At 45.0% G+C, this 124,385-nt stretch overlaps 1 protein-coding gene and 1 long non-coding RNA gene across 3 annotated transcripts; one reads left to right on the plus strand and one right to left on the minus strand.

The window, feature by feature from the left end:
* Nucleotides 1-10,607: 10,607 nt before the first annotated feature.
* Nucleotides 10,608-114,454, plus strand: SH2D4B (SH2 domain containing 4B). 2 transcript variants are annotated; one of them, XM_058435788.1, is made up of 8 exons: nucleotides 11,038-11,221; nucleotides 40,493-40,655; nucleotides 41,766-41,913; nucleotides 57,769-57,916; nucleotides 73,039-73,255; nucleotides 78,899-79,026; nucleotides 103,954-104,174; nucleotides 113,977-114,454. In XM_058435788.1, exons 1-8 carry the CDS (start codon nucleotides 11,038-11,040, stop codon nucleotides 114,067-114,069), a joined length of 1,302 nt encoding a protein of 433 aa, XP_058291771.1. In that variant the 3' UTR covers nucleotides 114,070-114,454. The 2 variants fall into 2 exon arrangements, with proteins under 2 accessions (XP_031997370.1, XP_058291771.1); XM_032141479.2 differs by lacking the exon at nucleotides 103,954-104,174 and having other exon boundaries at nucleotides 10,608-11,221; nucleotides 78,902-79,026.
* LOC131382950 (uncharacterized) lies at nucleotides 85,319-99,757 on the minus strand. The gene is made up of 4 exons (XR_009212578.1): nucleotides 99,518-99,757; nucleotides 92,038-92,167; nucleotides 86,551-86,897; nucleotides 85,319-85,512 (listed from the first exon to the last, which is right to left on the minus strand). It is a non-coding gene; the product is annotated as an uncharacterized LOC131382950 (long non-coding RNA).
* Nucleotides 114,455-124,385: the final 9,931 nt, after the last annotated feature.

A 124,385-nucleotide genomic window follows, 5' to 3' on the forward strand; every position in this document is an offset into this window, starting at 1 on the left:
GAAACTGGCTGGGTTTTTTTTTTTGTTTGTTTTGTTTTGTTTTTGAGGAGAAAGGTCAATTGAATCTTATTCGTATATATTATATGCACATCCATGGACAAGAATTATTTTGCATTAACTCTACAACTTAGTTGTAAAAATAGCTCAAAGGCAGTGAAAGACTAGAATCAGATAACTGGAAGGGTGTGCCCTAAGTAATGCATAGTTCTGTCTTCCTTCCTTCCTTCCTTCCTTCCTTCCTTCCTTCCTTCTTTCCTTCCTTTCTTTTTTCTTTTTTTCTTTCTTTCTCTTTCTTCCTTCTTTCTTTTCTTTTCTTTCTTTCTTTCTTTCTTTCTTTCTTTCTTTCTTTCTTTCTTTCTTTCTTTCTTTCTCTCTCTCTCTCTCTCTCTTTTCTTTTCTTTTTTTTGAGACAGAGTTTCCCTCTTGTCACATAGGCTGGAGCGTAGTGGTGCAATCTTGGCTCATTGCAACCTCTGCCTTCCGGGTTCAAGTGATTCTCCTGACTCAGCCTCCTGAGTAGCTGGGATTACAGGCGCATGCCACCACACCTGGCTAATTTTTGTATTTTTAGTAGATACAGGGTTTCACTGTATTGGCCAGGTTGGTCTCGTACTCCTGACCTCAGGTGATCCACCCTCCTTGGCCTCCCAAAGTGTTGGGATTACAGGCGTCAGCCACCATGCCTGTCCCCAATGCATAGTTTTTTACTGAAGACAACCAGAATCTCTATTGCTTATTCCAAATTTCCTTCCACCACTTGTCCATCCAGCAGAGCCACTTTTAAAATAGGACGCAGGCAGAAATTTAAAGGAGTCAATATCTCATGGTGAAAAGTGAATCCTGAGGGTTAGAGCATCCGCCAGGTGCCCTAGGTAAGGGCCAGCCACTCGGGGAGGCAGCCCGGGGCACTCACTGTCCTCTCAGTAGTAAATGAATCACTCAGGCCATGTCTGCTACCCAGAGAGCCTGAGTGTTCTCAAATGCTTGTTCTGCCTCTCCATCCACTCCTGCAGACACCTCAGTGGCTGCATCCAAAACGGCTGAACTTTGCTTCTCTTTCTCCAACCCCCAATTCCACCCACATCCAAAACTGCTCTGCCCCCTATTCCCATCTCAGCTGAGGGTACTACCATCCACCCTGTGGCCAAATCCAGGAATGTGGGTATCACCTGGGCTCTGAGGATGACATCAGCTCTTCTAAGTCAACAGAATGTCGGGTCTATTCTAAAAGTCTCATCTGACAAGGAGATCTTTAAGGCTTTACTCCCTGGGATAACTATCATGATGGATTTCAGTGTCATTCTGTCTTTTTCTTCGGAATGTAATGATTCCTGGGACTCGCCTTGTTTGCAACATGTGCATTCAAATATCTTTTCAACATAACTGTGTTCTTAATTGTGTTTACTTCCCTTCTCTGTGAATCTCAGTGATTCCTGGAAGCTGTGGTTTGTGGGGGATGGGGTGGGAGGACTTTGGTAGTATAAAAGAGAACCTGCAATGAATGTTCTAAGAAACTGGAGTGTTGGGGTCCTCCAGCCCTTGGCTGGTAAACTCTCCACTCCTTCCTCTTTGCAACACAATTCTCATAACTGGCAAAGGTGTGCATTTAAAATTTGTGACTGTATTCTGAATTTTTTTTTCCCTGTACAATTCCCCCTTCCCCCCTGCAAGCCTGTGTCAGGAGAGGTGTCAGCTGCCTTGGAGGTGGTGAGACATGTGGGTGTTCACTGTGGCCCTCAGGGGTGAGGCTGGCACTGGGGCATCTGGGGCCAGAAGTCCTCCTTTAGTCCCAAGTCTCTGCCACTCAGGTGCATCAGTGAGAGGTCCTCATAGAAAATCTACTGGGGGCACAAAGCTGCCAGGCTGATGGGGGTGGGGAGCAAACAAACACCCTTTTCCCCTTTTACATCAGAGGAAACAGACTCAGACTAAGGAACTTGCCTGCTGCCAGACAGCTGGGAGGTGGTAGAGCCAGGCTTACAGCCCAGGGTTTCCACTCCAGGAACTCTTCTCCCTCCCTCTGATGACACTAACTCGCAGGCCATGATCAGTGAGCAACGATGCAGGCAGGCACTAACGAGGCACAGCAGGAAGGCAGCTCAGTGCCCATGACGGCCAGGAGCTGGGTACCATTTCCTCAGCAAAATGGGATAGTAACTCCCACACTGCAGCTACATGCTTGGGCAGTGGTTCACAAGGCCAACAACCACAGCATCACCCCAGACCAGCTGCTAGCAGCTGCAGCATTACCCCCAGCACTTTATTAAAATGCAAATTCAGGCCAGGTGCGGTGGCTCGTGCCTGTAATCCCAGTACTTTGGGAAGCCAGGGCGGGTGGGTCACCTGAGGTCAGGAGTTCAAGACCAGCCTGGCCAACGTAGTGAAACCCTGTCTCCACTAAAAATACAAAAAATGATCCGGGCATGGTGGTGGGCGCCTGTAATCCCAGCTACCCAGGAGACTGAGGCAGGACAATCGCTTGAACCGGGAGGCAGAGGTTGCAGTGAGCCAAGATTGCGCCATTACACTCCAACCTAGGCAACAAGAGCAAAACTCTGTTTCAATAAATAAATAAATAAAAATGCAAATTGTATGCCCCTTCCTTCAGGCCTATGGGATCAGAAACTGGGGTGGGGCCCAACAAAATGTTTTAACCAGCTCTTGGGTGGTTGCAGAAGGATAGAGCCAGAATAGACTGACCACTATAACAAACATCACCTATACTTGGGAGGCTTTGAAAAATGTTTATTTAGCCGGGCACGGTGGCTCACGCCTGTAATCCCAACACTTTGAGAGGCTGAGGCAGGCGGATCACGAGGTCAGGAGATTGAGACCAGCCTGGCGAACACAGTGAAACCCCGTCTCTACTAAACATACAAAAAATTAGCCCGGTGTGGTGGTGGGCGCCTGTAGTCCCAGCTACTCGGGAGGCTGAGGCAGTAGAATTTCTTGAACCCAGGAGGCGGAGCTTGCAGTGAGCCGAGATCACGCCACTGCACTCTAGCCTGGGTGACAGAGTGAGACTCCATCTCAAAAAAAAAAAAAGTTTGTTGCTCATGCCACAGTCTCTGGTAGTTGCTGGGAACTAGGGTGGGGAATTCTCTGCTCCACACAGTCTTTCATGGACCCAGGCTCCTTTCCTGTTGTGGGTCCAGCCTCCTGTAGCTGTTGGAGGCATCTCTAGTCAGCTGGTGGTTGGGGAAGAGGTGAAGATCAGGGAGGGAAGATGGAGAGTACCCTGCTTGTGCTCACATTCTGCTGGCCAGAACTCACAAGCCACCTGAAATGACGCGAAGGTCTAGTTGTGTGTGTAGGAGAAAGAAGAGAGGCCAGATATTTGAAGACAGCAGTGGTCTGTGCCCCAGGTCCCATGGTTTAGGGAAGTGAACCTTGGCACTAGATTTCCTGGCTTTCTAAATCTCCCTTTATAGGGAACTTAAGACCCAGTCTGTGGTGGGTGGATTTGCCTGGTTCACAGCCTCTGGTCAACCTTCTTTCTGCTCCACAGGGTGACCTGGAGATTGTGGGCTCCTTGTCACACTGGGTGGGGATGTGGGCTCCATGGGGCCAGAGGTGTGTGTGCTCTGTGTTCAGATTAAGGGACAGACGGCACATGAATTCCTTCAGTGCCCTCCAGATTTGGTCACTGGGGAGGGGTAGGCTGAGCAGTAGCTCTCGGGTCTGTAGCAGTGTGACCCTGGAAGGACTGTCAAGCTGAAAACAACAGCCTGGGGTGTGGGGAGGGGAGGAGGGATGGGGGTGGGAGGGCAGGGGCTACTCAGGGTTCCACGAGACCTGGGTTTAAGTCCTGGACCCATCATTAGCAGCTATGTGAACTTGTGCCTCACTCTCCTCAAATATGAACTTGAGATAATGAAATTACCTTCCTCATAATACTGTTCTAAGAATTGAATGAGGAAAGGTTTACAATTCGGCCCTGGTTGTTCCACTGGGGAGGGAACAGAGATTGGCGGCACAGGGCTCCCCTGGCCTGGGGGAGTCTGGCTCACTCAAGTTCTCAGCCACTTGCAGGGCAAGGACCCTGCTTCTCCTTGCTCCAGGTCTGAATGGTCTCAAGCCCAGTGGGCAGGGCCTGTGGTGTGGATGGACTCATCTGCAGCGAGTGAGGCAGCAGGTAGAGCTGGCAGGCTGTGTGGTCTTTAGTGGGTACCAGGGGACCTGGGAGGGCCTTGTGGGAGGCTGTCCACAGTGTGAGCCAGTTTGCCATCTGGGGTCCTGGAGTTCCCTCCTGCCCTTTGAGTTAAAAAGAGTCAGACTTGGGCTGAGACTTAATTGCACTAGTGCTAAGTGACCTTGTGTCAGGGGAAATCGGATGGGGCAAAGTGTTTTCTAATTAGCAGGACTCACTGACCTTTCCTTCACTGTCAGCAGCTTCTCACAGGGAGGCAGAGCAAGGGGGGCTGGAGCCCCGCATCTCTCTAATGGAGCCTATGTCCAACAAGGAGGTGGATGGCTGGATTCAGGGCCCTGGGAGGACTTCATGTGGGAAGCAGACCTCAGGAAGGGCCCTTAGTGATGGTGTGGCCCAGGGTTCTCACCTCCTTAGTCTCCTGTCCTGTCCATCTCCGCAGCATCCTAGGCAAAAGAAGCGGAGAAACACTCAAGCCACTGGGGTGGTTAGGACAACTGGTGGCAATTGTTTAAAACCTTAACTAAAACAAGGTTAAGCAAAAGGAGTGTACAGGCTCTCATAGATGGGAAGGATGTGGGAGGGTCATAGACTGAGAGGAACCAGGGCTGTGGCTGCTGGAAGGAGCCTCACCACCGCCAGTGTGCTTCCGCCCTGTCATTGGCATCTCTGCTTCTCTCTGCACACCAGCAGCTCTCTCTTAGGGCACGCAGACCTTTCCTCTGCAGGGAAACACGAGTGCCAGCAGCCCCGAGTTAGTGACTATCATAGAAACTCAGTGTATTTCTCTCTTGTTTATCATTCCGAGACCTGAGTCACAGGCCTGTCCAGCACTCAAGACTTTTTCTTTTCTCTATTTTTTGAGACGGATTCTTGCTCTGTCCCCCAGGCTGGAGTGCAGTGGCCTGATCTCGGGTGCAAGTGATTCTCCTGCCTCAACCTCCTAAGTAGCTGGGACTACAGATGTGGTGACATCCAGCTAATTTTTGTATTTTTAGTAGAGACAGAGTTTCACTATGTTGCCAGGCTGGTCTTGAACTCCTGACCTCCCGCCCGCCTCAGCCTCCCAAAGTGCTGGAATTACAGGCATGAGCCACCACGCCTGGCCAAGATTTTTTCTTTTAAACCTGGAGTACAGAGATGCTCACTAGGCAGACAGAATCAGCCAGCACAGCCTACTCCCTCAGCCAGTATTACTTTGACTCACTAAGTTAGTGAGGAACCAGGCCCCAGTTTAAGAAGCAGAACTCACACTGTCATCTGCTGTGCGCCTGGCTGGCTCATGCATACGTTGTCTGTCTAATGCGGACCAAAGCCCTGTGGCACACCCTGCTGGTTACCCCCAGTGGTTACCCCGGCACAGAGGAGGAAAGGGAGTCGAGGGAGGGAGAAGGACTTCCCTGGGAGGTCTCTGGGCTGGCAAGTTGGGTGACCCAGGTCCAGTTGACTGCAAGCCTGGGCTCTGCTGTTGTAATCATAAATGTGTGTGTGTGTGTGTACAGTTGTTTACAATGTCAGTGTGGGTGTCCTTGTTTGTTAGAGATACATGCCACTGATCCCATCATGAGGAAAATCCGAAGCCCTCCCCATGATTTTTGCCAGTTTCCGGGGACTCATGCTCCTGGCAGCCCATGTGTCCCCAACTCCTGTGTCCTTTAGGGACCTCTGTTGAGCCCTGTCTCTATTCTGGCAGAATTAGAGAAAATTCGTTAAAAAACAATAAAGTTTAAATTCATTTAAAAAAATAATAAAAATCTCACAGCACGAGTTTTGATGAGATTTGGGGCAAGGTGGGCCACAACCTTGGGTTGTATGGCCATCTCCCCCTCTTCTTCCCCTGTTGTCTCTGCAGCTCAGAAACCCCAATTTCCTGGCCTGTGTTATGGTGGAGGCCTGAGCTCACCCCCCAAAGCTTCATCTCCAAACCTAGCAAGGATCCTGCCCAGATCAGGAGCTCTTCCTTTTAATAGAACTTATTTACTCTCCTTAGAAAGCAGTGGGGGTGGACCGATTCTTTTTCCTCATGCAGATATGTAAAACTGGGACATTGCTACACATAATGTTTTAAACCTGTCTTCCCTCTTACCAACGAACACATCACTAGCACCATCTATGCCAATACATTTCTCAACATCAATTTCAGTGGCTGTATTACATTTTATCCTACGGATGTGCTCTCGTTTATAATCTAAACCCCTTTTATTGAACACATCAGTTATTCTGAAATTTTCAGTGTTATGATGGATGTTGCAGTAATTATTCTTATATATGCACAGAACCCCCAGAGGACATGACTGCTGAAGGGTATGCTGGCAGGATCACAGGTGAGGCTCTAGCAAATTGTCCCAGCTTCATTGACTGAGCTTTCATCCTCTTTGCACTACTTTGAGCTGCCATTTTGATCATATAATAATGATTTAGTAGAGCTCTTTTTTGGTTCAACCTACCTGTTCTCGTATCAGAACTGAAATGTTTAATTTTATAAATTTAAGTAGTGGCACAATATAGAGTTCACTATTCCTCAGTATTTTCAAGGCTGTTTCTTATCTGTTCATTCTTTTGGTTAACTTGGGAATCATTTTATCAAGTCTGTCTCTGCTTCCCAATTTCCTTTCAAAATGATATTCAATGTATACATTAACTTGAGTTACATTTTGAGTATTATGTATTACTCATAATACATATTGAGTTACATTTTGCTGCATAATACATTATCCCCAAGTTTAACACCTTAAAGCAGCACATATATATCTCATACCCTTCTGAGGGTCAGGAATCTAGGAGCAGCTTAGCTGGGTGACTGTGGCTCCAGGTCTCTCACGAGGCTGCAGTGAAACTGTTGGCCAGGGCTAGAGGATCCCTTCCAACCTCACTGCATGACTGTTGGTGGGAGGCTTCAGTTCTCCACCTGGTTCTCACAATATAATTTCCCCCAGAGTGAGTTATCAGAGAGAGTGTGCAACCAGTAATCTATCTGTTAGAACATGTCACTTCTGGCATATTCGATTGGTCACTCAGACCAACCCTAATACATGTGAGAGTGACTATGCAAGGGTGTGAGTTCCAGGAGGAGAGCATCATTGGAACCATCTTGGAGACTGGCTAATACACAGATTAATGGCACATCTGACAATATGGCATCTTTCTGAGTGTCAGTGTGGTGTGTTCCTATATAAACTTAATGCTATTAAACTTAATTAAATTCTAGGTATGCTCTCAGCGAAGATTTTTACTTTTTTCATTACAGGTTCCCTCACTGTTAAATTCATTCCAAGTATTTCATACATGCTGTTCCTATTATGAAAAGATCTTTTCTTTTTTTTCACATGGCATTTTCTAAGTAGTTGTTGCACTCATATAGGAGATGCTATTGATTTTGACACCCATAATTTTTCAGTGGAGACAAGGCAGAAACTACTCCAGACTCTCACCTTCTGTTGCTGATCCTTACGTGGTGGCTGTGCCAGGCTCAGCCACGCTGAGATGACAGGGCTGTCTGGCCCTCATTGGTCATATGGACTTCAGATTTAAAAGGATTTTATGTAGAAGCAGAGTGCCTGATAGGACTCTCCGGGACCCCCATTTCTGCCCTGCTTGGCTCCCACTGGCAAGGCTGGCTCAGTTCCTATCACCTTCTCCTGGACTTTGGCCAGAGTCCACTGGCTGTTTCCCCTACCTCCTGCTCTCCCAGTGCCGTCTCCACACCAGTGCCAGAGCTGCTTTTAAGAGATGCCTCAAAGCCCGCTTCCAGCTTAGGAACCCCAGGGAACATGGATGGTTTCTCCCTTGCCACTTCCTAGCCTTCCTGGCATAGGCAGGTCTGGTTTGCCTGCAGGTCCCTCTCTGGGGTGGGTCCCTGCTCCGTAGATGCTGAGCCTCCAGAAGTCCATTCTTTTATATCACATTTGAAAACCTTTGAAATGCATTATAGTTCAGTCATATGAATTATGTAAGTGTATCCTACTCATTGTATAAAACAACACAGAATTTTCTAAAGTGTCATTTTTCTCCCCATTCCAAGAAAAAGCTAAGAAGCAATGCTAAACAATTAGGCGTGTGATCTTCCGTATTTTTCCCTTTGTCTCCACAAAAGTAATTGGACATACAGAATTTTAAAAATGGATTACCCTGTGCACAGTATTCTGCATGGCGTTTTTTCATTTTATCAACGGTGGCCACTTCCCTCGCCAAAACAGACAGTCAACTTCATTGTGACAGGAGTAGAGCTCCATGCTGGGCAACCCACCCCATGGAGGGACACTCAGGTGGTTTCCAGTCACTTGCACAACATTGTTGCGTGCGTGGGCCTCCCGGGCCCGGAAGAAACTGCGTTCGCGTGCAACATTAACACCCCACATGGGCTGGTGAAAAATGAAAGCAAAATAAGACCAGTTGAAAGGCGGCGGAAAACCTGTGTGACTACTCCGTGGCTCCCCTGCCTGGTTTCCAGCTGCGGACTCTGCTCTTCGGCGCGACCCTTGCTCCTGGGGTCCTCTGGGGTCCTCGCGCACCCAGGCGCCACGCACACCCAGGTTGCGAAGCCGAGTGCCTCCCCGTGCGGCCGCCAGGGAACGCCCCAGGCCGGGCCGAGCCCTCCCGCCCCCACCCCGCCAGGCCCTGGAGAATTGACAGGCGCGCGGGCCCCCGAAGCAGGTCTTCCCGGAAACCGGACCCCGCCGGCTCCCTGGCTGCCATCCGCGGCTGGGTGACGCTCACATCCCCGCGATTCGGTGTCTCTTGGCCTCCTGCCCCACTGACCTGGGAGTGCCAGGGATCACTCTGCCCCCAGCGAGATCCCCTCTATCGCACAAAATGGGCACTAGCGGGGGTCATTCTAGTCCGGCCGCGCCACCCTCCCCAGGGTCCTACAGCGTGGCACCATCACCGTTCTCGCCCGCCTCCAGCCGGCCCGTTCCTGCTGCTCCCTACAGCGTTGTCCCTGCCCCGTGCCCTCTTGTGGTCGTAGTTATCTGGCGGCCCGGGAAAGACAAAAAGAAACTGCTCGCAGGAGCCCAGACCCTGGGGGCCTTCCTCCCCTTGTCTCCTCTTTGGACTCGGGGGCCCCCCACCAGCCACGGCGAGGGGGAGAAAGAGAATAGATGGGCAAATGCTAGGGAAGACCCCTGGTCTCAGAAACTGAGGGGAGCCAGGACTCCCGGTGGGGGAGTCAGTGCAAGCCATGAGGTGGGAGAGGAGGGCGGATGGGAGTCCAGGGCCACAGCTCTGCAAGGGACAGGCGAGTCCTGTGGCGGCTCTAGGAAGGTCTGGGTCACACGGGGACCAGCCAGCTGGACCTGGGTGGGGAGGGGTGGGGCGCCTGACTCCACTCCTGTGACCTGGACATTGCCTAGCTGAGCAGGAGCTTTGAGCCTGTGGGCTTACAGCTCATCTGAACCTGCTTAGTCCATCTTCCTGTTGTGTTAACCTTGCAGAGGGGGAAGAGTGCCAACTCTCCACCCCCCCTTCCATCACTCTTGGGTACCTGATCCACCTTCCACCCTCATGGGCAAGGAAGGGGACAGGAAGGTCACCAATCCAGCCAAGCCACAGTGCCAAATCCTGTTGGTTCATTTGTTTTCCCCTGGTTGGGTTATGTTTTCAAACCATCAACAGATTCATAGTTGCTAGTGGATGTCAAATTTCAAAATGGGGGAGTCCCAATACGGTGACTTGTCCGTTAGGAAGCCATAGGCAAGCCACTTACTTTCTCTGAGCTTCAATGTCCTTGTCCCAATAAGAAGGCATCTGTGATTAGCTCTGAGCACATATTTAGGGTGAGCTTTCACCCTAAAGATCTCAGCAACAGCAGCTTCTACTCACCTTCACACACCAAAGAGAGGGTGGTTTCCCTCCCAGCAGAAGGCAACATCCCGCCATTCCAGTGTGCTTCTGATCAGGGCACAGAGAAGATCCAGTTTCGTCTTCTTTCTTTTTGGTCAACTCCAGGCATCTGCAACAAACAAGATTAACAACAACCATTAAAATTGGCCCCTGGAGGGTTTATCTGTCAGCCACGTATGGCTGTAGGATCTCATTATATATAGGCCAAAGAGAAAGGATGTCTGCTTCCTTTCTGTCCTGGAATTCCATGATAAAATCCCCTCCAGTTGTCTCTACTGATTCCATTTTGTTTTCTTTCTTGGCTATAACACAGATAGGAGGAAAAATCTTTCCTTCCCCAAGGCAGAGTTTTAAACGCATCACCTCAGAATGCCAAATGTTCTGGAAAGGAAGAAAGTTGGCAGCGAAGGAACCCGCAGAGAGAGGGGCTGAGAGGGCTGAGGGGCCCAGCAGCTCCTGGCAGGCTCCTCTGGTCTCTGTTTGAAATTGGCTGAAAAGACATGGAATTTAGTAGGCAAGTCTGCCTCCTCCTCCTCCTCCTATCTGCAGAGGAGAGATCGGTTCCCAGCTGGCCGGGGCAGTGTCATCGATACAGCTGGTGTCATTGTTACCTTCCACTAACAGATCACTCGACACCTACCGGCCCGGGCAGGGCTGGGACTGGGCATTTCCTGGCTGAGCTGGAGGCTTGGGCCCTTCCCATTGTCTCAGAACCCCAGGTGAAGCCAAGACATAAGCTCTGCTGGGATGCCATGCTTGGTGACCCAGGAGAAGGACTAGATTGCTCCTGGTGGTTGCTCCCCCTTGCAGAGTCACAGCTGCCCCTTTGGGTCCTGTTGCCTGGCCTCTTTTGCTGTCCTGGGTAGAGGAGATGAGTTTGTCGCTGGCTGCAAGCTGAGGCCAACTGACAATGCTGCACAGAGAAGGAGCACCGAGAGTGGCCCTGGATTGAGGAGCCTGTAGTGCAGAGCAGCCCCTCGGGCATTCTGCCTGGCCCTGCTTCCCTGGCTGGCTGCGCTTCTGGTGCTTGCATCCCAGGTGGCATCATGCTGCAGCAGATCCTGCATGACATGTACATCGACCCCGAGATCCTTGCTGAGCTCAGCGATGTGCAGAAGCACATCCTCTTCTACAAGATGCGGGAGGAGCAGCTGAGGCGCTGGAAGGAGCGGGAGACTTGGGAGGCCCTGGCCCAGGATGAGGGTCTCAGACCTCCAAAGACCAAGCGAGGTATGTGGCTGGGAGTCATGGAGGGGTGGGCCACCAGTCCCCCAGGAGGTAGAAAAATTAGCAGGGCCAGGCTGTGCCCTTCTTCAAGATGGGCACTGGGGTGATGAGGGCTGGGGGCTTGAAACCCTTGTCTTGTGGGCATCAGGTCCCATGAGCCTGTGCTTTTTTTTGGCCAGGACCTTAGGGCTTCGAGGCTGCTGCAGAGGCTGTCCAGGGGCCCTTATTGGGGTGGGGGAGTTGGACTTGCTTTGTCTTGTTGTGGAAGACCCGAGTTCTGGGAAGACACCATTGAGACTTCAGATTGTGCGCCAACGTGGTTGGCAATGGTAGGGTGAACGAGGGCATATTTGTGACCCTTGCCATTGGTTCTGGGCCAGGGTGTGGTGTAGATACGCAGTTCCTCTCTCCTTGGCATGCATGGTACACCAGTTCTTGGCTAGGGCCCCTTCTGTGGACTGTGCCTTTTCCTCCAGATCCTCTGGCAGGAGGATGCTGTGGGTTGTCCCTGGAGCCCCACTGGGCATCCGGAGAGAGGGCATCAGGGAACGTCCCACACAATGAATGACCATCCCCAAATGGTTGTAGCAACTGCAGATGAGAAGCAAGGGCCTAGCCTACATTTCAGGTGTTTTGTATGCAAAGTCACGTGCCAGTCAGTCCTATGGACTGGTACACCTGTGGGTGAAGGAAATCATTCGGGGACCCCTGGGCCAGAAACTGGCAGGCTGCTGAGGCTTGGCTTGGCACAGGACTCAATCCTGCCAGGGATGGTAGTTTCTGTGGATGCTGCCTGCACTTTACAGTTTGCAAGGCTTATGTGCCTTCACCCTTCGAAGTTTTCAGTCCAGGACAAAGTCCTGTTTCAGGGCTGAGCACACAGCTCCCTTGGTGATCTGGCTCTTCTCCATGCCAGGCTCACTGCTGGCCAGTCCCCACCAGGTGCCACAGACCACACTCGCATCATCTGGACATGCTTGCTGTTGTCTCTGGTCTTCACATGAGTGTCTCTCACTGTTGGGAATGTCCTTCTGCCTTCATCCACCTGACGGACTCCATCAGGAGTGGCCCCCTGCCCTGGAATGTTCAGGGATGCTCTTGCATAGGGCAGTGCTTGCTCCTCTCTGGCTGCCTGGCATGTAGGACCCACCCCTGCCCTGGCACTTGCCACCCTGTCATTGTCATTCCTCATCTGCTTGCCTGGCTCTCCGGTGGGCTCAAAGGCACTGGCCCATGAGGGCTTACTCCACTCTATCTTCCTCCCCTGGGCCCAGCACAGAGCTGGCACACAGTGTTAAATCCTTGTTTTGAACAAGACACAGCAGGACCCTGCCAGGGAGGTTGGGGCAGAGCTGTGTGACTTGGCTGCAGGTGGCTGGTGCCAAAGCTGGGGCCTTCCAGGCTGGGCTGCACTGGCAGCTGCATCACTAACTGGTGAAATGACAAGCCACCTTGCCAGCCCCACCCGGCCTGAGCCCTGGGGACTGGTGATGTCTGCATGATGACTCTTCTGGGAGGGAGACAGATGCCTAAAAATTTAACTGCAAAAATATTTGTACAGAGATTTGTCACACATTGACAACTACATTTTCATGTATAAATTATACATTAAACTCACTTGAGTTTCTGGTGCAGAAGGTCCTTTTTCTGGTAATTAATTTTCTGATTTATAAAGAATGGAAAAGCAGGAAAACACGCCGAGGAATGTGTGTATCCCAGGTCAGGATCCCGCTTGGATCCTGGCTCTTTGCTTCGGTCCTGCCTTTTAGAACTGTCTGGGCATGCCACTGGGAGCCTGGGGGCTGGCCCTGCCCAGGAGTCCAAAGAGCTTTCCGCTGGGGCGTCCAGGATATACAGGATCTGCTTCATGTCCTGGGGTCATGATGAAGGGTGGCAACAACCTGTGAGCTTTATGTTGACTGGTTGCCTACCCAGCCCTTGCTGCGGGGTGTCAGGGCAAGCTCCCTGATTTCATTTCAGATAAGGAAGGTGAGGCTCAGAGAAGTGATGCGCTACATCCAAGGTCACCCAGCTGCTACATCTCATGACTTGGACCTGGGGTCTGGTAACTGATTTTTTTTCCATTCATTCACTTCCAAACTTGGGACTCCAATTAAACAAGTGAGCTGTGCACACATTCACTTGTTCACTCATTCACCAATTCATTCACTTATCCAGCATTATACGTGCTGATTTCGGTGAATGGGACAGTGCTTGTCCTGGAGATGGTGGGTAGATGGATCATAGGGAACATAGCCGCCTCGAGTGCCAACGGTGAGGCTTGGTGCAAAGCAGCCATGCCGTGTCCCAGGGCGGGAAGTGTGCAGGGACGGGCTCCACGGAGGAATCTTCTCTTCCTTCCCTTGATGTTGCCAGAGGACTCAGGAGGCTCTCCAGATGCTGGTGAGACCCCAGCCCCAGTTGATGTCCAGGCTGTTGAAACTGTCTTGAGAAAGAACTCGGGAATGAGTCAGAATGATAGGAAAGGCAAGAAACTGTTAGTGAGAACCGAAAGTACACACTTGAGAGAGAAGCGCGGGTGTGCTCATGAGAACGTGTCACACCCAGCAGAGTCTGGGTTTCTAATGTTATGGGTGTTTCTTTAATTAGGGGATGGAACAATTATTAGGTGTTCTGGAAGAGGAGGAGATTTCAGGGAACCCCCTGGGTTACTGTCTTCTTTCTCCCTTCTTTGGGTTTGCCCAGAAGAGCCATGGATAAGTCACCCTGAGTGGGATTTCAGCTGTTTTTACTCTCTTCCTTTGGGTTTTCTGTTATCTTGTTGTTTCTTTGTCTTGTTCTTGTTTTAGCTGTTGTTTGGGTTTTTCCATGCTCCTGTGACCACCCAGTGCTATTCTTGTCTCATTGACAGGCATCCTCTTTCCTGGTCCCCTCCCCACACATTTGTTCTGAAGGAAGCACCTGCTATAGCCCTGCTGAGCTGTTTGCTGGCCCCTTGGGATCCCTGAGCGTGACTTGGCTCAGTCCTGGTCAGCCTAGAGTGACACCGGGCCTCCTCCAGGCCATCGTCCCCAGTGCTCTAAAGCCTCCCCTCTCCCCTCTTTTCTGGGAACATTCCTCGCTCCTGGCAAGCCTGGCTTTGCCATCCCTTAGGCCCAAGCAACACTCCCCGTGGCCCTACAGAGAGGCAGGCAGGACAAGGTGTGCCTTGTGCCTGAGAACCTCACAGCCCCGAAGTTGTGCCTGGTGAGGGCGCGAGTAAACACTGGTGACGCGAATCATTCTCATTTACAGAACCCAGGAGGTTTTCTTGATTCTGAGATCCACATTTGGAACCCACAGAAGTAAGCTGGGGTGAAAGCTTAGAGGTGGACTGTGAAAGGCAGGAAGAAGAGGAGATGAGGGCACGGCTGGACACATCACTCCTCTGAGCACATGGCATTTCTTTTCTGTTTTCACTTTACGCTTTGGCAAGAACCCTCTGATGTTCTATGCTGTTGTGGATGGTGTTGACCCCTCAGCTTGGTAGGTTTTTTTTTATCTAACATCATGTTTATTGTTCTATCACATTTCTGACAAAGTTCGTTGTCCAATATATTGAGTATATTGAGACTCAGAGAAAGCATGTTATCACATTATGTCCCAGCAAGACTTAAGTCAAACCCCTCTAGCATGGCCACGACCTGTGAAAGCTCATTCTCTCCTCATTCTCCTTGGCCACCACAGGAACGCACACCCCGTCTTAGGAGTTATGAACTTCACAACCCTGTGGACTCCTCTCTGCTTACTCAGTCATCCCAGTTTCTCGGGGCCAGAGCTGGGTGTGACCTGGGGACACAGGACTCAGGACACACTACTGACCCAGGAAGCTTCCCTGTTTGGACCTGTCAGTTCTATCTTTTTTTTTTTTTTTTTTTTTTTTCAGATGGAATCTCACTCTATTGCTCAGGCTGGAGTGCAGTGGCGTGATCTCGGCTCACTGCTACTTGTGCCTCCTGGGTTGAAGCAATTCTCCTGTCTCAGCCTCCCAAGTAGCTGGGATTACAGGCACCCACCACCACAACCAGCTAATTTTTGTATTTAATAGAGACATGATTTCATCATGTTGGCCAGGCTGGTCTTGAACTCTTAACCTCAGGTGATCTGCCCGCCTTGGCCTCCCAAAATGCTGGGATTACAGGCACAAGCCACTGTGCCTGGCCCTGTCAGTTTTATCTTGATTGACAGTTTCTGCTACTGTTAAATTGGTTCCTCTGTGACCACCTCTCATCCTTCTGGATGCTTTTGCCTGGGAGCCAGACGTCTTTCCCTCCCGCTCTTCCCACTCTCCTGTTTGTGAATCAAGCCTGCACACTCAGGAAGCTGCTTCTTTCCTTTAGGTTTCCTACCAGGCAGCCAGCCTTCCTATGCCTGCTCACTGTCCTGCCCTCATTCCAGCCAGCAGAGTGCTCTGAGCCCAGTGGGGTTCCAGCCTCCACTGCCTCCATTCTCCACAGCTGGGCTCAGGATGTGCTCCCAGATGCAGCCCTGACCTGAGGCCTAAGAGACTCACCGTCTTTAGCATCCTCTTTATTTCTCAGCATCAAATCACTCCCACTGCCCTCATGGGAGCTGTATGACACTATCCTTTCACTAGGCATCTGGCTTTCCTGTTTCCTGGGCCCATCCAGTAACCATAGCAACCTTGCCTGCTGGGCTTGGGCCCTCTTGGTCTCCGTGTGTCCTCTTTCCAGGCATGGAAGTCCCGACCTTGCATGCCAGCCCTGCCTGGACCCCTGCACAGAGCCCTGCACCTGCCTGCAGACATTCCCATGGTGGCCCTGATCTCAGCGCAGTCCCTGCCCGCCCTGCCTCAAGCTCATCCTTACAATTCCTTCCCACAGCAGCTGCAGATCTTTGGACATATGAGTTAGCTCACGTATCCCCCTGCCTCTATGGCTTTCATGGCACTCATGAAAGGCACAGGCCTTTGCTGGCACCTGCCCACCTCTTCAAGCTAATTTCCACCATGTGCGTCCGTCTGCGTGGAATGCCCTTTCCCCAGATCCTCATGAGGCTCTTCTGGGTCATCATTCATCTCTCGGTTGAATGCAGAGTTCTTCACTGGCCACCCACTCGCAATGAGCCCCATCCCAATCTCTCTCTCTCAACACCTGCCTACTTTTCTTCCTAGCACTTAGCATGTCTGCAAGTGTATTTTAAAAAATTATGGTAAAATACACATAACATGAAATTTACCATTTCAGCCATTTAAAGTGTGTAATTCAGTGACATTTAGTACATTCAAAATGTTGTCCAACTATCACCACTGTCTAGTTCCAGAACATTTTTCTCACTTCAAAAACAAACCGTGTAGCCATGAGTGGTCACTTCCTATCCCCTCCTCTGCTCAGGACCTGGCCACCACTGATCTGCTTTCTGTCTCCGTGAATTTGCCTCTTCCTCCTCTTCCTTCTTCTTCTCTCTCTTCCTCTTCTTCCTTTCCTCCTCCTTCTCCTTCTTTTGCTTCTTCTCCTCCTCTCCTCTTTCTCTTACTTTCTCTCCTCTTTCTTCTTCTCCTTTCTCTCCTCCTGTCCCTTTTCTTCTCCTTTTTCTCCTCCCTCTCTTCTCCCTTTTCTTCTTCCTCTCCTCTTTTCTTTTCTCCTCCTCTTCTCCCCTTTCTTCTTCTTCCTCTCCTCTTGCTCCATGTATCTGTTTGCTTGTTTACGGTCTGTTTCCTCCATTAGCCTGAAAGTGCCATGAGTCCATGGATGTTGCTTGCATTGTTACAGTTTCTATCCCAGCATCAAGAACAAGATCTGGGGCAGAGTTGGGGTGTGCATGGGTGAGTAGCGGCTAAGGTTGCTTACATGTGTGCTGTGACAGAGGGGTTTGACTGGGGACACAGATGCTAAAGGATTGCTTTTTTGAGTGAAAGGCTGTGTGCTGCACAATGTGACCCCTCCACCCCACTACACATCAAAAATCCTCACTAAAAGTATAGAAATCAGAATATATGTGTGTTTTGGGATTTGTTGTAGAGGCTAATATGCAATAATGTATGTATAAGTAATGACAAATCTGTCACCTTTTCACTTTTACTTATAACTCATTCCATTTTTTTTTATTTTTTCTCTCTTTTTTCTTTCTTTCTTTTTTTTTTTTTTTTTGTTTTGAGACAAGGTCTTGCTCTGTCATCCAGGCTGCAGTACAGTGGTGCAATCTCAGCTCACTGCAACCTCTGCCTCCCAGGTTCAAGTGATCCTCGCACCTCAGCCTCCCGAGTAGCTGGGACTACAGGCATGTGCCACCATGCACAGCTAATTTTTGTGTTTTTTGTAGAGATAGGGTCTCAGCATGTTGCCTAGACTGCTCTCAAACTTCTGGGCTCAAGCAATCCACCAGCCTTGGCCTCCTAAAGTGCTGGGATTATAGGTGTGAGCTACTGCACTGGACACTCATTCAATTTACATTTCTTGGCCGGGCGCGGTGGCTCACGCTTGTAATCCCAGCACTTTGGGAGGCCGAGGCGGGCGGATCACGAAGTCAGGAGATCGAGACCACGGTGAAACCCCGTCTCTACTAAAAATACAAAAAAAATTAGCCGGGCGTAGTGGCGGGCGCCTGTAGTCCCAGCTACTCGGAGAGGCTGAGACAGGAGAATGGCGTGAACCCGGGAGGCGGAGCTTGCAGTGAGCCGAGAGCGCGCCACTGCACTCCAGCCTGGGCGACAGAGCAAGACTCCGTCTCAAAAAAAAAAAAAAAAAATTTACATTTCTTGTTTTAGGATTTGAACTTGGGTTTTAGCCTGACCAATGCTACTTTTTTTCTTTGCATTTACTTGGTGTATATTTGCCTGTATCTCCCACCACAGCCTTTTGATGCCATTTTGTTTTAGGAGACTCTCTTGGAAAATGTATATTAAATAGCATACGGTATTTTTTTTTTTTTTTTTTTTTTTGATTTGGAGTCTCGCTCTTTCACCCAGGCCGGACTGCAGTGGCTCTATCTCGGCTCACTGCAAGCTCTACCTCGTGGGTTCATGCCATTCTCCTGCCTCAGCCTCCCAAGTAGCTGGACCTACAGGCGCCCGCCACCGCGCCCGGCTAATTTTTTTTGTATTTTTAGTAGAGACGGGGTTTCACTGTGTTAGCCAGGATGGTCTCGATCTCCTGACCTTGTGATCCGTTCACCTTGGCCTCCCAAAGTGCTGGGATTACAGGCGTGAGCCACTGCGCCCGACCAGCATACGGTATTTTAAAACTTGCTTTCATAAATGTATTCAAGCCCATTATCTTTATCAGGAATGAAACATGATCTACTGACAATGAGAAACATAAGCCTATTTTTATATTCTTCCCCATGATTTTGTTGGTGTAATCAAGGATGGTAACATCAGATTTTAGTTGATTTTGTTTACATTATGTATTTCATCTCTCAAGATTTATTGTTTATGCTCATAGTAGAGATTTTATAATGAAATCCGAATAACAATAGTTACTTGGATGTTAACTCCACTTTGTCTGGTTTCATTGCTCCCTACATGTTTTCCCTCTGAGGGGCAGTGATAAATGCTTTATTTCCCCTTTGCCCCACTGTACAAGTGATTTGTCCAGTCAAGCAGCGCACCCCTCACTGTTGGGATACTTAGCACATTACACTGAAATCACTAAACACCATGGGAAATTCTTGCTTAAAGCTGCCTTGCGCCCCATCCCTATTCTTGTCGTCATAATATGTTCTTGGGACACCACTGATTTCGGCATGCTGGTTTTCCTCAACCTCCTTCTTCAGTGTTTTTTGTTAGTTCCAACAACTTTTTGGTTGATTCCCTTGGACTATCTAGGGAGCCATGCTGCACAGGAACACTGGGAAGTCAGAGCTAGCCACATCACTGCCTAGCCAACCTCAGTTTTTCTGGAGTCTCAGCAATGGGGGGTGACTTAGGGAGTGAGAGCTTTCCTGTGTGTCTCAGATCATCAACCCTTGTGCAGTTTACACATTTACTTTTACTTTTTAGGATATATTGGAGGAAATTTAGTTTTTCCAATGAAGGGTCACTCTTGATCCTTGGGATGCTGATAAGCTTTTCAGATGAATGATGTAAAGATGAGGCATCATGGTGGGTGCAGGAAGGGCACACAGAGAATTGCTGTGATCTGCTTGTAACTGTCCGCACAGCCTGTGGCCTGGGATTCCCTGATTGTGATTGTGTGGCTAAACGTAGGGCTCCCTCCTGAGCCAGGCAGTGGAACAAAGGCTAGGGATCTCTGAGAGCTGTGATGGGACTTGATGTGCGTGCGTGTGTGTGTGTGTGTGTGTGTGTGTGTGTGTGAGAGTTTGGCTTGTGTTCTGCTGGTGTTTGGGGCCTGGAGAGAGAGCTGGGGCCAGACCTTTCTGTTCCATCTGCCTGGATTGTGAGATCCGGTATGGCCCTGCCATGCAGTGGGTGCTCCACCCAGGTTTGTGGCCTTGACATTGATGGAGCCTCACTTTCTGGCTCCCACCCTCCTGTTCTGCCTCCATACAGCGGCCAGAAAGGTGAGATAGCTGCGCAGATGAGTGAGCTCCTCAGGGGTGTAGTCTCAGCATCCCCCACTGGAGCTCAGACCCTTCATCTGTAATGGGCACGGTCTTTACTGAAACCACCTCCCTCCAGGGGAGGTTGTGGGGATTAAGTGAGCCATGTGCAAAGCGCCTGAAGTCCACCCGGTGTGCACAGCACCTGCCGAGGGCTTCTGGTTCCTTTGCAGCCTGCCACCTTGCTCTTGTTTCCTTCCTGCCTTCCTCGGGCCCAGCAGTGAGGTTCTTAGTGAGGCAGGTCCACCTGCAAAGGCCACCAGGGCCCACTGCTCCCCATCTTTAGCACCAGTGCTTTCCGAAGCTGCAAAACCTCGACTTACCAGGTGGGCAGTGAGAGGAGCCAGAGCAGAGGCTGCTGTGAGCAGGCATGGGGTCACCCATAGTCACCAGTGGTGATGGCGCTTGGTACCTGGCAGGCATGGGCATCCCCAGGGGTGAGGGTGGTTTTCGTGGTTGTGGAGAAAGATTAATATGTGGGGCTCTTAATTGTCAGCTTTGAGTAATCTGTGTCCACAAGGAAAGAACTTGCAGCCTTAGTCAGCTAAGGGCTTTTGGTGGGGAGCGGGGGCGGGGGGGAAGAGGTCCCTGGAAGCTAAGGAGGATGGGATGGGTCGGGTGGCAGAGCAAGAAGTAAAGGCAGCTGCATTCTATAATATGAAGGAGAACTCCTCCAGATGGAGGGCCTGTCAGGCCTGTGCTGGGCCTTTTAAGGGCCTCAGCTTATCTGACCCCTCAGTGACCTGGAAGACGCACCCCTATGCATTTCATAAAATCTAAGAGTGCTTGATTGAAAGACACACCATTGGCTGGGCACAGCGGCTCACACCTGTAATCCCAGTGCTTTGGGAGCTGAGGCGGGCGGATCACGAGGTCAGGAGATTGAGACCATCCTGGCTAACATGGTGAAACCCCGTCTCTACTAAAAGTACAAAAAATTAGCTGGGCATGGTGGCAGGCGCCTATAGTCCCAGCTACTCAGGAGGCTGAGGCAGGAGAATGGCGTGAACCTGGGAGGTGGAGCTTGCAGTAAGCCCAGATCATGCCACTGCACTCTAGCCTGGGCGACAGAGCGAGACTCCGTCTCAAAAAAAAAAAAAAGACACATCATTATTTTATGTCCTACTAAGAAAGCTGTAAATTAAACTATGATACACCCATGGTTGTAAGTACATCCTGATTTAAGAAATGTAAAAATAGGTGTCTTTGAATCAATGAAATAAGGTATTATCTCCATTTTAGTTGAGCAAGTGGAATCTCAGAGAGGTTTAGCAACCTGGTCTAAAAAACAAGTAGGAGTTGGAATTAGAATCTGATCCTAGGCCTGTTCTTCCTGCCACAACATAGGAAGCTTCCTCCACACTGCTTCTGCCATGACGAAAAAGGTATATTGCAGGTGGTCAAAGATCAACACAAAAAAAGGAGAAACAAAATTATCAAAGTAATAAAAGAAAATATGAGAATCTATTGGGGGAGAGTGAAGCCTTTCTTAGAATAAAGCGCAACAAGGAAAAGAAAAAGAAAAAGAAACATGACTTGATTTTTATTTTATTTTATTTTTTTTTTGAGACGGAGTCTCACTCTGTCACCCAGGCTGGAGTGCAGTGGCGTGATTTCGGCTCACTGCAAGCTCCGCCTCCTGGGCTCATGCCATTCTCCTGCCTCAGCCTCCTGAGTAGCTGGGACTACAGGCGCCCACCACCAAGCCTGGCTAATATTTTTTGTATTTGTGGTAGAGAGGGGGTTTCACCGTGTTAGCCAGGATGGTCTCAATCTCCCGACCTTGTGATCCACTCACTTTGGCCTCCCAAAGTGCCAGGATTACAGGTGTGAGCTACCGCGCCTGGCCAATATGACTTGATTTTAAAAAATCTTAATAAAAGATGGCAAACTTAAAAAAAGAATGAAACTGGATTTAAATAGGAAAATATTTGCAACATACATAACAGGCAAAGGATTAGTATCCAGAAAACAAAATGAAGTGCTCCAAATCAACTAGCAAAAGACAACCAATATAAAAATGAAGAAAAAAATGAACAAGCAATTGCAGGAGGGAAATTTCAAATCACAATGAAGATGGGAAAATACATTTGACTTCACTAATAAACCACCTCCACTCAAATTAAAGCAATCAGATTAGCAAGAGTTAGAAGAGTCTAAGAGTAGCCATGTTAATGAGGACCCGGGGAAAGAGATTCTCTCCCACGCTACAAGTGGTGAGACACACAGTGGGACCGAGTGCCTGTCCCTTTCCCATGCTTCTGCAGGTTCCTGAAGAGCTTGGGCAGATGGGGATGAGGTGGCGGTGTCTTAGTCCAGGATGCTATAAGAAATTATCACACACTGAGTAGTTTAAACAACAAACATTTCTCACAGCCCTGGACTCTGGATGTGTGAGGTCAGGGAGCCAGCATGGTCAGGGGTCTGATGAGAGCCCTCTTCCTGGATGCCGATGGCTGACTTCTCCTGTATCCTTACATGGTGGAAAGAAAGTGTGCTAGCTCTCTGGCCTTTTCTTATAAAGGCACTAATCCCATTCATGAAAGTTCCATTTTGTTGACCTAATTACCTCTTGCCCTAATTACCTTCCAAAGGCCATACCTCCTAATACCATTACACTGGGACTAGGGTTTCCATGTATGAATTGCAGGGGTACACAAACATTCAGAATTTCAGACCATTGTTAGAGAACAGAGGCTCATGACCAGGGTCACACAGCTGGTCAGTGATCAGTGGACCAGCAGGGAGCCTGAGTTTTGGTGCAGTTTCCCTTTCCTTCCCTTCTCCCAGCTGCTGCCAAAAGCCCAGGGACTGTTTGAACAGCGCTGACTTTTGCTCCACTTTGCATGGAGGGAGGTGCCTCTCCTGCGCTGTTTCAGGGCTCCAACTGGGGGATGCTGACCTGAGCTGCCCTGGCCTCCTCTCTGTCCCCTGGGATTCCTTTCTGTCCCCTCATTTCAGGATGCTAATGCTGTCCCCTCCCTGCTTCCCCATGTCTGCACCTCCCTGCTTCCACTTCCAGACTGGAGGACAGCAGGGGCAGCTCCTGAGAAAGGCCACCAGCTGCTTATCTCGGCACTCCCTGTAACCCAACCCCAGCTCTCACTCCAGCTCAGAGGAGCTGGGTGGAAGTAGCAGGTTGTAGGCGTCTACCTGTCCCTCTGCTATCTGTGGCTAGCATTACTGCTTTCCAGGTTTTTCTCACCTAAGAATCGGCAAAGCTTCCTATGGTTTTCCCATTTGGAAACAGATTTTGCCTTAGATGTTGGGGTCTAAATTCTTTGGGTTCATTTTCATGCGTATTTACCCCATGTCGTGTTAGAATTACATAATACTAGGCTTTAGGCTTTTTTCTTTCTTTTCTTTCCTTTCTTTCCTTCCCTCCCTCTCTCTCTCTCCCTCTCTCTCCCTCCCTTCCTTCCTTCCTTCCTTCCTTCCTTCCTTCCTTCCTTCCTTCCTTTCTTTCTCTCTCTCTCTCCTTCCTTCCTTCCTTCCTTCCTTCCTTCCTTCCTTCCTTCCTTCCTTCCTTCCTTCTTTTCTTTCTCTCTCTCTCTCTCCTTCCTTCCTTCCTTCCTTCCTTCCTTCCTTCCTTCCTTCCTTCCTTTCTTTCTCTCTCTCTCTCCTTCCTTCCTTCCTTCCTTCCTTCCTTCCTTCCTTCCTTCCTTCCTTCCTTCCTTCCTTCCTTCCTTCCTTCCTTCCTTCCTTCCTTCCTTCCTTTTGCTCTTGCTGCCCAGGCTGGAGTACAATGGCACAATCTTGGCTCACTGCAACCTCCACCTCCCGGATTCAAGTGTATCTCTTGCTTCAGCCTCCCAAGTAGCTGGGATTACAGATGCCCACCACCACGCCTGGCTAATTTTTTGTATTTTTAGTAGAGACGGGGTTACACCATGTTGGCCAGGCTGGTCTTGAACTCCTGACCCCAGGTGATCCGCCCACCATGGCCTCCCAAAGTATTGGCCCGGCTGGCATCATTTATTTCTATCCTAGTATTTCGCTGGTGTGCTTTTTTTCTGGGCACCATGATGGGGTTCTCACCCTCAAAACTGTGAGATGCTAAAGATTTAGGATGTCCTGTCCCTTGTCCCCAGGACATGTGCAGCTCCCTCATTTTACAGATTAAGTGATTTGGATCCCAGAGATTTTAAGGAACAGGACTGACAGCAGGGTCTGGGCTCCTCGCTGGCACAGATTCCGCTATGTCTCTGTATTGAACGAATTGCAGACAGGGAGTAGGGGTTGGAGGTGGGGCGTTGTGGATTTCGCAATGATAGTTACACCAAATCCTACTACACGTGGGGCATCATGGCCCCGGTGGGAGCTGTTCTTGGGTTTGTTCTTGTTCTAGCAAGAGTGGGTCCAGCCTTCATAGGAGGTGTGTCCTTGAGCTGGGGTAGAGAGGGCACCATTTCACAGTTACAAGGTTGGCAGGAGTGATGGTGGTGGCTTAGTGTAACCAGCCCCATGTCTGTGTTGCTCATACACAGCAAAGACAGTGCTGAATATAACATCAAACAGCCTGGCACTATTGGCAGCAGCCCCTGTGCCCACAGAGTGCTGGACTTTTGCCTTTTTTATGCCAGAGGCATGTATGATGGTAAGAGTGTCTAGGTTCCAATTTTGGCTACCCGCTTTCTAACTGTGGCTGTTTCCCACTTATTAATTTGATTTGGGTAAGATACTCATGACTCTCTGAGCCTCAGTTTCCTCTTGCCTAAACTGGAGATGATGATGATAAGTTCTGCATCCCAGATTTGTAAGGAAGACGAAATGATGGTCCCAGTGAAGCAGAGTATGTCGTAAGTACTTGATAAACATTAGCAGAGCACATTCCTCCTGTGCTTAGTGGAGTTCTAGAAGAACTTTTCCAGAAGACTGAAGTTCCAGAAGATTAAAGTTTACAGCTTAGAACAAAAGGCATCTGTGTTAAGAGAACACATTGCTGTTGGAGCAGCCGCTTCCTCGCAGGATTCTCTGAGAGGGGCCGTATCCTCAGCATGGGTCCTGACTTTAGGAGCTGGTGCTGTAGGCACAGAGGGGGACATCTGCACTGTATCTTGTGGTCCATAGTGTCTCCTGGTTTCTTACTGTTTTGAAGTTCTGATTCAATTTCTTTATAACCAGCTAGCATTAGCAAATGTGTCAGTTCAGGTTCTCCAGAGAAACAGAACCAGTACGTGTGTGTGTGTGTGTGCTTACATAATTATTTTAGTTTGTTTTAAAGAACTGGTTCATGTGATTGTGGGAGCTGTCAAGTCTGAAATCTGTAGGACAGCCCAGCAAGCTGGAAACTCAAGCAGGATTTCTATGTTACAGTCTTGAGGCAGAATTTCATCTTCTTGGGGAAATCTCCATTTTTTTTTGCTCTTAAGGCTTTTAACTGATTGGGTGAGGCTCACCCCCATGTGGAAGGTAATCTGCTTTATCTAAAGTCAACTGATTGTAAATGCTAATCACATCCATAAAACGGCCGGGCACGGTGGCTTATGCCTGTAATCTCAGCACTTTGGGAGGCCGAGGCAGGTGGATCACAAGGTCAGGAGATCAAGACTATCCTGGTTAACACGGTGAAACCCCGTCTCTACTAAAAATAGAAAAAATTAGCTGGGCGTAGTGGTGGGCACCTGTAGTCCCAGCTACTCGGGAGGCTGAGGCAGGAGAATGGCGTGAACCCAGGAGGCGGAGGTTGCAGTGAGTCGAGATTGTACCACTGCACTCCAGCCTGTGCGACAAGGTGAGTCTCAAAAAAAAAAAAAAAAAAATCCATAAAATAACTTTACAGTAAAACCTAAGCAACTAGGCACTATAGCCTACTTAAGTTGACATAAAATTCACCATCACAGCATGTAATTAATTCCACTCACATGTAGCAAGCACCTACTGTGTGCAGTGTGCTTCCGCTATGAGAGATGCCAGGGTTTTGCTCATCAGATTCCTGCAATCTAGCTGGGTGGCCAGGCTTTTCAATAAGGACATCCTTTAGGAGGATTCTTCCAAATACTCTCCAAGAAAACAAGAACAGCAAGTACGGTCTAGAACCAGGAAGCTGTCTGCAGCCAGAGTTGTTTCTCTCCCCGCCTACTGTTCACATTTCTCTCTGTGCACTTGCTTCTGCAGACCAGGTTCCAACGCTGTCCATCTGCAAACACAGTCCCCTAATGCTGTCCCGGGTCTGAATCCATGTGGCCTTCCATCTCCAAGACCCATTATTGTCTTTAAGCTGAGAGGCTTCATGCCTCTCAGTTTGAATTCCATTCAGTGGGAGTCTGATTGGCCTAGCTCTGGTGCATATCTGTGAGTAAAGAAGCTGGGGTCATGGAGAAGGAGGGATTGCTGTTGCTTTTCAGTTGAATGTAGTGAGTAAATTGCTAATATCTCTGCTGAGAGTGAACCATTTTTTCCTAGTTGGCCTGAAGTTTTCCTAGTTTTAAAACTGAAAGTCCTGCATCTGAGGAAGGCCCTCAGTTCCAAGCAAACTGGTACTATTGGTCACCCTACCTCTGCTACGTTAAACACACCCACGTGAAAGCTTCAGAAGAAAATGTGGGTTTAAGAACAGGCGTGTTCGTGCCATATTAGTGCAGAGGAGGAAGGTAAGAGAAGGAAAATCTCCCTAGGTTATTTCTGGATGCAGTGACCTTGCAGCTGGGTTGTGAAGGAAAACCAGGTAAGACAATGTGGTGAACATTTATGGCTTGGGCTTTCCAGCATCGTTAAGTAGAAAGTGCCTTTCTATTTGCAGGGAAATCTGAGTATGTGTATATATATATATGACCTTTCTCACTCCTTGACAGCTACAATGTGGACATACATATGGTGCAAATTAAGAGTCAAGTTCTTTTTTTTTTTTTGCACATGAATGTCTAATTTTTCTAGTACTATTTGTTGAAAAAAATCCTTTCTCCATTGCATTACCTTGGCACTGTTGAAAAGCAATTGACTATGTACGTGTGGGACTATTTCTGGACTCTCCATACTATTTCATTGATTGTGAATGTCTACTCTTACACAAATACCACATTGGCTGTTGCTTTATGCTAAATCTTCAAACAGTACCTTTATAGTAATCTTAAAACAAATTGCATGAGTCATTCATCTTTGTTCTTTTCAACATTGTTTTGACTATTCTAGGTCCTTTGCTTTTACACATAAGTTTTAGAATTAGCTTGTCAATTTCTATAAAAAGCTTTCTGGAAATCTGTAGATCAACTTGGGATGAGTTGGCACATTAACACTATTGAGTTTTTCAATCCATGAAAAAGATGTATTGCTCCATTTATTTAGGTCGTCAATTTCTTTCAGCAATGTTTCGTAGATTAGATCACACATTTTTTTTTTTTTTTTTTTGATACGGAGTCTCGCTCTATCGCCCAGGCTGGAGTGCAGTGGCGCAATCTCGGCTCACTGCAAGCTCCGCCTCCCGGGTTCATGCCATTCTCCTGCCTCAGCCTCTCCGAGTAGCTGGGACTACAGGCGCCCGCCACCATGCCCGGCTAATTTTTTGTATTTTTAGTAGAGACGGGGTTTCACTGTGGTCTCGATCTCCTGACCTCGTGATCCGCCCGCCTCGGCCTCCCAAAGTGCTGGGATTACAAGCGTGAGCCACCGTGCCCGGCCAAATCACACATTTTAAAAATATATCTTAGTATTTCATGTTTTCTGATGCTATTGTAAATGGCACCTTAAAATTTAACTTTTAATTATTTGTTGCTAAAATACAGAAATACAATGGATTTTTGTGTATTAACCTTATAGCTTGTGACCTTGCTAAAAATCACTGATTAATTTGAATATCTTTTTTTTGGTAGATTCTTTGAGATTTTATAGGTAAATGATTATGTCATATGCAAATGAAGACAAATTAAGTTTTCTCTTCAATATTCACAAACTTTATTTCATTTTCTTGCCTTATTGTACTGATTAGGGTCTTCAGTCTAATGTTAAATAGATATGGAGAGAGCTGACAACCTTGCCTGTCCCCAGTCTTAGAGGGAAGTATTCAATCTTTGGTCATTAAGTATGATGTTAACTGTAGGTTTTCATAGATGCATTTATCAGAGTGAGGAACTACCCTCTATTTCTAGTTTGCTGAGAATGTTTACTAGGAATGGATATTGAATTTGTCAAATGTTTTTCTGTAACTATTGAGATGATCATAATTTGTTCTTTTTTAGTCTGCTGATAGGATTATTTTGATTGATTTTTGAATGTTGAACCAACCTTAAATTCCTGATAAAATCATATATGGTCATGATAATTTATCCTTTTTGTATTTCTGAATTTAATATATCCTTTATGTATTTCTGAATTTAATTTGCTAATACTTTAAGATTTTAAAAAATCTGTGTGATAGATATTGTTCTGTACTTTTCTTGAAATGTGTTTAGTTTAGTATCAGAGTAATGTCAACCTGAAGAAATGTGTTAGAATATATTCTCTCCTCTTCCATTTTCTGGAAGTGTTTGTATGCATTTGGTATTATTTCTTCCTTAAATGTTTGATGGAATTTACCAGTAATGTCTTTCATTGTGGGCAGATTTTAACATATAAATTCAAGTTCTATAGTGGACATAGAGTTTATTCAGGGTGTATGTTTCTTCTTTAGTGAACTGTTGTATATTTTGCATCTTTCAAATAGTTTGCTTATTTTATCTAAGTTTTCAACTTATTGACATAAAGTTGCTCATAAAATTCCCTTGTCTGTAGGATCTTTAGTGATGACCTCTCTTTCATGTCTGAAAGTTGTGTCTTCTCTCTTACTATCTTGATTAGTTGGCTGAGAAATTTATCAATTTCGCTAATGGCTTCAAAAACTAATTTTCGTTTGTTTTATTGCGGTTTCTTTTTGTTTCTCTGTTTTCCATTTTATCAGTTTCTACCATTATCTTTATTATTTCTTTCTTACTTTTACTTTTGGATTTAATTTGTTCTTATTTTCAAGTTTCTTAGTGTGGGAGCTTAGACCATTGATTTGAAACATTTCTTTCTGAATATAAGCATTTGATGCTATAAATGTCTTTCAGTGCCCTGCATTAACTACATCACATGAATTTTTACATGTTATTTAAAATATTTCTTCAATTAAAATATTTTATAATTCACCTTGTGATTTTTTTTTAATCCATGGGCTACTTAGAATTGTGTTGTTTAGTTTCTGAATATTTGAAAGAAATTTTTTCAAGTATCTTTTTGTCATTGATTTCTAGATTGATTCCGTTGTGGTCAGAGAACATAACACACATGATTTCAAACATTTTATGCTTGATTTTTTTTCAATAGCTGAGAATCCTATCTATCTTGGTGAATGTTCTGTATGTACTTGAAAGGGAAAGTATTCAGCTGTCATGTGAAGTGTTCCATAAATGTCAGTTAAGTTGGTTGATAACGCTGTTTAGATCTTCTATGGCTTAATTTTTCCTACTTATCCTATTAATCACCAGGGGAAACTTTTTAAAAAGCAGCTTTATTGAGATGTTATTAATATGCCATATAATAATCATGCATTTATTTATTTATTTATTGAGACAGAGTCTCACTTTGTCACCCAGGCTGGAGTGCAGTGGTTCAGTCTTGGGTCACTGCAACCTCCATCTTCTGGGCTCACCTCAGCCTCTCAGTTGCTGGGACTACAGGTACGTATCACCACATACCCAGCTAATTTTTTTTTTTTTTTTTTGGTAGAGACAGGGATTTGCCATGTGCTCAAGGCTGGTCTTATGTGGTCAAGGCTGGTCTTGAACTCCTGGGCTTGAGCAATCTGTCCAACTTGGCTTTCCAGAGTGCTAGGATTACAGGTGTGAGCCGCTGCACCCAGCCTTAAGTCGTGCGCTGAAAGCATACAATTTAATAGTTTTTAGTATGTTCATAGATGTGTGCAACCATTTGTTGCTTGTATTTTTGCTGTCATATTTAAGAAACCCCTGTTTCTGAGGTCATGAAGGTCTAACCTGAGCATGAAGATTTATGCTTATATCTATGTATTTTCAAAGTTATTAAGATAGAGTAGCACATAATATTCTTTTATAATCACTTCTTGTTTTATATTGTCTTTTCATTTCTAATGGTATATATTTTGGTTTTATTTAATTTTTACTTAGGTATGCCAGGCAGTTTCTTATTTTATTACATTTTCCAAAGAACAAATGTTTAGTTGTGTTTATACTATATATGCTTTGTATTTTACTAATCTTAGCTTTTGTCTTCATTTGTTCCTTCTTCCTCCTCTCTTTTATCTTATTTTATTGTTCTTTTTCTAATATCTTAGATTGAAAATTAGTTTATTCACATTATATCTTTTTTACAATGCTTTTAAAATTTCTCATTATAAAACATTTGAATGAACAGGCACAATAGAAAATAATATTATAAATACCCATGGGCCCATAGTATATTTATCAAATGTTAACGTTAGTGTCTTATTTGTTTTTATTTAAACAATTCAGATTCAGTTGAGACTTAATTTGGTGGCTTTCTACAATCTTGCTCCCCATGTCTTATGCAACCCTTATTGGAAATTCAATGTTTATCATGCTTATATCTGTTTCTTACTGTAATATAGACTTTGTCCATAAGTAGTATGTTGCTTAATCATTATGTAAATGGCATTATATGATTATACTATGATAACCTGAATTTAATTTTGTGGTCCTGCATTTTTTTTTTTTTTTTTTTTGAGACAGGGTCTCACTCTGTCACCCAGCCTATAGTGTAGCGGTATGATCATGGCTCACTGCAGCCTTGACCTCCTGGCTCAAAGGATCCTCCTGCCTAAGCCTCCCGAGTAGCTGGAACTACAGGCATGCACCACCACGTCTGGCTAATTTTTTTACATTTTGCAGGAATGGGGTCTCACTGTGTTCCTAGGCTGGTCTCAAACTCCTGGGCTCAAGTGATCCTCCTACCTTTGTCCCCCCAAAGTGGTTCTGCATTTTTAAAAGAGCTGTAACTATGTTGTTGAAATCTATTTTCTTGCTATATAGTACTGTATTTTAAAAATATACTTTTTTTTTTTTTTTTTTTGAGACGGAGTCTGGCTCTGTCCACCAGGCTGGAGTGCAATGGCGTGATCTCAGCTCACTGCAAGCTCTGCCTCCCAGGTTCACGCTATTCTCCTGCCTCAGTCTCCCGAGTAGCTGGGACTACAGGCGCCCACCACCTCGCCTGGCTAATTTTTTGTATTTTTAGTAGAGATGGGGTTTCACCATATTAGCCAGGATGGTCTCGATCTCCTGACCTCATGATCCACCCACCTTGGCCTCCCAAAGTGCTGGGATTACAGGTGTGAGCCACCGCGCCTGGCTGCACCTTTTTTTTATTTTTATTTTTTAAAATAAGGCTATTCATCATTTTTCAATTCATGTATAGGAATTATTTGTATATTCTTAGATTTTTTTTTTTTTTTTTTTGAGACAGAGTCTTGTTTCATCACCCAGGCTTGGGTACAATGGCATGATTATAGCTCACTGCAGCCTTGAACTCCTGGGGCTCAAGCCATCCTCCAGCCTCAGCCTTCCAAGTAGCTGGGACTATAGGTGCACACCGCCACACCTGGCTAATTTTTTTTGCTTTTTGTAGAGACAGGCGGTCTTGCTTTGTGACCCAGGCTGGTCTTGAACTCCTGGCTTTGAGTGATTCTCCTGCCTTAGACTCTCAAAATGCTGGAATTATAGGCCTGAACCACCGTTCCTGGCCAAGTTTTTTTTTTTTTTTTTTTAGGATTTTGTAAGAAAATTAAGCTCTGATACGCTGGCGGTGATTCTCAAAGTGTTGTTCATGAATTCCTGGGGTCTGTGAGGCTTTTCCTGGAGGTCTTCAAGGTCAACACTTTTTTCACAATAACACTAAGAGGTTATTTACTTTCTTTTTTCTTTACATTTGTACTAATAATGCAAAATCAATAATGAGTGAATCTTTGGCGGTAGTCATTGTATTTTTCACCATGACATGCTCACAATAAAATCAGTGATGGTTTTCATTCCTTGGTGAAACAGTAAACTTCATATTGTGTGACAAAATGGGAAGTATGCATGAAGCGTTTCTGTTGCAAACTGATGTATGATGAGTGTCTTGAGAAAAGCATGTGTGATTGTTCAAGTTACTTGCTGAACTAGCCTCTTTATTTGTGGAACACCATTTTTACTTGAAGGAACACTGACAGACAAGCTATATATGTTTTTTTCAGACTTGGGTATTTGAAAATAAAGTGAATCTGTCACTTCAAGGAAAACAACTGATAGAATTCATGCCAATGATAAAAATTCAGCTTTAAAGCAAAAATTAAAATTTTTGGAAAACTTGTGTCTACCACAATGGGCTTATTAGTTTCCAAATACATAATGACTTTTCTTGTAAGATTCATGGTGATATTTACAAATGTGTAATATTCTCCAAAGAACCAATATTCTCCAAAGAACCAATATTCTCCAAAGAACCAATGAGTAATGTTGCAAAATTATGCATGGGTAAAAGATTCATTCAAAATGAAAAATAAACCAATGGATTTTCAACTTATTTTGCTTTTTAAATATTAAACTTTCTATTTTGAATTAACTTTAGACTTACAGAAGAGTTGCAAAGTAGTTCAGAGAATTCCCATATACCCAGCTTCCTTTTATGGTAACATGTTATATCACTAAGGTGCCCTGATCAAAATTAAGAAATTAACATGGCTAATAAATATTAATATAACAAAATACAATGAATTCATTGATATGGTTTCAGATACCACATTGCAACTAACATTTAAGAAACTACGACTTGTTTGAGTTTTGATGTACTATCAGAGATTATCTGAAAAAAATGATTAATTCCCTTTTCTGTTTTCCAACTACGTAACTGGATGAAGTCCAATTTTTCAAAATATACTTCATCCAAAATTACATTTTGCAACAGACTGAATGCAGGAGCAGATATGAGTAATCCACCTGCTCTGTATTAAGCTGGGCATTGAATAGATTTGCAAAAATGTAAAGCAAGGCCACTCTTCCAATTACACACACGCACACACACACACACACACACACACACATAAATTCCAAAATCTCCTAATCCCCCTCCCTGCCCACAGCCCCCATCCCCTAGTAACAACTTAAAAAAATTCCACATGTAAGTGAGAAAATGTGGTATTTGTCTTTCTGTGCCTGGCTCATTTCACTTAACATAATATCCTCCAGGTTCATCCATGTTGTCGCAAATGACAGAATTACCTTCTAAGGCTGAATAATACTCCACTGTGTACAAGTAAGTCCTCACTTAACATCACTGATAGATTCTTGGAAACTGTGACTTTAAGTGAAATGACGAATAACAAAATCAATTTTTTCTTATGAACGTTTTAACAAAATGGCATTGAACGAAATGACATTATTTAAAAGACTGGCTGTATGTTGTTTTGCTTACAGTTGCAATTTCCAACAACCTATCAATGACATTATGTGAGGACTTAATGAATATGTACCGCATTTTCTCTATCCATTTATCTGTTTATAATCACTTAGGTTGATTCCATATCTTGGCTATTGTGCATAATGCTGCAGTGAACATGGGAGTTCAGATAACTCTTCAGCATACGGATTTCATTTCCTCTGGATATTTATCTAGTAGTGGGATCACTGGATCATAGGATACTTCTATTTGTAATTTTTTTCAGGAACCTTCATACTATTTTCCACAATAGCTGTACTAATTTATGCTCCCACCAACAGTGTAAAAGGCTCCCTTTTCTCAACATCCTCTTCCACATTTGTTATCTTTCATCTTTTTGATAATAGCCATTCTTACAGGTGTGAGGTGATATCTCAGTGTGGTTTTAATTTGCATTTCTCTGATGACCTGTGATGCTGAACATTTTTTCATATACCTGTTGGCTATTTGTATGCCTTCCTTTGAGAAATATCTATTCTAGTCTTTTGCCCATTTTTAAAATTGCGTTGTTTTCTTCTGTTGAGTTGTTTGAGTCCTTATATATTTTGAGTATTAACCCTTTATCAGATGTATGGTTTGCAAATATTTTCTTCCATTCTGTAGATTGTCTCTTTACTCTGTTAATTGTTTCCTTGGCTGTGCAGAAGCTTTGTAGTTTGACATTATCCCATTTGTCTATTTTTGCTGTTGTTGCATGTGCTTTTGGGTTTATATCCAAAAAATAATTGCCCAGATCAATGCCATGGTGTTTTTACTCTGTTTTCCAATTAAATGTTTGTTTTATAATACATCATTATTTTTCATTAAATATTCATGCAGCGTATGTTAATATATGATGATTTACCATTTTTTGAAATAAATAAATATTTAAAATTTTCTCAGTTTTAACTGGGGGAAATATTGATAGATGTAACCCACAACAACGGAAGCTCTTTGTGATACTCAGTATTTTTAAAGAATGTAAAGGGGCTCTAAGAGCTAATTATTTGATAACTTGTCCTAAAGGATGCATTATTATGTGCTGAGTTAACTCTCCCACAAGGCATATAGGTTGGTACTATCTATATATCATCCTTAGGAAAATTGAGAAAAGTCATCATTCAAATTATGTTTCATAGGGCTTATTTCTCTTACAGAACCCCAGTTGAGAAAAACTGTACTGGATTTCCATACATTGGTACATATAAAATATGTTGAACTGCAATTAGTAGCTAAGCCCTCTATAGATTTAGCTGTTACTATTATTTTATTAATAGTTGTGATCATTTGATGGTTACAGGTATTTAAATGTTTTCTCTCATTTGGTGTTTTGATTTTTAATTGTCTTTAGATGTGTTTCTTGTGTGTAGAAATTTTAAACTTTAATCTGTATTCAAATTTATCAACACTGCATCTTGCAGCTTATTCTTTTTATGTCTTGTAGAACAAATTCTTCTCTTTCCCAAAGTTATAATGATATGCTTTTATATCTTCCTCTGAATGTTTTCAAGTTTCCAAGTCTTCCTTTTCACACGCTTAGGAAACCACTCATGTCAAGATCACCAGTGACCTCCATGTTGCTGGATCCAGCGTCCAATTCTCAGCCCTCACCTCATCTACCCATTAGCCGCACTTGCAAGGTTCCTTTCTCCTTGCTTCTTGAAATTCTTTCTCCACTTGGCTTGGGATACTGCACTCACAGGTTATTCTCCTGCCTCACAGGCCTCTCTCTCCAGGTCTCCTTTGGGTCCTCCTCTTCTTGAAGTATTGGAGTTTCTCTCCTGACAATGTCCTTGGGCGTCTTCCGTTTTCTACCAATTCTCACTCTCTAGCTGATCCCATCCATTTCCTTGGCTTTAAATATCATCTGTACACTGATTACTCAAAAAGTTTATTTCTTAGTCCCATCCTTTCCCCTGAATCCTATTTTATTCAACTGCCTGTTGAGTGTCTAATAAGCATGTCAAACTTAATTTGGCCAAAGCAGAATCTTGATATCTCTAGCCTCTTTCTTCCACGTTCTCCATTTCAGTAACATAACCATTAATGTTGTGGCTTAAGCCAAAGCATTCATTCTATTGTTAAAAGGAAAACTTCAGCTGAATTAAATTATAGTAATTTAATTGAGGAATGAATGATTTGCCAATCGGGCAGTACTCAGAAGCACAGCAGATATAGCGAGACTCCAGGGATGCCTCGTGGTCAGAACAAATTTATAGACAAAAAAGGGACATTGCAAGTGAGGTACAGAAACAGGTGGATTGGTCACAGGTTGGCATTTGCCTTATTTGAGCACAGTTTGAACACTCAGCAGTCTATGAGTGGCTGAAGTATGGCCGCTGGGATTGGCCAAGACTCCCCTGTTGTTACAGGCTCATACTCCTAAGTTAGGGTTTCAGTCTTGTATACCTATTAAGTTAGGTTACGGTTCATCCACAAGGACTCAGATAGAGAACAACAGAGTCCTTCTCAGGCCATATTTAGTTTGCTTTCACACTATCTAACTTTATTTTTGTACCCATTAACCATCCCCTGAACCCCCCACCCCCAGCCCCACTACCCTTCCCAGCCTCTGGTAACCATCATTCTACCCTCTATCTCCATGAAGAACTTTATTTCTTTTCCTTTTTTTTTTTTCTTTTAAAGAGACATGTTCTTGCCCTCTTACCCAGGGTGGAGTGAGTGCAGTGGTGTAATCATAGCTCCTTGCAGTCTCCAGCTCCTGGGCTCAAGGGATCTTCCTGCCTCAGCCTCCCTACTAGCTGGGACTAGAGGCATGCACCACCACACCCAACTGAAGAACTTTATTTCTTAAAGTTCCTTATTTTTCTCAGATGACAAGAAATCGGGAGATGTGCTGCAATGGTTAATATTAGTTTAGCTGCTTGATAAGATCACCAAGGATCCCTTCCCTTCTTTTGCCTCCCCATCCTCAGCATGTGGCTTTTATCCTCATGGTTGCAAAAGTTTTCCAGTGGCTCCAGGAATCACTGCTTCATTCCTGGCAGGAAGAAGAAGGTCAGGTAAAAGAGTGAAGAGTGGCCGGGCCTGGTGGCTCACGCCTGTAATCCCAGCACTTTGGGAGGCGGAGGCGGGCGGATCACGAGGTCAGGAGATCAAGACCATCCTGGCTAACATGGTCTCTACTAAAAATACAAAAAAATTAGCCAGGCGTGGTGTTGGGCGCCTATAATCCCAGCTACTCGGGAGGCTGAGGCAGGAGGATGGCGTGAACCCGGGAGGCAGAGCTTGCAGTGAGCCGAGATCGCGCCACTGCACTCCAGCCTGGGTGACAGAGCGAGACTCCATCTCCAAAAAAAAAAAAGCGTGAAGAGGGAAGGGGTTTCTCCTAAGAAGACTTATCCAATTTGTTTGGAGAAGAAGAGCCCTTCACTGGAACGTCTGCCTACATCTTCTTTGTCAGAAATGGGGACATCTTGTCACTCATAGATGAATCACATGCCAATGAGAATAATATTACCTGATGGGATTAGATCAATTTTTTTTTTTTTTGAGAACGAGTCTCACTCTATCTCCCAGGCTGGAGTGCAGTGGCGTGATCTTGGCTCACTGCAACCTCTGCCTCCTAGGTTGAAGCGACTCTCCCACCTCAGCCTCCCGAGTAGCTGGGATTACAGGCATGCACCACCATGCCCAGCTAATTTTTGTAGTTTTAGTACAGATGGGGTTTCATCATATTGGCCAAGCTGGTCTCGAACTCCTGACCTCAGGTGATCTGCCCACCTTAGCCTTCCAAAGTGCTGGGATTACACGCGTGAGCCACTGCGCCCTGCCAGATCAATTGTTATTTGTCGTTTGAGGCTGGGGTCAAAACTCACCTTTCCTAAAAGAGGGGGGAATCTCTGCTGCTCCCTGAACAACTTGGAGTTCTGTGGTGAGGCAAGCGTGGAGGGTGGGTAGTTAATTGGCAGTGTCTGCTGTAATAATAGCTACCCATTTTTTGTTGCTTTATCTTTTCCCCTTGCTTAGCAGGATTGGTAATCCTCTTATCATTATTTTTACCCAATATTAATTTGAAAGTTTTATAATTCTAAGCAGTGGTTGCCTCTCTCTTTCTATCAGTCACAATTAAATCGGTGTTTCTTTACTATATATTGCTTGTAACATACTTAAAAATAGCAACGTACTCCTATATATATCTGGAGAATTACTGCTGCCTTGCGCATGTAGAAAAACCTGAAATTTCAGTAGATTAATATGATGAAGGTTTATTACTTAACTATTTCACGGTTTGATGTGGGTTGGGTATTTCTTCTGTGTGGCTTGCTTTCAAACATTGGATCATGGATCAGGCTTCTTTTTTTTCCGTGAAATTCCACCATGTATTTCCAGCTGGGTGGACAAGAGTGAAAATGTGGAAAAGGCACACCAGCTGCTAACCACCTTAGCCTGAAAATGGCACAAATCCCTTCCCTGACATTCCGTGGACTAGAATTCGATCACATGGCCCCACAGAACTGAAGGGACGTTGAGGAATGTAGTCAGTCATCTGTGGGCTGAGGAACAGACATAGGGTGGTGGACATTGCATTGTCACTGTCCTAAATTGTCATTCTGGCCATCCACACATTTCATTCTTCTCCTTCATCTAAAATACACTCACCACCTCTTACAGGGGGCACCTTCAGGTTCCAGCCAGTCACTGCATCCAGCTGAAAGTCCACTGTCTCTGGGGTTCTGCACTGGTCTCTATCAGGTCTGAATGTGCTGCGAAGACATATCATTTAAACACTTGTCACCCCTAAGGCACTATATACAGTGCTGGAGCAGGGTCAGATACCCACTAAGGAAATGCCACCTGGAAAAGTGGAGAACGTGAGAGCCACAGTCTCCAGTCTATAGCATTTCTGAAGTCCTACAGGTCAGGACCATGAAGTTTCCCTGCCTTGCAGTGAAGAGAATTCCTTGAGTGAACACTGACTTCAGCCTGGACGAGGCTTTTTGTCTATGATTCCCCTTGGCCTCCTCTGAAGTGAGTGTTGAGGATCACACCCTCTAGACCAGTGAAGCCTTTGAAACCTGCCTGCTGGTCATCAAACTTGGATGCCCAAGGGCCATTTAAGTCATGAACAACCAAAGATTTTTTAATCCAGACTCAAAAACTTAGGTGGCTTCTGTTTGCTTCCATGTCCCAGTAACGACATCTAAAATTCTTTTCTAGACATATTTCTCAACTCGACATTCTTCCTTTGCCCCTTCACCTCTGTGCCTCTCTGTTTCATCTGAAGGACATCTTCCTTGAAGCTTTTTCTAAAAATAAGTGTGAGAGATCACACTTTTTTTTTTTTTTTGAGACAGAGTCTTGCTCTGTCGCCCAGGATGGAGTGCAGTGGCACAATGAGAGATCACATTCTTAATGTGGCTATGTTAGTCTGGTTTCTCCGAGGAGTAGAGACAGGATGGGATTCATCATGCAAGGGTTTTATTAAGGGAAATGTCTGGGAGAGAAAAAGGGCAGGGAGCTGGAGGAGGCTGAGGGAGTCATTGCAAGCTTGACCTTGAGTGAAGGAGAGGGCAAGGGACAGTGGGCGGAGGTGTTGCAGGCAGCTGTGCAGTCCAGGGAAAGCAATCTTTCGGCAAGGAGGTGGGTGTCTCCTGGAAATGAGCCTAGCATCCTCAATAAAAGGCTAACAGCAGCCTCTGGGAAGCAGGGCCTTGGGCAAACGCAAGGGCACAGGAGCTGCGGGGCTCGGTCAGTGATGCTCCCTGTGGTTGAAGGTGGACGGAGCACATCCTCATGGTCACCGTAAGAACTTCACAGAGCCTGACCTGCAGGTGCTGTGTGCCCTTCGTCACTTTATTCACCTTAGAAGTTTTCCTGTGCTCTGTCATGCAAAAGCTTTAAAAATCCCATCTCTTGCAATGTCGGTCCTGGTATATGATGAGATGCTTTTTCAATCCTACAACATCTCAAATTTCTGTATTTATTCAATTCCCTTTCATTTCAGCTTGCAAAGCACTCAGTTCTTTCTTGAATTCATTTCTTTTAACACCTTGCCAAACACAGTCACTAGCAACCAACACTTATTCCTAATGTTCTATTTTTCAACCTCCTCCCTTAGAATGAAAAAGTTCAGAAAGCATGGGGTCTGCCTTTGAAGTTACAGTGTCTAGCTTTTTAACGGAATGTTTTGCTGCTGCATAACATGGATCTCTAGCCTGTTAAACATCGCTCACCACCCAACTGCTAAGGCAGTGACACAGTTTATATTTTTGTTTCAGCAGCACCCTGCTCTGGGATACATTTTCATTTTAATCCTGTAATCAGTGGAATCTGCTGCAATAGGCAAACTGAGAAATCTCAGTGGCTGAATTTAACACAGGTTTATTTCTTGCTAGTGTTACGATCTGTTGTGGGCCAGGGAGACTCAGGGCCCCAGGCTGCTTCATCTCACACCACGGCCTGATTCATTGTTTCTAGCCAGTGGACATGAGGGAGAGAGTGCAGAGCAGGCCCACCACCTCCTAACTGCCTTGGCCGGGGAGTGACACAAGTTTCTTCCTTCAGAGAGTGCTGCAGTGTCCCTTGATGTTCTTGTAGCAAAGTCCAAAGCTTGTACTGCTCACAACACAACAGCCAATAAGTTGAGAGACAAGGTGTTGAGGCAAGGAAAGCAACTTTATTTCGGAGACGCAGCAAACCGAGAAGATGGCAACTAGTGTCCTAAAGAACCTCCTAAGCTAATATGAATTTTGGGTTTCTTTTATGTTAAGGGAAGGGGGAAGGGGGGGGGTTGAGATCGAAGGGTGAGCAATGACTGTGGACACCTGGGTGGCAGCGAGGGTCAACTTCTTTGTCCTTGGTCAGGTCACAATGCTCTTATAAATTTTTAACATGACATTGTTACTTGTGTGTACACCCTCTTTGTCTCCTGGGGGGTTCGTTTTGGGGAGGGGCTATTGTCATCCTTGCTTTACAGTTAAACTATACACTCAATTCCTCCCATTGTTAGCACGGCCTATGTGCGGAGGTAAGCAAAAGCAGTTAACCTAAAAGATATCACTGCAGGGGCCAGGAGGTTAGGAGTAAGTTGGAGCTAGTCATGCTTGGCCTCCTTTTCACTACACATTCTCTCTGCTGGAGATGGAAGGAGAGCTCAGTCTTGGACGCCCACCCCTGCAGGCTGGTGTGGCTGTTGCGTTTCTCCCTAGAGGAATAAAGAGTGGGAGATGGTTGTGGGCCTGCCCCCAGGCCAGTGTCCCTCTGGCATTCTTTTTGTAGATGACAATGTTCTGTAGAGTGATGTGATGGTTGTGTACCGCTGGGCAGCTTAGGTCATTCCTTACCGATTGGAAATCAAACTTGTTTCTTCTTCCTTCTTCTATTATGAAGCAGCGAGTGACAAGCACATCCAATGGCTCCTAGGGGCAGATGGCGAGGTCTGGGTCTGGATCATGGGAGAAGGCCCTGGTGACAAGCCCTACGAAGAGATCTCTGAGGAGCTGATTGCAGAGAGGGCGCGGCTACAGGCACAGAGGGAAGCTGAGGAGCTCTGGTGAGGGGTGCTATGGGGTGTTGGGTGGGGCCTGGGCATGGAAGCTATGCTTAGCCCCATGCATGGCTAATTTTTGTAATTTTAGTAGAGACAGAGTTCCATCATGTTGGCCAGGCTGGTCTCAAACTCCTGACCTCAGGTGATCCACCCACCTGGGCCTCCCAAAGTGTTGGGATTACAGGCGTGAGCCACCATGCCCAGCCTTAATGATGGTATTTTAATTGAAAAATTCTAAAATCATGTAAACAATACTGAAAACTATACAAAATAAAGAACAACTCACACCCACCACCTAACGTAACCATAGTGAATGTTTAGTTAATACATGCTTTGTAAATTGTTTTATTCAGACCTTGACAAATTGACTTACAGATCCAAAATGCTGCTTAAGATTACTATATGGTACAAGTATTTATTATATGATAGGAGAAACCCAACTTATTGGTCTTATTGATGGACATTTGGGTTGTTTACCATTTTTTATATTATAAAAATAATCTGACAGGCATCTTTTACATGCATCTTTGTTTTATTTACTTATGAATTTATTTATGATTTTTCTTTGTTTTTTTGAGACAGGGTCTCACTCTGTTTCCCAGGCTGGAGTGCAGTGTCATGATCAAGGTTCACTGCAGCCTTTATCTCCTGGGCTCAAGTGATCCTCCCGCCTCAGCCTCCTGAGTATCTGGGACACAGGTGCATGCCACTAGACATGGCTAATTTTTCAAATTTGTAGTAGAGACGGTGTCACACTATGTTGCCCAGGCTGGTCTTGAACTTCTGGCCTCAAGCGATCCTCCTGCCACTGCCTCCCAAAATGCTGGGATTACAAGCATGCACCACCATGCTTAACCTCAATGTATCCTTGTACGCTTGAGTGAGCGTAGAAAATCTAGGAAATGGGGTTTCTAGCATAGTTTTCCTGGCTTCCAGAACAATTGTGCCGATTTACACTCTCATGCGTGAGAATGCCTATTTCTCCCTGTCTTTGCCAACACTGAATTTTGATAGACCAAGGAAAAATTGCTCATTGTTTTTATTTCAAGTTCTATTGTTAGGTGGTCCTTCAGTTTTTCACACAAGCTTATACCTGTGGTGCTCTCTTGGTAGGAGACAAAAGGAGGCAGAGATCACCAAGAAGTTCCGGGATGCTCTGGCCAATGAGAAAGCCCGGATCTTGGCGGAGAAGTGGAAAGTGGAGATGGAAGACCGCAAGGCTGCCAAAGTCCTGGAGGAACGCATCCACGAGGAATTCAAGGTGGGCCAGCGCATGGGGCCCCTGCGTGCGGCCACCTGATTAGCACCTGAGACCACTGGGGCTGGCCTCTTGTTTGGATCAATCATTGGCCATTGGTTGGTATTGGGTGCTTTATGAGAACAGAAATCTGTCATGTCTGAGCAGGAAGGAACTTGACATACCATTTGGGGCAATCCACTTCTGTTTCTTTTTTTTTTTTTGAGACGGAGTCTCGCTCGTCGCCCAGGCTGGAGTGCAGTGGCGTCATCTCGGCTCACTGCAAGCTCCGCCTCCCGGGTTCACGCCATTCTCCTGCGTCAGCCTCCGGAGTAGCTGGGACTACAGGTGCCCGCCACCATGCCCGGCTAATTTTTTGTATTTTTAGTAGAGACGGGGTTTCACCATGTTAGCCAGGATGGTCTTAATCTCCTGACCTCGTGATCCGCCCGCCTCGGCCTCCCAAAGTGCTGGGATTACAGGCGTGAGCCACCGTGCCTGGCCGGGCCAATCCACTTCTTATTTTACAGATGAGGAAACTGAGGGTCAGACAGAAGAGACTTGGCCAAGTTCACATGTAGTAGTGGTTAGGGATAGAGTCAGAATCAGAACTGAGGCCTTTTGCATCCCAAACCACTGGTCCAGAAATGAGGCCTAGAACATTCCTTGTTCATGATATTCAGGTAATAATAACGCTCTTCTGGAAATATTTATGAGGATTCAAGGAGATGATGTAGTCACATTTTGTGGTCTAGGATAAAGAGTTATTAGTCTATTGACAGGTGCTGGTTAGAATAAATAGTAGGTTTTTCTGGTAACATTGAGCTTTTTAATGGAGGTCCAGAGTCATCCTAGGGACATGACCTTATGCTGCTAGAAGCCATGGCCAGAGTTTGATAGAGTTGTTAACGTGTGTGCAGAGAGTCTTGCAGTTGTCAATATATTCATGGCATTTTCCCATTTAAAAAATTTTAAAACTTTGTTTTGCCCCATACTAATTAGATAGGACATTGGACTTTTCTTTTCTCTTTTCTTTTCTCCCTTCCCTCCCCTCCCCTCCCCTCCCCTCCCTTTCATTTTTTGAGACGGAATCTCACTTTGTTGCCCAGGCTGGAGTTCAATGGCGCGAGATCTCGGTTCACTGCAACCTCTGCCTCCCGGGTTGAAGCGATTCTTCTGCCTCAGCCTTCCGAGTAACTGGGAGTACAGACGTGCATCACCATGCCCGGCTAATTTTTGTGTTTTTAGTACAGACGGGGTTTCACCAGGTTAGCCAGACTGGTCTCGAACTCCTGACTTTGTGATCTGCCCGCCTCAGCCTCCCAAAGTGCTGGGATTACAGGTGTGAGCCACTGCACCTGACCAATGTTGGCCTTTTCATGTATGTTGCAAATATATATATATATATATTTTTTTTTTTTTTTTTTTTTTAGACGGAGTCTCGCTCTGTCTCCCAGGCTGGAGTGCAGTGGTGCGATCTCAGCTCACTGCAAGCTCCACCTCCTGGGTTCACGCCATTCTCCTGCCTCAGCCTCCTGAGTAGCTGGGACTACAGGCGCCCGCCACCATGCCTGGCTAATTTTTTTTTGTATTTTTTTAGTAGAGACGGGGTTGTATGTTAGCCAGGATGGTCTCGATCTCCTGACCTTGTGATCCGCCCACCTCGGCCTCCCAAAGTGCTGGGATTACAGGCATGAGCCACCGTGCCCGGCCTATGTTGCAAATATTTTTATCAGTGTTGTTTTTTTCTTAAATTTGGTTTCAGTATTTTCAGATGTACATAGGATTAAACTTTTAATTGGCTAAATCTGTCAGTCTGTTTTTCTTCATTATTTGCTTCATGCTTAGAAGGATCTGTGACATCACAAGCTTATAAAAATATACATTGTTTATGTGTCTTTCCTGATTTTACTTCTCTCCAACTAGTTTTCCTTCACTTTGGAGGGTGGTGTAATAGAGGGTTCTTACTTTATTTCCTTCCAAATGGGAGCCAGTAGTCCCCATATTATTTATTATGTAATCTGTCTTTTCCCTTCTCATTTGACTTGCTGCCTTGATTGGATTCTTACTTGTTACTTGTGGGCCTTTTTGTGGATTTTTCTTCTCTGATTTATTATTCCTGAGCCAGACTTAATTGTTTAATTATTGTAGCTTTAAAATAAATTTTAACATCTGTTAAGGTAAGAACCCTACCATTACTCTTCATTTCCAAAATGTCCTTGGCTAATCTCACCCATTTTTTTTTCTGCCAGGGAAACTTGAATTATTTTGTCATTATCTCCCATCCTCTTAACAACAAAGACCTCAGTGATTTTCATTAGAATTGCATCAATTTATAGCTGTCTTTGTGAAAAACGGACATTTTTACAATATTGAATCATTGAATCTTCTTGTTCAGAAATGTGATATGTTATTCAAAGGTTCTTTTTGTTTTTGTTAATTTTTTTAAATACCTTTAAAAGTGCTGACCACCTAATCCCAAACTTTCTCAATAACTTTTATCTATATACCTATATGCTTCTAGTTTTTGGAACTTGGTAAAATTTGTTTTCTTCAGATGCTCCACATTTGTTTTTTCTTTTTATTTGAGATAGGGTCTCACTCTGTTGCCCAGGCTGGAGTACAGTGGCACAATCTCAGCTCACTGTAACCCCCATCTCCTGGGCTTAAGTGATCCTCCCTCCTCAGCCTCCCAAGTAGCTGGAACTGCAGGCATGTGCCACCACACCCAACTGATTTTTGTATTTTTTGTAGAGACAGGATTTCACCATGTTGCCCAGCTGGTCTTGAACTCCTGAGCTCAAGCCAACCACCTACCTTGGCCTCCCAAAGTGCTGGGATTACAGGCATGAGCCACTATACCTAGCCATACATTTCTTTTTTAGTTAAACTTTAGGTTTAATATTCGTTGTTGCTATTGTGAATAAGATTGTACCCATCATTTTTAAACCTATTGCACTTGCTAGTTATATATTTGGATCCACAGCCTGTGGTTGAGACACTCAGTGAACCTGAGAGTCTGGCCAGATGGCCCTAGTGATCCTCCATGAGTGTTATTAATCTCCTTATTTAATTTTCCCATGACTTGTAAATTTTTTAGCAGATTTTCCTGAGTTTTTATTATTAATTAATTAATTTGTTTGAGATGGAGTTTCGCTCTTGTCGTCCAGGCTGGAGTGCAATGGCGCAATCTTGGCTCACTGAAACCTCCACCTCCCAGGTTCAAGTGATTCTCCTGCCTCAGCCTCTCAAGTAGCTGGGATTGCAGGCACCCGCCACCACACCCAGCTAATTTTTGCATCTTTAGTAGAGATGGGGTTTCACCGTGTTGGTCAGTTTGGTCTCAAATTCCTGACCTCAAGTGATCCACCCACCTTGGCCTCCCAAAGTGCTGGGATTACAGGCATAAGCCAGCATGCCTGGCCTCTTGTGAGTTTTTAAATGGAGTATAATGTGGAAAACAGTATTTGGAAACAGTATTTACCCTCCACACATTTTATTTTTTTAAAATTTCAAACATGAAGAAAAGTTGAAAGAAAAAATAAAATGAATACTCATACATTCTCCATTTAAATTCACCAATTATTAACATTTTACCACATTTGCCTTCTCTCTCTGGCAAATGTGGTAAAATGTTAATAATTGGTGAATTTAAATGGAGGATATTTATATGCTCACTCAAACTCATATACACTTTGTTGTTGCTATTGTTTTACTAAACAATTTTAAAGGAAGTCATGGATGACGATATTCTAACCCAGGGGTTGGTAAACTATTTTCTGTAAAGGGCCAGATAGTAAATATTTTTAGGCTTTGGGAGCCAACTGTCTCTGTCACACAACTACTCAACTCTGCCGTTGTAGCACAATAGCAGCTACTGACAATTTAGAAACAAAAGGATGTGGGCTGGGCACGATGGCTCACACCTGTAATCCCAGCACTTTGGGTGGCTGAGGCGGGTGGATCACTTGAGGTCAGGAGTTCGAGACCAGCCTGGCCAACATGGTGAAACTACTAACAATGCAAAATACTAAAAAATACAAAAATTAGCCAGGCCTGTAATCCCAGCTACTCAGGAGGCTGAGGCAGGAGAATCGCTTGAACCCAGGAGGCAGAGGTTGCAGCGAGTGGAGATTGAGCCACTTCACTCCAGCCTGGGAGCCTTAGTTTGGGGATTCCTGATCAAAACCTAAGAAGTTCAGCATGCATCTCCCATGAAGAAGGGCATTTCCCTCCACAGCCACAAAAATCATTATCACACCTATTGAAATGAACAGTAACTCCATAATAGTATTTCAAATCCAACCCACAGTGGAGAGATACTTAGTTTATGTTGCTGGGTTTTGCATATGATTATTTAAGTCTGCTTGGGAAGAAAACCAATTCTTTTTATCTCTCTCCTAACCGTGAAAGCACCCGCTCTAATTTCTGGCCTTCCTCTTTCCCACATGGGGGCTGAGCTCCAGATACTGGAAGAGTGGCTCTGGGGAGCTGGAGTCCTGGGGCTCAGCTCACAAGGAGATCATGAAGGGATTAAGGTATGAGTGGAAGTTTTTTGGTCAATGGTCTCCTTGAGAACCTCAGTGATAGAGTGGGTGAGAAATTGTGGGATGTTCTATGCTGGGGCTCATGAAGGATCACTAGGGCCATTTGGCCAGACTCTCAGGTTCACTGAGGGTCTCAACCACAGGCTGTGGATGTTATTGCCAAGGAAGGTTATGATTATTATGTGTTTGTTTTGGTTCAAATATTAATTTGATAAATGTGAATGTTTAAACTTTATTAGAAATAGTAATCCTGATTTGGTAGGTCTTCATTTTGAAGAGCCTCAGAAATGCCTTGGAGAGGCTCATTAGGGCAGTATCTGTTAGCAACATTAGAACAAGTACTGTGCAGTTGAATGGTCCAGGTTCATGAGCTGAGATATCTTCTGTTCGCTCTGCCTGTAAGTGCACTGCCCTTTTGCTGTGTGGAACTCTTCATCACAGGAAATAGTTAAGCCTAGGCTAAAACATGATCTGAAAGGTTTCTGTGGTAGGTTAAATGGGATTTGCAGCAAATTGTTTGCCCCTCCTCCCTTTGAGAGGTAGGATCTATTCTCCCTCCCCTTTTGGCTTCGCCAGCCTTATGACTAGCTGTGATGTGTAGAATGCAGTAGTAATGACTGATACAACTTTCTAATTTTTTAATCCGAGATGGAGTCTCACTCTGTTGCCCAAGCTGGAGTGCAGTGACATGAGATCTTGGCTCACTGAAACTTCTGCCTCCTGGGTTCAAGTGATTCTCCTGCTTCAGCCTCCCAGGTAGCTGGGATTACAGGTGCACGCCACCACACACAGCTATTTTTTGTATTTTTAGTAGAGACAGGTTTCACCATGTTAGCCAAGTTGGTCTCGAACTCCTGACCTCAAGTGATCTGCCTGCCTCAGCCTCCTAAAGAGTTGGGATTACAGGCATGAGCCACTGCGCCTGGACTGATATAACTTTTGAGGAAAGACTATAAGAGAGCTGAAGTTTCTACTTTTCCCTCTCTTGCGATGCTCATTTTTGGAAGCTGTCCTATAAGAATCCCTACTACCCTACACTACACACTGTAAGGAAACCCAAGTTAGCCATGCAGAGAGGAAGAGGCTACATGGAGGGGCACTGATGCACCAGACACATGAGCGAAGCCTTGGTTCTGCCAGCCCATCCCAGTGAATGACCCCAACCAAGTGATTGACCTCAATTGATACCGCATGGTGCAGAAGAGCCACCCAGCCAAGCCCTTCCTGAATTATTAACCTGCAGAATCATACACAAATAAAATGGTAGTTGTTTTAGACCACTGAATTTTCTTTTTTTTTTTTTGAGATGGAGTCTCGCTCTGTTGCCCAGGATGGAATGCGGTGGCACAATCTCGGCTCACTGCAAGCTCCACCTCCCAGGTTCATGCCATTCTCCTGCCTCAGCCTCCCGAGTAGCTGGGACTAAAGGTGCCCGCCACCACACCCGGCTAATTTTTTGTATTTTTAGTAGAGACGGGGTTTCACCATGTTAGCCAGGATGGTCTTGATCTCCTGACCTTGCGATCCACCCGCCTCAGCCTCCCAAAGTGCTGGGATTACAGGTGTGAGCCACAGAGCCTGGCCCTTTTTTTTGTATTTTTAGTAGAGATGGGGTTTCACCGTGTTAGCCAGGATGGTCTCGATCTCCTGACCTCGTGATCTGCCTGCCTCGGCCTCCCAAAGTGCTGAGATTACAGGTGTGAGCCACCACGCCCGGCCTTAGACCACTGAATTTTCTGGTAATTTGTTACTCAGCAGTAGACAACCAAAAACAGCTTCACCAAGGGATTTATGCATTGGGTTAGAGATTGGCTTAAATACATTTTTCTTTCTTTTTTTTTTTTTTTTTTGGAGACAGGGTCAGACTGTGTCACCCAGGCCAGAGTGCAGTGGCACAATCTCAGCTCACTGCAACCTCCGTCTCTCGGACTCTAGCCATCATCCCACTTCAGCCTCCCAAGTAGCTGGGACTACAGGGATGCACCACCGTGCCTGGCTAATTTTTGTATTTTTTGTAGCGATGGGGTTTTGCCATGTTGCCCAGGCTCATCTGGAATTTCTGAGCTCAAGCAATCCACCCATCTCAACTTTCCAAAGTGAGATAATTTTTATTTTGTCTGTCAACGGTAGGGTTCTAACATTCTGAGTCTTGCTTGTAGGAATGTACCAACAACCTTCATTTAATACTTTCTTTTTTCCTGAGAACCTAAGGGGAGGCTGTTTGTTGTGGGGGAGGAGGGGAGAAATAAACTACCAGCTCTCAAAAGCTTACAGGGTGCCAGGGGAGAGAGAGACAACTCCATGAGCAACCCTTATTCCCAACCACACCCTGGGGAGTATAATGGAGGGCAGGGGAGTAACTTTAGAGGTCTAGGCATGAGCAAGCACAAGAAATGGAAAGGAGAGCTGTAGAATGATGAATGGTCTGCTGGAAGGAGGGATAAAAAGTTCATGATGGATGGAGCCAGACATAAGCCTGGAAAGGAGGTAGGGTGCGGAGCTCTTAAATGCTACATTAAGGGAGTGGACTTTCCTCTGTGGGCAAAGCAGGATCTTGATACAAAGAAGGATGTGGTCAGATCAACTTTTAGGAGCACAACTGATGGCAATGATGTGATTCAAGTGATGAGTTTTCAGGCAAGGAGACTAGTTAGGAGATTTTTGCAATTGTCAAGGCCAATGAGCGAGGGTCTGGACAGAGCCTATGACAACGAGGAAGGAGAGAAGGGGATGGATATAGCAAAATGGTGGTGGTGAAATCAATAGGGCTTGGCATCAATTAGATGTTGGGATGAGGGAAAGCAAAGAGCAAAGGCATCCAAGTCCCAGGCTGGGAGATGGAGAGATGGCAGCACCCTCCCACCATGGGGAGCTGGGGAGGGTGTGCAGGTTTGCAGGAAAGAGAAAGTGCTTAGATTGACTGCATTGAGGGATTTTTCACCCCACAGAGAAGGGAGATAGGTGGAGGCTGGAGGAGAGGTGAGAGCTTGGGTGAAAAGCCTGGTGATGGAGAGAGATGGGCTGGGCTTACTTTCGGCAGCTCATGTTGGGGATGTAGGCAGGTTCTGCTAATTCTCCAGGTCATGGAAAAGGTAATAATGACAACTGCATTCTGAAAATGGAAAAAAAAAATCCCAGAATCTTTATATTGGGTTACAGAGGGAACTCTGAAGATAGAGGCAGCTGGAAACCGGTATTTAAAAACCATTCTGCTGTGGCTGGTGCCATTTGAATGTAATTTACATGCATATAAAAGTGTTCCTTTAGAAAAAAGGAGATCCTGAGGCCAGATAAAATTTGCATTTATTTCCCCCGTGCTTTCTTAACTCCTAAAATTGCTTCTGGACATTTCTCCTTCTGTTCAAGACCACAGAACACGGCTCAATAAACATCCTGTGCTCTTCTTCCACCCGGGGTCCTATGACCCTCCTTCTCTGCTTGCAATTTCCCTCCCTCCTCCCTCTCTCTTCCCGGTTTTACTCTTAACGAACAGACATGGTTGATTCTGTTCAGTTGTTTATTAATTTTTTTCCATTTTCTATTCAAGGCCACTCCCTTTTTTTTCTCCTTTAAGTTTGGAGTTCATTTTGGCCACTTAATGAACTCCTATACAACTTGAGAAACGATTACTGCTTTATTTCCAATAAGATTAGAAGTGGTGGGAAAATTTTCTACTTCTCAATTTTCTCTTGAAAATTTTAGACTTTACCAGAACTTCTCTAGGCAGGGCTGACGCCAACAGAACAACATGATGTGGTGTACCCTGTCCCTCCCGGGGATCATCACAAACCCTGTCTTCTCTTTACCTGTTTGAGAACTCATTCGCTTCTCTGGTCAGCATTTATGGAGCACCTGATATCTGCTATGTCCTGTGCTGTGAGCTGGCAATGGAGGAATGAACAGCATAGGTTTGGTTCTGCCTTTTTGGAGCGCATCAGCTCACTGTGGTGTTATTGGGGCCAGACTAACAACAAAAATGAGGATGCCTTCGTCACCTGAAAAAGGATGAGGTTCATAAATTTGGAAAGGGGAGCTTTATATCTCATAAAGGGTTGCAGCCTGCAGGTGGCTATTTTGACAGGCTGGGAAGCCCAGCTTCTGGTCAGAAGCTGGTAGCAGGCACTTTGAGGCAGGGACGAATGAGACAGGAGTTTATGCTGACCAGGTTAGCTGAGTCTACATATTACAATTAGACCCTATACATCAAAAGGCAAAGCAGAGGGCGTGAAGGCCCTTAGGGTACATTCTCTGTAGACTGGCCAGAACTGCTCTGTGGTCGTTGGTCTCTTATCAGGAAGGAAGGCTGGTCAGTTGTGTCAAAACCATGAAAAGGGAGGGGCAGCATCAGGCTGTTGGTTGATATCAGTCTTTCAAAAGGGCTGGTTTCTGTTTAATCCTTAGGGAAGAAAGCCTAATGGTGGTTACCGAGGCAAGTCTGATCTCCTCTCCCATCATGGCTGGGAACTCAGTTTTTAAAGTTTCTCACGGGTCCCCTTGGCCAAGAAAAAGTCTGTTCAGTTGCTTAGGAGGCCTAGGATTTTAAAAAATTTTTCATCTTCCAGAAAAGGCATTTGTCTTGATGACATTTTCCACAGGACTGTGGCAGACCCTGGCCTCTGTGGGTTCCTGTGGTGTGCTGTTACTGATGGGTTATGAGGAGAAGGGAGATTGAATAAGCTGGACAGCTCAGAGGGCTTTGGGCAGCCAGAGCAAGGCGATTAATTCCTAGGCAGAAGGGGAGTGTTTGCGTATCTGGCCTTTTGGCTGCTAAACCTCAGAAAAATGGGCTTTTCTTTCAGTGGTATCAGATGGGTCAGAGAATTCTGATAGCTGCAACAGCAATGAGAATTTTTAGGCAATTTCAGCTTTCAGCGTTATTTTAGCAAGACCACATGTAATGCAACAGTAGTTGCAAAATGTTTTCCTTTGTCGTCCCCATCCTTGTGAAGAGCTTGCCTTTATCACAGTAAATGGCCAGTCATTTTCCTCTGAGATGGGCAGTTGCTGTAGGCCTCTGGTTCCCTGGGTGGTGTCCTACTCTCCAGGTGAAGAAGAACTGATTGAACGTGGCCCTATAATTTAACTTGCTGCTTCCTGTTAGTCACAGCCAGTTGAAGTAGGAACATTGCATTGTAATCTGAGGTGGTTAAGGCCCACTTATCCGCCATAGGCCAGTCAGACACTTATCCACTGTGTGCCAGTCATTTCCTGGGCTCCAATCTCCTTGTTACGGGCTGCATTATGTCCCCGCTAAAATCCCTATGTTGAAGTCCTAATCCCCAGGACCTCAGAATGTAACTATATTTGGAGATAAGGTCTTTACACAGGTAATTAAGTTAAAATGAGATCGAGTGGGTTAGACCCTACTCCAATATGACTGCTGTCCTTATGAAAAGGGAGATTTGGACACAGACGCGCACACACTCAGAGGGAAGGCTGTGAGTGACACAGCAAGAAGGCAGCCAGCCAAGGAGAGGGCCTCAGCATGAAGCCAACCCTGCCACACCTTGACTTTGGATTGCAGCCTCCATGATTGAGGAAACAGAGTTCTGTCATTTAAGCCTCCTCAATCTGTGGTACTTCGTTATGGCGGCCTGAGCAAATTGATACACTCCTTATCTGCACAAGGAAGTGGCAGCACGCAGTTGACGTCCCTCTGGCTCTGACAGGCCTTGACTGTATTCTCCCTGAGACCTGCTCCTGCCTGGAAGACCCCAGTGGGTCAAGGGTGGGTCCTTTGGTATACTTCAATAGATCAACAAGCAGATAAAAGGAGATAACTGTGCATTTTTACTCCTTTGTTTTAAAAATGACAAGATTTTTGTTCCTTCTGACCTGACATAGACTGGAGACGTTTCTCCAATTCAATGATTAATTTTTTAATGCTAAAAGTAGACAAAATTCTGACTTCCTTATGACCCACTCTCTAAGAGTTGGGAATTAAGGGCTAAAGAAGGTAAGTGACTTCTTCTAATTGTTCATCAAATACTTTTTCATCTGTTTTTTTCCAGGCTACCACCTCCCTCCCTCTGGCCAGAAGAAGAGGGAAAGTTGAAAGGGAAACGTTGGGGTGTTGGGGTATCAGGCAGACTGAAGGGAGCAGAAGGGAAATGGGGAGATTAAGGAAAGGTCTGAACTCTGAATGGTGGGACCTGCAGCCAGGGTTGCCCTAGGGTGTACAAAGTTGGCAAATATTTCTTTGTGCAGTCTTTGTTTATATTAAAAATCCGAGTTACATAAAATCAGCCTTTTAGCACTATGCTGGTGACCCAATCTCATGTGATCCTAAGCTAAAAATACTGTGCTGGCAAAAGGGGTTCATCTGGTTGCTAGGCTACCCTTCTGGAACCAGGACCCCCGCACTGGGGTCCAGGATGACTTCATAAATAGGAATCCTGGAGTTCCTTGGGACATCTGCTCAATCCCTTGATGAGGGATATGGTCAGAGAGCACCCTGAAGGGAAGGAACAGGGAGTTGGGCTCATGTAGAACCTATTCTGGGGCTGGGGCACTTTACCTGGACAAAACCACCTGCCCTTACCATTCCTGGGGGGACTAACTATTTCTGGCCAGTCCTGAGGGGAGACTTGAGGAGGAAATTTACAAGAAGGTGCTTTAGGCCGGGCGCGGTGGCTCACGCTTGTAATCCCAGCACTTTGGGAGGCCGAGGCGGGCGGATCACGAGGTCAGGAGATCGAGACCACGGTGAAACCCCGTCTCTACTAAAAATACAAAAAATTAGCCGGGCGTGGTGGCGGGTGCCTGTAGTCCCAGCTACTCGGAGAGGCTGAGGCAGGAGAATGGCGTGAACCCGGGAGGCGGAGCTGGCAGTGAGCCGAGATTGCGCCACTGCACTCCAGCCTGGGCGACAGAGCAAGACTCCGTCTCAAAATAAATAAATAAATAAATAAAAATAAAAAGAAGGTGCTTTAAAGCATGGGTTTCTGTGAAGCATGGGGCTCAGGCCAGGGGCCTGCTTGCTGCAGGCAGTCCTGCCTGCAGCCTGCTCCCCTCCAATTCCTGGAATGCTGGGGATGATACCACCCAGGAAGGACAGAGGAGAAGACACTGAATAATCTCAGAGAAAGGGCCTCTAGAACTTACATCTGAGGGTCCTGCAGCATGGCTGGTTCCTCCTACGATTGCCCTAGAGCAAAGTCCTCCTCACAATGAAGCCTGGAGCATGCTCTCTGAGTTTCCTATTCAGATATTTACTTCTCTCTTGAATATGAATAGTCAGGGAACATCAGACAGCCTAGGAAAACCTTTCACATGTACGACAGGCACCAAATAAAACAAACTTAAAAAAAACACACTCGCACACAGAGGAAACAGACCTAAATCAGAGTACGTGGGAAGAAAAAGCCCTAAAATCCTCAGAGAAATGAGTTATTGCATTCATAAAACAAGTGCAAGATGCAATGAAGAGAAAAGAACAACCAAAGAGTAAGAATGAGAGCTTGGAAATTACACATGTGATAGCTGAAATAAAAAATTCAGTAGAAGGTTTGGAAGATAAAGTCGATGAAATCAACCAGGAAGTAGAAGAAAAAAAATAACAGATGGAGCCGGGCGCGGTGGCTCATGCCTGTAATCCCAGCACTTTAGGAGGCTGAGGCGAGTGGATCACCTGAGGTTGGGAGTTTGAGGCCAGCCTGGCCAACATGGTGAAAGCCCGTCTCCACTAAAAATTCAAAAATTAGCCAGGTGTGGTGGCATGCGCGCCTGTAATTCCAGCTACTCGGGAGGCTAAGGCATGAGAATTGCTTGAACCTGGGAGGTAGAGGTTACAGTGAGCCAAAATCGTGCCACTGCACTCCAGCTTGGGCGACAGTGAGACTCTGTCTCAAAAAAAGAAAAAAAAAAAAGACAGATGGAAAGCAAGAGAGGAAAATGATAAGGCAGTTAGAAGATCAACTCAAGAAGACCATTATTTGACAAATAGGAGCTCTATAAGGAAAAACAAGAAATTAGAAGAGAAGAAATTATCAAAGAAATGCTAAGCAAAGATGTATTAGACTGGAAAGATAAGAGACTACAGACTGAAAGTACCCCCAAGTGCCCAACACAATCAATGCAAGAAAATCCACACCAAGGCACATCATATTAAAAAGTTCAGAACATTGGTGTTAAAGAGACCCCAGGGGCTTCCAGAGAGAAAAATAAATGCCTTGTGCAGAAGAATGAGAATCAGAGTGGTAGTTCTGGATGATAGAAGACAAAGAAGTCTTTAAAATTCTGCAGGAAAATGATTTTTAATCAAATTCTGTGCTCAGCTAAGTTGGCAGTTGCGTGTAAATGTGGCATATAGACATTTTCAGACAAGACTCAGAAAGTGTCTCTATGCATTCTTAGCTGAGAAGTGTTGAATATTGCTGCAAAATGGCGGAGTGGTCAAGAAAGAACAGGGGCTCCAACTCAGGGAAGGTTGAGAGGTGTGTCATTGGTGGGTGGATGGAGAGGAGGCTTAGGTGGTAACCAGTGCAGATGGGAGAAGAAAAGATGGCACCCGGGGTGGTGTGTCCTTTGGAAAAAGATAACTTTTGTATTGTCTTTTATAAGAAAAAACACTTGGTTAAACACAGAGAATGATTTACTACATCTGGGAAAACTTTGGGAAAATTCAATATTCAGCTTCGAGATGTATTAACCCAGGAAAAACCAGAAAAAATGACTGGAAAGTAAAGGCTTCCATACCTATCATATTTTACTGAATTTAAGTTACCTTTAATAGCAAAACATATCCTTATTTAAGAGAAAAAAAGTGTTGCTTATTAAAAAGCAAGCTGTAAGTTGTAAAACACATCCAAATTTCAGAGATGTTACAAGGTTAAAAAAATGTACTTTTTGGAATTGATGAAAATAGCACCCTATTTGGCTTTGCAGCAAACTATTTTGATGCTGATTATTGATTTAACCACAAATTATGAGGCAAATTTATTGTGAGGCTGAGGGGAGAAAAAGTATGGAGTATGGATGTTCACCTGTGGGAAATATAAGTGCTAAATATGCATGTGCCAAAAAAGAAAGGCAAGATTTAACATCTAGATTGATAACTTGATAAATCAAGGATTAGCAGCATTAATCAGACATATGGACATAGCCAAACAAAGGAACAACTAACATAGTTGAAAATGGTGGCCTCCAGGCATTGGTTTAAGGTTGGTTGGATTGGGTTCTGGTGGTTATTTAGACACTGCTGATTTTCATTATGGTCCATAATGCATGTTTAACACATACATGTTACTTTGATGTAAACAAAGGTGGAAGAAAATACACACAGATACAACGTTTTTAGAGCTCAGGAGTGGCACAGAAATGGGAAATTTAGGGCCCCCAAATCTACTCACTCTTTAAGAGACTTTATCCAGACACTGGCTTTCACGAAGAGACCAGACACCTCTCCATGTGTCTTCCCTCCCTCTTCCTCCAAAATGAAAGTATACCTAAGGATGGCACAGACTCCCCTTTTTCTTTCTTTGTTTTTTTTTTTTTTGAGATGGAGCGTCGCCCAGGCTAGAGTGCAATGGTGTGATCTCAGCTCACTGCAACCTCCACCTCCTGGGTTCAAGCGATTCTCCTACCTCAGCCTCCTGAGTAGCTCAGATTACAGGTGCATGCCACCATGCCCGACTAATTTTTTTATTTCTTAGTAGAGACAGGGTTTCACCATGTTGGCCAGCTGGTCCCAAACTCCTGACCTCAGGTGATCCGCCCACCTTGGCCTCCCAAAGTGCTGGGATTACAGGCGTGAGCCACCGCGCCCACCCAGGATGGCACAGAGTCCTCTTACCTCTGCAGTGAGATGTGGAGTTTACACATTGTTCCACATACTTTTTTCTTTCTTTCTTTGTTTTTTTTTTTTTGAGACGGAATCTCGCTCTGTCGCCCAGGCTGGAGTGCAGTGGCGCGATCTCGGCTCACTGCAAACTCTGCCTCCTGGGTTCAAGCCATTCTCGTGCCTCCTGAGTAACTCTTGTTTTTTTTTTTTTTCTTTCTTTCTTTCTTTGAGATGGAGTTTTGCTCTTGTTGCCCAGGCTGGAGTGCAATAGCGCAATCTCAGCTCACTGCAACCCCCTCCTCCCGGTTCAAGCGATTCTCTTGCCTCAGCCTCCATAGTAGCTGGGATTACAAGCCACCACGCTGGGCTAATTTTGTATTTTTAGTAGAGACGGGGTTTCTCCATGTTGGTCAAGCTGGTCTCGAACTTCTGACCTCAGGTGATCCGCCTGCCTCTGCCTCCCAAAGTGCTGGGATTACAGGCATGAGCCACCGGGCCCAGCCTTTCTTTTCTTTTTTAACTTTTATTTTAGATTCCAGGGGTGCATGTGCAGGTTTGTTACAAGGGTATATTGTGTGATGCTGAAGTATGGGTTACGATTGAACCCGTGACCCAGGTAGTGAGCATAGTACCCAACAGGCACTCTTTCAGTCATTCCTCCTCTCCCTTTCTCTCACTTGCAGTAATCCCCAGTGTCTGTCATTCCCGTCTTTATGTCCATGAGTACCCAGTGTTTAGCTTCCACTTATAAGTGAGAACATGCAGTGTTTGGTTTTCTGTTTCTGTGTTAGTTCACTTACTATAATGGCCTCCAGATGCACCTATGTTACTGCAGAGGATGTAACTTCATTCTGTTTTATGGCTGTGTAGTATTCTGTGTTATTCCACCTGTTTCAACCCATTTTCTCCTCACCACCACCTTGTCAGTTAAGTTAGGTAGCACGATCACCACCACTTTATTACTAAAACACCAGGGTTCCATCCAGGTCCTGCTGCTTGCGGCACAGAAAGTCAATCACCTAGATAATGAGTATTGCCGAGGAAGAAGACTTTAATCAGGTGCTGCAGCCCAGGAGATGGGAGCTCAGCCTCAAATCCATCTCCATCTCCTTGACTGACTAAAACTAGGGGTTTATGTAGCAGGTAAGAAATGTAACAATGTGTAAGAAAACAATCTAGGGAGGAGTTAGGAAGCAATCTTCTCATTGAGGGGTCAGGCATCTCATAGTCTGGTTGTGGTTATCTGGTGAGTTTCAGTGATTTGATACTTTTTGAGAGGCCTGAGGGATCCTTTCCTGAGGAAGCAATTCGAATAAAACAAATACAAGTTTTAAGCTTTAAGACCAGAAGGGATAATTTATGTGTTTATCCAAAAACAACTGTCTATGGGACTACTGGGTAATTTCAATTTCATACATGTAGGGACTGAGGCTGGAGAGGCCACTGCTGCACTCTCAGCCCAAACCACTGCAGAATCCCAGAGGTTATTTCTTTCTCGTTTTTCTGAAGTGTTGTGGTCTTCTCGTGTTGTTCTGTCCCATGACATTTTAGAGGAAAGAGGAAGAGGAGAGGAAGCGAGGAGAAGAGCAGATTCGCCTCCAGGAAGAGCAGAGGGTGAAGGAGCTCTACTGGACCCTGAAGCATGCTCAGCTGCATTGCCAAGCCAGTGAGAAGGAGGAGCAAGAGTGGGAAGAACAGTGTGAGTAGAGCTTGTGCCTCAGGCAGGGAGACCAGTCCTGCCTCCCCACCCACCTCCTCCCACTGCTGATTTGCTCAGTCGTCATTTCCATTCACTCTCTCACCCCATCAGCCTTTACTCGGGCCCGGCCATGTGCTCAGTCCTACTAAGAATTTAGAGGGTAAATTAGGCTTCATCCTTGAAGAGCTTACCTGCAATGCCTGTTGGGGATATTTCTTTTTCTTTCTTTTTTTTTTTTTTTTTGTTCTTTTTTGAGACGGAGTCTTGCTCTGTCACCCAGGCTGGAGTGCAACCGTGCGATCTCGGCTCACTGCAATTTCCGTCTCCCAGGTTCAAGTGATTCTCCTGCCTCAGCCTCCCAAGTAGCTGGGATTACAGGCACCTGCCACCACGCCCAGCTAATTTTCGTATTTTTAGTAGAGATGGGGTTTCACCAGGTTGGCCAGGCTGGTCTCAAACTCCTGACCTCAGGTAACCCACCCGCCTTGGCCTCCCAAGGTGCTGGGATTACAGGCTTGAGCCACCACTCCCGGCCGGGGATATTTCTTGTATTAAAAAAATAAAAGCCTAGCCTGGGCAATATAGTGAGACCATGTCTCTACAAAAAAATAATAAGTATTAGCTGGGATTGGTGGTGGCATGTGCCTGTAGTCCCAGCTACTCAGGAGGCTGAGGTGGGAGGCTCGCTTGAGCCCAGGAAGTTGAGGCTGCAGTGAGCCATGATTGTGCCACAGCACTGCAGCCTGGGTAACAGAGTGAGACCTTGTCTCACATTCTACCTTTACTGAGTTGCCAATAATTTCCTGGCTCTGTGCTAAGCCCTAGGGATCCAGGGATGAGGAATCACGGTCCTCATCCTGTAGAAACTCATCAACAAGAGCCGCAGACAGATACATAGACTAAGGGCTTGGAGGGAGGATGTAGCACATACAACATGGTTGTCCTGGTGGGTCTCCAGAAGAGGTGTCATGAAGTGAGGCTTGCTGGTGACACAGGAATAAGCAAGTCAAAAAGGCTGGGAAGGGCACTGTAGGTGGAGGCTCCAGCATGGGCAAAGGCTTGGTGACAAAGGAACACGGCATGCCTGGGAAGTGTGGGGTGGTGAGAGTTTGGGGAGTGTCAGGTTGGGGAAAAGCTAGGTGGGGAAGGGAAGGTGGAACTAAGTTTGGAGGGCGGTGCTTCCCTATATGCCTGGGATTTATTTGGGTATGGTAAGACATGCAGGCCCAGAAATGACACTTGTAAAGAAAGACGTTTTTACTCACAGGTCCCTAGAGACAGGAGGCACGGCAGACCTTGCAGGGCCACATGGGGAAGCCCCAGGGTGGGTCAGGAGGCAGAGGGAGTGGGGGAAAACATGTGATTTCCTGGGGAAAGGTAAGGAGAGGCAGGCTAGGCAGGCTTAGGATTGGCCAGTGTAAATAACTAAAGTGAGCTCTTGGGTGTAGGGCCTGTCTCTAATTTTGCATCATCTGGCTGTGGGGGTGATGAAGGCAGGGAGACAGTGGCTCAGAGTGTGAAAGTCCAACAAGGGAGGTAGTTGTGGGATGGGCTTCCGATTGAATGGTTTGCATATGAAGGTGCACTTGCAGGCAAGCCCTTTACTGTCCCTAGGAATTGGCTGTTCCTGGGAGGGGCAATCTCTCCAGAATCAGAAAGGCCTCAGATGTCAAAAAATCAAAAAATACAGAAAATGAAAAGGCATGATTAATACACGTGGACAATGGGAAACTTCCAAAGGCGAGTGACACGATCTGGCAGGGTTTTGGGAAGAGAGCAAGGAGGAGGCTGTTGTGATGGTACACTTGAGTGATGATTGCAACTGGGGCCATACGGGGAGAGCAGAGATGTGAGGTGTCTTCTACTGGCCAGCCTTCTGGTCCTCAACATGTCTTAATCTTATGCCAGATTCATTAAATAGAATTAAAAATGGAGATACCACTTATATACCATAAAATTCAGCCTTTTAAAGTGTACAGTTTAGTGGTTTTTAGTATACTCAAAAAGTTGTGCAATCATCGCCACTATCTAATTCCAGACTATTTCTGTCACTTCAAAAAGAAACTGTACCGATTAGTAGTTACTCCTTCCCCAACCATATCCCTGGAAGTTACTCATCAATTTCTGTCTCTAAATTTGCCTATGATGGACATGATACAACATGAATGGACCTTGAAAACATTGTGCTAAGTGAAGTCAGACACCAAAAGCCACATAATGTTTTGGTGTCTGACTTCACTTAGCACAATGTTTTCAAGGTCCATTCACGTTGTAACAGATATCATTCCTTCCTTCCGTTTCATGATTGAATAATATACTAATGTACGCATATACCACATTGTTGTTTGTCCACTTAACAGTTGATGAACATTTGAGTTGTTTTCACTTTTTGGCTATTTTGAATAATGTTGCTATGAACATTTGTGTACAAGTTTTTGTGTGAACATACATTTTCAGTTCTTTTGAGTATTACCTATATGCCTAGGAGTGGAGTTTCTGGGTCATATGGTATCTTAGTTTTCTATTTCTATAACTGAATATCTGAGACTGAGTGACTTACAAAGGAAATAAATCTATTTCTTATAATTCTGGAGGCTTGGAAGTCTGAGGTTGAGGGGCTGCATCTGGTAAGGGCCTTCTTGCTAGTGGCGACTCTTCAGAGTCCTGAGGCAGTGGAGGGCATCACATGGCGATAGATGGAAGGTACACTAAGAGCCAAACTGGCTTTTTTTTTTTTTTTTTTTTTTGAGTTGGAGTCTTGCTCTGTCACCCAGGCTGGAGTGCAGTGGCATGATCTCAGCTCACTGCAACCTCTGCCTCCCGGGCTCAAGCGATTCTCCTGCCTCAGCCTCCCTAGTAGCTGGGATTACAGGTGCGTGCCACCACACCCAGCTAATTTATGTAATTTTAGTAGAGACAGGGTTTCATCATGTTGGTCAGGCTGGTCTGGAACTCCTGACCTCAGGTGATCCACCTGCCTTGGCCTTCCAAAGTGCTGGGATTACAGGTGTGAGCCACCATGCCCGGCCCAAACTGGCTTTTATACAGGCTTGCTCTCTTGATAGCTAACCAACTCCCATGGTAACCCATTAACCCATTAATACATTAATCTGTGAAAGGATTAATCCATTCTTGAAGGCAGGGTCCTCATGATCCAATCATCTCTTAAAGGTCTCACCTCTTAACTGCCACACTGTTTTCCAAAGTGACTGAACCATTTTATATCCTTACCAGCAATGTATGAGGGATCTAATTCTTTGACATCCTTGCCAACCCTTTTAATTTTTTGTGTTTTTTATTATAAAAGCCTTTCTAGTGTGTGTGAAGTGACATCTCATCATGGTTTTGATTTGCATTTCCCTAATGACTAATGATGTTGAACATTTTAAAAATGTGCTTTATGGCTGTTTATGTATCATCTTTGGAGAAATGTCTGTTCCAATTCTTTACCCATTTTTGAATTTTTGTTGTTGTTGAGTTGCAAGAGTTCATTATATATTTTGGATATTAATTTCTTATCAGAGATATGGTTTGCAAATATTTTCTCCCGTTCTTTGGGTTGTTTTTTCACTTTCTTGATAGTCCTTTGAAGCACAAAAATTTTAATTTTGATGAAGTTCAATTTATCCATTTTTTTGGCTGTTTATGATTTGGGTCTTATCTAAGAAACCATTGCCTAATCCAAGGAAGGTCACACTGGCTTACACCTATCTTTGTTCTAAGAGATTTATAGGTTTAGCCCTTACATTTAGGTCTTTGATCCATTTTGATTTAATTTTTGTGTGAGGTAGGGTTCTTACTTAATTCTTTTTCATATGGCCATCCAAGTTGTCCAAGCACCATTTGTTGAAAAGCCTATTCTTTGTCCATTGGATGGTATTGGAACTCTTGTTGAAAATCAATTCACCAAAAATATGTCTGTTTCTGTACTCTTTGTCTCTCTCTCTTTTTTTTTTTTTTTTTTTTTTTGTGACGGAGTCTCACTCTGTCACCCAGGCTGGAGTACAGTGGTGTGATCTCAGCTCACTGCAAGCTCTGCCCCACGGGCTCAAATGTCTGTGCTCCCACTTCAGCCTCCTGAGTAGCTGGACCACAGGCATGCGTCACCACGCCTGGTTTTTTTTTTCGTATTTTTATTAGAGACACGGTCTTGCCATGTTGCCCAGTCTGGTCTCGAACTCCTGAGCTCAAGCAATCTGCCTGCTTTGGCCTCCCTAAGCGCTGGGATTACAGGTGTCAGCCACCATGCCTGGCCTGTTTCTGTACCCTCAAACCTGTTCCATTGATTTATATGTCTGTTTCTTATGCCAGTACGACATAGTCTTGATTACCGTAGCTTTGTTGTACATTTTGAAATTGGGCAGTATGTTGTTCTTCTTTTTCAGGATTGTTTTGGCTATTCTGAGTCCTTTGTATTTCCATTTCCATTTTAGAATCAGCTTGTTAATTGTTGCAATAAAGGTAACTGGAATTTTGATAGTGATTACATGAAATCTGTAGATCAATTTGGAGAATATTGTCATCTTAACAATATTTAGTCTTCCAATTCATGATCACAGAATGTCTTTCCATTTATCTAAGTCTTTAAAAATCTCTTTCAATAATATTTTATAGTTTTCAGTGTAGAAGCCTTGCCCTTGTTTTGCTAAGTTTATTTCTAATGGCGTATTCTTTCTAATGCTATTGTAAATAGAATAGTTTTCTTAGTTTCATTTTTGGATTGTTTATTGCTAGTGCATAGAAATGCAATTGACTTTTGTATATTGATCTTGCATCTGTAACCTTACTAACCTTGTTTATTAGCTGGAATGTATCTTTTTGTGTATTCCTTATGATTTTCTACATTTTCTACATGCAAGATAATTTCATGTGCAGATAGAGATAGTTTTACTTCTTACTTTACAGTTTGGATTCCTTTTATTTTGTTTTCTTACCTAATTGCTCTGGCTAGAACTTCCAATACTATGTTGAATGGAAGTAGCAAAAGGCATCCCTCTCTTGTTTTCTCATCTTAGAGGTAAATTTTTAGTCTTTCACTATTTTGTTTTGTTTTGTTTTTTGAGACAAGGTCTCACTTTGTCACTCAGGCTGGAGTGCAGTGGCATTATCTCAGCTCACTGCAGCCTCAACTGCCTAGGCTCAAGTGACCCTCCTACCTCAGTCTCCTGAGTAGCTGGGACTACAGATGCACACCACCACATCTGGCTAATTTATATATATATTTTTTTAGCGACAGGTTTTTGCCATGTTGCCCAGGCTGATCTTAAAACTCCTGAGCTTAAGAAGTCTGTCCACCTCGACCTCTCAAAGTTCTGGGATTATAGATGTTAGCCACCATTTAATATGATGTTAGCTGTGGGTTTTCATACATAACCTTGGGTTCAGGAAGTTCCATGCTTTCTTAGATTGTTGGGTGTTTTTATGATGAAAGGATGTTGGATTTTATCAAATGCTTGTTCTGCATCTGTTGAGATTATCATATGTTTTTTGTTCTTTATTCTATTAACATGGTGCATTCCATGGCTGAGTTTCATATACTGAGCTAGTCTCACATTTCTGGGATAAATCCCACTTCTTTATAGCATATAATCCTGTCTATATGTTGCTAAATTCCATTTGCTGCTATTTTGTTGAGGATTTTGCATCTGTATTCATAAGAGATATTGGTCTGCAGTTTTATTTTCTTTGATGTTTTTGTCTGGTTGTGGTATCAGGGTAATACTAGCCTCAAAGCACAAGTTGGAAAGTGTTCATTCCTCTTCTATTTCTCATGATGAATTTGTAAAGAGGATTTAATATTTCTTGAAATATTTAGTATAACTCACTAGTGAAGACATCTAGTCCTCGGGTTTCTTTATGGGAATTTTTTTTTTTTTGAGACGGAGTCTCGCTCTGTCGCCCAGGCTGGAGTGCAGTGGCGCAATCTCGGCTCACTGCAAGCTCCGCCTCCCGGGTTCTAGCCATTCTCCTGCCTCAGCCTCTCCAAGTAGCTGGGACTACAGGCGCCCGCCACCACGCCCGGCTCATTTTTTTGTATTTTTAGTAGAGACGGGGTTTCACCGTGGTCTCGATCTCCTGACCTCGTGACCCACCCGCCTCGGCCTCCCAAAGTGCTGGGATTACAAGCGTGAGCCACCGTGCCCGGCCAATTTTTTTTGATTACGAATTTAGTCTCTTCATTTGTTATGAACCTTTTTCTCTTGAATAAATGCTGCCTGAATTCCTGTAAGCCTTTGGTTAATTTCTAACAATGTGAGAAAGTTGGTTCTGAGGATTTTCCAGTGTTTTTATTGTTTTATGGAAGAGAGGATTTTCAGAGGTCCTTAATTCACCTTTTCCACTGATACCTTTTTAAGCTGACATATAATTAATTTGGTGCCAGTCCTAAAACACGCAGAACTTCTGGGACAAATTTGGGGCCATATCTGGGCAGTTGGGAAGGTGGATGGGTGGAAAGTATTTAATTTTGTGTTGAGTCTTTTTTTATTCCAAGTGACCTAGCATGTAATCAAATGCTGGAAAAGGAATAAACCAAACAGAATTTTAAAAAAAATTTAAAAAATTTAAAATTTAATTTTTATTTTGTACAATTTTTGCACCATGAGGCAGTTGCAATTTTTAAGACACCAGTGTTCCTTCTGCTTCTCAGCATTGATGTCTCAATCAGATTTTCCTGGGTCTCTTGGGCCCTGGCAGACCGAGGGCTGTGTGCCCAGGCCCAGAGCAGAGATTATCCTGTATGCAGATGCCTCAGAGTAGCAATGCCAGCACAGTGCAGTGCAAGCCTCATCTCTCAACCAGGTCTTCTGTTTCTCTCTCCTAGGGACTTACTGTTGTATTTACAAAAGAGCTTGAAAACCGGGCTGTCTTTGCTCTCCAAGCTCCCTTATGGCTGCTGTTTTCACATATGTTTATGCTGAAGCCCACTGGGTAAAGAAGGTGTGAGCAGCTGGCCTGGGTGAGGAGAATGAGGGGGCCCATGGCCCCTGGCCCTGTGAATCTTCCCCGCATCCTGTGGCTTCAGGGACCCCTCTGTGAAACCCTTTGGGCTGTGTGTAATATATTTTCAACACTATTGCCCTGGCCTAGTGGCTGCCTTTAGCTTGAGATTTTTTTTTTTCTATTAAGGAAAGTTCCCTTCCTACCTGAGTGACTGCTGCACTCAGAGGCTCTTTGAATCAATGAAAGCCTAAGAGATTGTGCTATTCAGATAGAGTCGAATCTCAGGCCCACTCCAGCAGTGTAAGCAGGGGACAGACTTCTCTGTCCTCTCCTCCTGGAGCACCAGAGTGGCGAGTCCACCCAGTTCTTCAATTCCTCCTTAATAGCGTGTTCAGGGAGTAGTCCTATCATTGGTTTGTGGGAGATGGAAAATGATTGGTTCCCTCTATTTGGAACGAGAATGGAATCACATTATGGAATGCATGTGTATGCAGTTGAAATTACAGTGGGGTTTTGCTTTTAAGCCTCCATTCCTTGTTACTTGGGTATTGGTATGTCCTTGGGCTGGGGAGGGAAATGTGGAAGGGGTCTGTTTGTATTCAGGACCATGCCTCCTTTTTTCTGTTGACCACTTCCAGCCTTGGAACCTGGGTTTCACTGTTACCAGTTACTTCTTCCTTTTAGAGTTAAAATTATACAAATGCAACATTGTGGTCAAAGCTCATTTTTTATCTTGGGCAGCCTCCTAGGCGATACCTCAGGGGCATATGCTCAGGAGAGAATGTTCCCCTTGCCCATTGATAACGTCTGGGCAGCTGCTGTTGAACTATTTCATGCCCATTCACACATGGGTTGGAGTTGTTTTAAGAATTGCCAAATACTGCTAAAAACTGTGCCCTCACTAAATTCATCTGAATGCCCCAAACCCTGAGAGTTCACAAAGCCTTAGGACATTCATTGCTCATGAGCCGAGAACAGCCTCCTAGCAGAGCATTGGCATTTCTATTGTACTGATAAGGAATCTCAGGCTCAGACTCAGTAGGGAGGTCCGGGCATCAGGCGCAAATGAAGGCTTTTCTTTTTCCTTATCTTGGCCTAGTGTTCTGGCCTGCAGGTTAGGTATCTCCAAAAGCAGCCTGTAGGAGGGATGTTTTTGGTCATTGGCCTCACAGGCCTCCAGGGGCCCATGCACAGGTAGTTCCTCATGGGTTCCGTCCTGTGGAGTTACTGCTGGGCATTCCAAGGACTGCCGAGGGGTGGCTGAGGTTGCGGGAACACTAAGCAGACATTACACTCTATAACAAGTTTGTTTGAAATAACAGAATAAAGGCAGATGGAGGCTCTATCTTTACTGAAGTTCAGTGCTGGTGGTAGCTCAACATTGATCTTACTCGCACAACGTTTCCCTGCAATGCTTCCTCCTGCCGCTTGGGGGAGATGCTTGTCATCTGCACCCAGTAAGACTGAGGAGCAACGGTATAGGCCTGGCCTTCGGTATCCTTGGGTTCTGCATCTGCAGATTCACTCAACCTCTGACAGAAAATATTTGGAAAAAAAAACAATAAAAATAACAACGTAACAATAAAAATAAAAATACAGTATAGCAACTATTTACATAGCATTCATATTGTATTAAGTATGATAAGTAGTGTAGAGCTGATTTTAAAGCATATGGGGGGGTGTGCATAGGCTATACACAATCACTACACCATTTTATAAAAGGGGCTTTGAGCATTCGCAGATTTTGGTATTCATGAGAGATGGGGAGTGGAGGAGGGGTTTCCTTGAACCAATCTCCTGAGAATGCCAAGGGACAATTGTACATCAATTGAGCTTCTACTGTATGCCAACCATTGTATTAGACATATTTCCTCCCCTCAAAAATCTCAGCCTGAAAGAAGAGGCTTACATGCCCGAGTTACAGTTCAATAGGTAGGTGTGCCAACATACGTTTGTATAAAATACATGGGGAGGCCGGGCACAATGACTCATGCCTGTAATGCTAGGACTTTGGGAGGCTGAGGCGGGCGGATCACCTGAAGTCAGGAGTTCGAGACCAGCCTGGCCAACATAGTGAAACTCCATCTCTACTAAAAATACAAAAATAAGCCAGGCGTGGCGGTGTGCATCTGTAATCCCAGCTACTCGGGAGTCTGAGGCAGGAGAATCTCTTGAACCCGGGAGGTGGATGTTGCAGTGAGCTGAGATCGCGCCATTGTGCTCCACCCTGGGCAACAGTGCGAGACTCTATCTTAAAAATAAATAAAATAAAATAAAATAAAATACACGGGGAGAGAGTGAATCCCTTTCAGAAGGGAGAGCATTTGGAAAGGCCCTGCAGAGGAAATGGCATTTGGTTCAGGGAAAATGGGTGGGTGAAGAAGGTGGGACAGGGTGTCATAGCAGAGGGAACTGTGTTGAGCAAAGCAAGATCATTGTGTGCATACGTCAAGGCACATGTTGCAGTGTGGTGGCAGTCTGGGGTTCCGGTGATGAAAAATGAGGCTTGAAAGATAAGATGAGAAACAGTTAAAAAAAAAAACATTCACTTAAATTCAGGATGAAAGAGGAGGTAGGTGGAAAGAGGAGGCAGAGCAAAGATCTGACAAAAAATCGTGAACCATTACAAAGTTGTCACCTGAGGCTACTGCAGTGTGTGGGAAGGAGCACTGGACTGGGAGTCTTGTCCTAGCTCTGCCCACCTACTAGTGTGACCTTGAGCAAGCTCTTGCTCAGTTGCTCAGTTTCCTCATTTGGAAAATGGGGTTAATCATGTTGAGCTGAGGCCTGTTGGGAGGGTGAAATGAGAGAGAGGAAGTAACAGTGCTTTTTAAGTTGTAAAGGTCTGTGTTCATGAAGTGCTTTTCTTTTTTAGCTACACAATGGGATGGAAAGTTAAGAGCAGGGCTGGTTTCTCATTAGGGATGGAGAATGGAAATCGTCTGGCCCAGGAGCTGCTTGATTGCTCATTAATGTACTGCGTGGCAACTGAAAATGGGGAAGCCTCTGAAAAACAGAAAAGATGTGATCATTCAGGCCCTGTGGTTTTAGTTCCTTATCTTAGCCTTTCTTAAAGAATGATGAGTTAAACTCCAGAGCCTGTCATTCACATCCAACAAAACCATTCTGCACTCAATTAATTTAATATGAAAGATATAGTGGGCCATTAATCTATGGGGGAACTGCAGTTTTTGATAAAACACCCAAATTAAATTCTCTTAAGTTAGAAAAAAGGGAAATTATCCCATTTAGTATCACTTGAATACCATTAGTTATTCAGTTCAACAGAGAATTCAGTCAGTTATTCAGCAGAGCTCTGGCTTCTGAGACTCTCTGAATACATCAGGCACAGAAATTCATTTCATAGTTTTTCAACTGTGAACTTGTAGGAGTGTGGAGTTAGATAACATCTAGTTGCCTAGAGATTTAAAGATGAGCTAGCCTGACTTGAGAAATGATATTATTTGTAAAAACTGGACGTTTATCATTGCTGCTGTTACTAGGTTAGAAATGTAAGCAGGACTTCGGAGTCGTCAGAGGGACTTGTGTTCACCTGTGGCTCCTTGACCTGTGTCATTCTGGTTGTGGCCTTTAACCAACAATCTGCACACTGGTTGTCTCACTTCTTGCCAGGTTGTTGACACAGCAGAGTGGGAAACGTGGGCTCAGGCCCAGGTCGGGGTCCAGTGATGTGGGTTCCACTCCCTTTCCTCTTAAAAAGGAGTGTGCACCAGAGTCGGGGTCAGTGATCCTAAAATACTGTAGTATTTTATACTGAGACAGGTGGAGCCGGAAGGGGCTTGTGGGGGTAGAGTCTGGGCTGGGAGTGGAGTGGGCACAGCAGAATTTTGGGCTGGGAGGACAGCTGAAGGAGAAGACAGAAGAAGGGCTTTCTCTATCCCTTGATGGGATGGGACACCGTGCAGTTTCTCCTTGGACATAACTGGCTTGAAGCTCTCCTTAAACTCTAGGTGCCACATATTTTTGGTATTATAACTCAGAATAATGCTAGCCTGAGCTCCCATGTGGCCGATTAGTGTCCTGCTTAGGGTCCTCTCTCCTCTTGAATTATATCAGGAATCCCTGGGGGCTTTATGGTTCCCCAAAGCTGAGTCATTACAACATTCACATGGGCGGGCAGTGCTCTGGTCTTAAGGAACTCCTGCAGTGGCTCCTGGAGGCCACAGGGGGTCACTGTTGGCAGCCATCAGGCGTTGCCCGCAGGGTTCAGGACCACAAGGATGGTTGGCTGCCGACCTCAGAAGCCTTGGATAAGGGTTGAGAGAGCCCTTTCCCTTGGCCCAAGTTTAGCTGTTGTCGAACTTCGCTTACCTCATCTTGAGTGCCAAACCCATTCTTCCACCAAGGGACCATGGCTCCAGCAGGCCGAGTCACAAAAGGCCTGTGTGATACCCTTCAGCATCTCAGCTGCCTGTTTTCCCTCCCCAGGGGTCAGAGGCTTTTCCTACTCACGCTTGTTTTTTCCATTCTCTGACAGGAGCCCCTGACTACACACATCCCCTCCGCTCCTACATCACTTCCCCACCTCCACTCAGGGACGGACCCTTTCTAAAGGCGCCATTTCAGCCTCTTTATCTCACAGCAAACACGACAATAACAGATAATATTTAATAAACCTAGCCCATGCCAGGGCTTTCCAAGCCCGCCCTGTACTGTCCCATTTACATCTCAAAGCAACCCAGTCAGGCCTCCACTTCATAGACAAGGAAAGAAGGTGTAGATAAGGTAATTCAGGTTGCCCAAGATCACACGGAGCAGAATTTAAACACATCCACTTTCACATACAATTCAAATCTTTACTGATGCCTTTCCCCATATTATAGGATTATTCATTAATTTTCAGAGACATTGTTCTATTCACCCAAGGGATTACTACAAATTAATGTTGCTTTGAAGCATGGAGTTTCTTTGCAGGATGTAGCCAGATCATCTGAATTCTATAGGACACTGAGCTTTTTCTGTCTGGACAGGGGAGTAGGGTGGGCCTGAGATGACCCGGTTGGTCTGAGTTGGTCTGTTGAACACAGCTGCACAGAGGCAGGTTTGTAGCTTGGTGGGAGCACGGTGGAGCTACAGTGCAGAGTGATTGTGTGTGTGTGTGTGTGTGTGTGTGTGTGTGTGTGTGTGTGTGCTGGGGAAGGAGCCCACTGAACTGAGAAAGTAAGGAAAGTAGGCAGGGCCCTTCTCAGGGGCTTACCTGGCAGGCCAAGGTGTTTGTATTTTATTCTGTGTGCAGTGGGAGCCACTGAAGACTTTTGAGGAAGAGAATGGTAAGATCAGAGCTGGGCTTTAGGAGAATGGGTTTAGTCTTTGTGTGACAAATGGCTCAAGGCCCCACCTGTCTGAATTCCAAAAACCCGGCTCCCTAGTCTGCATACAATTTCCTTCTGCAACCTGCCTGCCTGTCTGTCACTGAATGTCACTGTCTCTCAGGGGCTGTAATCTTCCAAAAATCACGGTCCTTGTAGGGTACAAGCTTCTAGTTTTTAGTTTGCAGTCAAATGTCTGCAAAGCCCATCCCGGGGCATCCTGACCTCGTTGGAGCCTTTCGTCACAATACAAGGCAGGTATCATGGTGTTCTTAGGGTCTGGAACTTACAGACCTCCCTTTTGAGTTTTAGAAGCCGCAACATATAGATGTCTTCTCACCCACTTGGCAGACACAAGGCCCTTCCTTGAGGAACACAAAAAGATGGAAGCCAGAGAGAGGGGTGTCTTGGAGTCTTGTAACATAAGGAGTGACAAACCACCGAAACCTCAGTTTTCTCTCTGGAATGGCCTCTTCCCTTTTCTTTCTCTGGAGAACTCTTACTGATCTTCCCCTACCCAGTCAAATTATTTCCTGTGATGGCTGCTGGCTCCCTAGCAGAATGCGAGGCTGCTGCCCCTAAACTCTGACAATATTTTATTGGTCTCTTTTTTAAATGATGCTCACTACTTTCTTCATTATGCTAGAGATATTTGTTGGTCTTATTTTCCCAGCTTGCCTCTGAGTGCCTTGAAAGAAGGATTTGCTTCACTATTATCTCTGTGTCCAACTCAGGGCCTAGTGCAGTGCTAAATACTTAATTGAGTTCAATCAGTCATACAAAAATATGTATCGCCTGCTGACTGTGTTCCTGGCACTAGAATACAGCAATGAATAGACCAAAGCAAACTCTCCACCTGCCCTCATGGAGTTCACAGCCTAGTGGATATTCTGTATGGGAAACCCATGGGGGCACTTCCATAAATACCTTCTGAGGGACAGACTTCATGCTGCCTTCCTCAGATCTGGGAGATGTTCTGTTCCCAGAAAGGGTTCTTTGACAACTTGTGAAGTAGAAATGCTTTCTTTCAGGAACAGGGCTACTGACCTTTATCCTGCAAATACTAACAGTGCAGTTCTTGGTAGGTGCCTGCTATGCATGTCTTGAGTGGCACTGGAGTAGAAACAGACTAAGATTTTACTCTGAGAAGAGAAGGTGACCCACTGGGGCTGGGGCATTAGCCTGGTGCAATCAGAAGAACAAGGCCAGCAAGAGTTTTTTTTTGCAAAATAGTTGGATTTTAGAGGCAGATAGGGGCCTGCCAAGATGCAATGAGACTACAAAATAATTGGTTTTAATTCCAGAATTTGCCTCTAATGGGTTTTGTTCCCTTTCCGGCATTTTCCAGGTCCCAGACCTCCCTTTTGAGATTTAGAAGCACAGATATCTTTTCAAGGCCACTTGGCTAAGACAGGGCCCTTCCTTGAGGAGCACAAAAAGATAGAAGAGGTCATGCATGGTGGTTCATTCTTATAACCCCAGTACTTTGGGGAGGCCGAGGTGGGAGGATTGCTTTAGCACAAGAGTTCAAGACCAGGCTGGGCAACATAGTGAAGCCCTGTCTCTACAAAAAATTAAAAATCTTAGATGGGCATGGTGGCACACACCTGTAGTCTCAGCTACTCAGGAGGCTGAGGTGGGAGGATTGCTTGAGCCTAGGAGGTCGAGGTTGCAGTGAGCTGTGATCGCACCACTGCACTCCAGCCTGGGTGACAGAGTGAGACCTTATCTCAAAAAAATGAATATATACACGTCTATTAATATATGTATATGTGAAGACAGAGAGCTAGAGAGTGGGGTGTCTTGGAGTCTTGTAAGCTGTTAGAGTTAGCAAAAGATCCCCTTCCTCCTCCCTGCCCATACACTCATCTACCAGCTCTCAAGGTCATGGGAAACCAAGAAGGGGCTCCAGAACTGGGACACTAGTGTTTCCAACAACTCATCTTGTGGTAGCAGGAAGGAAGGTTCCTGGCCTGGTCCATTAACCCAGTCGGGCAAATTGCTGTCCTTCCTTGAGCCTCAGTTTCCACATGAATAACATGAAGAGGTTGGGCCAGATGGTCTTTAAATGCTCCTTTGTTTTTTAGTAGGAAAGAGCTCTGGTGTCAGATTATACAGAGTTTGAAATCGAAGGTAGCTGCTTGAGTGGTGGGGCCATGGGGTGGAAAGAACTGTGTGGGTTTTAGAGCCAGGCACGCCTGGGTTTCTGTCCAGGCTCTGCTCCTTATTAGCTGATTTACTTTGGGCAAGTTACTTAACCTCTCAGAGGCTGGTTTCCTCACCCATAAAGCAGAAATAGTGATGTTCCCTGCCTGGGTGGTTGGGGGAGGTCCTTTAGTGAGATAATGTGGGGAAGGCACCAAGCCCAGGGCTTGGCACTGTCAACGTGGGTGACGGTGGTGGTGTCTGGGGATGCTGGCCACCTTGACGGGTGAGCTGAGTGGGCAGAGGATTTGAGGAGCTGCTCTGAGCAGGGCACTCCCAGGAAGAAATACATAGGGAGATGTAAATGTCCACCTCAAGGTGGCTTGGCCATTCTGGAATGGCATCACAGGAACAACCAGACAACCCTAAACTGTCAGGGTATCTTTACCTCTGTAGGGACAGGCTTGCCCTAGGGCTGCTGCTAGGGCTGGGCGGGGCCTGCTCTGTCATTCTGGGTTCTGAGCTTCCTTGCAGCCAGGTGAATCCTGAGGTTCCTGGACTATTAGGTTGGTGCAAAAGTCATCGCGATTTTTTGCCACTACATTGCAATTACTTTTGCACCAACTGAATACTTCCTGTCCCAGCTGGCACAGTGCACCGCCTGGGCTGCGGATCTGGGCTAATGCGCTGTCTTCCCCTTTCTAGTGCGCCGGTCCAAGGCGGCTGATGAGGAGAGGAGCCGCCGAGCCCAGCGCGCCCGGGACGAGTACCGACGCCACTCGCTCCGTGCTATCCAGAAGGGCACGGTCGCCGGCCTCAGCTCCATGTTCCGGGAGCTTGGCCAGAGCCATGAGCAGGAGGCAAGACTCTACCACCACCTCCCCGGCCCCGGTCCGCCGCAGCCCCTCGCTCTGCCGGTCAGGTGGGTCGAGGCTCCGCGTTGGTGTGGTTGGGGCAAGGGCCTTGGATTAGGGCATGGGACACCGGGGTCCCAGTCCCAGTTCTGCCCCAGATTTGCTGTGTAGTTTGAGGCTAGCATTTCCCCTCTGGACCTCAGCCCTAGTCTAGGGTAGGAGAGGGAGGAGAGATGTGGGAGTTGGAGATTTGTAATAACTTTGGAGTTCTGGGAGCTTAGACCTTTTTAAGGTCAAGGATTCCTTTGAGAATCGGAAGAAAGCTGTGTACCTTCTTCCCCCTCAAATATGCATATATAAAGATCTAGAATGTTTGCATACAATTTGAGGCTCTAAGGGCCCCAGGCTAAGAACTTGTTATGAGACCTCAGATGGGTAAAGCATGGCCGGGCAGCCTGGACACCAGGGCTTGCTGCCTCTCGGAGCCCCAGGCAAGCCCGTTTTTCTCCAATTGGAATAGTAGGTTTGCAGTTTAGCATGGTTGGTTGCAGGCGGGTCCTCACACACATTTGTGTCCCCTGAGGGTTTGTTTGGCAAGGGCACTTAGGTGAGTGTCCGAAATTGTCAGGACCAAAGGTTAGGAGGTTGCAGGGAGCCCCTCTTCCTTCTACCTGCCCCCACCTTAGGCCACCCCAAGGTTTGGCCTCTCTCCTCTTGGGTGCCCCCCTTCCCTCATCATTGTTGAACAACCACTGTCCCCAGGAGGGCCAGAGGCTGGGTGGTGAGCACCTGCCGGCTCCTTTAACCTCAGGTAATCTGCAGAAGAGTCCAGTCACCCCCAGATAATGAAGGGGTGTCTGAGTTTTGCTTTGCCTCTGCCTGCAGTCTAGGGACAGTTGATGATGTCTTCACTTCTTCCCCTCCCCTCTTCCCACCCTTTCCTTTCTTGTCAAGTATAAGATTCCCAAACCAGAAGGTTTAAAAAGGTATATTGAGAAATGGCTGACTCCCTCTCTCCCTTCATCTACTCCATTACCTCTTCTTCCAGAGGTCACTACTGTTCTTAGTTTTTTGTTTTTTTTTTCTTTTTTTGAGACAGAGTCTTGCTCTGTCGTCCAGGCTAGAGTGCAGTGGCGTGATCTCAGCCCACTGCAAGCTCTGCCTCCCAGGTTCACTCCATTCTCCTGCCTCAGCCTCCCAAGTAGCTGGGACTATAGGTGCCTGCCACCACACCCGGCTAATTTTTTGTATTTTTAGTAGAGATGGGGTTTCACTGTGTTAGCCAGGATGGTCTCGATCCCTTGACCTCGTGATCTGCCCACCTCGGCCTCCCAAAGTGCTGGGATTACAGGCGTGAGCCACTGTGTCCGGCTCTATTCTTAGTCTTTTATGTATCCACTCACTTTGTTTTTGCAATTACCATCATGAAAGGCCTTATTCCTCCTCTTTTTTTTTTTTTTTTTTTTTTTTTTTTTAGAAAAGTTTGCATTTTATGCATGGGGTTCTGCACTTTGATTGCTTTTCCCTCATTTAACTAGTTTTTAGAAGGCTTTTCATATCAATTCTTATATTATCTATTTAGGCTTTTTTTTTTTACAGGTACATAGTATTCTATACGATGTGCTGTAAATGATCTTTTTATTGTGTTGTCTTTTCTTTATTGATTTCTAAGAACTCCTTACATATTAGAGAAGAGGATTCTTTTGTCTGTGATAAACATTTTTTTCTCAGTTTGGCACTTATCTTTTGATTTTCATGATGAAATTTTTCGTCATGCAGGAATTCTTGATTGTTACAAGGTCAAATTTTCTTTTATATCTTCTTTTTTTTTGAGACGGAGTCTTACTCTGTCTCCCAGGCTGGAGTGCAATGGCACTATCTTGGGTCACTCACTGCAACCTCCGCCTCCCAGGTTCAAGTGATTCTCCTGCCTCAGCCTCCTGAGTAGCTGAGATTACGGGTACGTGCCACCACACCCGGCTAATTTTTGCATTTTTAGTAGAGACAGGGTTTCACCACATTGGTCAGGCTGGTCTCGAACTCCTGACCTCAGGTGATCCACCTGCCTCGGCCTCCCAAAGTCCTGGGATTACAGGCGTGAGCCACCACACCTGACCTCTTTTATATTTTCTAAATTTGGGGGCATAGTTAGAAAAGCCATCTTCTCATCTATGCTTTTTAAAAGAAACCTGGAATTTGTCCCTCAGGCCCATTTGATGGAGCCACATGGACCATGGTGCAACCTGGCTCTGGGCTGGCTGTGTGCAGCCAATAGGGGAGCAGTGGCCTCACTCCAGAGTGAGCCTCAAAGGGCACAAGCAGCTGTGCACACAGGGCAGCAAGCCCAGGCAGTGAGAGGGCCCTCCTACCAGCCTCTCTCCTGTAGCCGCCCCATGGGACGGGTGCCCATGGCCTCACTGCTCTGTGGCGCCTGTCAGCACACCTCGTCTGTTTGTGCTAAGGGCAGATGCATGCCGCTGATGGGAGGAGAGGTTCAGATTCAGGAGTGAGGCTTTGGGCCAAGTGGCCTCCTGGAATATACATCTAGTATTTATACTTTTTTTTTTTTAGTTTTGAGTATTTATTATCCTTATTTTAATAAAATTTATTTAATTGTACATTTATTAGATTTAACTTTTTTAAAAAAAATATTTGAGACTTAGTCTTGCTCTGTCACCCAGGCTGGAGTGCAGTGGTGGTCCGATCCTGGCTCACTGCAACCTCTGCCTCCCAGGTTCAAGTGATCCTTCTGCCTCAGCCTCCCACGTAGCTGGGATTACAGGCGTGCGCCACTACACCCGGCTGATTTTTTGTATTTTTAGTAGAGATAGGTTTTCACCATGTTGGCCAGGCTGGTGTTGAACTCCTGACCTCAGGTGATCCGCCCACCTCGGCCTCCCAAAGTGCTGGGATTACAGCCATGAGTCACTGTGCCCGGCCTATTACATTTAACTTTTAATGATGGCTGTGTTTAACAACTGGCTTAGAAAATTCCTGAAAATTTAACAGTTAGCTCTTGTGGACCAGTATACAATCTGCTCACATATCTTTTTACCCAGGCCCTACTCTTTACTGCTGGTATGACTTTGGCTAGTAATTTCAGTGCCAGTATCTATACTAAGGAAATTATCTGCAAATTGGAAAAAGCGCAAAGATGATTATCATAGCATTATTAATAATGGCAAAAAGTCAGAAGCAATGTAATTGTTTACAGTGAATTTTGGTTAAGTCAATTCACTGTAATGTTTTCTGAAAATAAAAGTGACTCCTTTGAAGGGTTTATAAGGGAAAATGCCATAGATTAGCTGAAAAAGAAAAAAGAAGTGAAAACTGTCTAATTTATATAGAATGATCAAAATTTTAAGGTATATAAATGTAGCATTTGTATTCTGGGGGAGTCAGATCCCCTGCTTAGAAACTCTCTGCTTAGAAACGAATTCAAATCGACTGCTTAGAAACAGAGGGACCAGAGTGAGTGAATTTATTTTTTGCTGTTATATATAACTTCCTATTGCCTTCTAAGGAAAGCGAGTCCTAGAAACTAGAGGAGTTTTTCCCCACCGAGCACAGCTATTTTTGGGGGGATGCAAATGTGGAGGAAGAGGCTGGGTGAAGCAGGCTGCCCTGCACTGCTTAATGAAGAAGAAAGACATCTGAGGTTACTGAGAAGGAAAAGTGTGAGGACTGGGAACACAGGCTGGCTGGCTGTAGGGCTGTAGGGGGTAAAGGAAAGCCCAGAGTGGCAGCGAGTGGGAAAACAGGGGCTGGAGGCCAACTCCACAGATGACGGCTGTAAGCCATGCAATGTAACCTCACCCTCTGTCCTTCCAGCATCTTTTCTCAGATCTACAGTGTTCACTATTGTGTGTGTCCATGCGTGTGCATGTGTGAGTGTATTCAGTTTAGGGTGAGTAAAGAAATACCCCATGGATTTATTCTGGGCTTGTAAGGAGGTATGCTGAGCACAGTGTCAAAGTGAGAGTACAGGGCATATACGGAGACCACATGAGAGGACAGCTGACATTGATTTTATAAAAAACAAGGATAACCGTGAATTCTAAATGCCAGTACTATTAGGTGGATGACAACAACAAAATAAGAATTTACCAGGCTCCTGTCACTCAGTTGGAAATGGCGAAGAGGCTTTGGTTGTTCAAGGTGGGCTGTTGCCTTGTTCCTCAGATGCTGTATTGTTCTTATTATTTTGAGACAGTGTCTTGCTCTGTTGCCCAGGCTGGAGTGCAGTGGCACGATCTCAGCTCACTGCAACCTCCGCCTTGTGGGTTCAAGCGATTCTCCTGCCTCAGGCTCTTGAGTATCTGGGAATACAAGTGTCTGCCATCATGCCCGGCTAATTTTTGTTGTTTTAGTAGAGATGGGGTTTCACCACAACTCCTGCGCTTTTGTAAGGCAGAACCAGGACAGTGACCAGAGCGAGAAACCGGAGAACCTCAATTTGCTCTGGAAATGGCTGAGATTTCCTGCCCAGGAAATAGAAAGTATGACAGAGGAAACGGAGGCGGAAGGAAACAAAACCGCACATTGGTAACTATGGTTGGAATGGGTGAGGGACTGAAGGCACGGAGGGCGGGAGGAGGAGGGGCACGGGAAGAGTTTAGACGAGGGAGTAGACCAGGCCAGACTGGTCTCGGCCTCCCAAAGTGCTGGGGTTACAGGCGTGAGCCACCACGCCCGGCGCAGATGCTGTATTTTTGTGCCATGATTTCGTGCACCATGGTGTTACTGCATTGTACTTCACCACACAGTTGTGGGTGCCTGTCACGTGTCTTGTGCTGCCAGCTCTTACTACGCTTTCAGTGTAGCCCGAGTGCAGTGGGGTCTCATGTGTCCCAGTCTACGTACGCGTGTGTCTGAACCGCAGTTCAGACACGAAAGCAATGATGATCTTGGCTCACCTGTGAGAAAACTTTAAAATGTATCTACTCCCTCGTCTAAACTCTTCCCGTGCCCCTCCTGCTCCCGCCCTCCGTGCCTTCAGTCCCTCACCCATTCCAGCCGTAGTTACCAACGTGTGGTTTTGTTTCCTTCTGCCTCTGTTTCCTCTGCCATACTTTTTATTTTCTGGGCAGGGAATCTCAGCCGTTTCCTGAGCAAATTGAGGTTCTCCGGCTTCTCTCTCTGTTCACTGTCCTGGTTCTCCCTTACAAAAGCGCAGGAGTTGTGGCAAAGGCAGGCGTCCCCGCAGAGGGCGGGGAGGGAGAGGTAAGGAGGGGACAAGACCCAGAATTCTTTCTGAGAGAGAGAAGGGGATGGGACACACTCATTTACTTTCCGTCAGGAGCCTCCTTCATCCATGCTGGTATTTATGCCCTGGCCATGCTCGAGGGAAAATAAGCCTTTTCTTTCCCTCAGACACCGCCTCCTAGCCTCTTTTCATTCCCACCTGTGTGGCTGTTTTTTGAAGCAATCGGTAACAGTTTTCTTTTAAATAAATAATAACAGATGGTACATTATAATCTGCAAAATGCCTTCGAGTACCTGGGCTGTTTTAATCCTCTTTGTAGGCATGGATGTGGGCACCATGCTTATTCTTTCTCTCATGGCCCTCCCCTGCCCCTTCTTCCACCCCCCCTTCCTCCTCCTCCTTTTACCTTCCTCTCCCTTCCTCTTTCCTTCCCTTCTGCCCTCCTCTCCCTCCGCTCTTTCTCCCTCTGTGACTCTTCTGCCCTCCCCCCTTTCTTTCTCTTCAGCAGGACCTGGGAGCGCCCGCTGCGCCCAGTCTCCAGAGATGTCATCGTCCGCTGGTTTAAGGAGGAGCAGCTGCCTCGCCGAGCTGGCTTCGAGAGGAACACCAAGTTCATCGCCCCCTGGTTCCATGGTAGGACCATTTTTCTGGGCCCTGTGCCAGAAGATTTCCACATCTTTGCCTCTCTCTGGGGTTGGGGAGGGGTGCTGAGGACAGTTATAATCAGGGGGCAGAGGACTTTAAGCAATCTCCATTTTGCCCCTCTCCCAGTGGGAGTCCAGGAGGCTGCAGGCCCCAGGGATGCTGAACGGGCCTCCCAACTCTTCTGGGAAGGGATGAACATGGCTCTCGCCCACTGCTGTCACCTCGCAGCCTCTGTAGCCACCAAGGGCTCCTCAGAGGCATCTTCTTTGTGGTCATAAGACAGCCTTGAGAGTTGCATGAGCTCCTGGTGGCTAGGACCCCCATCCCTGGATCCTGGCCACAGCCTGTCACTCTGTAGGCTCTGGGTACATACTTGTTGATCAGATGACAGATGGCTGAATGAAGAGGTCAGCGTCACCCAAACATAGACTGTTAGGGCAGGGTGGCTCCTTGAAAGTCCCTTCTTGCTCACCTTGTTTCCAATGCTCTGGCCTTTTTCCTGTTCCTCAAACAAGCCATCCTGTTTCCCATCTCAGACCCTTTGTGCTTGCCGTGGCTCTGCAGCTCTTTGCATGGCTGACACATTCTCATTTTCCATCTCAAACATCCCCTCCTCAGAAAGGCCTTTCCTGAACTCCTTACCTACAGCAGCCTTCCCCAGTGTCCCTCAGCTCACCCTGCTCATTTCCTGGACAGAGTGTGCCCAGTTGGTATTTATCAGGTTTACTTATTGTCTGTCCTCCCACCTGAATGTCAGCCTGTGAGGTTAAGGAGCTTGTTTGTTTTCCCTGTGCCTGGCTCAGTAAGTATCCATGGGAAGAATGGATGAACGTGGGAAGAAAATGTCCGGATTGGGATTAGATCCCAGGCTTTCCAGTTCCAAAGAACAGCCCTTGCTTCTCTGCATTGAAAATCCAGAGCCACACATGTGAGGGTCAGATTAGCCTTCCCAGCTGGTCTTATGCTTGGTGAGGTCAGGGGCCTATGTCTTAGGCATCTCTGTATTGGACCCTCACCCCTGCCTCTCACCCAGGGACCAAGTACGGAAATACCTCCAAGACGAGCTTGCCATCTTCCTCTGTTGCCAGTGCTGTTGAGCTCTCCAACGCAATGAATAGCATCCGTGTCATGTCGGTCAGATTGGATATGCCTCAGTCACAAGTGCTTCTGAAGTCTCAGTGACTCCCACCAGTCAAGGTTTATTTCTTACACATGTTACGTGACTTTTGGGAGTTGGTTACAGACTTCAGTCTGCGCCTCAGCCTGAAGGAGCTGCCTCTATTGAAAACGCTGATGGTCAGTCAGGCGCAGTGGCTCACGCCTGTAATCCTAGCACTTTGGGAGGCTGAGGTGGGAGGATCACTTCCTGGCCAGCCTGGCCAACATGATGAAACCTTGTCTCTACTAAACCTTGTCTCTACTAAAAATATTTTAAAAAATTAGCCAGGTGTAGTGGCAGGCCCCTGTAATCCCAGGCACTCAGGAGGCTGAGGCAGGAGAATTGCTTGAATCTGGGAGGCAGAGGTTGCAGAGAGCCGAGATTGCGACATTGCACTCCAGCCTGGGCAACCAGAGTGAGACTCAGTCTCAAAAAAAAAAAAAAAGAAAGAAAACATTGATGATCTCATGACAGAGGGAAATAAGAGACTTGGAGAACCACACATTGGCTCCTAAAGCTTTTGCAGGAAACTGACACGTGAAGCTGTTGCTCACATTCTGTTAGCCAGAGCCAATGTGGTGTCCATGGTACAGTGGATAGTTTCGAGGGATAATCTAGTCTGTTATGACCACCATCCACTTTCAGACCTCTTTCTTCTCCCAGGTCACCACACATCTGGCAGAAGGTTGGACTGGCTCTTTAGGGCTCAGAGAGAAGACAGCACTCATGGCTGACTGAGCCATATGTCCCTGGAGCTGGTGCTGGGGATTCTTTGCCTCTCCCTTCTGTCCCAGTTATGTGTCCCTGTAGCCCCGGTAGAACTTCCATTTAAGTCACCACTGCACTTTTTGTTCAGACGTTACTGTGGTCATGGAAGTGCACTGGCATCTTAGGGAGCTACGGAGTGTAACTCAGGAGTGGCATGTGGGTGAGAGTGGGCAGCTGTGCTGGGTGCTCTGACTGCCTTTGGTAGCCAGTGGAGAAGGTGTGACTGAGGTGCTCAAATTTATTTTTAGCTTTGTTATCTTGACTTTTTTTTTTTTTTAAAAGGTAACTTTTATATTGTCACAGAACAAACAGAACCAAGATTTAAGTCTCACAATTTATGTAGCTAATTTCATGTTCTTCTGACAGTTCTACCATAAAGCATGCAGAAAAGTTGCTGTTACACAGGCTGGAGCTATTTTGTGACAGAATTATCATTGATCTGTGACAGAAGGGAAGAAAAAGGCTCACATATGGAGGGTGGCCAAGTAACTTTGCTTAGAAAGGACTGTGTCGTATTCTAAGATTATATCCTTTCCTCAGTTTTAGTGTTAAAATGCCCTATCTTTTATGAATTGATGGGATAGTAAGTCATGGTTATTTTTATATATTGCCTTTGCTTGAAAAAGTAAAAAGTTAGCAGCCCAGGACCTCCCCCACTCGTGCTTTTTTTTTTTTTTTTTCCAACTTTACTCACTCATAAAATCCCAAAGTCTGGAATGGTGAGTGTGTTCCCCCTTCTCTTTCAATATAGGAATTCCCTGACGGAGGGGCTAGGACTTCCTCTGTACCAATTCCTACAGAGGCAGGTGGCCTGCACCAGTCTAATTTAATTGTTAAGGAGTTTTTGCTGCAGGTTGGCAGGGGACTCGGCTCTCGCTGGGCTTGGTTGGGCGTCTCAGCTGGGGCAACTCTGCACCACGGATCTCTTATGCTCTTCTGGGACCAGTGGGCCAGCTCAGGCGTGCTCTTCCCATGGTGACAGGACAGACGTCAGAGAGCAACTGGAAGCATGCCAGGCTCTTGAGCCCTAGTCTTAGAGCCAGCACCTTGTCACTTTGCCTTATACCTCACAGAGCTGAGGAATGGGAAAATATATTCTGTCTTTTTCTTACGAGGAACTGCAGAGTCCTGTGTCAAAGGGTGTGGCAACAGAGAGGGAAGAAGAATTTGAGCCAATAACGTAATCTGTCAGGATCCCAATACAAATCTTTTCTTTCCCGAATAAAAGAGTCTTAGTTAATTTAGTTAGATTTCAGATGCAGGTTAAACATGACTACTCGAATGATTTCCTTCCCTTTCCTCAAACACGTGTGGATTTGTGCCAGTGTTATCCAAACAGCAAGTAGACAAAGAATCTGAAGATATAGGGTCCATTCTAGAACTTAGCAGCTCTGAGACCTTGGATGTGTCCTTTAAATTCCCCATCTGTGAAATTGGCATTGTAACATCTACTTCACAGGACACTTAGGAAGATTGAGCCAACAGGAGTGCTTTGTCCACAATAAAAAGCCATGCCAGTGTGTTTCCTGATGTTTCCTGGGATCTGGGGTCAACCACCAGAGGCTCTACCTCCTTTGGGAAATCAGGTTTGGGGAAAGGGGCTCAGAGTGCAGAGTAAGAGGGGACTGGGAACAGGCTTTTCTCTGGGACCGCAGGGTTCTGGGTAAAGTCTCCTGGGTTACAAAGAGTGATAGTAATTCCTTGTTTCTCCTTTGTTTATAGTTATGTTCCAGGAATTGTGAGACAGATTTGTAGTTATATCAAACTACTTGTGAGAAATGCTAGTACATATAAGCTTGGCTGTGGGGAAAAAATGTATTTTCGAAATTCAACATGTATCTAAAATTATTAAGAATGTTCTCTGTCTGAACATTGGCTCAGTCAGAACAAATTCCGTTTCCTGAGCTTTACTTCTACAAAAACAGTCGCAATGTGGTCTATGATTTATTCTCTGGGTGACAACCCATTGGCTGCCTTGCTGCTTGCCCTTAGGGCTTGGCACAGAATGGGACTACCCGGTGGGTGACGTCGTTGGCATTGGTAAATTATCTCCATGTGACCCTGCTCAGGTGCTGGGAGTAGATCTCAAGCATGGCCTCACCTGGGCTTGGGTGGGCCTTTGGCTGTCCTCTGTGGGGTGTTATTGGCATGCTTCTTCGTGAGCAAGCACAAAGGGGGAACCCCACCTGGGAGGAGGCACTCCCCAGCCATGTAGACAGTGCAGGGATCCCAGCAGTGAGGGGCAGCTTTCCTGTGAGACGCGAGAGCTCCAAAGTAGAATGGATACTTCTTCCCACCTGCTTCCACTGTGACCTCAGAATACATTCAGAGAAGAACACTGAAGGTCACAGAGCTGCTAGGTTCTAGAATGGGCCACACATCTTCAGACTCCTCCGGATTGCTGTTTGGATGACAGCACACAAACAAAACATTGCTGTGTTTGAGGGAAGGGAAGGAAATATAAATCACAGAAGTCATTTTAATGATTACTTCGGGAATGTTTATCTTGGAAAGGAGAAGCTGTAGGGAGGAATGGGTAGAGGAACAGAACCACCCCCTCAGTCTCTGGAGTTCTGTCTTGAGAAAGGGGGATTGCTAAAAAGGTCAAAACTGGGCTCCAGGTGTGTGAGGCTGTTTTTGTGTTGCTGTAAACAAATACCCGAGGCTGGGTAATTTATAAAGAAAAGTGGTTTAATTGACTCACAGTTCTGCAGGCTGCACAGGAAGTAGCACCAGCATCTGCTTGGCTTCCGGGGAGGCCTCAGGGAGCTTTTACTCATGGCAGAAGGTGAAGCTGGAGCAGGCATGTCACGTGGCGAGAGTGGGAGGAAGGTGGGTAGTGGCAGGTGCCATACACTTAACCAGATCTCATGAGAACTCACTCACTGTGGTGAGGACAGCACCAAGCCATGAGGAATCTGACCCCATGACCCAAGCACCTCTCACCAGGCCCTACCTCCAACACTGGGGATCACGTTTCAACATGAGATTTGGGTGGGACAAATATCTAAACCATATCCCTGGGGATGGATGAGGATTCTGAAGAAACACATTTCACTTTAGTAGAAGAAAGAGCATTTTTGATGGCTGCAGCTTGCTATTGGGCAGTCTTGATGGCGAGTGAACCCCCCAGAATGGGGAGTGGAGGGCCTTTACAACCTCTGCTCCTGACCTCTGCCATGCAATGTGGTTCTGAGGGCAACACTGCTGATATTGCTCCAGGGCCCTGCCCCTGCCAAGCCACTGAAGTTTGCTCGGGTTGTCATGAATGTTGGAAAGGTTGGCCGGGGCCTGGGGCTGGCCACAGGGTAGGTGCCTGGGAGTCTGTGGGCTGAGGACTGAGGATGTTCTCCACCCTGTGACTGTCGGACTTCACCTTGCTCATTTCTCTGTTGATGTTGTGTTGATGGTATAGAAACTGAGGTGTAAGCAATGGTAATCCCCTCCTGGGAGCCCTGTGGATGAGGGGCAAACCCACAGGCTGTCCTGCAGGGAGGAAACCCCCAGAGAGGTGGAAAGAACTGTGCCCTGGGAGGCAGCAGCTGAGTGGGAATGGAGTTGGGGCTTGGCCCCTCTGACTGCATGCACTGGGAGGGAGGTCACCTCTCTGAGCTGTATGGAGCAGGAAGGGGTTGGACGGGCTGGCTGCTGCTGACCTTTGCCATCCTCGGGCTTGATGCTGCCACGCAGTCCTGCATCCCATGGCACTGCCAATTACTGCAAGAGCTGGTCATGGTTAGCCCTTTACAGGTGACCCCACTGAGGACCAGAGAGCTTGAGAAACTATCCCACATTTGTCCAGCAGTCAGCAGGGGAGCTGGGATGAAAAACCAGGTTTCTGGCTCTTAGTTTTACCTATTCCATTCTGGCTGTCTCTTTGCATATACTGCCATCCAGGGTTGGAAACTGGGACAGAAAAGTGCCCTCTCTGTATTTACAATCCCTTACTGTATATTCGGTGAACTTCTTTTAGGCTCGGCCTGCGTTCTTTATTTTAAATCTCACCCCTCCTCATTCCTGACCTTGGCAATCAGAGCTGGCACTGGTTTCCTGACCCAGCTTGAGGGAAAATCTGGGGATGCCCTGTTTGGTCTTTGGGATTACTCCCAGGAACTAGAATTTCTGGAGCTAAGAGGGAGCGAGTGTGCCAGTCCAAACCCCTGTTCTTGGCTTCCAGGATTAGTGGGAAGACAGGAAATGCTGGTGAAGATTTGGAATCTGTTGAGAGGGGGCAGTTACGATGGGGTTCTTGGGATCTTGGCAGTGTGGACCCAGGCACTAAAATTCATGTTTAGCAAGGAATTGCTGAAGAAACCAGAAGTGGAGAAAATAATAACACCCACTACATAGTAGTGTTGTGAGGATTATATGTATCAACATTTTTAAAGTGTTTAGAACATGGTGTCATGCAATAAATGCTTTGGTTTGTTTTATGGAATAGACAAACATGGTGGCACATCAGGAACCGAGGCACGTGCAAGGTGGTTCATCTCTTTATGGCATACTAAGTTATGTCACTGCTATCACTCAGAAATAAAGAAAAAGACCTGTGAACAAAAGAAAGATGACACTGATTTAGCCTTCCAAAAAAAGTGCAAGTCTGAATTTTCTTCTATTATGAGTATGATACCCATCTTGAAATATTTTTTAAAAGTCATTAGGTGTAACGCAGGGGCCATTTGGAAGGTTGGTTAGCATGTCACAATCCATCATGGCAAGCAAGATTGCTAATTTTCTTCTCTTGGGCAGAATTTGGAATGGAAATTTTCTACCAACTCTGACCTCAAATGCAAAACTTTCTAAAGGAGAAAAAGAAGTAGGTTAGTTGACCCACTTTCCTCTTAAGTTCTTGCTTTAGCGGTTCCAATTAAAAAATAAAGGAATATTTTCCTTCTTGTTTTTTTCAAGGGTGCACTGGCTATCTAGTCTCAAAAAGAGACTACAAAGAAGAATGAGACTATTTTTGCTTTAGGAAAGCGTAGATGGTAATGGTGTTCCTGAAATTTTAACCCTTTCCTATCAGCTGTCTGTAGTTCTGGTGTCCACTTTACTTCCAAGCCTTGCATCCTGTATGGGGCTGTGTCTGTCTGGTGCACGAAGGTACCTTTTGGATGAGTGGCATCCCTGGGCAGAGGACATCTGACCTTTTACTTCTTGTCAGATGTACATTGGCTGGTATCTATGGGATGTGGTGCTGGCCTCACCTGTGGGATTACACTGGCTTTTTGTGTTTTAACTAGTAATTTGGGAACACTTACTTTGTGCTGGCATTGTGTCCAGTAAACCTTGAACATCCAGTATTTCACTTACTTCCCAAACAACTCTCTGGACTGGGTAATAATGGTAGCCATTATATACATAGTGCTTACAGTATGCTGGACCCTCTTCTAAACATTTCTCATATGTTCATTTATTTAGTCCTATGTGACATCACCATGCACTTGCTGCTAGCATTAGCCCCATTTCACAAATGAGGAAGCTGAAGCACAGAGAGGTGAAGTCAGTTTCCCCTGGTTATATTTTTAGTAAGTGGGGGAGGTGGGATTCAAACTCAGGTGATCTGGGTTCAGAATCAATGCTCTTACCTGTGATGCAGTGCAGCCTTGCTGCCATCTCACAGCCGAGGTGAAGGTTCAGTGGCTGCTCCAGGGCACACGGTGCTCTGGGGTGTCAGTTCCTTTCTAGTCCAGGTGGTCTCCTTGAGGGTGGAGAGGTGGCCATTTTCTTTAGGAGGTGCCCAGCCATCTCTGGGCTGTGGAGCCAACACTGCCCTGCCTTACTGCTAACCAGGAAAGTGTCTGCTCCTCCTGAGGCCGGTGCCACCCTCCTATAGAATTCCTGAAGAATGCCATCTGGGCTCCCATATAGTCTGCAAAGTCCTTATGCAATTAGGGTAAAACAGGGAATTGTGTGTTTCGGATTGTTGAGTTACCTAGACAGGGGCAAGAGAAGACAGACTCCCTGAGTAAAGGCATGTAAATAATTCATTTGTTGATTATTACTGTCAAGTTTGTGTTGAGTGCTAAGTACAGGGTGTGTGGTGATGAACAAAACTGGTGCCTTCCCTACCCTCATGGAACTTACATTCACTTGTGAGAAACAACAAAAAAAAATTCAAACTGATGTAACCTAAAAGAGAATTTTGAGCTCATAAGACTGAAAAACCCACAGATAGATCTAGCTTCAGGCTTTGCTTGATCCAGGGAGCGTAGGCTATTCAGCAACCAGACTCTCTCCATCTCTCAGCTCTGTTGTTTTCTGTGTTGTTTTCATTACCAAGCAATGCATCAGCCTGAGGTTGCATGCCTGCATTCTCCCAGGCTCAAATCCAGCAGAAGAAAGGGCCTGCTTGTCTCTCAACAGCCCCAGTATTAGTCCCAATAGTCTGCTTTGTTGGGTCTGGGTTGGTCACATGTTCACTTCTGGACCAGTCACTATGGTCAGGCAGGTGATCTGCCTTGATTAGCTAGCCCTGGGTCATATGATCATGCCTAGAGTAGGTGGGTGGAGAACACCCTATTGGAACTGCATAGACTGAGAGTACGTGTCTTCCTGAAAGGTCACAGTTCCCTTGCCAGAAGACAGCCACTGAATGATACTGGGCAGGCAAGACCAATCTGTGTCCACCACAGAGGGAAAAATAACCTGGCTTCTGCTCTAGCGAAGCTGTCAGTCTAGTCAGTGAGACTGACATTAAACAATGATGCCATAAATGTATATATCCAGTGGAGGTCAGTATTATACAGGATCTTGCCGTAACCAGTTTCAGAAGTCATTTTACCGGGTGATACCGCTCTCTCATGAACAGCAGCATTGGTGATTAGAACCTGGCAGGTCAGCTTGGAGCAGGCATTCATAGGCATGGATATTGCCTCTTGTGCATAAATATATCTGGGACCAAGAAACTCGTCCAGTGAAACCCTTGCGTGAGCAGTTAGCCATGGTTAAATTTCACTTGGCGTTATAAAAAAATGAAGGCATTTGAGCTCATTCATCACAATCTCTGTGGCTTTAGGATGCTTCGAGATACTGTTGAGAATGAAGAGCTTAATAATTCCAGCCTCCTTAATGATACTGTCTGGAAAGTATGGTGGTAAGAAAGGAAAGTCACAAAAATGAATGAGAAATAGCTAAGTGGTAATGGAGGTATTGTCAGCCGTTGAGGCGTAGCTGCGGTGAAAGCTTTAAGAAATATGCACGTCAGATAAATTGAGATCCATAAAAAGTGAAACATCGTGGCTGGCCTGCCTGCGTTTCTTTCTTTTGAGGGTGAAGTCCTAACTGAGAAATAAAAAGAGCTCATTTGGTTACTCAGGTTCAATTCTGAGCTAATAATTTCAGGGAATGGAATGGAGGTGGAGGGGCTGGGAACAGAACTCCGGGTTGGCCTTGAGGATTTGCTAACATACGGGTTTATGGCTCTATTATTGCAGGGTGTCTTCTGAAAGTATATTTACAATGCCCTTCCTTTCCCAGGGTGCTGCTGATTAGTGCCCATGGAATAAATATTGTAATAGTGAACATGAAGTTGTTGGCGCTATATGAGAACATCTGTATGGAATTCAGGGAGACGAATAGGGAGGCCCCACTGAGGTGGGGCCAGTGGGGCTGCAGTGGCCTGCCTGTGATAGTCAGTGCTGGCACAGAAAGGGTGAAAGCAAGCCTGGACTTGTTTGTCAGGCCAGTGTTCCTCCGCTCTTCTCTTCTGCATTCCCGGCCTTCTCATCTTTACTCACTGCAGCCTGTAACCATGGGAGAGAGGGTGGCTACCCTGAAGGATCTCTGTCCCTGTGTCACAGCCCTGTCCTGTTCTACAGAGGCCCAGCCGGGAGTGCTATGGTCAGTATGGCAGCCTCAGGTGCTTGGGCCCGGAGGAGCTCTGGACACCTGCAGATGGGCCCAAATGTGTCTCTCCTGAAGTCTCCATCAAGGCCCCCAATCTAAATGCTGGGCTTCTGCCTCAGTTCCCTTAATTATAACTCTGTTCACTTCTGCCACTGACTCTTGGACTTTGTGGCTTAGGCCAAGGCCTGGTTGCAGCAGCCACTGTGGTGCTATCATCCATTATCCTTCTGGGATTGTTTCACTTAACATGGCCAATAACTGTGGATGATACTAATGCAATTCCATCTGACCACTTAGGAGAGATTTACTTGTTCAAGATCAGGCCATGATGGCCGAGAGATGATTGGAAATTGCTTTGTTTGGCTTTAGCACCAGCTTTCAACATGATAGTATACTTAATCTCTTAGTCCTTGGGGATGGATCTACCCAAACTGAAAAGACTCTGTCCTGGAGTCTGGGCACACTTCCGTTTTGCAGATGTTTGCAGCCACCCCTTACCCTCCACATCAGGCTTCTTTGGGCATTGCTTCTTGAACTGTGGTCAGCCTTAAAATTGGTTAGGGCTTGGAAATGATATCTTGGCTCATTCAAAACAGCAGTCTGCTGAGAGACTTCAGTAGGCTTTGTGGCAGGAACAGGTTATACAAATCCACACCTTGCCCACACATTCTCCAGGTCATCGTGCATGGAAGGCTGATATGGTTGGGCTCTGTGTTCCCACCCAAATCTCATGTTGAATTGTAATTCCCAATGTTGGGAGAGGGACCTGGTGGAAGGTGATTGGATCATGGGGTCGGTTCCCCCCTTGCTGTTCTCATGATAATGAGTGAGTTCTCATGAGATCTGGTTGTTTAAAAGTGTGTGGTACCTTCCTTTTCACTCTCTCCTGCCCCCATGTGAAGATGTGCTTGCTTCCCCTTCACCCTTCCGCCATGATTATAAGTTTCCTGAGGCCTCCCAGCCATGAAGGTCATGGAAAAATGGCCATGCTTCCTGTACAGCCTGTGGAATTGTGAGTCAATTAAACCTCTTTTCTTCACAAATTACCCATTCTCAGTAGTCTTTATAGTAGTGCGAGAACAGATCAATACAAAGGCTCTGGATGTAGAATCTGGATGTGGGTCGTACCTGGGGAGGACAGGTTGCTTACTGTCTAATAAGAGTACAAGCCTTGTGAATATGACTGACTTAAAAGAATGCTGCACCCCTATCCCGGCTCTGCCATTTATTAGCTACGAGACCTTGGCAAGTAACTCAGTCTCTCTTAGCCTGATTTTCCACTCTACGAAAATGGGGAGAATAAAAGTATCTACCTCAAAGGATCATTACAAGGATTGAATGAGCTAGGGCTTATCAAGCTCTCAGCACAGTGGTTAACATAATGCCAGGATTCCATAAATGCTAGTTATGGGATTGTAATTCTAATTACTCAGTGATTTATTCAACACTCTTTATTGAGGACCTAAGTTCCAGACACTGTTCTGGACTGAAAATATAGTAGGGGAAAAACCCACAAAATTCTTGTTCTCATAGATCTTATGTTTGCAAAATTTTGATAATTTTTAAGTAAACTCTTATGGAAGCCATGTTTCTTGCATAAATTATACCATACACTACAGTTTACTTGTTCTATAACTTTTCTTTTTATTCAGTTATCAACGTTTTTAAGAGATTAATGGTCTATGTCCGTGTAAGTGGTTCTCAACAGGGTGACTGTGCCACCAGGGGACATTTGACAATATCTGAAGACACATTTGATTATCATAACTGGGAGTTGCTTTTGGCATCTAGCGGGTAAAGGCCAGAGATGCTGCTAAACATCCTGCAGTGCACAAGGCAGCCCCCCCGGACAGGCAAAATGTCAGCAGTGTTGAGAAACTATGTCTGTATTTTTATCTACATCTCCTTCAGACTTAAATTTTTTTCTAGGAGGAAGTGCAACAGATGGAGCTTCTTATTTACTTGTTTTTATAAGTGATCTCATCTTACTTTGGGCCTACATTTCCTGTTGATGACTAAAAATAAATAACTTAAAATTTCCCATTAAAGATAATCCTATCTCTGGTGTAAGAGTCTCAGTTTAACTGTGATTTTCTAGCAAATATTCAGTCATTTTAAGCTCTGAGTTCTGCTTCTCCTTGCTTGATGGGTCTCTCCAATGTCATTTCCCTTCGTCAAATGTCGTCTGGGTATAGGGAGAGCTCACAGCCTTGGGAGGATGCCAAAGAAAGGCCCTGGTCAGTGGCTCATCCATGGGCCTTGTCCTGTTTTAGCACATCTACTGCTGATGGTCCACAGCTGGTGGAAGGATGGTCTGATCTCCAGCACAGTGGGGGTCTGAGGGTCCCCTTCCCTGCACTGATCATCCCCTAAACATGACCTGGCCCTACCTTGACTCTTTCTGAGGTCTCTTTGCTATATAGCTGGGATTACAGGTGTGCACTACCACGCCTGGCTAATTTTTGTATTTTTAGTAGAGATTGGGTTTCACCATGTTGATCAGGCTGGTCTCAATCTCATGACCTCATGATCCTCCCACCTCAGCCTCCCAAAGTGCTGGGATTACAGTTGTGAGCCACCGCGCCCAGCTGAATCTTGCCTCTTTTCTTGTGGCCACTTGGGGAGCTGGACCATTTTTAATTATTTCTACCTTTTAAGAAGTCCTAAGTGCTGAGAGTTGAGTTCATCAGCCATCCTTCCCCTGCCCACCCCCATGGCTTACTATCGTCAGAAGACACAGGCTATTTCTTATTAATTTACTTATTCTCCTTCATTTTCATTCCCTTTCCTCTCCAATAAGCAGCCATTCTGATAGGCTTCACGTGTATCTGTTGAAAGGGTTCTTATATATACATTGTGTATATATCACCTATAGGGAAGTTGTTCTGCTCCTTACTTACTTTTCCACATGGTGATGTCATATGTGATTTGACCTTGATGATTTTCTGTGGCTAAGTTTTACATGAAATTAGTTTTCCTGAATTTTTCTAGTTAAACAAGGGCCAGGAAAGTATTTCTAACTCCATGGAGCTGCTGCTTGTGTAGTTTTTGTGTAGTGTTCCCAAACAGGGCAGCTTGCTTTCTGCTCTCCAGGCTCTGTCCCTTCCCCATGGGAATATACTTTCTGTTTCTTTCCTCTATTTGCCTGTATTTTGCTCAGTTTTGATTTCACTCACAGTGGTGGCAGGTGGCCCTGGAGGCTCTCACGGTGGGCTCCTTGCACTCACCCAGGGTTGGGGAGGGCAGAACTCTCCCTAGTTTCAGCTGCTACTCTCAGTTGGTCTCCTGCTTTCCAGTGAATTCTGTTGACTGCTCTTGCATCCATTAGCCACCCTCATTGTTTATTTCTTCTTTCTCCTGTATAGACATTGGTATCATGAAGGTCTTGTGTTAGTGGTTTATTCCTACCACCATTTGTATTTGGGGTTTTCTCGGCCCATTTGAGCTGTTATAGCAAAATACCTGAGACTGGATAATTTTATGTATTTTATTTATTTATTTATTTATTTATTTTTTGAGATGGAGTCTCACTCTGTTGCCCAGGTTGGAGTGCAGTGGCGTGATCTCAGCTTACTGCAACCTCCTCTCCTGGGTTCAAGCGATTCTCCTGCTTCAGCCTCCCGAGTAGCTGGGATTACAGGCATGTGCCACCACACCCGGCTAATTTTTGTATTTTTAGTAGAGATGGAGTTTTGCCATGTTGGCCAGGTTTGTCTCGAACTCCTGACCTCAGGCAATCCGCCTGCCTCGGCCTCCCAGAGTGTTGGGATTACAGGCGTGAGCCACCGTGCCTGGCCAAAACTGAATAATTGATAAAGAACAGAAATTTATTGCCTTACAGTTCTGGAGGCTGGGAAGTCCAAGATCAAGGCATAGGCAGGTTTGGTGTCTGTGAGCGCTCAGTCCTCGCTTTGAAGATGGCACCTTGAATGCTGTGTTCCCTCACAGCATAAAGGTAGAAGAGAATGAACCTGCTGCTTCATAAGGAGCCTAATTCCACCCATGAGCCCTCCATCCTCACTACTTAATTATCTCCTAAAGACCCCTTCTGTTAACACTATTATGTTGGTGATTAAATGTCAACATTTGAATTTTTATGGACACAGGCCATAGTAAGGCTCGTGGGGATATCTCATGACCTAATTTTATTATAAACCTAGTCTATGGACTTCTGGTTTTGTTCTTTAGTTGTACTGCCTGTTCTTATTTGGAGATTTGGAGAGATTTTAAAATGATGTTGCTGCCCCTGCAGCCATCTTCCCAGAATCTACTCCCCTTACCCCATACTTACCTATATTTACATGAATTGTGTGGTGCTTTAAATATCATTTGTGTTTACTTATCTCACTGAGCACCATGCCATTAGATGCATGCTGTGTGTGGCTCTGTTGTATTATTTCCAACTGCTGCACAGTACTCCACTGGGTGTATCCACCTAATTTCACTGATCTACTCCCCAAGTCATGGAAACCCAGATTGCCTACAATTAATCATTGACTTCCTTGCACTGGATCCTTATGGACCTGTGCAGTGTCTTTCAGCAGTGGAGTTGTTGGGCTGGAGGGTGCATGTGTACGTATTTAACTAGGGGGGCTGATGGCTCTCCAGAAGGTTGATCTAGTTTCTACTTCCCCAGCCATATATGAGGGTTGCTCTACCTGTGCACTCCAAATCCCACTCTAGAATGTGGCAGAACTCCTGGATCCCCTCCATTCCTCACTGGAACTTGGTGAGGCTGGGAATCACCATCTTTAGACTTCTCTCTCTACACATACCGTTTCTGCTTAGCTGTGGCTACATTATGCAGGCACAGGGTAATTGCTAGACTCTTCAACAGAAACTGGGGTACAGGACATCCTGCTTTCAGCTACCTTCTCAGACTTTCTGGGGTGTGGGTTGCAGAAGAGGGGTTAAGGACAGCTCCTCCTGTTCTTCTCTGCCTCTTCCCAGCTCTAGCCTAGAAAAAGCTCTTTCCTTCTCTTTCCTGTGTGGCAGGGACTTTCATAGGACCTATCCTATATCCCCTCTAGAATAGGTCTATAAAACTCTGTGTTCAGATCTCCAAGTATTGCTCTGAATATAGAGGGAGTTTCTAGAATGTGAGAGTCACTTTTTATATCTCTGCCATTCCTGGCTTGCAAGACTACTGACTTTCTAGCCCAGAGTCTCCAACCTGGCTACATATTGGAATCAACTGAGAATATTTTCAACCAAATTGATGTAACCCAAATGAATTAACCAAACTCGCTCTAAGTGGGACCTGGGCATCAGCCAAGGCTGAGAACCATACTTCAGGGACACAAGACAACCAGCATGGAAATTGAAAACTGATTAGTGACTCTGTTGTTCTAGGTGGTAACCTGCCCTGCCTCCAAAGGACATTGACCAATTTTGAATGAATGCCATAGCAGTAATGTGTGAGAAGCTGCAGAACAACAATATTAAAATATTTTTAATATTAAGTATTGAATATTTACCATATATGTATATACATATGTGAAGGGCATAAAGAAAGCTTAAGTGGGAACAGCACCAAATCCTAAAGCCCTCACCTGTGTGCTTCTCTCCATTGTAACCTCTCTTTAACAGATATGATCCCTATGCTGAATATTTTGTCCATTATTTCTTTGCTTCATTTATTGCTGTATATTAATCTCCAAATGTTTAGCATTGTGAGCTTTTCAACCTAATATAAATGGAGTCACAGCGTATTTATTTTTCAGCTATTTGCTTTCCTCATGCTTCATTGAAAACATTTTTTTTTCTCTCCATTTTTCCACCTCTATTATTTGGAGATTTTACCATTCTCAATGTCTATCTTCCAGTGGTTAATTTAAACGATTTAATATGTACGCTTAGCAGATTCTAAAGTTAATGCGACTATCCCTTGGTTTCTTTGGGGGATTGGTTCCAGGAACCCCTGTGGATACCAAGATATGCAGATGCTTAAGTTCTTTATGTAAAATGGCATAACATTTGCATATAACATATGCACATCCTCCTACACTTTAAATTATTTCTAGATGACTTATAATACCTAATATGATGTAAATGCTATGTAAATGGTTGTAATGTATTCTTTTTATTTGTATTTTTAAAATTGTTTTCTTGTTTTTTATTCATTTTTGGTTTTGAATTTTTTTTTTTTTTTTTTAAGACAGAGTCTCACTCTGTCGCCCAGGCAGGGGTGCAGTGGCGTGATCTCGGCTCACTGCAGTCTCTGCCTCCCGGGTTCAAGCAATTCTCCTGCCTCAGCCTCCCGAGTAGCTGGGACAACAGGCCTACACCACCATGCTTGGCTAATTTTTGTATTTTTTTTGCAAAGATGGGGTTTCACCATGTTGGTCAGGCTGGTCTCAATCTCCTGACCTCAAGTGATCTGCCCACCTCAGCCTCCCAAAGTGCTGGGATTACAGGTGTGAGCCACCATGCCTAGCCTGTTTTTGAATATTTTTGATCTGTACTTGGTTGAATCTGCAGATGCAGAGCCCACAGACATGAAGGGCTGACTCTATATATCTTTACCCTCTCCCTAAACAGAATTTTGAAACTCCTACTCCCTACTGCTAAGATATTGTCTAGTATTATAGTTCTATCTTTTTCAAAACCTCAAATTATCCATTATTATTATTGTCTTGTAAGTCAACTTTTTTAGATTGACCTACAGTATCTGTGCTCATTGTTTGTTCTGGTATCTTGGATTTTCTACCCCGGATAATTTTTTTTTTCTTCCTGAAGTACATCCTTTAGAATTTCCTTTAGAAATCAACCAGCTCAACTTATTTTCTGAAGATTTTTTATTTTGTCCTTTTCCTTGAAAGTTAGTTTCATTAAACACAGTTATTTTTCTCTCAGCATACTGAAACTTTTATTCCATTGTTCTCTGGCTTTTATGGTTGCAACTGAGAAGTCTGCTGTAAGGCTAATTGTTTATTCTTTGTAGTGATTTGCATTTTCTCTCTGGTTGACAAAAGAAGAATTGAATATCTTTGCATAGTTTTATAGTATGTGTCTGTGATAATTGTTAGCTATTCACTCTTAAAATATTGCCTCCTCTCCTCTCCTGTGGGACTCGGATTCTGTATATGTTAGACTTCCCATTCCATCTGCCATGTGTCTTAACCTCCTGAGATTTAGATTAAGCTTCTCTCATGTTAGATTTATATAAATGCCCCATGGATGTGTCATTCCTGGTCTTCACTCTGACTTTTCACTCATCTTGTCCCTTCTCTCCCTCACACCTCATTACTGCTACTCCCTGCTTACACAGAATCTATCCAGCCTTCAAGGCCCACCTCACATTCCCCATTCAGTGCCTCCACAGAGCCTTCCCTGATTTCTCAACCTCTTCCTTCTTGTTTATTTCACAGCATTTACCATCCTTTGCATGAGACAACATTGTATAGAACAGAGAGAGCTCCGGACTTGGAGTCCGAGGACCTGAGTTCAGATTTGCCTCCACCACTTAATAGATTCTCTGTGACTGTTAAGCTCTGTGACTTTGGGTGAATCCTTTCTTTTCCTGACATTCAGTGTCCTCAGTTATGAACTGGTGATGACAGGGTTGGTAGGAAGACCAAAGGAGAAGGGTAACAGAGGCCCCAGATGGTGCCCATTGCTGGCTGTGACATAAGTATCTCACAGGAGCCTCAGTGTGTCTTTTAACCTCTATGCCTCAAAATGGAAGCCATTTCTGGGAGGGCAGGGGTCAGAGAGCCAGATATCAATGGTACACTGTGAAATGTAGCCATGAAGCAATTCTTAAGTGAGGAAGCCCTCACTGAGCTGAAATCCTTGGCTCTGAACCATAATCCTTCAATCCATTTTCCACACTTGAACATTCTTGTATCTTTCTTCTGTATAGGAAACATCAGTGGCTGTCCACTGCCCTCAGAATTAATCCTTTCAATGGTATGGAGAGCCCTTTGGAGCTTGACTGCTGCCTATCATACACCTCTGGCCACTGCCCAGCTCCCACCTTAGCCCTCCCTCCAGCCACAAAGAGCCACGTGCTAATGACTTTTGCAATCTTCTCTCCTTGCCTTGCCCCCTCTTGTCCCTTTCTGGACTCAGTCTAACCATCGCTTCTGCCACTGGGCTCCAGAACTGGGTGGGGTGCCTCCCCTAGGTGCAGCCACAGTGCCTGAGCCAATAGCTTATGTGGCCTTTATCACCATTGCTCACAGTTAGCCTTGTATTTTTTTTTTTTTTTTTGAGATGGAGTCTCGCTCTGTGGCCCAGGCTGGAGTGCAGTGGCGCAATCTCGGCTCACTGCAAGCTCCGCCTCCTAGGTTCATGCCATTCTCCTGCCTCAGCCTCTCGGAGTAGCTGGGACTACAGGCGCCCGCCACCACGCCCGGCTAATTTTTTTTTTGTATTTTTAGTAGAGACAGGGTTTCATCATGGTCTCGATCTCTTGACCTCGTGATCCGCCCGCCTCGGCCTCCCAAAGTGCTGGGATTACAAGCGTGAGCCACCGCACCCGGCCAGCCTTGTATTTTTATATTAAAAAATTCCTATCAATCTTCATATCTGTCCAGAGTCAGAGCTTCTAGAAGGCAAGAACTGTGTCTCATTCACTGCTGACTCCCAGGTGCCCAATTTGGGGCCCAGCTTCTAGATGGTGCTTCATACATATTTATTAAAGGGAGGAAGGAGAAAAGGAAGGAAGCGGGGAGAGAAAATGTTCCTGGAAACTATAGGAAAAACAATGTTTACCGTTGTCTGGGAATGAGAACTGGCTCAGAATCAATCTTCAGTTGCATTCTCCAATATTCATTCTAAAATTGTCACCCTGGAGCGTTGGCTGGTTAGGTTGCATCCCTTAGCCAGGCCCAGTCATTAGCAGAGTGAGGAAGTTTCAAGGATTGGGACAGTATGCTAGCTCCCCAGCTGGAAGGGATGAGGTAGGGCCTTCCCCTGTTTCCTCAGCCAGGAGGTTGTAGAGTGCTCAGAAGAAGCAGAGGTGGGTGATGATTCATGCTTATTTCCCAGACACTCTGTAGTTGGCTGAGAGGCAATCCAGGGGGAGAGAGAGATGAGAGGGTGATATGGTTTTGCTGTGTCCCCACCCAAATTTCATCTTGAATTCCCACGCATTCAGGAGTGACCCAGTGGGAGGTAACTGAGTAATGGCAGCAGGTCTTTCCTGTGCTATTCTCGTGACAGCAAATAAGTCTCATGAGATCTGATGGTATTATAAGGGGGAGGTTCCCTACAGAAGCTCCTCTCTTTGCCTGCTGCTATCCACGTAAGATGTGAGTTGCTCCTCCTTGCCTTCCGCCATGATTGTGAGGCCTCCCCAGCCATGTGGAACTGTAAGTCGATAAACTTTTTAAAATTGCCTAGTCTCAAGTATGTCTATCAGGAGCGTGAAAACGGACTTATACAGAGGGCAAAGTGAATGGGGAAGGAAAACATGGCTTCTCCTTGCAAGCATCCTACACTAATTCTCTTAAGGGGTTGGGTTTTCTATGGAACGCTGTTTGCTATCCTGAACTATGAGGTTATATTACCTTTGGTTTTGTGCCAAATTGCAATTTTGATTTCTAGGCAAATGTATTAGGCCATTGTTGCATTGCTATAAAGAAATACCCGGCTGGGCGCAGTGGCTCATGCCTGTAGTCCCAGCACTTTGGGAGGCTGAGGCGGGTGGATCATGAGGTCAGGAGTTTGAGACCAGCTTGGCCAACATGGTGAAAGCCCATCTCTACTAAAAATACAAAAATTAGCCAGGCATGGTGGTGCATGCCTGTAATCCCAGCTACTCAGGAGCCTGAGGCAGGAGAATTGCTTGAATCTGGGAGGCGGAGGTTGCAGTGAGCCGAGATCGTGCCACTGCACCCCAGCCTGGGTGACAGAGTGAGACTCTATCTCAAAAAAAAAAGAAATACCCAAGACTGGGTAACTTATTAATATATAGAAAAGAGGTTTAATAGACTCCCAGTTCTATAGGCTGTACAGGAAGTATGGCCCTAGCATCTGCTTGGCTTCCAGTGAGGCCTCAGGAAGCTTCCAATCCATGGTGGAAGGCAAAGGGGAAGCCGGCATATCACATGGCGAGAGGGGGTGCAAGAGAGAGAGAGTGAGGGGGAAGATCTTACAGACTTTTAAACAACTAGATCTCACAAGAACTCACTCACTATCCTGAGGTAATCCTGATGCTAATCAAGGGGATGGTGCTAAACCATTCATGAGAAATCACCTCCCACAAGCCCCACCTCCAACACTGCAGATTACAATTCAACATGAGGTTTAGAGGGGACAAACATCCAAACTATATCAGCAATATCAAAGAGGAGGCAGAATTCAGAGACCTGGACAGTCTCCCAGAAATGGCCCAGCTAAGTTTATGGTGCAGGCTGGGGCCCCTTAGAAGGAAGTCACCTTCAGCAGCCCATGTTTGGGAGAATTGAGTGTGTGTGTATCAGGGGTTGTGGGGGGGAGACACAGCCTGACAGTCCTATGACCACTGCAGCTACCAGCACCAGACAGTCTGCAGCACTAACACATGTGTAGAATATTTAGTGCATCTAATGCAGCTAGTTATATTGTATTAGATATTTATTGTGATTTTTTAAGCACTGTGCTAAACATATTCATGCATTAACTTATTAATTCTCAAACAGCCTTAAGATGTAGCTATTCATATCACTGCCACTTAATAGATGAGGACATCAAACTCGGTTTCAGAGAGGTTGAACTCACCTGCTCTCAAGGCCACCCATGGAGCAAGTCTCTAGGCTATGATTTGTGTCTGTGCTCTTGATCACTGCTGCAGAATCCCTGCCAATGTCCTAGGCATGGAGGATGTAAAGATGAGGTGTCTGTGTCTGTCAGGTCTTCTGTGAAGCAGAAGAGGAAAGATTGATTGGAGGAAATGCCTGTGAAGGACAAAGGGGGAGGGTGCTGGAGAAGGTGGAGAGTCTTCAGAACATGGTACACATCTGACACTTGTGGAGGGAGAGAGGGGAGAAGGATGATTGGTAAGTGGGCCTGCTCCTGGAGTACAGCTCAGAGAAAAATCTTGGCCAGGCTGATCGAGAGCCCCAGAGCAAAGACTGCCTGCTAGAGGAGTCCTGCCTTGGATACGAATGGTGGCTCTAGTACCCCTGTGCCCTGCCCTTGGCTGGAAGCATCCTGGGGAGAACATGACCCCATGGACGATCCTGAAAGGCACGATGCTGCTCCCAGCAACAGGTCTCTGTCTTGGAGGGAGGCCTGGGCAGCTTGCTCCTATGGCAGCCACAGGCCCCAGTCTTGAGTGGCTTACAGCCTATTTATAATCTACTGTGAGTTTTGGCAGGATGTCGTGAAAACCCAAATGTGGGATATCCAAGACAGTCTCCTGGGAGATAAAGGATTTCCTGATCAGCTGAGCAGGTTGCACACTGAACTGGGGGACCTGAGGGGTGAGGATAGTTGGGGAGAACAGAAGATTGATGTGCAGGCACTGCCTTTCCCAGTCAAGCTGTAAGCTTTGTGGTTTTGGCCCAGAGAGGCACATTTTTCTAATTCAGTTACTCAGGTCATCTTTTCCTAACTTGCACAAAGGTAGAGTGTAGGCTGCCCATAGCCCATGATTCTGGGGAGAGAAGAGGATGGGGCTTTCAATGAGGAGTCAGGGTCAGCTGGAGTGAAGGAGGCTGGGATGTGGCCTCAGTCCAAGGTCGGCTTGGGGGAGCAGCCAGTACCGAACAGTGCGATGAGCCCAGAGGGGTAGGATGAGGCGGGGCATAGAGCCTGCTCTCTGCTGTGCCTGAGCCTGGGCTCTGCTGGAAGTCAGGGGAAGCTGCTCAAGGGTTTTAGGTGGGTGAGACACATGACGTCGTCACTTTGGTATTACTGGTCATTTTGGCATGTTAAAAGTCAAGTCCCCAAAATAACATGTGTTGCCAAATGTTGGAGGAAAGAGACCCCTTGCACATTCTCTTAAAGCATGAAAATACTTACAAATTAAAATAGGAGTACCCCATAATCTCAGCAACCCCATTACTGGGTATTTATTCAAAGGATATGAAATCAGTATGTCGAAGAGATATCTATACTGCCATGTTGATTGTAGCATTATTCACAATAGGCAAGATAGGGAATCAATGGAAGTATTTGTTTATTTATTAATTTATTTTTGAAATAGGGCCTTGCTCTGTTGTCCAGGCTAGAGTGTAGTGGCATGATCATAGCTCACTGCAGCCTTGAATTCCTGGGCTCATGTGATTCTCTCACCTCAGCCTCCTGAGTAGCTGGGACCACAGGCATGTGCCACCATGCCCAACTAATTTTTTGTATTTTTGTAGATTCAGGGCCTTGCTATGTTGCCCAGGATGGTTTTGAATTCCTGGGCTCAAGGGAACCTCCCACCTTGGCCCCCTAAAGTGCTGGTATTATAGGCATGAGCCACCACACCAGGCCCAACCTAAGTGTCTATTAACAGTTGAATGGATAAAGAGATGTGGTGTATGTGCACAATGGAATAGTATTTGGCCTTTAAAAAGAGTGAAATCATGTCATTTGTGACAACATGGATGAACCTAGAGGACATTATGCTAAGTGAAATAAGTCAGACACAGAAAGACAAATACCTTATGATCTCACTTATATGTGGAATCTAAAAACATTGAACTTCCAGAAGCAGAAAGTGGAATGGTGGTTACCAGGGGCTGGGAGAGGCAGGCACTGGGGAGATGTTGGTCAAAGGACATAAAATTTCATTTAGACAGGAGGAATAAGTTCAAGACATCTATTGTACAGCATGGTAACTACAATTAATGATATATTGTATACTTGAAAATTGCCAAGAGTTTTTGTTTGTTTATTTGAGACAGGGTCTTGCTCTGTCACCCAGGCTAGAGTACAGTGGCATGATCACAGATCACTGCAGCCTTGAACTCCTGGGTGCAAATGATCCTCTTGCCTCAGCCTTCCAAGTAGGTGTAGCATCGTCATGCCTAAGTTATTTTTAAATTTTTTGTGGAGATAGTTGTCTCCACAAAAAGTGTGGAGACAACATGGGCTATGTTGCCTAGGCTGGTCTTGAACTACTGGGCTCAGGTGATCCTCCCACCTCAGTCTCCCAAAGTGCTGAGATTACAGGTGTGAGCTACTGTACCCAGCCAAGAGGGTAGATTTTTAAGTGTTCTCACCACAGAAAATATGTGAGGTAAAGCATATGTTAATCTTAAGTAGATTGATTTAGCCATCCCACAGTGCATACGTATATCAAAATGTCATGTACACCATAAATATATATAATTTTTATTCATCAATGGAAAAGTAATAAACGTTACAATAAAGATACTTGTTTAAAATAAAAAAAAGTAGAATCGTATTTAATTTGACTGTAGTCTCCCACCCTAGTAACACTCCCTTCCTCTCCAACCCTAGCCCCGCTACCATATCAGCTTGAGGTGCTTGGAGTGGGGATGAGGGTGACATCTTCTGGTCCTTCTTCCTCCTAGGCCCTGGCCCCACCTCTGGCCCCCCTTACTTATCTTCCTGCTGCAGCCTCTTTTAGGGCTCAGGTGTTCTGGTGTTGGGGCAGGGAGGTAGGTGAAGGACAGTGCCAAGTTTTGAGGGATCCTGGACTTTCCCTTCCGGTCCTCTTTTGGCTGTCCCTACTTTTTTGCATGAAGCCCCCAAGGCCTTCTGGGGGGAAGCAGCGGGGTGCATCCTCCCTCTTGCATGGGCTAGTGTTTATTTTTCAGGTGCCCTGTGGCGAAAGGGCTCCTCACTTCGTTCCTTGTCTTACTCTTCCTCCTTTTCTGCTTCTAGAGCTTTGCTGGGGAGGGGTGGCTGGCTTGGATGCCTCTTGCTGTAAATCCTGGGCAAGGAGGAAATTGGTGGCCCCTGGTTGCGCCAATTGTCTTTTAAGGGTGGAGCATTTGGGAATGTGGTTGCCTCTGTGTCCTCTGCCTTGGGCACAAGGGAAGTCTTGAGTGTGCCCTGTGAGGCAGGAGAGTGATGGGAGGGGAGCCTGACTGCGGCTCGCTTGGGAGTGGCTTCGGGGATTGGGGAGAAGTCACAGGTGTGCTGCAGAGCCTCTCAGGGTCATGGAGATGGGCAGCCCAGCCACTCTATCCCCATGCCTATCACTGACAGTGTGGAAAGGGTAAGTCCATGGTGAGCAAAGGGACAATGTGTTGCAATTCACCTCTCCTCCAGAATAACAGATGCTAACAGGATCCAGCATCTCCACAGATATTCTCCATGTATAAAATGAGTTTGAGTACTTTATTCAACTTGAAAGTCATAACATACCTTTTAAGTATTTGGGTTATGATCATCTAAATGTCAAAAGACACTGGAGACCTTGAGGGCTTGGCTGAAAATTCCATAGCCAGGTTGGCAGAGGTCAGGGGTGGGGGTAATCCAGGTCTTCTGGCTTCCCCTCCTCTTCCCACCTACTTGCCTCTGGAACCTGTTCTACATCACCCCTCCTATATCATCCAGATGACAGCAGCTCCCTGAGCATTTCAGGGGATTGCTACCAGCATATCAACGACTCCAAGGCCAACCAGAATTCCAAATTGTGATGAAACTGCATTGTGTAGGACTGCGTCCTTAGAAAGTTTTGATCTTTGAGCTGAAGTGAAGCTTGATTCTATGCCCCTATTAAGAAACTTTTTGCCTGGTGTCCACAGGTATTTGGAAGAAGTCTTTTTACTTTTTAAGGGAAAACTCTATTTTTAGGTGCTTATTTATGGTACTAGAGAAATAAGTGAGTTAGTCATCAACAGCCATTCTGGACTAGTCTTTAAAGCAGGCCTCTTAAGGCTTTTCACAAGCCTGTTGACTTAGATTTATAATCAATAATGCTGTAATCACAGCTCACGACTAATTCCTTGCTTACCCAATTAATCAAAATCACTGTGGCTCAATGTGGAGGAAAGCATGCTCAACTTAGGTCCTAGTAGAAACTCTGCCCCCAGGCTCACGGCGGGTGGCGCTGGGCCAGGATGCCCTCTTTGTGGAAAGAGGCATGTGCTTGGCCAGCCCTTGAGGCTCTTTCCTTCCTGGCACCCTGGACTGTGTGGATGGCATGTGCACTGAGCCACAGGGTGAGGGGCAGGGAGGAGTGGAGAATCATGGGGGAGGCAGTTGCAGAACCGGCTGTGTTTTTGTTTTTTTCTTCTATTTTAAATCAGGAATTATTAGCCGAGAAGATGCAGAAGATCTCCTGGAGAACATGACTGAGGGAGCATTCCTGGTCCGGGTCAGTGAGAAAATCTGGGGTTACACCCTCTCCTACCGCCTGCAGAAAGGGTTCAAACACTTTCTTGTGGATGCCTCTGGGGATTTTTACAGCTTCCTGGGAGTGGACCCCAATCGCCATGCAACGCTCACGGATCTCGTTGATTTCCATAAGGTATCCCTCACAGGGATACTAATGGGGGGGAGGGGGAACTGGTGGAAATTCGAGCTGAAGAGAGAGCTAGAGCAAGAGAAGCAAGGCTGCTGGCTCTGGGTAGTGGGGCTGGAGGGTCTCAGAGATGTAGAGCATCAGGGCAGAAGAGACCAGAGGTTGTCCACACCGGGCCTTAGGGCCCACTGTTCTGCTCTCTGCTTCACTCTCTGGGGCATGCGGGCACCTCTCACCCTGGTCCTCAGGCCTCTTCTCACCTTGGGTACCTGAGTGCTCCCTCCTGTTAACACAAGGACTGGATGATCATCCCTTTCTCCAAGCCTGGGTCTCATCTCCAACTCATTCCCAAGAATGTCTCTCATGAGGACCTCCAAGCCAGGCCTCTAGCAGCTTCTGAGAGTTAGCTGAAGTGCAGTAGGCAACCCTGTGATTAGAGAAGCTTTTCTAGTGGTGGAGTTACCATGTCTCCTATTTGAACTCCAGCTTAACCACTTAGTACATGTGTGGCCTTGAGCCCGCACCTTAGTCTTACCAAGCGTCAGTGTCCTACTCAGGCAAATGGATGTAAATAGTACTTAGCTTGGACCCTGTGAGTATTGAATTAAGTCAAGTACGCAGCAGCGCTTTGTGATTGTGAAGTGCTTATGGAAAGTCTTGTTTCTTGGCATTCTTTTTGTTATTTGTCCTCCTGCCATGGACCCTATATTGGGAAAGATGTTGTCTTCCAAGCAGTGTATGTAGTAAGAAGCAACGTTTATGTTCGTGTGGCGGTTGGCATCATTAGTAACTGGGAGAAAGCCAGAGATGGAACTCAGTGACCTGGAAGGGCAGGACGAAGGATTCCGAGGGGCAGAGTGGTGGTAGGTAGCTCAGGTGTCTGACATCTAACCAAGCTTTGTGGGTGTAGATGGTTTCACAGAATGACTTGACGGTCTCACTGGGGTTTTGCTATAATAGGGACTCTTAGGTTTGTATTGCTCTCTCTTTATCTCTTCATGGAGGTCCCTAGAACTTCAGGGACAGCCCTTGACCTTATGAATAATACACATGGAGAATCACCCATTCACAGATACTCAGGCACTGATTGTGGAGTACTGCCTGGAAACTGGACTAACCAGGATCAAGGTCAATTTCTCCGTGTTGGGAAGAGCCTTCTAACAGACGAAAGCAAAAGAGAGGGGATGTGAGGACATTGGCATGTTCTCTGTGTCAAGCACTGAACCTATTGCTCTACATCCATGCTCTTATTTAATCTTACCAATAGATCTGTAAGGGAGGCATCTTTTTATTTATTTATTTAATTTTTTTTATTATACTTTAAGTTCTAGGGTACATGTGCACAACATGCAGGTTTGTTACACAGGTATACATGTGCTATATTGGTTTGCTGCACCCATTAACTCGTCATTTACATTAGGTATTTCTCCTAATGCTATCCCTCCCCCTGCCCTCCACCCCACAACAGGCCCCGGTGTGTGATGTTCCCTGCCCTGTGTCCAAGTGTTCTCATTGTTCACTTACCACCTGTGAGTGAGAACATGTGGTGTTTGGTTTTCTGTCCTTGTGATAGTTTGCTGAGAATGATGGTTTCCAGCTTCATCCATGTCCCTGCAAAGGACAGGAACTCATCCTTTTTTATGGCTGCATAGTATTCCATGGTGTATATGTGCCACATTTTCTTAATTCAGTCTATCATTGATGGACATTCTGGTTGGTTCCAAGTCTTTGCTATTGTGACTAGTGCTGCAATAAACATATGTTTGCATGTGTCTTTATAGTAGCATGATTTATAATCCCTTGGGTATATACTCAGTAATGGAATCGCTGGGTCAAATGGTATTTCTAGTTCTAGATCCCTGAGGAATCGCCACACTGTTTTCCACAAAGGTTGAACTAGTTTACACTTCCACCAACAGTGTAAAAGTGTTGCTATTTCTCCACATCCTCTCCAGCACCTGTTGTTTCCTGACTTTTTAATGATTGCTATTCTAACTGGCGTGAGATGGTATCTCATTGTGGTTTTGATTTGCATTTCTCTGATGACCAGTGATGATGAACATTTTTTCATGTGTCTGTTGGCTGCATAGATGTCTTCTTTTGAGAAGTGTCTGTTCATATCCTTTGCCCAATTTTTGATGGGATTGTTTGGTTTTTTTTCTTGTAAATTTGTTTAAGTTCTTTGTAGATTCTGGATATTAGCCCTTTGTCAGATGGGTAGATTGCAAAAATTTTCTCCCATTCTGTAGGTTGCCTGTTCACTCTGATGGTAGTTTCTTTTGCTATGCAGAAGCTGTTTAGTTTAATTAGATCCCATTTGTCTATTTTGGCTTTTGTTGCCATTGCTTTTGGTGTTTTAGTCATGAAGTCCTTGTCCATGCCTATGTCCTGAAAGGTATTGCCTAGGTTTTCTTCTAGGGTTTTTTTTTTGTTTGAGATGGAGTCTCGCTCTGTCGCCCAGGCTGGCGTGCAGTGCGCAATCTCAGCTCACTGCAAGCTCCGCCTCCTGGGTTCATGCCATTCTTCTGCCTCAGCCTCTCCGAGTAGCTGAGACTACAGGCGCCCACCACCATACCCAGCTAATTTTTTGTATTTTTAGCAGAGACGGGGTTTCACCGTGGTCTCGATCTCCTGACCTTGTGATCCGCCCGCCTCGGCCTCCCAAAGTGCTGGGATTACAAGCGTGAGCCACCGCTCCCGGCCTCTTCTAGGGTTTTAATGGTTTTAGGTCTAATGTTTAAGTCTTTAATCCATCTTGAATTAATTTTTGTATAAGGTATAAGGAAGGGATCCAGTTTCAGCTTTCTACGTATGGCTAGCCAGTTTTCCCAGCACCATTTATTAAATAGGGAATCCTTTCTACATTTCTTGTTTTTGTCAGGTTTGTCAAAGATCAGATGGTTGTAGATATGTGGTGTTATTTCTGAGGCCTCTGTTCTGTTCCATTGGTCTATATCTCTGTTTTGGCACCAGTACCATGCTGTTTTGGTTACTGTAGCCTTGTAGTATAGTTTGAAGTCAGGTAGCATGATGCCTCCAGCTTTGTTCTTTTGCTTAGGATTGTCTTGGCAATGCAGGCTTTTTTTTGGTTCCATATGAACTTTAAAGTCGTTTTTTCCAATTCTGTGAAGAAAGTCATTGGTAGCTTGATGGGGATGGCATTGAATCTATAAATTACCTTGGGCAGTATGGCCATTTTCATGATATTGATTCTTTCCATCCATGAGCATGGAATGTTCTTCCATTTGTGTCCTCTTTTATTTTGTTGAGCAGTGGTTTTTAGTTCTCTTTGAAGAGGTCCTTCACATCCCTTGTAAGTTGGATTCCTAGGTATTTTATTTTCTTTGTAGCAATTGTGAATAGGAGTTCACTCATGATTTGGCTCTCTCTTTTGTCAGTTGTTGGTGTATAGGAATGCTTGTGATTTTTGCACATTGATTTTGTATCTTGAGACTTTGCTGAAGTTACTTATCAGCTTAAGGAGATTTTGGGCTGAGATGATGGGGTTTTCTAAATATACAATCACGTCATCAGCAAACAGGAACAATTTGACTTCCTCTTTTCCTAATTGAATACCCTTTATTTCTTTCTTTTGCCTGATTGCCCTGGCCAGAACTTCCAACACTATCTTGAATAGTAGTGGTGAGAGAGGGCATTCCTGTTTTGTGCCAGTTTTCAAAGGGAATGCTTCCAGTTTTTGCCCATTCAATATGATATTGGCTGTGGGTTTGCCATAAATAGCTCTTATTATTTTGAGATACATTCCATCAGTACCTAGTTTATTGAGAGTTTTTAGCATGAAGGGCTGCTGAATTTTGTCAAAGGCCTCTTCTGCACCTATTGAGATAATCATGTGGTTTTTGTCATTGGTTCTGTTTATGTGATGGATTACATTTATTGATTTGCATATGTTGAACCAGCCTTGCATCCCAGGGATGAAGCCGACTTGAACGTGGTGGATAAGCTTTTTGATGTGCTGCTGGATTCTGTTTGCCAGTATTTTATTGAGGATTTTCACATCGATGTTCATCAGGGATATTGGTCTAAAATTCTCTTTTTTTGTTGTGTCTCTGCCAGGCTTTGGTATCAGGATGACGTTGGCCTCATAAAATGAGTTAGAGAGGATTCCCTCTTTTTCTGTTGATTGGAATAGTTTCAGAAGGAATGGAACCAGCTCCACTTTGTACCTCTGGTAGAATTCAGCTGTGAATCCATATGGTCCTGGACTTTTTTTGGTTGGTAGGCTATTAATTATTGCTTCAATTTCAGAACCTGTTATTGGTCTATTTGGTGATTCAACTTCCTGGTTTAGTCTTGGGAGGGTGTATGTGTCCAGGAATTTATCCATTTCTTCTAGATTTTCTAGTTTATTTGCATAGAGGTGTTTGTAGTATTCTCTGATGGTAGTTTGTATTTCTGTTGGATTGGTGGTGATATCCCCTTTATCATTTTTTATTGCATCTATTTGATTCTTCTCTCTTTTCTTCTTTATTAGTCCTGCTAGTGGTCTATCAATGTTGTTGATCTTTTCAAAAAACCAGCTCCTGGATTCATTGATTTTTTTGAAGGGTTTTTTGTGTCTCTATCTCCTTTAGTTCTGTTCTGATCTTAGTTATTTCTTGCCTTCTGCTAGCTTTTGAATTTGTTTGCCCTTGCTTCTCTAGTTCTTTCAGTTGTGATATTAAGGTGTTGATTTTATATCTTTCCTGCTTTCTCTTGTGGGCATTTAGTGCTATAAATTTCCCTCTACACACTGCTTTAAATGTGTCCCAAAGATTCTGGTACGTTGTGTCTTTGTTCTCATTGGCTTCAAAGAAGAACTTTATTTCTGCCTTCATTTCGTTATTTACCCAGTAGTCATTCAGGAGCAGGTTGTTCACTTTCCATGTAGTTGTGCAGTTTTGAGTGAGTTTCTTAGTCTTGAGTTGTAATTTGATTGCACTGTGGTCTGAGGGACAGTTTGTTGTGATTTCTGTTCTTTTACATTTGCTGATGAGTGCTTTACTTCCAACTATGTGGTCAATTTTGGAATATGTGTGATGTGGTGCTGAGAAGAATGTATATTCTGTTGATTTTGGGGTGGAGAGTTCTGTAGAAGTCTATTAGTTCTGCTTGGTGCAGAGCTGAGTTCAAGTCCTGGATATCCTTGTTAACCTTCTGTCTCATTGATCTGTCTAATATTGACAGTGGGGTGTTAAAGTCTCCCATTATTATTGTGTGGGAGTCTTAAGTCTCTTTGTAGGTCTCCAAGGACTTGCTTTATCTGGGTGCTCCTGTACTGGGTGCATATAAATTTAGGATAGTTAGCTCTTCTTGTTGAATTGATCCCTTTACCATTATGTAATGGCCTTCTTTGTCTCTTTTGATCTTTGTTGGTTTAAAGTCTGTTTTATCAGAGACCAGGATTGCAACCCCTGCTTTTTTTTGCTTTTCATTTGCTTGGTAGATCTTCCTCCATCCTTTTATTTTGAGCCTATATGTCTCTGCATGTGAGATGGGTTTCCTGAATACAGCACACTGATGGGTCTTAACTCTTTATCCAATTTGCCAGTCTGTGTCTTTTAATTGGGGGCACTTAGCCCATTTACATTTAAGGTTAATATTGTTATGTGTGAATTTGATCCTGTCATTATGATGTTCGCTGGTTATTTTGCCTGTTAGTTGATGCAGTTTCTTCCTAGCATCAATGGTCTTTACAATTAGGGATGCTTTTGCAGTGGTTGGTACTGGTTGTTCCTTCCCACGTTTAGTGCTTCCTTCAGGAGCTCTTGTAAGGCAGGCCTGGTGGTGACAAAATCTCAGCATTTGCTTGTGTGTAAAGTATTTTATTTCTCCTTCACTTATGAAGCTTAGTTTGGCTGGATATGCAATTCTTGGTTGAAAATTCTTTTCTTTAAAAATGTTGAATATTGACCCCCACTCTCTTCTGGCTTGTAGAGTTTCTGTGGAGAGATCTGCTGTTAGTCTGATGGGCTTCCCTTTGAGGGTAACCCGACCTTCCTCTCTGGCTGCCCTTAACATTTTTTCCTTCATTTCAACCTTGGTGAATCTGACAATTATGTGTCTTGGGGTTGCTCTTCACGAGGAGTATCTTTGTGGTATTCTCTGTATTTCCTGAATTTGAATGTTGGCCTGCCTTGCTAGGTTGGGGAAGTTCTGGATGATATCCTGCAGAGTGTTTTCCAACTTGGTTCCATTCTCCTCATCACTTTTAGGTACACCAGTCAAATGTAGATTTGGTCTTCTCACATAGTCCCATATTTCTTGGAGGCTTTGTTCATTTCTTTTTACTCTTTTTTCTCTAAATTTCTCTTCTCGCTTTATTTCATTAATTTGATCTTCAATCACTGATACCCTTTCTTCCACTTGATCAAATTGGCTACTGAAGCTTGTGCATGCATCACATAGTTCTTGTGTCATGGGTTTCAGCTCCATCAGGTCATTTAAGGTTTCCTCTACACTGTTTATTCTAGTTAGCCATTCATCTAATCTTTTTTCAAGGTTTTTAGCTTCCTTGTGATGGGTTCGAACATCCTCCTTTAGCTCAGAGAAGTTTGTTATTACCGACCTTCTGAAGCCTACTTCTGTCAGCTCATCAAAGTCATTCTTCCTCCAGCTTTGTTCTCTTGCTGGTGAGGAGCTGCGATCCTTTAGAGGAGAAGAGATGCTCTGGTTTTTAGAATTTTCAGGTTTTCTGCTGTGGTTTCTCCCCATCTTTGTGGTTTTATCTACCTCTGGTCTTTGATATTGGTGACCTACAGATGGGGTTTTGGTGTGGATGTCCTTTTTGTTGATGTTGATGCTATTCCTTTCTGTTTGTTAGTTTTCCTTCTAACAGTCAGATCCCTCAGCTGCAGGTCTGTTGGAGTTTGCTGGAGGTCCACTTCAGACCCTCTTTGCCTGGGTATCACCAGCAGAGGCTGCAGAACAGCAAATATTGCAGAACAGCAAATATTGCATAACAGCAAATATTGCTGCCTGATCCTTTCTCTCGAAGTTTCATCCCAGGGGGCACCTACCTGTATAAGGTGTCAGTCGGCCCCTACTGGGAGGTGTCTTCCAGTTAGGCTATACAGGGATCAGGGATCCACTTGAGGAGGCAGTCTGTCTGTTCTCAGAGCTCAAACACCATGCTGGGAGAACCACTACTCTTTTCAGAGCTGTCAGACAGGGACGTTTAAGTGCAGAAGTTTCTGCTGCCTTTTGTTCAGCTATGCCCTGCCCACAGAGGTGGAGTCTACAGAGGCAGCCGGCCTTGCTGAGCTGCGGTGGGCTCCGCCCAGTTCGAGCTTCCCCATCCACTTTGTTTACCTACTCAAGCCTCAGCAATGGCAGACGCCTGAGGGAGGCATCTTAACCCCATTCCACAGATTAGGAAACCAGGGCTAAGTTTTCATGGTTAGGACCAGGAGTTAAGCCTCAGGCTGTCTGCCTCTAAAGAATGTACTTTTCCCACTAAACCATATTGTTTGCTTTTCCTAGAAGCTGCTTTAGCAATGATGAGCTCCTTGTCCCTGGAAGTGTTTCAAGCAAAGGATAAATGCCCCTCACTCAGGACAGATTCCAGAGAAAGGCTAGACCAGAGATCTCTGAAGATCTTTATTCTCTTCCAAATCAAAATCTTTGAGACTCACAATTCATTTCTAACACTAAGGAGAGATAACATTTATGACAATGTGGACATCTGGTGGCCAACTTCTATAAGTTAAAATTTTAATTACACAATTAATTCATGATTACATTCTAAGAAAAATCAAATACAATACAAAGTGAAAGCCTCATTCAAGTCTCTATTTCCGTCCTCTACTTTGATTATCAATTTGCCATGTATCTTATCTAAGTATCTCCTGAGCAGTAACATAAAAACTTATGTACGTAAGGAAATATATAGTTTTGTTATTTTTCACATAAGTTGCATAGTCTTTTTTGAGACAAGGTCTTACTGTGTTGCTTAGGCTGGAGTGCAGTGGTGCGATCATAGCTCACTGTAACCTCAAGATCCTGGGCTCAAGTGATCCTCCCACCTCAGCGTCCCTAGTAGCTGGAACTACAGGCACGCACCACCACACCCAGCCCAAGTTGCATATTTCCTTACATATAAATGAGTGATTTGATTTTTTAACATGCTTACTAAATAATTGAATGCAGTTTTAAAAAGCATGGTCCCTAGAATGAGGCTGCTGAGTTTTAAATTCTAACTTACGTGTTTGACTTTGGACGACTATTTAGCTTTTGCACCTTAGTTTCTGCCTTAGTAAAGTGGGTTTAATAGTAGCACTCAACTCTTAAGGTCACTGTAAGGTTTTAATGAAACATCACTGTGTGAAGTGCTGAAACAATATACCTGACACTTGTAATTTCAGGACATGCTGGCTGTCATTCAAATATATCTATGAGCTCTTCTGTGTTAATCCGTATACCAAACCTTGTAAATGCCGTGTGGTATTCCATGGTATGGTTGCATATTAGTTTAATTACTCATTCTCCTTTTCATGGCCACTTTTCTGGCTTCCGATTTTTCGTGATCTTGAACAGTGCTGTAGAGACTTCCCTGTGTGTGTCACTATGGATACATGTGCAGTATTTCTCTAGGATGGGTCCTGGAACTGGAATTGCTGGAGAGAAGAGTATGCACATTTTAATTAGAAAAGATCTGCCAGATTGCCCTCCAAAAATGTGGCGCCAGTTCAGTCTCCTGCCAAAACTATATGAGGCTGTTTCCCTGCACTGCTGCCAACACTGGGGCCTATCAATCATTTCATTTTTCTCCATCAGATGGGCAGACACTGAATCTACTGTGGTTTAGTTTGCATTTGTCTGATTACCACTGATGCTGAGGATCTTTTCACACATTTCATGGCCACTTGGATTTCTTCTGTGAGTCATCCTTTCATATTCTTTGTCCATTTTTCTATTAGGATATCTCTTTCTTTTTGATGTGACATTTCTTTCAGCTGCTGAATTGCTCTTTAGTTATGAGCATGCTGCTTTTCAGTTCTTCTACTGAAATTTTTTCCTTTTAATTTAAATGGTCATGCTTTTGGTTTCCAGGTTCTTTAAGTGGTTCTTTTTTTTTTTTTAATAATGCCCATTCTCGTTTCATGGATGACTTCTTTCTTATTCTGCTGAGGAGAGATTAATGCACATCTCTTAAAGCCTCTTCTGTTTGCTTTATAGACTTGATATTTTCCTGGAAATCATTTCTGTTGTTGAGTTCAGCCTCTTTCTTTTATGGTTATAATTTTGCTTAAATGCCTATAAATTTTAGGCTATGAAACGATCTTCCAACTTTAAATTTTCTGTCTATCATGAGTGGATACAGTTTTGCTTCCCAAATCCAGTGTCTTCATGCTGTAGGGGTTGGAGTTGACTGTGAGTGGCTCATCTTTTGGGCATGGGACTGTCTGAACTTTTTGGGTCTCTTGGGGCTTCCAAGGAACTGTGTGCATCTCCTCATTCCCCAGCCTGCTTGAGGCAAACACCTACTGGAGTCCCTCAACTCTTCCTCGACTTGCTGTAACTGGTGTCCCACATTGACTCCTCTGACAAGCCCCTCCTGCATGTCTTTTGTTTTTCAAGGATTCTTCAATATGTTTCACTTTGTTGATGGCATTCCTTTTTATTTTCCAGTACTTTTTATGAATTTATTTCTTTTTAAAGGCAGATTTTTTTTTCTGTCATTTCTAGAAATCTGAGAGGAGACAAATGCATATTCTTAGTTTCTTTGTCTTGAACCACTCTCTCTCTCTCATAGATGTGTATTTTCCTATCTTGATTATAAGTGGATTTTCCTTTTTTTCCCTTTTAGGAGGAAATTATCACTGTTTCAGGAGGAGAGTTACTTCAGGAACCCTGCGGACAGAGGGACAGCCCACCAGACTACCATCTGTTGTTTGAATAATTTTTTTCCTTATCAGTTGGATCCGTTTTGGCATCCTGTTTTTGAACTCAGTTTAAGAACTTCTCAACTCACATCCTATGGCCTTCTGGAAGATCCACCACTATCCAGAGGAAAAAGTAGATTAATATGTCTCAAGGGATATGACATCTATGGCATAGGGCTACTGGTCTCATCTCAGTGATCAGAACAGAAATTGCTAATAGCTCATGCAACTCTTTCATGAAGAGCTTGGCTATGACCTTAGAAGAAAAAGCCTGTTTGTCATGGCTTCCATAAACTGAGCTCTTACAGTGCGTGGACCATGTTTTAATAATCCAAAATAATTCCAGTGCCGAACCCTGAATTTAACATATGGTAGACATTCAGTAAATGTTTGTTGAATGAATGCATGTCTTCTAAAAGTTTTTCAACACAAATTAGCAGTGGTTTCTTGTAAATTATTTCCTACTCGCCACTCTATAAAATCATGGCAATAATAGAAGATTGTGAAGGATTTCTATGGAGGACTTTAAATGCTGCATCTTTCATAATCTCCATTATTACCCTCATTGATATTATCATTGGAATTATTTAAGGCAAGCCCCAGTTTCCAGGGCAGCTGGTTGACACTGTCCTGCCTTCCTTATTTAACCTCTTCTTTTGCCACTTGCCTCTATCTTTGAATCATATTTTGGCCCTGGTTTTGCAATGGTTTTATGTAATCCTACAGATGTCTTCAAGACCTGGGGTGAGTTATAACTGCAAGAATGGTTTTTTAGAAATCTGATGAGGTCTCTGCTCTCTGGGATGTGGCCCTCTCTATGCAGGTTACTCCAATGATTAGCTCTGTCCTCATTGTCCTTTTAATTCCCTTGTCAACTTAATCTAAGTATGTTCCTTATATTAACAAGAAGACTCACCCAATAACTCCTCAATAACTCTCAGTGATGGTATATATTGGTGCATACTTGTGTTCCACAGTTATGGCCATATACACAGAGGTAGTATATGATGAAGAGAAGATTACAGTCTTTACAGTCAAGAAGACTTGGGTTCATATCCTCACCCTGGAACTTACTAGCATTATAATGCCTTGCAGCATTGTGTTTGGTGAGAAGAAAAGAATGAATGGACTCTAGGGATGTTAGGGAACGAGTTACTTTACTTCATGGCTGTATCAAACATCTATGCCCCACTTCTTCTCTTGCCTCACCTATTCCTTAGATTCTTGGTCACTTCTCTACCACAGGTCACCGGCACTATAACCAGTTTTGCATGGGTTCTGCTCTTCCTCCCTATGTTGATCAGTGTCATGTGAGCATAAGCCAATGGTAGCTTGCCACATGCCCTATCTCCCGTTGCTGCAGAGGCATAAGACAGAAGAGATGGGAAGTGAATGCCCCATGTGGTGAATCTGGGATGAATGGGAGTCACAGGCTGGTAGATCGCTTTTTCCCCCTTCTTCCTCCTGGAGGAACTATTCTGAGAGGCATCTGTTTGTATGGTCTTTTAGAAGACAGCCCTGCAAGATCAAGCAACCAGTCCTGATGAAACCAAGTGGTGGCCGGATCAGTATACACCCCGCTGCCCCTGTTTTTTTCTTCTTCTCTGCCTTGCCCTGCTCTCTCCTGTTGCTCTGGGATTGCACTTCTGAATGAAGTAGCAGCTCATAAGCTTTTGCCACAGGCTCTGCCTTTTGGGGAATCCAGGATAAGAACCCATCATACAGAAGTGTTCAATAATATCAATTTTGCAACTCAGCTCCATGGCTTCCCCCAGTCTGCCTGTCTCACTACATGCATAAAGAGAAATGATGGAAGGAACCTGCTTTCTGAACTCTAATGTGCTTTCATTGATTATCATTAAAATTATCATTAAAATTGCCTTATTTCTATGGACTCAGAGGAACGATGTTTTAGTTTTGGCTCTCTGACTTACCAACTATGTAACTTTGTCCAAGTCATTTAACTTCAGTAAACCTTGGTATGACTGGAAAGGGAATTTTCTGTATGGCCGTCACTAGGTTTTTTTGCGGATTAGTTAAATGATAAACATGAAAGCTCTGTCCAAATGAAAAAGGTATTGCTAACAACAACAACTTAGTGCTTAGCCCATGATGTGTCAGGGGATATGATGTGATGATTTTCAAGGTGTTGGAAGAAACTTCTGTTCCAAGAACTACCAGCAGCTTTGAAAGCAGACCAAGATGGGTTGAGACCCTGAATCCCTGGGCTGTTGTTCCTGTCACCCCTAATTAATATGTGAGAGAACAACAGCTGGGTTTTCCATCCCTAACACATTTATTTCATTTTATTTGGGGCCTGCAATTTCTGCATGTCTCATATATTTTAGGTTTTACCTTTTTACCTGGCTTTAAAATAAATCCCTTGTAAGTTGTCCTGCAAATGAAATTACTGTCTGGAAAACTGTAATTTCATCTTGAGAGTTTTATTATGCTAATAAATGTCAGGATTCTCAAATAAAGGAATTGCCTTTTTTTTCCCTGAGCCCTACAAATATAATAAAAAACAGTTGGTCAGCTCCAAGACTCAGCAAAGGAAAAATTTACAATCTATAACTAGAAAGAGAAGTTGTAAAAAAAAAACACTATGCAACTTAATGGAAAATAAATTTCAAGGAATGAAAGGATAACTTGGAGTACAGATTTGGGGAGATCCTTGTGTGGCAGAAGTATTTTTAGGGACCATCTAAGGGGCATGAGCTGAGAGGTTATGGAGAGTGTTCCCCAGGAGGGGAACATGGGCTTGAAGACCTGGGAGCCTGGGGCTTTTGTCCCCCTTTTGTCCTTTTGATCATTATTCTCAGAACTAAATTGCGATCCTAGATGAATTTCTATATTCTTTGGACTACAGTTTCTTCTGTCAAATTAGGTGAACATTGCCTATTTCAGAGGGTGGCTGTGAATATAACAGAAGATTTTGTTATAGTAATGACAAATATTGTTTTAAGCCGTGTGTGTGTGTGTGTGTGTGTGTGTGCGTGCGCATGCATGTGTGAACTCTCACAGCCATGCTTAAGGGAGAAAATGCGATCATCTTTATCTTGTAAATGGGGAAACTGAGGCACAGAGGTTCAGAACATTCCCAATTGCTTGGGAAGCACAGGGATTGACCACAGTCACGTATCAGTCTGAGTGGACCTTAAACTGCGTAAACAAACACATGATGGTTGTTAAAAATGCAGGTTCTCCTTCAGCGGATCTGGGATTGGGCATGAGGTTCTGTATTTCTGACAAGCTCCTGGGTGTTGCTGATGCTGCCAGACTATGGGTTATACTTGGAGAAGCCAGCCTTGAAAGCAGGGGTTGGCAAATTATAGCTGCAGGCCAAATTCAGCCTGCTGCTCGTGTTTCTACAGCCTGAGAGATAAAAATGGTTTTTACATTTTTAAATGGTTGGAAAAAATTAAGAAGAATATTTTATGACCTGTGAAAATTACATTAAATTCAAATTTCAGCTTCATAAATAAAGTTTTATTGGGATTCAGCAATACTTATTGGTTTACATATTGTCTTTGGCTGCATATGGCCTATAAGGCCTTAAATATTTACTCTCTGGCCCTTTACAGAAAAAATTATGACGCATCCGTTAGGAATTATTTTGCTTTCTTTCTCTGCTTTATCTAAATCTACTCTTTTAACACCATCGTTTATGCTTCAGAGAAATCTAAGTGAATGTATTACATTTTCTAGTAGTGTTCCATTTTAATTTTGAATCTCATCTCTAGAAAAAGATTCTCTTCCTTGTGAAAGGATTCTAACCAAATGTAAGTGAGTGATACCACAATTATGTAGATATTTAACATGGGCATATGATCATTTACCTTCTAGATTTATTATATTTCCTACACATAACTATGTATTTATGTTTTGCCCTTCAGTCTGTGAGGTCCTGGAAATCAGGTGATGCCATATTTATCTGAGTACTTTAGGGTTCCTGGAATAGTTGATGTGGAATTACATCTGTTACGTATTAGGAACAGACAGATTGTGCCCATTTCAAAGACCCACTTTAACCTTTAGGGGACCCCTATGATAGAAAAGTCCATGGTGAGAATTTTGGCAGCTTTGGGTTGGAATCTCGAATCTTGTACTGCTTTCAGTTGTTAAGACGAATAAACAAACAAGCAAACAACTAAATGAGATTGAGAAAGTAAAAAACAGCTCTGCTGACAGCTAGTCTGAGATGGGGGAACTGAGAATTAAAACAGAAATCACATCTTGCAAATCTGCTCTGTGACTTGCAAAACAGTTAAACCGAGCCAAGCCACAACATACAGGAGAAAGTGTCTAAACTCAAACTCTTCTAACCAGCACATGCAGACCCATATATTTTAGAGAGGACATCAGACAAACTGATCTAACAGTCATTCCACATGACTTTTTAAGAAAATTTTGGTAAAATATACATAATATAAAATTTACCATTTTAACCATTTTTAAGTATACGGTTCAGTGGCACTGAGTCCATTCACATTGTTAGACAACTGCCACCACCATCCATCCACAGAAAACTTTTCATCTTACAAAAATGAAACTCTGTACCCATTAAACATAACTCCCCATTCTCCCCTCCTCCAAACTCCTGGCAATCACCATTCTACTTTCTGTCTTTATGAGTTTGACTATTCTAGGTACCTCACATAAGAGGAATAATACAGAATTTGTCTTTTTTGTGTCTGGTTTATTTCACTTAGCATAATGTCTTCAAGGTTCATCCATGTGTAGCATGTGTCAGAATTTCCTTTTTAAGGCTGAATAATATTCCATAGTATGTATATATCACATTTTATTTATCCATTCAACTGTCAATGGACGCTTGGATTGGTTCCATCTTTTGGCTATTATGAATAATGTGGCTATGAACATGGGTGTACATCTCATAACTTTTGCGTTCTGTAGATAAAATTACTGACTGTTCCAGCAACTCCCTAGTTTCCAGATTCTGAGCAATCCCTGCCAAGAACCTTTAACTCCAGCTCCCCAGTCTTAGCGAGTACGCTTTCCTAACTTTTACCTTTTCGCGTTCCATGATTCCTCTTGCATATGTGCTCTCTTGCTGCAACAAGCTAATAACCTTAACTTTGGCTGCGTGTGTATTGCTAGTAGGCTTTAGCTGATAGGCTTTAAGAAGACATTATCTGTGAAGCGTGCTGTCCGTAATAGACACTCAGTAAGACTCCATGCCTTCTCTTGGCTGACCATGCTGAATAGCAGCTGTGAAAGCCCTTCCGTGAGTGGAGTCTTCTGTCCATTTATATCCTTATCTCAAGATGAGCTCATGGTCTTGCTGGGCTTATGAGCTTATTCCAGGAGACTGTGTGAAGTGGCGTGAGGTGACAGAGGCAGAGACAGACTCAATAATGGCTGTGTCAGTTGCTCTTCTGAAGGGAACTTTCTTACCCTGGAGGCACCGAGTGTCAGAGGTCGCTCAGTCATAGGTACCCCCTAGAGAGACTCTGAGGAGGAGGAGGCTGGGGGAGCACTCATCCCTTGTAGAATGAGGAGGCTAGCAGAGCTTGTTCATAGTGGACCTATGACCCATTTGCCAAGAGGCCTCTGCTGTTTGTGGACATCTCCTCCTGCTTCCCCACCCCCAGGTAGGAGGAGACAATAGAGTATAGAAGGAAGAGTAATTCTTGGGGGTCATCAATATGAATCTGAATTTAAATGGCAGAGGAAGAAGGGAAGACGCTTCCAGGAAGAAGAAACAACTGGCATCAGCAAAGATCTGGAGTCATGAAACTGTGTGTCTATGTGTGTGTGTACGAATGTAGGCCTGAAATGGGTTTTTTTTTTTTTTCTTCTTTTTTTTTGGAGATGGAGTGTCGCTCTGCTGCCCGGGCTGGAGTGCAGTGATTGCGACCTTGGGTCACTGCAACCTCTGCCTCCTAGGTTCAAGTGATTCTCCTGCCTCAGCCTCCTGAGTAGCTGGGATTACAGGCACCCGCCACTCAACTGGCTAATTTTTTGTATTTTTTAGTAACGATGGGGTTTCACCATGGTGGACAGGCCAGTCTCGAACTCCTGGCCTGAAGTGATCCACCCGCCTTGGCCTCCCAAAGTGCTGGGATTACAGGTGTGAGCCACCACGCCTGGCCTGAAATGGGCTTTCTATACACTATATGCATGCCTGATTGCAGAAACTAAACATTTGCACAACCAAATTCTTCCTACAGGAGACATTCTGTCCAGATTCTCAGCCATGAGCCAAGGGTTTTGGACACTTCTGCAACCTATCGGGCAACAGCAATTTGTACTAATAACTTGGTTATTGGCCAAAAATTTAGCCTAGACCCTCCGTAACTTGGTTTGTTCCTCATCTGCCTTTTCCTGACTCTTTTAATCAATATTGTATGTTGTTAACTACCTTTTATGTCCTTATGCTGACAAGCCTCTGGTTAATTTCCCGCTTATTCTTACATCTTCATGGGTTTTTATATTTGGCTTATTCAGATTGGTTGCAATTACTGCTTTTCATTCTGTCATTAACAATTCTTTTATTCTTGGGCAGCTGCTGGGCAATTTGATAAGGCGGGGGAACCCAGCCCCTTATGTTGGGCACATGTGTGCTTTTCAGCCCTGTATTTCTTTTTTTCTTTTTAAAATTTTTAAATATTTTTGTATTTTTAAAAAATATGTATTTTTATTTTTATTTTTATTTTTATTTTTTTTTTAGACAGGGTCTAGCTCTGTTACCCAGGCTGAGTGCAGTGGTGTGATCTCAGCTCACTGCAGCCTCAACCTCCCAGGCTTAAGTGATCCTTCTACCTCAGCCTCCTGAGTAGTTTAGACTATAGGTGTGCACCACCACAACCAGCTAATTTTTGTGTTTTTTGTAGAGATGGGTTTCACCATGTTTGCCAGGCTGGGGTCAAACTCTTGAGTGAGCTCAAGCAATCTGCTCGCCTCGGCCTCCCAAAGTGCTAGGATTACAGGTGTGAGCCACTGTGCCCGACCCAGCTTCATATTTCAACTGGTAGCTGGTTGTTGAATAGAACCACAGAAAGTTATTTGGGATAATTATGCCTCTTCCCTTATTTCTAGTTTCTAATTTGTGGAAAGTTGGAAAAACTTATGGCAAAGAAACAGAACAACCAAAATATTACACCATAATTTAAAAAATTAGTATTCTAATATATAACTAAATTCATTTAAAAAAATCTGTGAGCTAATAGCCCAGAGTCTTACTCTAGCACACTATTTTAGGAATTAATCAGACACCTCCCTGAGTCTACCTAACAAGATATCATTTTCTGTGAACAACTGAGCAATTTGTTCAAGAGGCATGGAATCCCTGAGCAAATGGGCCATTGGAAAACTAATTAATGATGTTCTGCGTTAGAATCATTCTTAATTTTATAAGCAGATACTAACTCATAGCTGAAACAGAAATGTAAAATCATTTTCAGAACAACTTAACCTTTATTACTTAGTACCTACCAAGGGAGGAATGCTGTGTGTTAAAAGCATTTACCTGACATGTATATAGAAACAGTGAGGCCCAGGCTAGTGGATAGAACGCACATAGCTGTTAAAGAGAAAATGTCAGTATTCACAATGGAGATTTATGTTCTCAATTAAGCAATTCAATTATTGGTCTAAGGGAGATATCATTACTCCAAACAATTTAAAAAGCCCGTGAACATTAATTTTTAACTAATTGTACTCAAAAGTACAATGGTGACTCAGAGGAGAAGTTAGAGACACATTTCATAGACCTTTGCAAGCTTCTTCTCTTGTCACTGTTTCTTTTCTTCGGGTGGAATCATTCTTTGGTTCCACTGAATAGTAATTTGTCTTTTTCCACAGACCCCTGAGGATGGCTGGGAAAAGAAGATCCAGGAACTGCTGGTGTCTGTACTAGTTACAGTCCTGATAGGAAAGAAGGGGGAGCCTAAAAAAAGGGTTGCTTAAGGAGAGTTCATTTAGAAAGGTGGGGTACAGGAGAGTCACAGTGGGAAACCTAGTGACCCAGGGCTTAGTAGCACCCCAGCCTTTACCCACTTGGCCCATAACAACAAAGGAGGGGACAGTTTAGATGAGAAGAGAGACGCACACAGAGTTGGCCATTTTGGAAGGGCAGGGCGGGACTGTGTCCAGGGACAAAGCCAGCCTGAGCCAACCTTGCAATGAGGCAGCCAGGCAATAAATAAGTACCTAAACCTCACCCTCTTCCCTCCTTCTGATCTCTGCTGGGCTGTCATTGGCTGAAGCAGCCTAAGGCCATAGGGTTAGGAACTCTTGGTGTAATCTATACAGGTCAGCAGAGAAGGAAAAACAGTACATCTTGTTGGCAGGTGGGGGGCAGGGGGCGGCGAGCTTAGTCCTACGGTGATTCTGTAAGAAATGCAAAAAACCCCAGTTGTTCCTACTCACATAGAACACATAGCACTGAACACTTGACCTCTGATCAACAAAAGGTGTGGGATATTTTTCCCCACCAACAACCAATTCTCCAGCAGACACCTGCTGGATATCTTATAATTTCATTCAATTCTGACACTGCCTGGAATTAGAGTCAGACTCTGCAGGTAAGGGCTCAGCCCCACAATACTGCCTCCACTGCAGAGATGCCAGTCACAAGCCCCCAGGTTGTTGCCTGTACTTCAGACCAACCAGCTATAAGTCAGGGTTTCTATGACACTGTCCTTGGGTTGAGCTCATAGACCTCAGGGAAACACTTCCTTACTAGTTTATCATAAAGTACCTGATGAACAGCCAGATGGAAGAGATGCACAGAGTAAGATATGTGGGAAGGGGCATGGAGATTCCCTGCCCTCTCTGGGTGCTCCATCCTCCAGGTACCTCCACGTGTTCATCACTCCAGGAGCTCTTTGAACCTTGTCCTTCTGGATTTTTATGGAGGCTTCATTACATAGGCATGAGTTGATTACATCATTGGCCATTGGTGATCAACTCAATATTTAACTCCTCTGCCTCCCCAGAGGTTGAGAGGTTGGACTGAAATTTCCAACCCTCTAATCACATGGTGGGTTCTGCTGGCAACCAGCCCCCATGCTGAGGCTATCCAGGAACCCACCTAGAGTTAGAAAAAAAGGTACTCCTATCATCCAGGAAATTACAAAGGTCTTTGCAGCTCTGTGTCAGGAACCCTCATCAGAGACCAAATATTAGAGAAAAGATTCTCCTAGCATCGCTGTCTACGAAGGTTTAGGAGCACTGTCTCAGGAACTGGGGGCAGAGACCAAAATATATTTCTTATTATATCATAATATCACAGCGTCCCAATTTGTCTTGCCAAACTTGAGTCCTCTCAGATACTCAGTGGTTGTGTCTCTACCTGTTTCATCCACCATAGTCACCTTCCCAGGTCTCCTCAGAACATCAGTTAATGTGCCTCTTTCTCTTGCTTTGAAGGCAGAAGCCATAGCTCACACCAAACCTCCAGCATTTAAACTTTGCTGTGGAGTCTATGTGACCCCACCATGAGGTGACCCTCACCTTTCCCTCCATACCTGGGGAGACAGACATGGCAGTGGTCACTGAACCCTGGGATGACACGCTACCTCATCCTTTATGACACCCTTTGATATGTTGCTTTTCATCCATTTCTTTGTATCCCATTTGGTTTCATTTTTAGCAATGAACTCATTCTTGGTACATTTCTGTTCTAGATGTGATAATTTGAATAGTCTCTAATTAAAAGTTGATTCCATTTCTTCCAGCTTCCCCCACTCTCCCTATGGAGTGAGTAGATTCTTTCCTTTTTGGTGTCTCCAAAGACAAAGTAAACAACAGACTTGTGAGATTCCTCAGAAAAGGACACAATTGAAGTCAGCACACCCTGAGCTCTCTTGTCTTGGCCTCCCTAGTGGTTCTTTAACTGAACCTGTAGTTCATGGTCCCTGCCCGAGTCCATCCAGGCTGGAAGTTGGGGCTCTGCTGCTAGGAGAACATGTAGGCTTTGGGTTTCACCTACCAGAAAGCTGTCCAGTTTCTCCATGTAGTTGTTTTATGGTTTCTGCAGGAGTAGGGGATAGCCATTCAAAATGACTGTTGTCATTTCCTAACTGGCTAATTGGAGCACGAGATGAAACTACTAAGGTGATTTCTGGCAAATTAGAAGGGACAGGTGAAGTTTAACTATAGTTGGGGTTTCAGGCTGAGTCTGATATGCCTGCATTTGAAACTTTGCAAGAACAGAAGGATAGAAAACACTCTTGCAAAGAGGTAAAAGATCTTCAGTTGCCTGCTTATGTCTGTGTAGCTGGTACATTGCAGAATTACATGCCAGGTGTGACATTGCAGGATTACATGCCAGGTGTGACATTGCAGGATTACATGCCAGGTGTGA

Source organism: Hylobates moloch, unplaced genomic scaffold (assembly GCF_009828535.3).
Source record: "Hylobates moloch isolate HMO894 unplaced genomic scaffold, HMol_V3 SCAFFOLD_3, whole genome shotgun sequence".
NCBI lineage: Eukaryota > Metazoa > Chordata > Mammalia > Primates > Hylobatidae > Hylobates > Hylobates moloch.

Bases quoted from the DNA above. Each gene is read 5' to 3' on its own strand.
- SH2D4B (XM_058435788.1), top strand. From the start codon at position 11,038: ATGCTGCAGCAGATCCTGCATGACATGTACATCGACCCCGAGATCCTT. The intron at 11,222-40,492 runs GTATGTGGCTGG...TCTATTATGAAG, and splicing joins ACCTCCAAAGACCAAGCGAG to CAGCGAGTGACAAGCACATC. The intron at 57,917-73,038 runs GTGAGTAGAGCT...TCCCCTTTCTAG, and splicing joins GCAAGAGTGGGAAGAACAGT to TGCGCCGGTCCAAGGCGGCT.